At 42.4% G+C, this 144,179-nt stretch overlaps 1 protein-coding gene and 1 non-coding gene across 3 annotated transcripts; both read left to right on the top strand.

Annotated features, from left to right (window-relative positions):
• The first annotated feature begins 77,233 nt into the window (after positions 1–77,233).
• On the top strand, positions 77,234–77,340 carry LOC111762357 (U6 spliceosomal RNA). Its single transcript, XR_002795484.1, has one exon. It is a non-coding gene; the product is annotated as a U6 spliceosomal RNA (small nuclear RNA).
• Positions 77,341–98,964: 21,624 nt separating this feature from the next.
• CTPS1 (CTP synthase 1) lies at positions 98,965–139,459 on the top strand. 2 transcript variants are annotated; one of them, XM_058303802.1, is made up of 19 exons: positions 98,965–99,113; positions 103,101–103,279; positions 104,549–104,719; positions 107,059–107,159; positions 107,915–108,031; positions 110,275–110,358; positions 111,514–111,594; positions 118,463–118,614; positions 121,858–121,990; positions 128,257–128,345; positions 129,541–129,635; positions 130,624–130,686; positions 132,686–132,729; positions 134,068–134,164; positions 135,206–135,261; positions 135,349–135,445; positions 135,983–136,127; positions 136,806–136,895; positions 138,541–139,459. In XM_058303802.1, exons 2-18 carry the CDS (start codon positions 103,114–103,116, stop codon positions 136,888–136,890), a joined length of 1,776 nt encoding a protein of 591 aa, XP_058159785.1. In that variant the 5' UTR covers positions 98,965–99,113; positions 103,101–103,113; the 3' UTR covers positions 136,891–136,895; positions 138,541–139,459. The 2 variants fall into 2 exon arrangements, with proteins under 2 accessions (XP_058159785.1, XP_071073623.1); XM_071217522.1 differs by lacking the exon at positions 98,965–99,113 and adding an exon at positions 103,009–103,019.
• Positions 139,460–144,179: the final 4,720 nt, after the last annotated feature.

The raw sequence follows: 144,179 nt of genomic DNA, 5'->3' as shown, positions 1-144,179 counted from the left end.
GAGGGTCTTGCCTCAATGTTGATAGCTGCTGACAGATCAGGGTGGTGGTTGCTGACGGTTAGGGAGGCTGTAGCAATTTCCTAAAATAAGACAACAATGAAATTGGCCACGTTCATTGACTCTTCCTTTCACTTGAACCCTTAAGGTCATTGGCCTAATTTCAATATTGCATCTGAGGGAAGAGGGAGGCCCGAGGAGAGGAAGAGAGTCAGGGGAATGGCCAGTCGGTGGAGCAGTGAGAACACACACAGCATTTCGATTAAGTTCATCGTCTTTTCTGGGTGTAGTTTGTGGCCCCCAAAACAATTACAATAGTACCATCAAAGATCACAGATCACCATAGCAGATATACTAACAGTGGAAAAGTTTGAAATATTGTGATAATTACCAAAATATGACACAGAGACACAAAGGGCGCACCTGCTGTTGGGAAAGTGGTACTGATAGACCTGCTCAGTGCAGGGTTGCCGCAAATGTTGAATTTGGAAAACATACAATATCTGTGAAGTGCAATAATGCAAAGTGCAATAAAATGAAGTATGCCTGCAAAGAAATAATTTTTCTCTCTCATGCAGATTTTTTTTTGTCCCCGTTTCTTTTGACATTAGTAAACACATGCCACCCCCAAATCACCAAACATGAACTCAGAGTCTCCAGAATTTAAAGACAGAGGAAAGTGGCAAAAAAAGTCAAGCCTAAAGAATTAAGTTACGATTTCTTCGCTGGTGGAATCTGGCAGGGACAGACATGACTCCACCTGGCATGGAGCCATGTGGTTTTGTGGGTAGGCTCTTGACCTTGGACTGAGCCTCATTCAGCTCTAGGTCCCAGGACAGGCGCCAGATAAAAGGTCCACAAATGTTTGATGAACGAATGCTCTTGGGCAAGCCATCTCCCTTCTCAGCCTCCATTTCCTCATTTGTAAAATGGGGACAATAATCCTTTTCCTATCAACTTCTCAAGGAAGCCATAAGGATCAGATGAGTTAATGGAGGTGAAGATACTGAGGAAATGTAAGGAAATAAAGTCTTTACCTGGGTCCCTGTCCCACTAGCCTTTGGCAAAACTGTGAGAAAGTAAATGTGTCTTCATGCACTGCCACCTTTCCCTCTTTCTCCCCTTCCTTTGCTCAGGGCCTGCCGCCTCTATGCCCCCACCCCTTCTTCCACCAGGTCCTGTCTGGGTAAAGGGTCAGCTATCAGTCATATCAGAATATGAGTTCCCATCCACATTCCTCCTGCTGAGCGTCAGGCTTTGACCCTTGCCCTTGATGTGATACAAAAATCTTTATGGCAATGGCCCTCATGCTCCAGTGGGCTGCGGCTGGCAAATTCCTGGGTCTGAGATTTTGGGCCAGAGGCCTAGAAATCTGCCTCTTCTGTAGGCAACCCAGGTGATTCTGATTCAGATGCTCTGCTGCTCAAACATGGAAGAATCCTGATTTATAGAGGTTTGGGGCTGTAGAAAGGGGGGGGCGTGATGTTTGGGGTAGGCCGGGGATCCCACTGAACTGGTAGCAAGGCAGAGCCACCCCCCCGCCCCCAAGTCATTCCAGGACAGGTCTCCTGTAGGCAACAGAGAAAGCCATCACTTTTTCAGGAAGAGTGACAATCTTTCCCATTGTCACAGAGCCTTTTTATCCCAGTCAGCCCTCCCCAAGCCCTGGGAAGGCAGGTGCTACTGTTCCTAATCTTGAGGCTGAGTGAGGTTCCATGGAGCAATTATAGCAGACAAGATCCCAAGGGGCTGCCCCCTGGCCAGTGCTCACGCTCGTACACTGCACTGCTGCCTAGGGCCAAAGCCATCTGGTGACTCTCCCTGGGTCCCCATTGCCCACCCTGGTCTAGTCTGGCACTCTGTGGGAGGGGATCCTCCCTGACCCTCATTCCACTCCTCTATACCTCACCGAGTCCTGTAGTGTCTATTTCTTAAATATCTCTGCTGCCAGCACCCGTGTCCTGGTCCAGGGCCAGCTCTGCTCTTCCAGGCACCAAAGGAGGTGTCTTCCTAGCTGACAATCACCTTTCTAGGGCAACATCCTAACAGGGTGACTCTGTTTGCCACATGGAGTCTAACATGGCCCTGCCTCCTCAAACAAAGGATTGGTGCACAGGTGGCACTGACGGGTCACTTGGAAGAGGCCAGTCCCTCCTCAGCAGTGGGTGCTGTGGTGGCGAGCGGGTGAGGGGAGGTGTCCACACAGTTGACAACCCCATTCCCAGTGACAGGGAGAGGAGGAACCAGACAGGAGATAGAGAGGGAGCCGAAGTGAGGGAGCATGTGAAGAAGGCATGTCCAGGAGGTGGGGAGAACTGAAAGTCACCTCTGGTGACCTGACAAGGGCAGATTCAGAGGAGGGGTAGATGCTAATGCCTGCCAGGAGAGGATGGGGTAGGGGGATCAGAGGCAGCAAGTGCAGAGAATCCATTCCCAGTTGGGCCTGCAAAATGAAGCCAGCTAGCAATTTAGGGAATCAATAGATGGATCTGGAACTTGGCAAGAAGTCCACGTGGACATCAATAACCCCAAGATGGCCACTGGAACCCACCCCCAACCAAGATTCTACCATCCAGAACAAGACTTCCTCTGGAGGCCAGGAGAAGCCCCAGATATTCACTCCCCAAGGACTTTATCATTGGGCCTTCATGGGGCATTGATGGGGGGGGGTAATCAATCAAAACAGCAAAACAGCTGGAACTCCTCCCCTGCTATTAGCAAAGGGGTGGAATAATTAACAGTTGAAAAACCAGGCACAAGGCCTGGACACTCTCTTGCCTTTGGACCCCAATTCTGGTCACCTTCTCCCCTGCTTGGATCACTATGCAATTAAACCAGGGGATTTATGATCTATAATGGGAAATTGTAGTCTATAAATCAGCCCTCTTTATCACTTTTCAGCCCCTTCCTCTTCACCTGGGACCCATGGTCTGTTATTTTCTCCCATTTCTCGTCCCTCCTTGCCTGAATAAATTACTGGCCCGACTTACCCAATGTGTTCTTGAAATTCATTTTGTCAGCATAGTCAGGAACCTAGACAAAATCCAGTAACAAAAGGATGGGAGAACAATGGGAGCCATGGAATGGGATAAAGAGTTAGTGATTTTGAAGGTGGCAGAAATGATAACTTTTTAGTAGGTTTATGAGAATGATCCAGTCAAGGAGGGAATTTAGATGACTCAGAAAAGGGGGGCAAAGACTACTGGAGGGATGTCCCTGGATAAGTAGAATGTGGGCCTGACCTCCACTTGTAGAGGGGCTAGACTTTGTGAGGAGCTCAGATGTATTTTCAGGATCAGGAGTGTCTCAGTTTACCAGAGCTGCTATGACAAATACCACACACTGATTGGCTCAAACAGTAGGAATTTATATCCTCCCAATTTGGGAGGCAAGAACTCTAACATCAAGGTATTGGCAGAGCTTGCTTTCTCTCCGAGTCTGTAGCATTCCAGCAGTCCTTCATCATGTGGCGATCCTAACTTGTGTCTGCTTCTTTGGTTTCCACAAACTTTTTGCTTCTTCTCCTGTATCCACTTTCCTTGGTGTAAAAGGACTTCAGGTATATTGGAATGAGGCTAACCCTCATTCAATTGGGCCACATTTTAAAATAATAACATCTTCAAAGGTCCTATTTACAAATGTACTTACACCCACAGGACCAAGGATTAGAACTTGAATGTGTCTTTTGAGGGGTCATGATTAAATCCCTAACAAGGGTGGAAGGCAAAGGACATGGGCACATGTGCAGGAGGGGATGGTCTCAGTTACCTTCTGTTGCTCATGTGTTCATAGAGAACCAGGAGGCAAGGGAGGATGGGGAGGTAGACTGGAGGTTTGAGGAGGGAGAAGAAGGTAGTAAAATACCTAGCTGGGAGAACAGGAGAGGACTGGACCAGGGGCACAAGGCAGGATTGCTGGGCATGCCAAGGGCCCTCATAGGGTGGGTGAGCATGATTTTAAAGTGAGGCCTGTCAGCACAGACAAATCAGCTTCACATCCTTCTTTCTCCTTTTGGGCTTCCAGAGCCCCATCCCTGGGAGGCAGAAGAAAGCGCTATTTAGGCAGGCACATCTGTTGCAGCTAGAGGCTCAGATAAAGGTCATCCTGACCACCTTCCCTGAGCCCTCCCAGCCCCATTGGTGGGCTTTGCTGGCCAGTGCTGCAAACTTGTCCCCATCCTCCTGCCCCTTTATTCATCCAGTGATAGACCCTGAACCTGAGCCAGTTCTACTCTCTAGAGGTGGGTTTTGACTCAATATAAGAAAAACTTAAAACAAAGCTGTCCATTTGTGAAACAGAAGGTGGCCCGGCCCCCTTCCCTGGAGGTGTGTAGCAGCAGCAACCAGGGGGTGTCTGGGGGAGGAGCTGCATTAGCTGACCTGGGAATGAGTCTGCAGGTCCGTCCTTCACTCCAGGTGTTGACACTCTCTAGCTGGATAGCAGCAGCCAAAGTCCATTCATTTCTCGGAACCTCATTTCTGCATCTGTAAAATGGGGATGGTGACTGGACCAGCTTATAAAGCTATTGGGATTCTGTGTGATCATGTTCCTTAAGTGTTTGGCACATGGAGAGCTCGCAATAAAAGTAGCTGTTACCATTTCTTTCCAACCCCATGAAATTTCAGTCTCAAATAAATGGCCGGTGTAGGAAAGAAGGAAAATTGATCAGAGATGGGGCAAGTATGTTGGTGGAGCGAGGAGAGAAGAGCAGGGAGGAGAGGTGGTGTGTCTGAGGCAGCCTGGCTTGCCCAGTAAATGTAAGGTGTGGCTCGTCCTTTCCCTAAAGCGGTGGGCTTTTCGAGGGGGCCGGGTCTGTGCTTGAGACCTGCTCTACTGCGGGGCCACTGCGTGACCCTGACTGAGGCTCTCGTCTTCTCTGATGTGCCCTTCAGGGAGGATGACCTTTCCAGAGTCTCAAACAGGTACAGACATTTGCAGTTTCCAAAGCATTTTTGTGCACGCTGTCTCCTTTGAGCCACTCAACAATTCCTACCTGGGATGAAGGTATTATTATTCCCATCTTTCAGATGAGGATACTAAAGCCAGGAGACCTCACTGAGCTGGGGACTCAGGCTCACGTCTTCTGTTCTTGATCTAGTCAGTGCTCTTTCCATGAAGTCGAGCAGCAGCTGCTGCTCTGGGTCTCTGCACCCCAGGAACTCGTCTGCATGCTGGAGGCTCTCTCAAGACATTTTTAAGACTTTCTGGGTGGGGACTCCATGGCATGCCAATCCTTGGACAGGTGTAAATTTAAGGACTCTTCTGATTGTGGGCAGGGCTGGAGGGAAAGGCCCTGGAAGCAGAGAGACCATGAGTGTGGCCTAGTTCCTTCCCAAGGAACCATGGGCCTGTGTGCTCTGAGCCCTGGGCACGGCTGCTGGGTCCAGAACAATGCTCCAGGCTGGCACAGCCGGGACCCAGTGTTCCCAGCCTGCTGCCCCGCTCCCTCGCCAGCATACCTGGCTGCTCCCCGGGGAACAGGGCAAACAAGCCTCTATTGATTCCCCATCATGGCTAGAAGAATGCTCCTTTGTTGAGCATGTCAGTCTCCTTCTCTCTGCATCCTTGCCCACAGGAGAGGTGTTCAGGTACAGAGGAGCCTTCCTACACCCTTCTCTGGGGATCTAAGAAAGAAACAAAGCACAGAGCACCTCTCCAGCTCCCCAAGGATACCTCCATGTCCTGACGTCATCTCTCTCCTCTCTGCCATTTCCCAACCCTTTTCTACCCTTTCTTATCACCCTGGTCACCTTGTCATTAGTCACAGGAGGTCCTGTCTCAGATCTCCCTGTTAAAATCCCCCGTACCTTTCAAGGTTGTGCTTGAATGTTCCTTGAACCCACTGGATTGGGAGCTTGTTGAGGGGAGGGAACGTGGCTTATTCATATCTGTACTCCTGTGCCCAGAAGAGACATATAAAAGTCTTGAGGAACCAATGAACTGATTTCTGCCAATGACACTATGCCCTTCCCAGTCGCTGGGTCTGAATCCTGTCACCTGTGATGCAATCCCAATACCTGTTGGTTCTTCTTGGAAATAGTTACCCAAACTCCTTAACCTGGGCTTTATAGCCCTCTCCAGTTTGGCCTCAACTTATGCACAGCCTCCTATGTGACCCCCTCTTTCTGCTGCCTGGACTCTCCACTGTATATTCAGCCACCTCCTGTATCCCTATTTATCAAGCACATACTATGTACTGGCAGTGCTCCAGGACCTGGGGGTGCTCCAGTGAATGAGCCAGACAGATTCTCCCCCTTCTCAAGGGTCTTCCAGTCTCCTTGGGGTAGACAGACAATTAACATGTACACACATAGGAATAATCTAGTATCAGAGTGCAATAGGAGCTCTGAGGAAAATCAAACGAGTCAAGGACGGGGAGTGCCTTAGCTGGCTGGGGCTGCCGTAACCTAGTACCACAAGCCGGATGGCTTAAAACGACAGCAAGCCGCCGTCTCACAGTTTGGGAAGCTGGAAGTCTGAGGTCAAGGTGGCGGCAGGGCCATGCTTTCTTCTGGTGGTGGCTTGCCAGCCATCGCCATCTGTGGCGTAATTCAAGTTCTGCCTCTGCCACATGGCCATCTTCTCTCCATCTGTCTCCAGTTTTCTTTTCTTATAAGGACACCCCGGTCAGATTGATTTAGGGCCCACCCTCATCCAGTTTGGCCTTGTCTTAACTAATAACATCTTCAAAGATCCCATTTCCAAATAGGAGCACATTCACGGGCCTAGGGTGAGAACTTGAACATGTCTTAGTGGGGAACACAAGACATTTCGTTATAAGGAGAGATGAAGAGAGTGGTAGTGAGACCGTCACTGAGGCTGGAGGGGAGCTGTGACGGGAAGGGGTGGGAATTGAGGTCACGGAGGGCGGGCCACGGTACAGAGTTTCTGCTTTAGTGTGAAGGGAAGCTGCTGTCCCGCCCATGAGCTGTGCCCGTTCCTGCCTCCAGGCTCTGGCCCAGCTCAGCCAACCGACAGGCCCTCCCCAAGCCGCTCCTTGCACTTCAGTCAGGCTTAGATTTCCAGACCGAGCTCCAGTCTCACCATCAGCAGAAAGCCTTCCACTGTCTACTCCAGGCCACTGTCAGCTCTCCTCTGAATTCCAAAGAGGGCACCTCTGCTCTTGGGGCTTAATGACCTCAACTGTCCAAATTCAGATTCTCAAACATTGCATCAGCACCCACTATGCGCCTGGTGCTTCCTGGAGGTCATCATCCAATCCTTACCATGTGCCTTGAGGTTCCTATTATGACCAGTCTTTACAGATGGGTAAACCGAAGCTCTGGAAGGTTAAGCCACTTGCCTGTGGCCTCACATGTAAGAGGTGGTGGAGGCAGGACTGGAATGGGCAGCGCCTGACCCCACGGCTCTGGCTTCATTCTTGCTGGCCTCCAGCCACTTCTCCCTTTAGGTGCCTTGGTTCCACCTTCTCCATCTGGTCTTCAACCATGACCTGCTGCTCCCAGGGACCATCGGGGCAGGCACCTGTGCCCTCTCTGCATTCCCTGCAGTGTGATGTGGCCCTCATGAGTGAACTGAATGGCACACCTGTCAGCAAAGCCAGGGGCGGCAGCCTGGACAGGGAACCCCACCCACTGCCCCCATACCTCACTACCCTCCTGCTACAGGTTCCTCGCCTGAGTCAGGGAGAGACCCAGCTCTAACCCACACCCTCACCAGAAGGAGCCACCCCGCCCAGGCAGAACCAGGGCCCGATGCTTTGGGACAAATTGCCAGATCCTAGGGTCAAAGTGTTGCAAATATGACTATTTCTCCCAGATACCAGGCAGTGTTAAATTTCCCTTTTTTGGTTAAATTTGGGAAGTCAATGATAATAATAAACAACAAGAGGACATGCGAGGTGAAAGGAACCTGCTGGGCACTTTTCACGCGCTATCTCAGTCAATCCTCATAGCAGCCCTAGGATGCAGGTGCAGTAGCATGCCCATTTTAGAGGGGCAGAAACTGAGGTAAAGTAACTTGCCTGAAGTTTCAGAACTGAAAAATGCTAAAACTCAAACCCCGGTCCCAACTTGGGTCCATTGGATGTCAAAGTCCTTGATCTCCACCTCTGCAACCCACGTCTGAAACCAGGCACCTATGTGATGCCCCATAGGCAAAGGATAGTTAAGGAAGCGTAGTTCCTCAGAGAGGAGCGCCATGGCAGGGAAGCTCAGAGCCCTGGTCTTGGCATCAGGAGCCTGGGTTCAGATCCTGGACCTCGCTTTGTGGCTTTGCTCACGTTGCTTCCCCTCTCTAGGTCTTCATTTCCTCCACTGTGACAAGGGAGGCTGGTAAGTCCTCCCTCTCCAGCCTGCTGTCAGAATGCAGCGAGGTGACATTTGAGAGCATGCTTTGAGGCCACGAGGCACTACCCTCAGTGAGTATTATTGTCCATTCCCCAGACTTCTAGGATGAGTGGTCAATGAGAGAATCAGGGGCAGCATCTGGGGCAGGTGGAGAGGGGGCGCTGGATCAGGCTTCCTCTGGGTAGAGGCAGGTGAATATCTTGCTCAGCCAGCCTCACATGACAAGAAGAACTTGCTAACTAGGTCACCTTGCAGTAGGAAAGAGCTATTCTGGGATCCGCCTGCTGCCTCCCTGAGCCGGAGCCGGGGAGCTAGTCTATTTCAGGGGTGGCGCAGAAAGCTCATCCACCAGCTCCATCTTGGGCCCTGGCCCTGCATGCCATGGGCAGCAAGAGGCCAGGAGTGGGCACTGCGCTGGGGCCCTCTGCACGGCTGGCCTTGGGGTAGGAGGCAGCAACCGGAGAGCATTCCAGCTCTGCCGGCCCACGCCCTGGAAACCACTACCCCGGGGCAGCTGTGAGAGAGGACAGCAGCTACTAGGCTGGGAGTCTCAGCTGTCCAAGGCAGCAGACCTGCAGTCTATCTTGCACCCGTTCTGGGTCTGTCTCTCACCTGTAAAGTGGGGTAATAGTGATCATGTTTCTAGGATTGTTTGGAAGATTAAATGGGATAATGACACAAAGCACCAAGCACAGGCTCTGGCCAAGAGAGTGCTTGATAATGGTTCTTTTTGCGTGTGTGTGTTCATCTTTATATATATATATTTTATTGGAGAAGTTGTGAGCTTACAAAACAACCATGCATAATGTGCAGAATTCCCACACAACACCCCTCCACCAATACCCTACATTGTTGTGGAACATTTGGTAATCGGTTCTTGTTCCTAATCAGCTCTGGGCCATTCGGCGCTGCAGTGGTTTTTGCAGGAAGGACAGTGAATTGCAGGCCTGAAAGAAGGCTGCAGGCTGCTGGATGGGGTGGGGGTGGGGCATTTTTGAAGCTCTGGCTCTGTCTTAATGAGTCCAGTAAAGATAAGAATCTCTCCGGAAGGAACCTGGGGCTTTGAGGTCAGACAGACCCATGTGAAATTTGCTTAGGACGCACTGGGACTTTGTCCCAGAAGCTTGGCTGCACCTCCGCCACAAAATGGGGGTAGGAAAACACTTATCTGCTCTGGTTCTGGCAGGGACTAAATGAGACCATTCACACAAAGTCTTTCCCACAGCTTATGTTGTTAAGCACTCAAGGACCATAAGCACTCAAAAACACCACCTATTACTGGTATCTCATTTAATTCTCACAGCACCCCTATGTGGAGAGTGTTATGACCCCCATTTTACAGAAAGGTTAAGTACTCCATCTGAGACCTCACAGATAAAAAGCAGTCCTGAGATTTGAATCCTAGAGTCTGACTCTAGGATCTGCACTTTTAAACCACCACTCCCCATGTCTGGCATGTTGCAAGTGCTTAATATAATATACAGAGAGATGCATTGAAAAGTGCCTGGCACAGTCCAATTACATAGTCACTGGTCAGTAATGGGCAGCCATGGCCACTGTCATGATTAGTCTCACGGTGACCACTGTCCAGAATTTAACTGGAAATTACAAAGCTTCGGAGCAGTTGAGGAAATAGAGATGTTCTCCTAAGATATTAGGAAGGCAAAAGTCCCACTCTCAAGGAAATAATTAAAAAGTAGAGGCAAAAAACTAGAGAACATTAGTAACTTCCTTGCAGTATTCTCTGTAATTAAGAAAAATGGGGAAAAACTTATATGTCAAACAATAAGGGAAAGGGGAGGTGAACTAAGGGTGATCTCTTTGATGGAAAATCCACACCCATTTAAAATGATGATACACCTTAACATGGAAAATGTTTATTATATAATTACTATTAAAGGGAACAAGCTGGATACAAAATTCTATTTCTGCCCTAATTATACCTCTATTAAAAGTATCACCTGCATGTCGAGAAGTGATGAGAAGGAATATGCAGACAGTTGCTTTTGTAAGTGCTGGAATCGGGGGTTTCTCTTCTGGAAATGTATTAAATAATTCAAGTGTCATTTATTGAGCACCAGTTTAAGCATGGTTATCAGTGTGGATTACATTAGGCTGCAGGAATGCATAAAGAGAATAGAAACTTTATTGCTTTTCTAGGGCAAGCAGTTCAAGGCTGATGTGGCAGCTTCGTGGTGTCAGGGACCCCAACTTCTTCATCGAGAGGCTCTGCCATTTCTAGGTAGTCACACACGCTCTTTTTTTTAAAGAGAGAAAAATAAGGTGAATTTTATCACATGTTAAGAAAAATTGCTCTGTTGGCAAAGTGCATATTGTTAAAAGAAAACATTTGAAACACTGTGTATTAGTGAGGGTTCTCTAGGAAAACAGAACCAACAGGAGATACCTGTAAATAGTATGAGATTTTATAAAATTGCCTCATGGAGGAGTCACATTTTCATGTGGTCCAATAGGACATGCCACCATGTCCACCCTCCAGCCAGCACGAAGAGGGTGGGGAAGGGGAGGGCACGTCCCTTCCCCGGCAAGGCAGGACCAGAAGTTGTTCCTGCCACTTCCATTCTGATGCACTGGTCAGAACTTCATCATTTGGCCACCCCCAGCGCAGAGGAGACTGGGACCTTACTTAGATAGGTCACGGATCTGGCTAAAAACGGGGCTCTATTACGGCAGGGGGATGACAGCAATTGAGGACCACGGCTGCAGCGCACTCAGATCAGGAGGTCAAGCCCACCGTCCAGGGAGAGAGTCCAGGAGAAATTACAAGACAGCCTGACAAGGGCGAGGCTGAGCCCCGGGATCCTGGGGAAGGCTCCCAACACCGCCTGGAGGGGGTTAGGCCTCATCTCCCATGAAGATTCACTTTCACTGGGAGCCATGAGCAACCCGGGCCTCCCACCCTGCCCATAGCCTGTGGCACCAGGCTCCCTGCCCAAGATCTGATTGAGCGCTCCTGACCCAAACTGGGGCCACAGAATGCCATCCAGGGCTTGAATGGCCGGGTTGTGGCGGCGTCTCGAGTCGCTGTGGCCCTGTCCCTGAAGGCAGCAGGCTGCCGCTGCTGCTGTCTCTAGAGACCTGGATGAGCCCTTAGCGCTGATTGTTTACTTAACTCCTGCTTCGGTCTGTCCATGAGGCCTACCTGAAGCCTCCCAGAAAGATCATCCCCTCCCGCCCCCTCCCCTTTTTTTCTTTTTCTTTTTCTTTTGTAGCTACTTGAGACCAAAATAAACTGAACTAATTCAGGGGTCAGGAAAAGTTAAAAGGCGGTTTTGCTGAGATTCAGTTCCAAGAGGATTTTTCTCTCCCCAGGTGCAATGAGAAGCTAGGAGGGTTTTAAGGAAAGCAGAGGGGAGGGTATTGCAGGCAGGCAAACAGCAGAGTATAAATCTGGAAGCCTTTTGTTTCTGTTAGTGGTTTGTTGCTTTGCAACAGGATGATCACTGAAGAGAAAAAATGCTTAACAAAGGCACTAGAGGGTCCTGGGAGGCCATCAAGGCCTGGAGCACTTGATGAAGAGGCTTGAGTTCTGCTCGCCATGTGGTCCTAGGCACAGCAGGAGATCACTGGACTTGATTCTCCAATTCTAAGAGAACATAAAGAACATTGAAATGCATGCACACACAGCAATATCTGTGAAAACTTTAAAACACCATCCCATCTAGAACCTGGCTTGATCCTTGTAGCAGTTCGATATGGTTATGAATTCAAAAACAGATATTGGATTATGTTTGTAATCTGGTCTGTACCTAGGCGTGATTGAGTTGTGATTGGGGCTTTGATTGGGTCGCATCATTAGGGCATTGAGTTCCCACCCCTTGGTGGGTGGGGACTCACAGATAAAAGGCATGGCAAAGGACAGAGTTGAGGGGTTTTTTGATGTTGGAGTTTTGATGTTGGAGTTTGATGCTGAAGCCTTAAGCTGGAGCCCTGGGAAGTAAGTTCACAGTGGAAAGAGAAGCAAACCCCAAGAAGAGAGGAACCCTGAGCCCATGAAGAAGAAAGCCCTGGGAAGAGAGGACCCCTGAACCCAGAGAGAACCAAGACCCTGGAAGGAAGGAGCCCAGGAAGCCTGAACCCTCGCAGACGTCACCAGCCATCTTGCTTCATCCTGTGAAAATAGACTTTGGTGAGGGAAGTAACTTATGCTTATGGCCTGCTATCTGTAGGCTCTACCCCAAATAAATACCCTTTATAAAAACCAACCAACTTCTGGTATTTTGCATCAGCATCCCGTTGGCTGACAATACAATCCTTAAGACGTAATTTATCAAACGTTTCTACCCTTGACCCCCCCCAGCCCACTCCCCACCCGCACATTCCATCTAACAGCAGCTCCAGAGCGTGGCCTCCACAGCGCATCCTGAGTCCGTCCACGTCTCTCTTCCACCACATCCACTCCCTTCATCCAAGTCCCCGGACGACTGCATCTTCCTCCTAAATAGTCTTGCAGCTGTTACTTTTGTCCCCGTCCAATCTCTTCTCTACAAAACAGCTAACATGGTCTTATACAAAATCAGATCATGTCATTTCCCTGTCTGAGACCCTCTAGTGGCTTCCCATCCATCCCATATTGGGGAAACTACCAAAACTCCTTTCTCTGGCTTGTGGAGCCTCTGTGATGGGCCCCTGCCTCCCTGTCTCTCCTCACTGACTCCCACTCCAGCCCCCTGGGCTTCTCTCTATTCTCTAACATGCTCAGTTTGTACCCAGCCCCAGGGCCTTTGCCCTTGCCGTTGTTCCCTCTGTCTTGAGGCAAATGGCTGGTCCCCTTTTATCATTCAGATCTCAGCTAAAATGTTACTTCCTCAGGGAGGCCTTCCTTGACCATCCATCCAAAGCAGCCATCCAGGTGCTCATTGCTATGTAATCCTTCTTTAACTATCTGCATGAATCACTGCCTAAGATTTTTCTTGCCTACGCATGTAATTCCTCGTTTATTGCCTAGACCCCACTGGAGTGTAGTTGCCATGGGAACAGGGGTCCTCTCTACCTCCTTCGTTGCTGTATTCCCAGCTCCTAGAACTATGCCTGGTGTAGCAAAGCCATTCAAAAGATACTTGCTGAATGAATGAGCAACTGACTGAGTAACTGAATGAATTTATTTTATTTTTTAAAGATTTATTTTATTTTATTTATTTCTCTCCCCTTCCCTCCCACCCCCCTGAGTTGTCTGCTCTCTGTGTCCATTCGCTGTGTGTTCTTCTGTGTTTGCTTGCATTCTTGTCAGCGGCACCAGGAATCTGTGTCTCTTTTTGTTGCATCATCTTGCTGCGTCAGCTCTCCATGTGTGCAGCCCCACTCCTTGGGCAGGCTGCAAATGTTTCACGCGGGGTGGCTCTCCTTATGGGGCACACTCCTTGCGTGTGGGGCTCCCCTATGCGGGGGACAGGACACCCCTGCATGGCTTGGTACTCCTTGCGCACATCAGTACTGCACATGGGCCAGCTTCACCACATGGGTCAGGAGGCCCTGGGTTTGACCGTTGGACCTCCTATGTGGTAGGCAGATGCTTTATCCATTGAGCCAAATCCGCTTTCCTGAATGAATTTATTGAAACTCACTCAGGGCCAGGCCTGCGCTGGATCCTGGATCCTGGTGAAGAACTGGTTCTTGACTCCTGGGGTCTCATAATCCAATACCCAGAGGAACACTTGAACGAAATAGTGGAGTGCTTAAAAACAGGGGCTGTGGAGCCAGACTGCCTGGGTTCAGAGCCTGGCTTCAGTGATCATAGCTGTGTAGGAAAAGCACTCACTTTACATACTCAATAAATGCTAGTCATTATTAGCAGACAGGCTATATAAAGACAAAACAGCATGCCTCTAACACCAGTATTCAAGACCTTTAGGAAATCACCCTATTTATTCATTTCTATCTGGATCACTCACTGCAGGGCTTTGGAAGGGAGCAGGAGAAGGGGCAGGGTGTTTAGGGACACTTGGACAAAAAGAATGGAGATGCTTCTATTGGCTGTTGCAGGCCCTGTGCTAGGGACTTGATACCCACTAGGCAATCTCATCCTTCCAACCACCCTGCGAGTTATTTTATAGATGAGAGAACAAAGATTCAGAGAGGTGACATGATTTGCCTGGTGGCAGAATCAAGAATCATATCCAGGTTTGGCTAAAGTCATTTTGTGCCCCTGTGGGCTTACCTACGTGGTAGTAAAAACTGGGTGGTCAGGAGCTGAGAGTTGGTGTAAGTAGACCTGACTTCCGTCCTTGGGCAAGTCTCTGTATCTGAAAAATGAGGGTCACAGCAGTTTCTGCCTCAGAGGACTGTCCTGTAAGACCACAGAGGACCGACTCCTAGTTCAGTGCCTGGCACAGGGTGGACGCTGGTCCATTCTGTTGTCTGCGTTAGGTGAGGTGAGGCTGGTCGCGTTAGTTCCCAAAATCCCACAAGGGAAGGACCAAATCTGGGGTTCCACAGCATAGCACCCAGGGATAGGAATTCTGAGAAGGTCTCCAGAGCTGGGAGGAACTACAGTGATGGTCTTGTTGACACATGAGGGGACAGAGGTCCAGGGAGGGAACTCAGCGAGGTGGTGGCTGGGCTGGTTGGAACTGAGCCTGTCTATTCCCAGCCCCTGCCACACGGAAAGGGAGCGCCGAGCCCAAGGCCCCTTCCAGCTGTGGGGCTTCTGACTCCATGCCCGTGGGCGACGTGGGCTTAGGAGGCCCATGCTGCTTGTGGGCGACTTCCCCGACCTCTCTCTGGGGATCTCTGCAAAGCCAGGCCCTCAGAGGTCTTGGGGACCCAACCTTCTTCCCCACCTGCACTGCTCCTGACCCAGCTCACCTGATTTCACTCCCCAGTCCACCTGGTTTCAAGAACCACCTCTGCCACTTACTGGGTGTGGGCGGTCGCTCAACCTCTCTGAGCCTGTTGCCTCAAGTTTAAAGGTAGGGAAAACAGCACACACCTTTGCAGAGTTGTGAGGATGAGAGGCGCTCACATATGTCAAGTGCTAGCATGGTGGCTGGAAGGTAGTGAGTAGACCGTCAGTGCTAGTTCCCCTGCTTCCTTATATGCTTTCCCCATGCTGACACCAGAGGCAGCCCCCTAAACTTCGGCCGAGGTCATGCCACTTCCCTGCTTAAAGACCTTTTACTCTTCCAACATCCTCTAAGATAAGGTCAGAATTCCTTAACTTGGCAGGTGGGAGCCCCAGGCTATTTTACCCACCTGATTTTCTGCCATCCCTTTATACTTCATGTTTTGAAGTTAATAGAGTCTACAACCATTTTTGGAAACCCTGCGTATGTATTCCTGTCTTGTAGACCCAGTGCACTTTAACTATTAAGGGTTCTAAGAAACCCTGCGGGAAAGAAACATTTACCCATGTTCAGCGGAATTTGTCACATGGGTTTGACCGTGGAGCCCTATTAATATCCCACAGAACATGCTTTCGTTTCCTCAACACCTTTGGCGATTTCCGGCCTGCAAGCCCCGCGTGGGATGGTCTTTCTTTCCACAAAGCCCTGCCCCCCAGCCCGTGCCTCCGTGCCCCTGAAAGCACGGATCTCTCGACCCTGCCTCTGTCTGGCGAGCTGGGTGCTCCCTCCTCCAGCTCCTCCAGTTCTGCGTAACTGCCCCCACCCTCGCTTCCCCTCGGGCACCCCTGCCAAGTGGCCACCTCTCACCTCACCTCCTTGCTCCGCCTTCCCCTGCCCACAGAGTCTGCTGAAGTTCTTTCTGTGCAGATCCTCCAGAAGCACCTCCTCTAAGAACTTTTTCTATATCCCTAAATCAAGAAGCATCTCTCTTTTCTTTCTGTTTTCAGTTAGAGTAGAAGTTTGCTGAGGGTAGGATCCATATTTTGGTTTCTCCACAGTGCTTTGCACCTAGTAGGTACCAAGGGAATGCATGCCTGTTCATTCATTCAACCAGCCTTTAAAGAGCATGTGCCCTGTGCTGGGCGCTGGGGACACAGCAGGAAACAAGACAGACATGGCAGGCTGTAAGGTGGGGGAAAAGCAAGGACTCTGGAACAGACGTCCCAGGTTCATGTCCTGGCTCCATCACTTACTAGCTGTGTAGACCTGGGCACGTTATTTGACCTCTCCATGTCTTAGTTTCCTCATCCATAAACCAGGGGAAGTTTAATAGCTATCTTAAGGGTTACTGTGAGGATTAAATGAGATGATATATGTAAATTGCTTAGGACAGGGCCTGGCCCATAGTAGGGGTTGTAGATGTGTTAGCTATTATTGTTTTAAAAAATGGTTTTTGCCTCACAGAGCTTACAGTCTAGTAGGGAAGATGTTGAGGAACTAATCATGCAAATAATTATTTAATTATATATTTTGATAAGTGCCAAGAAGTAAGAGTATGGTGTACAATGGAGTGTCAAACAGAGGGCCAAGATTTTTCTGGGAAGTCAAGGAAGACCTCACAGAGGAGGTGACATTAAGCTAAGAATGAGGGTGAACAGGAGTTGCCCGGCCAAGTGGGGATTGAAGGGCATTCCGTGCAGAGGGAACAGCACATGCGAAGATAGGGAGTCAGGAAAGAGCACGGCATATTCAAGGAACTCAGAGAAGGCCAGTGTGGTGAAAGTGTAGAGGACAAGGAGACAGAGGTAGAAGGTGAGTTTGCAGAGGGGGTCAGATCACCCAGAGCCTTGCAGGGCATGATAAGAACATGGAGCTTTATTCTAAGAGTATTGAGAAGGTTTTGAATGTTTCAAGTAGGGGAGTGACCTGATCAGGTGTGCATCTTAAAAGACCATTCTGGAGGCTGGTAGAAGATAACAGCAGGAGATTCCTGAATTGGTCCAGGGGAAAGAAGTCTGCTTGGACTGTGGTGCTGGGCATGGGGAAGGAGAGAAATGCATGCTTTACAGAAGTGTTTGGGAGAGCAAAGAAATGACAAAGGGTGACTAATTGGAATGGGCGGTCATAGAAAGAGAGAGGTGTTGAAGAGGCGTCTAGATTCTTAGCCTGAGCAACTCCGGTAGCAGGTGACTATGTGGCAGGTTTGTGTATGTGAATGTGTGTGTGCATGTGTGTGCACACACCCACTCATGTGCAGGAAGATGTAATGAGTTCAGCTTTGGACATGCTGAGTTTGAGGTTGCAAATGGTTAATAGTTTTGAGGATTAAGGGGAGTAAAAATAATACCTGGTCAACTCATACTAAAATAAGAATATAAAAGTAGGTGAAGGTATTATAGGTTGAACAGACCTTTGGGTTGGAAGAGTGAGCACTTGTGTGTTATGTCATAAAGGTTGGGTCCTTGCCTTTTTTAATGGAAAGAGTGTATAAATGGAGACCCGTTATAGCACAGCAGAGATGAAGGTGGGGAGTTTAGGTGGGATTTATGCTACCTTGGACACACAGCTTTCACCAGTCCTGGAAGGAGGTGATGCATCTTGTCAGAAATCACAGTGCAGAATCACTCCAGTGTCATTCATTTAACAAATATGTATGTATGTATGTGTATATGTATTCACTCATTCATTCATTCATTCATGTTCTAGGGCTTGGGGATATAAAAATTCCTTAGCTTCTACTGGAGGAGACAGGCAACAAACAAATTAGGATGTAATTTAACATCAGATGAACTCTTCTAAAGCTAAAGGAAATGTAAGTAGGATCCAAGGATTGAAAACTGACAGGGAGAGTTCTATGAGTTGAGTGGTGAAGGCTTCTCTGAAGAACAGACATTTGGGTTTCAATAAAATAATTAAGAAATTATGGATTTCTGATTTGGAAATATATAAGAAGTGTACCTTTATAATGGAGTCAGGAAAAAGCATGGCATATTCAAGGAACTCAGAGAAGGCCATCTTTATAACGAAATAAAATATTTCAAATTCCTGGAATGTTAAATAAAAGCCATAAAATTGAACACAGAAATCAAGAGAAAGTCAATACAAGAAAGTTATGATAAAAATTTTCAGATGATTACAAAAGTAGTAACACATTAAAAGGAAGAGAAAAATTTGAAAAGTGGTTTTGAAGAGGCTCCTGGAATGTTTAATAATCCAATTAATAAAGAGGAGTGTGGGCGGCAGACTTGGCCCAGTGGTTAGGGCGCCCGTCTACCACATGAGAGGGACGCGGTTCAAACCCTGGGCCTCCTTGACCCGTGTGGAACTGGCCCATGCGCAGTGCTGATGTGTGCAAGGAGTGCCGTGCCACGTAGGGGAGCCCCACGTGCAAGGAGTGCGCCCCTTACGGAGTGCGCCCCTTGAGGAGAGCCGCCCAGCGGGGAAGAAAGTGCAGCCTGCCCAGGAATGGTGCCGCACACAGATACAGAGAACAGACAACCGGGGTGGGGGAGAAGGGGAGAGAAATAAATAAAAATTAAAAAAAAATAAAAATAAAGAGGAGTGAACACACTGGAAAAATATTTAAGATTTTTGCTGACCTGAAGTGAATTACTGAACTAAAAAGGCATAAAACTTATAATGTACCACTACAAAAGGACATTGATGGCAAACTGGATAATGAATGTCATCACTTAAAAGAAGATATGGGATTAGGCATTGCACAAGGATACTTAAAATGTCCTGAATCCATTATAGCTCGTATTTGAAAGAAACTTGATAGAGGTTTTCTGAAGTTTGATAGCAATCCTAAAAATTGACATGGCATGACCATCAGTGAGTTGTCAAGCTGAAAGAAACTTTTTTAAATTTTCAATTAAAACAAAATCTCAGTAAGCCATGCTGGAGAAAAGGTTGAGTCATCCTTCTCTTCTCTCTACAGAAACACAAAGCTACAAAGTTGTCATGTGTGAAGAAGCAACCAAAGAAAATGCAGTAAAATATGTAGGAAATTATATGTCACACAGACAATTAATAAAAGTATTATGTATTTTTCTGGATTCTGTTACTTTTGAGGTGGTAACTGCTAAAATTTTATAACTTGTGTTTTATTTTCTTATTATAAACACCTGCGTTAGTTAATGCTATAACAATAATGCTATGTAACATACCGCCCCCAAACTCAGGGATTTTAGAACAGAATTATTTATTTGCATAGATCTGGAGACCAGCTGGGGTGTTGTACCTTTAGGCTGCAGTAGCTAGGAGTCGGATAATCTAGGCTGGGCTCTGCCAGACACCTCTTCTCCACATGTCTCTCGCCTTCCTCCTGGGACCAATAAGCTAATCAGGACACGTTCTCCTCGTGGTGATGGCAAGGTATAAGTGGACAAGATCCAGCCTCAGAAATGGCATGCTGTGACTTTGACACCACTGCACTGGCCAAAGTGAGTCAGGTGGCCAAGGCTATTGTTTTAGTTTCCTAGGTTATTAAAGCAAAATACCATGAAATGGATTGCCTTAAACAATGGGAATGTATTTGCTCATGGTTTTGAGGCCCAGAAAAATATCCAAATCAAGGTGTAAAACAGGAAGGTCAAGCACAGGAAGGCCCACCGAATCCTTTGATATTCCAAAGAAACCATGTGGGGAGGCCAGCATGCCATTTATTACTCACATGTCCTGATGATGGCAGATCAGGTAGCTACCATACTCATTGTGGGAAGACAAAGATTGTACAGGGCTAGATAGCACAAAGAGGGGATCTAGCTAATGCATGTAGCGTACATGTAGCCTGTAAATGATTAACAGTGAGTGCATACATACGGGGGAAACGTGTGGGTCCCCAGAACAGTGAGGAGCAGCATGTACACAGGTTAACAATTATTCCACCAAGGTCCTGTGTGTGCTACAGTGGAAACTTCCGGGATGGACTACTAGCCAAATTTCACCCCACCCTTTCCAAAAATAACTAGTGGGAGGGGGAAGCGGGCATTTCACGCTCCGACCCAAGGCATCATCAAGATGATGCTTTCTCCCTGAAGACTCGGCATTCTGGGACTGGATGCTGGTATTCCACGGTTCCTCTGTCACATGGCAAGGCTCATGGTGGCATCTCCTGGTCTCTTCTTTCTCTTCCAGGTTCCATTTCAGTTCATGCTTCCTGTGACTTTCTCTCTCTCTCTGTCTGAATTTCATTCTGCTTATAAGGGTCTCCAGTAATAGGCTTAAATTAACACCCATCCTGATCGGGCAAGGCCACACACACCTTAGCTGAAGTAACTTCACCATAAGGTCCTACTGACAATGGGTTCACACCCACAGGAATGGATTAAATTTAAGAATATGTTTTTCTAGGGTACATACAGCTTCAAACCCCCACCACTAGAGTTGAGAAGAGTTGAAAAAAACTCTTCCTGCTTAGTGGCCAGAATTGCAATGTCATGTGGCAAAGATCTGTAGACACAGGAAGAATGAATAATGGAGCCAAATAGTGCAATCTTCTGCAATAACTAATTTTATACTTGTAATTTTGTAATCTTTTTCTTAAATAAGGCCCCTACAAATTGTATAAACCCCAGGAGTCCACAAAACCCGGATCTTCTTCCCCTGGCTCTTTTGATGGTAGCTGGCTGGCCTCCGGTGACTGTTCTAACAATGAGCATTCCACAAATAAGAGCTTCATCAGTATTTTGAAATACTTGAAACAACAAAGTGCTCTTGAATTCAGAGTCGACTTACATCATTTCAAGCAATTTCATTCATCAATAAAAGAAAAGGAAGTGCTGTTAAATTCTTTAAATAAAATTCCAATTGTAACTGCTTACATGGTTGCAACAAAGTGGTGATGGTGATTTGTAGAGGTAATTATCTAAAATGTTTGATGAAGAATTTTGTGTGGCACTTTCAAGCACAAAATATGTTAAAAAATTTATGTTCATAGAAACAAACTCAAATCTCTCCATGAAAATTTTGAAAAACTTTTATTTTGGAAGTGTTTACAAATTCAACATTTAGCATCTTTGCCAATTGTTTTCTCCAGGGGACTAAGGTACACAGAATTAGATAATCATATCCTCTTAACATTGGTCCATGGATATCATACTTTCATTTAGCTCTTTATAATAATTTAACATGCTATCCAAAACCAAAGCTAGTATCTTGGCTACAAGTAAAGATAAGTTCCCCCATCCTACCTCTGCCTCCCCCAAGGCTGCATTTTGACCTTCATGCATCCTAGATCCTTTTGCCTTCATGCCCATCCTCTACAAACACACACTACAAATATGAAAAACTATATTTTACAACTGCATTGGTATAAAGATGAATATGAAGATCAGATATTTTCTTTGACCTAAAAGTTTATTTTTCTTCTCTCAAGGTACGGTAGGCCCAAGGCATTGTACCTATTGTACCTAATGGGTAAGTTTGCCCTGCCCCCCTCCCTGATGTAACCATCCCCCTGGGTCCTGTGTTTATTATTATTTGGTTTTCTTTTATATCATAATTTAATGCAACTATATGCATTCCTTAAAGGAAAATTTTTAATATTACTTGTTCTTAACTTTCTAAAACTATATATTGTATATAATCTTTAGAGAGTGACTTCTTTCAGTTGCTATTAGGTTGGTAAGGCTATTTCATGTTTGAAGCACATTCTGTAGTTCATTCATTTTGACTGTTGTATATTGTGTGTGAGTATATCATAGTTCATTCATCACTCTCCCATTGATGGGTATTGTATTAGTCAGCCAAAGGGGTGCTGATGCAAAACACCAGAAATTGGTTGGTTTTTATAAAGGGTATTTATTTGAGGTAGGAACTTACAGATACCAGGTCATAAAGTGTAAGTTACTTCCCACACCAAAGTCTATTTTCACGTTTGGAGCAAGACGGCTGCCCATGTCGGCAAGGGTTCAGGTTTCCTGGGTTCCTCCCTTCCAGGGTCTTGCTTCTCTCTGGGTTCAGGATTCCTTTCTTCCCAAGACTTTCTTCTTCCTAGTCTCAGGGTTCCTCTCTTTCTGGGGCTGGCTTCTCTTTACTCTGTGAGCTTACTTCCTGGGGCTCCAGCTTAAGGCTTCAGCATCAAGCTCCAACATCAAAAACCCTCAACTCTGTCCTTTGTCATATTTTTCATGACACCACCAACGGGTGGGGACTCAACACCCTAATGACGTGGCCCAGTCAAAGCCCTAATCATAACTTAATTATGCCCAGGTACAGACCAGGTTACGAGCATAATCCGATATCTATTTTTGTAATTCACAACCATATCAAACTGCTACAGGTATTTTTTGGTCTTTCCTACAGGAACAAACAACCCCAGGATTTCAAGGACTTATAAACCCTTTTATTTCTAGCTCTCATTCTGAGTGTCTGAGGTCTGCTGCAGCTTTGGTGGAGATGGGTACTTTGCCTGTAGGGAAGCCTGAAAAAGCTGAAAAGGGAATGAATAATTATGAACTAATAATGCTATTTTCTCCAGATTGTTTCCAGTTTTTACTGTGTGAAGAGTGCTGGTGAGTAAAACTGCTGGGTCATGAGGTATGTGAATCTTCAGCTGTAGAAAATAGTGTCAATCTTTTCCAGAATGGTTTCACCAGTTTACACCGCCACAGGCCATGTATGAAAAATGCAGGGATCCACATCCTTTCCAACATTTGGTAGCATTAGACTTCTAACCATTGCAAATTGAATGGAAGCAAAATGGTGTCTCACTGTAGATTTGTGTTTTCCTGATCACCAGTGACCTCTAACATCTCTTCACATTTGTTGGCAGGATGTGTTTTCTCTTCTTTGAGATGCCTGCTCATACCTTGTTTAGTTTCTAAATTTTTTATATGAACAGTTGTGGGTTTACAGAAACCTTAGGCAGGAATTACAAAGCTTCCATACACCCTTAAACACACCGCTTTCCCTATGATTAACATTTTGCAGTATGTAGCACCATCATTACAATTGTAGCAGTTTGATATTGTTGATGAATTCCAAAAAGAAATATTGGATTATTTGTAAACTTGTCTTTTCCTCTGGGCATATTAGATTATATTAGAATAATCAAGTAAACCTCTTGTGCCAGTAGGACATTGAGTTCCACCCCTTGGTGGGTGGGGACTCACAGATAAAAGACATGGCAAAGGACAGAGGTTTTTTAATGTTGGAGTTTGATGCTGAAGTTTTAAGCTGGAGTCCTGGGAAGTAAAGTCACAGAGGAAAGAGAAGAAAGACCCGGAAAGAGAGGAAACCTGAGCCTGGAGAGAAGCAAGACCTGGGAAGAGAAGAACCCAGAAAACCTGAGCCTTGACAGATGTTGGCAGCCATTTTTCTCCAAGTGGAAATAGTCTTTGGTAAGGGAAGTAACTTATGTTTTAGGGCCTGGCATCTACAAGCTCCTACCCCAAATAAATACCCTTTATAAAAGCCAACCAATTTCTGGTATTTTGCATCAGCATCCCTTTGGCTCACTAATACAGAATTTGGTACTAGGAGGGGGATCATGCTTTTGCAATTACCAAAATGCTGGAACAATTTTATAAATGGGTAAGGGGCATTTTTTGGAGGAATTGTGAAATGTTTAGAAGAAAAGACCTACTGTGCTTTGAAGAGACTGTTGATAGCAATATGGATGCTAAAGAGACTTTTTATGATGTCTTAGAAGTAATTGAAACTATTATTGGAAACTGGAGGAAAGATAATCCACGTTTTAAAGTTGCAGAGAACTTAGCAAGATTAACTCCTGATGTTTTATGGAAGGCAGAATTGGAAAATGGTGCGCCTGGGCATTTAGCTGAAGAAGTTTCCAAAGTAAACTCAGAGAATTCAGCTTGGCTTCTTTTTGCAGCTTATAGCAAAATGCTAGACAAGTGAGATAAGCTGACAACTGAACTATTGGGCACAAAGAAAATAGAAACTGATTCCAGAAATTCAAGCCTCTGGAAATCAAGTCCCCAGAAGAAAGTGCCCCATTTGAGGATTTAACTAAATTTGAAACTTGTAAGTCAGGACTGAAGATGCAGTTATCTCAGAAAGATTTGTGGAAAGTCTTACTATCTGATGGCTTGGACCTGCTTCCTGCATGCCAAACCAACAACTTTTTGAGAGATCTGTATGAACAAAACCACTGTCAGCCTGGAATTAAAAGGACATGGAAAGGAGAAATGGAAGGAGAAACAGCTTTAAGAGGAAAACCATGGAAGCTGAGATCTGGAATTAAGACATTACCTTGGTCAAAGAGAGGAACAGAGAGGGTGAGTTTGCCTCAGCAGTTGAAAAGGGTGGATGTTCCTGCTCAACGTTCAGGGAGAGTTTTGCCACTCCAGGGTACAGAGAGGGTGGAGTACATTCCTCAAGGATTAGGGCAGTTAAGGTCAGAACCCCAAAAGTCTGAGAGGGATGGACATGTCCCCCATGGATTAGGGAAGGCCAAGTGGTGAGCTCGTTGTTCTGAGAGGGCTGAGCCACCATGCAAAAGGTTAAGGAAGTCCAGGTGGTCAACTCATTGCTCTAAGAGGACTGAGCCAGTTTGCCAGAGGTTAGGGGGAATGTTGTCTTCATATCACTGTCCTAGGGAGGTTAAGACTCTAACCCAAAGATTGGGAAAGATGTGGCAATCACCCCAACACTATTTGAGGGTGAGGTCTGGAGCTTGGTTGATACCCAGATGCCTGATGAGGGTGGAACCAAGAAAATGGCTGTTGGACAAGCTGGTGGAAAGAGTGGGCCCCCATGTGGCCCTAAGGAGAAGAAACCATCATCTTAAGAACAACTTTGAGGGAAGCAGACTTGGCCCAATGGATGGGGCATCTGCCTACCACATGGGAGGACTGCAGTTCAAACCCTGGGCCTCCTTGACCCGTGTGGAGCTGGACCATGCGCAGTGCTGATGCGCACAAGGAGTGCCGTACCACGCAGGGGTGTCCCCCGCGTAGGGGAATCCCACGCACAAGGAGTGTGCCCTGTAAGGAGAGCCACCTAGCATGAAAGAAAGTGCAGCCTGCCCAAGAATGGCACCGCACACACAGAGAACTGACGCAGTAAGATGACGCAACAAAAAGAAACACAGATTCTCTGCGCTGCTGATAAAGATAGAAGCAGTCACAGAAGAACACACAGTGAATGGACACAGAGAGCAGACAACTGGGGGGAGGGGCGGGGGGCAAGGGGAGGGAAAAAAAATCTTAAAAAAAAAAAGAAAAACTCTGAGACTTTGAAATCGAGTAGAGGATGCCCTGAAGGTCTACTGAACTGTAGAAAAATTGACTCATGTTTCCCTCCCAATTTCTCCTTATTGTAATGAAAATGTTTATCCTTTGTTTGTCCTTTTGTGTATTGGAAGCAGATGAATTGTTTTGTACGTTTCAGACATCTATAGCAGACAGGACTTTACCCCAAGACAAACGGTATTTGTTTAAATTGATTGTGATATGATTTAGTACTTGCATTGTTACTGATTTAAGGTTTTATTTGAATATTGTAATTTCCTTTTGGAATTCAGAGGGTGGAGTGTAGTAGTTTGATATTATTGATGAATTCCAAAAAGAAATATTGGATTATGTTTGTAAACTTGTCTTTTCTTCTGGGCATTTTAGATTATATTGTACCACCAAGGAGCAGGGAGTCACAGATAAAAGACATGGGAAAAGGACAGAGTGGAGATTTTTAATGTTAGAGTTTTAATGTTGGAGTTTGATGCTGAAGTCTTAAACTGGAGCCCTGGGAAGTAAGCACACAGAGGAAAGAGAAGCAAGTCCTGTGAAGGGAAGAACCTAGGAAGCCTGAGCCCTGACAGACATCAGCAGCCATTTTTCTCCAACAAGTGGAAATAGACTTTGATGAAAGAAGTAATCTATGTTTTATGGCCTGGTATCTGTAAGCTCCTGCCCCAAATAAATACCCTTTATAAAAGCCAACAAGCTTCTGGTATTTTGCATCAGCACCTCGTTGGCTGACTAATACAACAATTCATGAAACAGTATTATTATATTTATGCTATAGCTTTAATGCACTGTTTCCGTTCTGTTGTACAGTTCTGTGGGGTTTGTTGTTGTTGTTGTTTTGGTGTGTGTGTGTGTGGTAACTTATACACAACCTAAAATTTCCCTTTTTTCCCCTTTACAAATATACTATTTCGTGGTGTTAATTACATATACAGAGTTGTGCCTCCATCCCCATCATCCATTGGCAAAACCTCAAACAAACTTCACAGCAATTAAACATTAACTTCCCATTCTCTCCCTTTCTTAGGCCCTGGGAACCTCTTCTAGTTTCTAACTTCATGAGTATGCTCTTTTGCTTATTTCATATAAGTGAGATTATACAGTACTTGTCTCTCTGTGTCTGGCTTATTTCACTCAACATGTCTTTAAGATTCATCCATGTTGTAGCATGCATCAGAAATTCATTCCTTTTTAAGACCAATTGTATGCATACATATTTTATTTATCCATTCATCTGTTGATGGACATTTTGGTTGCTTCCACATTTTGGCAATTGTGAATAATGCTGCTATGAACATCAGTGTGCAAACGTCTGTTCAAGTCCCTACTTTCAACTCTTTTAGGTATATACTTAGAGGTGGGATGACTAGGTCATATAATAATTCTATACATAACTTCCCAAGCAATTGCCATCCTTTTCTCACAGTGCCTGCACCATTTTACATTGCCAGCAACAATGTACAAGTGATACTATTTCTCCACATCCTCTCTAGCACTTGTTGTTTTCGAGGGGTCTGAGATGGTATCTCATTGTAGTTTTGATTTGCACTTCCCTGGTGGCTAATTTTTTTGAGTATCTTTTCACGTGCTTATTAGCCATTTGTATAATTTCTTGGGAGAATATCTACTCAAGTTTTTTCTCCATTTTAAAATTGGGTTGTGTATCTTTTCGTTGTTGAAATGTAGAAGTTTTTTGGATATTAAACCCTTATTAGATATATGGTTTCCAAATATTTTCTGCCATTCTGTAGGTTGTCATTTTAGTTACTTGATAGAGTTTTTTGATGCACAGAGGTTTTTTATTTTGATGAGGTCCCATTTATCTAGTTTTTCATTTGTTGCTCGTGATTTTGGTGTAAAGTCTAAGAAACCACTGCCTATCACAGGTCCTGAAGATATTTGCCTTTGTTTTCTTCTAGGAGTTTTATGGTTTCAGTTCTTATATTTAGGTCTCTGATCCACTTTGAGTCAATTCTTGTTTATGGTTTGAGGTAGGAGTCCACCTTCAATATTTTGCATATGGCTATCTACTTTTATGAACACCATTTGTTGAAGACTATTTGTATAAGTCAACCAAAGGGGTGCTGGTGCAAAGCACCAGAAATCTGTTGACTTTTATAAAGTGTATTTATTTGCAGTAAAAGTTTATAATTACAAGGCCCTAAAGAGTACAACTCAAGGTTACTTGCTCACCCAAAGTCTGTTGCAACATGTTGGCAGAAGATGGTGGGTAATGTCTGTGAGGGTTCAGCCTTCCTTCTTCCTCTTAAGGTTCCATGGTTCTAGCATCTTCCAATCTCAGCTATAGGCTGGCATCAGGTTTGTCTCTCTCCCTGGGGTTCATTTCTTTCTGGGCCCAGCTGCTCACTTCTCTTTATAAGGTCAGCTGTAGACTATCAGGCTCATCCCTCCTCTGGGGCCTCAGGATCCTCTGTGTATCTTCTCTGTGGGTCTCCTTGTGAGAGTCTTTTATCAGTCCACTAAGGGGATGGGGACTCAACCCTCCATGCCCCTAATGATATGGTCAAATCAAAGCCCTAATTTTAACAAAATTTAATCAAAGGCATCTCAACTGAATCTTATACAATCAAAGGGTATCCCATCCAGAGGAACAGACCAGTTTACAAACATAATCTATATCTCTTTTTGGAATTCATAAATAATATCAACTGCATACTATTCTTTCCCCACTGAGTGGACTTGGAAACTTTGTCAAAGATCATTGACCAAAGGTGTGAGGGTTGAATTCTGAACTCTCAATTTGATTCTATTGGTCTATGTGGCAGTTTGGTATGGTTTATGAATTCCAAAAATATATATTGGGCTGTTTTTGTAACTGGTCTGTTCCTCTGGGTGTATTAGATTTTATTAGATTCAGAGGTTTTACTTTTACTTTATTAAATCAAGATTAAGGTTTTTATTTGACCATGTCATTAGGGTGACTCGGTTTGAATCCCCACTTCCCCCCCACCCCCACCCCTTGTGGGCTATATAAATGGATGCTCAGTCAAAAATAGGGAAGTAAATACATGGAGAGGTAGAACACAGAGAGTTTAGTTTGGGACATTGGAGCCCTGGGAAGAGAGCCAAACTGTTCACCTGATAGTTGGCAGCTAAAGAGACCAGAGCCCTGAACAGATGAGAAAGCCCAGAAAGAAATGATCCCCAGGGAGAGAGATGAGCCTTATGCTGGCCTACAACTAAGATCAGAATAAGCTGGGACCATGGAGCCTTAGGAGTAAGGGAAAAGCTGAACCCTTGCAGAGACCGGCAGCCATCTTGCTCCAACATGTGGCAACAGACTTTGGTGAGGGAAGTAATTTACACTTTATGGCCTGGTATCTGTAAGCTCCTAGCCCAAATAAATACCCTTTATGTAAAACAACCAGTTTCTGGTATTTTGCATCAGCACCCCTCTGGCTGATTAATACAGCATCCTTGTCTTGTTCCTGATATTGGGGGAAAGATTTCAGTCTTTCACCATTGAGTATAATGTTAACAATGAGTTTTTCATTTATACCTTTTATCATGTTAAGGGTGTTTCCTTCTATGCCTAGTTTTTTGAGTGTTTTTATTAGGAAAGGGAGCTGAATTTTATCAAATGCCTTTTCTGTATCAATTGAAATGATCATGTGTTTTATTTCCTCATTCTATCAATGTGACATATTGTATTACTTTAACTGATTTCCTTACGTTGAACCACCCTTACATACCTGAGATAAGTCTCACTTGATCATTGTGTATAATTCTTTGTTGTTTCACTTTTTTTTATTTTTTAAAAGATACTTCAATTATATAAATGTTACAGAGAATATATAGGGGATTCCCATACCTCCTACTCCCCACACCTCTCACATTTTCCTACATTAGCAACATCTTTCATCCATGTGGTTCATTCATTGCAATTGATAAACACATTTTGGAGCACTGCTGCTAAGCAATGATTATAGTTCACATTGTAGTTTACACTTTCCTATTCAACTCTGTAGGTTATGGCCTGATATATAGTGGCCTGTATCTGTCATGGTAATATCATTTAGTATAATTCCCAAGTCCCAAAAATGCCCCTCTATTATACCTATTTTTCCATCTCCCTAACCCCAGAACTTCCATGGGTCACTGCCTCCACAATGGTATTTCTTCCATTGCTAGAATCACAATAAGGGAAGCAGATTTGCCTCAACTGAGAGCATCCACCTACCACATGGGAGGTCCAGAGTTCAAACCCAGGGCCTCCTGACCCGTGTGGTGAGCTGGCCCATGTGCAATGCTGATGCACGCAAGGAGTGCTGTGCCATACAGGGGAGTCCCCTAGCATAGGGGAGCCCCAACCACAAGGAGTGTGCCCCATAAGGAGAGCTGCCCAGTGTGAAAAAAATGCAGCCAGCCCAGGAGTGGTGTCACACACATGGTGAGCTGATGCAGCAAGATGACTCAACAAAAAGAGACATAGATTCCCCACACTGCTGACAAGAATACAAGCGGACACAGAAGAACACACAGCACATGGACACAGACAGCAGACAACTGGGGAGGTGGGGAAGGGAGAGAAATAAAAATAAATAAATAAATCTTAAAAAAAAAAGAATCACAATAAGTCTATAGTAGAATATTCATAAGTCTATTTTAGTCCATAGTTCATTTCCCAATCCTGAGTACTCTGGGATGGTGATGACTACTCCACCATTAATTGAGGGGCCTTTCAATCCCATGTGTCTGATGGATGGGACTCTCTTGCTTGCAGCTGTAGGTACCCTTGGTTCCGTGGTATGTTTTTTGTCCATCATCTCCTCCCCATTAGTTGTCCTGGGTGAATCCATTGAACTGGAGAGTAGGTATTGCAACTCCATTTTGATTCAGAGGTCAGCTGGCACATAGACAGCCCAAAGATTTAAGTGTCTTGGATGTACACCTACCAACTCTGGTACTAATTATACATTCAAATAGAAGGACAGAAGAGTCATGCATAAGGAAATCAACACTGAGTCTAATTCTTGTCACACTGGGGAGCATAAATACTAGATCAAGGCTCACTGGTAAGGGACCAAATTCCTGAGCTACCTTCCCTGACTATAGTGTCTGGATGTCTCCATATCCCTGATGAGGTTCACTTTTTGGGGTAGTATCTACTTTGGCTGTCAATAAGATCCTGTTGAGATGTGCATAAGCACTACCTCTGGGATGGCCTCCTGACTCACTTTGAAGTCTCTCAGACATACAAACTCATTTGTCATTAGCTTTTCCCCCTTTTGGTCAAGGTCTTTTTTTTCCTTTTTTTTCCCCAGATGCATTGCTTCTTGGTACTTGATAGCAATCCCTTGGTGCCAGGGAGGCTCATCCTGGGAGTCATGTCCCATGCTGGGAGGAACTTATTGCTTTTATATGCTGAGTTTGGTTTAGAAAGGAGCCACATTTGAGCAACAAGGAGACTCCCAGTAGGTAACTCTTAGGTACCCAATGTCACTAGGCTAAGTTTCAATTTCAAGAGCAAGGGCTCTTATAAGCATAGTCATCAATATCAGGGGTCCTTCAATGGACCATCCTCCTTCACAAGTCATTGTCCTTGTACTTGGGGCATTCTTGATATTCCATTAGACAATGTGGCAGAGCTCCCCCAGATAGGAATTTGATATTCTTTTGGTTATTGTGTGAATCTCCACCCACCATGACAATGCCCCATGAGCATTTGAATACATTTATATGACTTATATGTATACCCAGATGAACTTCCTCCCATGTATCTCTCCTCACTAATACCCCACACCAATGATCCTCCTCTGCCACAGTTGTAACCCTTCTGTGATCTAAAACCTTTTCAAAAATGAAGCCAATAAAATAGCCACATACAATTAATAAGAAAATGAGCCACTCTCTAAGCCAAACTCAGCATGTAAATGCATTACCTTCCCCCCAGAGTGGGACATGACTCCCAGGGATGAGCCTTGCTGGCACCTAGGGACTACTACCAAGCACCAGCTGACCTTGTAACTAGAAAAAGAGTTGAATAAAAGGGTGAACTCAGACCAGAATATCTCAGCCTACATATAATATCAGGTGTTAAAAACTGCTTTTTGACCTTGGATAAAAGGGGGAAAAGGAAAGGACGAATGAGTTTATATGGCTATGAGCCTGCAAAAAAGAGTTGGGCGGTCATCAGAGGGGTAATGCTTACACATGCCTCAGTGGACCAGAGACAGCCAAAGTAGATAGAAACCCAGGTATTGGTTCTCCTGAGGGCTACGGAGACCCACAGGTTCTATGGTCTTGGCAGATGGCTCAACTTTGGAATTTGTGTTCCTGAGTGTGATGGAGTTAGACTCAGATATGACCTTTCTACACATGCCTCTTCTATTACTTTTACTGGACTTGTGGTTGGTGTTTGGGTTGGTGTGTGCTCAGGAGACCTGAATCTCTGGATTGTCCATGTGACAGCCAGGCCCTGAACCTCAGCAGATTTGCAACTCCTACCCTCTAGTTTATTAGACTTACCCTGGCCAGCTAACAGGGAGGTGAAGAAGATCAACCACCACACCAAGGAGCCAAGAGTACCTACAACTGCAAGCAGGAGAATTGCATCCATCATCCGTGTGGAATCTAAGCCCCTCTTGATGAAGAGGGGAACTGGACTTAACCATCCCAGGGTCCACAGGATGGAGGTATAGAGTATAGATTAAAGTGGACTTACTGGTGCTCTGCTGGGGAACTATTGTGATTAGTACAGGAAGAAATTGTAATATCGATGTGGAGAAAGTGGCCACAGTAGCTACTGAGAGTAGGGAGAGGGAAGAAGAGATATGATGTGGGTGCATTTTCAGGATTTGGAGTTGTCCTGGGTGGTGCTGCAGGGACAGATGCTGGACATTGTGTGTCCTGCCATAGCCCACTGGGTGGAATGGGGGAGAGTGTAGACTAAATTGTAGATCACTGTCCATGTGGTGCAGCAGTGCTCCAAAATGTATTGACCAGGTGCAGTGAATGTGCCACGATGATGGAAGAGGTTGTTGATGTGGGAGGAATGGGGGGTATATGGGGACCTCATATTTTTTGAATGTAACATTTAAAAGAAAATAAAGAACAAGAAGAAGAAAAAAAGAAGCTATTAAAATATCATAGTATCAGTAGAATACTGATGTTCTACTACAGAACTATTGCGACTAGTAATGGAAGAAATTGCAGCATTGATGTGGAGAAAGTAGCCACGGTAGTTGCTGAGAGCAGTGAAAGGTAAGAAGAGATGTGATGTGGGGGCATTTTCGGGACTTAGAGTTGTGCTAAATGATTTTGCAGGGACAGATGCTGGACATTATATATCCAGACATAATCCACTGAATAGACTGGGGGAGAGTGTAAACTACAATGTAAACTATTATCCATGTGGTACAGCAGTGCTCCAAAATGTATTCACCAAATGCAATGAATGTGCCACAATGATGAAAGAGGTTGTAGACATGGGAGGAGCGGGGTGTGGGGGGTATATGGGAACCTCCTATGTCTTTTAATATAACGTTTTGTGTGATCTATTAACTTTTTAAAAAGATAACTAAAAAATAAAATTAAATTTAAAAAATGAAAAAATATTTAAAGAAAAAGACTTTTTTTTTTTTACATTTTGCCTTTTATCACTGTAAGACTGTTGCCCTGTATGTACAGGGACATTTTCTTCTATTTATTTCCCCAGTGTCTTACTTTTTTTTTTTTTTCATTTTTTCTTCAAAGAAGTTTTAGGTCACAGAAGAGTCACATACTTCTCATATACCCAACATATGCCCCCTTTCCCCTTTTCCCCTTTCCCCCATCAATAACATTTTATGTGTTGATGGTATATCTGTTACAATTGATGCACAAATACTGAAACATAGCTACTAACCATAGTCAGTGGTTCACATTATGGTTTACATTTTGGCCTGACCTGTATCCCTCATTGCAAGATCATGCAGAACACTTCCATTATCCCCAAAATGGCCCCTGTCCCATTTATTTTATTCCTCCCTCCCCCTCCCCTTCAGGCCCACAGCGACCACCAGGCTTCACTCCTTGAAAGACAAGAGTCTCAGTTACTTGCATCTTCACTGAAGCCTTGACACACTGGTCTGTCCTCCCCAATTATGCACCGCCAATGCTCTCAAGTGACTCCTGTCCCTCTACTTGAGAACATAGTGGCCCTCCCTAGGATGGGAGTCCAACACCTTCCCACTCATGATGTGGGTCTCTACCCACTCACGCAACACACTATGCCAAAATGATCACTCACATGCTCCCTAGAAGCCTGCCCCAGGTATGCCCTGACCCAAAAGCCCCACATCCAACACCCTAAACCAGTAACTCTTCCTTGTCATATTGCAAAATAGGCATTTCCAACATTGTATTAATAATTTCAACCGCATACCCGCCAATCCCTACTGTTCACCTGCTCCCTTCCCCAACCCTCCCCCCAGTTCCATGGACCATCCAACCCACCCTCCCCATCCTACCCCCCTGTCAAACCTGTACCACCCAACCCAATAGTATCACTATACCCTGCCACGTCCCTTCACTGCACAACTACATGCTTCTACCTTGCAAGATTTTGCCCATATGGGCATTGGCTCACAACCTTCTTCTCTCTTTCTATTTCCTGTAAACTTGTCTTCCAGACTTTAGCTCTGAGAGTGTGCTCAGTTTGCTTGATTTTTATCAGTAAGGTTTTATAATATTTGTCCTTCAATGCCTGGTTTGCTTCACTCAACATAGTCCTCAGAGTTCATCCATGTTATCCCGTGTGCTAGTACTGTATTCCTTCTTACAGCTGAGTAATATTTCATTGAATGTATATACCACATTTTGTTTTTCCATTCCTCAGTTGATGAGCATTTGGGTGGATTCCAGCTTTTGGCAATAGTGAATAATGCCACTACGAACATTGGTGTGCATATATCTATTCATGTCCTTGCTTTCAATTCTTCTGGGTATATACCTAGCAGTGGAATTACTAGATCATATGGCAGATCTATAGTTAGTTTTTTGAGGAACTGCCAAACTGTTCTCCACAATGGCTGCATCATTCTACATTCCCACCAGCACTGGATGAGGTTTCCCTTTCCTCTGCATCCTCTCCAACATTTGTAGTTCTCTGTTTTTTTAATAGCCATCAGTCTAATGGGTATAAGGTCGTACCTCATTGCAGTTTTGGTTTGCATTTCCCTAATAGCTAGTGATGTTGAGCATCTTTTCACGTGCTTTTTAGCCATTTGTATTTCTTCTTTGAAGAAATTCAAATCCCTTGCCCATTTTTAAAATGGGTTGTCTTTTTATTTCAAGGTGTAGGATTTTTTTTTAGATGATAGGTAGTAGACTCCTATCAGAATAAATAATTACCAAATATTTTCTCCTATTGTGTAGGCTGCCTTTTGACTTTCTTGACAAACTCCTTTGAGGTGCAAAAGTTTTTAATTTTTAGGAGGTCTCATTTGTCTATTTTTTTTCCTTTTGCTGCTTGTGCTTTGGGTGTGAAGTTCATTAAATCATTTTCTATTACTCAGTCCTGTAGATGTTTCTCTACATTATCTTCCAAGGTCTTTATGGTCTTGGCTCTTATATTTAGATTTTTGTTCCATCTTGAGTTGATTTTTTTATAAAGTGTGAGATGGCGTTCCTCACTGTACCAGTTTGATATGGTTATGAATTCCAAAAATAGATAATGGGTTATTCTTGTAATCTGGTCTGTACCCCACCAAAGGGTAGGGACTCACAGATAAAAGGCATGGCAAAGAACAGAATCAAGGGTTTCTGATGTTGGAGTCTGATGTTGGAGTTTGATGCTGAAGACTTAAGCTGGAGCCCTGGGAAGTCAGCACACAGAAGAAAGAGAAGCCAGCCCCTGGAAGACAGGAACCTTGAACCCAGAGAAAAGCAAGCTCCAGGAAGCCTGAACTCTTGCAGATGTTGGCAGCCATCTTACTCCAGATAAACTTTGGTGAGGGAAGTAACTTATGCTTTATGGCCTGGTATTGGTAAGCTCCTACCCCAAATAAATATCCTTTATAAAAACCAACCAAGTTTTTGGTATTTTGCATCAGCACCCCTTTGGCTGACTAATATACTCACTCATTCTTTTGGTATGGAATCCAGTTCTCCAAGCACTATTTATTGTAGAAGTCATTCTCTCCCAGTTGAGTAGGCTTGGTGGCCTTGTCAAATATCAGATGACTGTATATGCAATATCTATATCAGATATCAGAACTCTTGATTCAGTTCCATTGGTCACTTTGTCTATCCTTATACCAATACCATGCAGTTTTGACCACTGTAGCTTTGTAGTATGTTTTAAAGTCAGGTAGTGTGATTCCTCTAATTTCATTTTTCTTTTCCAATATGTCTTTGGTTATTTGGGGCCTCTTGCCCTTCCTAATAAATTTCATAGTTAGTTTTCCAATTCATTAAAAAATGCTATGTTGATTTTTATTGGGATTATGTTAAATCTGTATGCAAGTTTGTGTAGGATAGACATCTTAATGATGTTTAGTGTTCCTATTCATGAACAGGGAATATTCTTCATTTACTTAAGTCTTCTTTGATTTCCTTTAATAGTGTTGTGTAGATTTCTGCATATAAGTCATTTACATCTTTAGTTAAACTTATTCCTAGGTATTTTTTTAAGATTTATTTTTTTATTTATTTCTACCCCCTTCCAACCATTATCTGCTCTCTGTGTCCATTCGCTGTGTGTTTCTTCTGTGTCTGCTTGCATTCTTGTCAGAGGCACCAGGAATTTGTGTCTTTTTTTGTTGCATCATCTTGTTTTGTCAGCTCTCTGTGTGTGCAGCACCACTCCTGGGCAGGCTGTGCTTTTTTCACATGGGACGGCTCTCCTTGCATGTGTGGCTCCCCTTTGTGGGGGACACTCCTGTGTGGCATGGCACTCTTTGCATGCATCAGCACTGTGTGTGGGCTAGCTCACCACACAGGTCAGAGGCCCTGGGTTTGAACCCTGGACTTCCCATATGGTAGGCAGATGCTCTATCAGTTGAGCCAAATCTGCTTCCCTATTCTAGGTATTTGATTCTTCTAGTTGCTATTGTATATGGTATTTTTTCCTGGTTTCCTCCTCAGATTGCTCATTATTGGTGTACAGAAATGCTACTGATTTTGTGCAACAATCTTAAAACCTGTGACTTTACTAAACTCACTCATTAGCTCTATAAATTTTGTTGTAGATTTCTCAGGACTTTCTATGTATAAGATCCTGTCATCTGCAATACAGTCAAGTTTTTACTTCTTCCTTTCCAATTTGGAAGTCTTTTATATATATTTTTTTGCTTACGTGCTCAGGCAAGTACTTCTAAAACAATGTTAAAGAGGAGTGGTAATAGTGGGCATCCTTGCCTAGTTCCCGATCTGAGAGGGAAAGCTTTTAGGATTTCACCATTGTATATGATGTTCGCTGTGGGTTTTTCATATATACCCTTTATCATGTTGAAGAAGTTTCCTTCTATCCCTATCTTTTGTAGTTGTTTTTTTTTTAAATCAGGACAGGGTGCTGTATTTTGTTGAACGCTTTTTCTACATCTATAGAGATGATCATGTGATTTTTTTTTCAGTTTGTTTATGTGGCATATAACATTGATTATTTTCTTATATTGAACCATCCTTGCATACCAGGGATGAAGCCCACTTGGTCATGGTGCATTATTCATTTGCTGTATTGTTAAATACAATTAGCAAGTATTTTGTTGAGGATTTTAGCATCTAAGTTCATTAGATAGACTGGCCTATAGTTTTGCATTCCTGTGGTATCCTTGTTTGGCTTTGGTATTAGGTATATTATGTTGATTAATTTTCTTATGTTGAACCAGCCTTGCATACCAGGAATAAATCCCACTTGGTTGTGATGTATAAGCTTTTTGATATGTTGTTGGATTCAATTTGCAAGTATTTTGTTTAGAATTTTCACATCTATGTTCATTAGAAAGATTGGTCTGTAATTTTCTTTTTTTGCAGTGTCTATCTGGCTTTAGAATTAGGGTGATGTTGGCTTCATAAAACATGGTAGATAGTTTTCCCTCCTCTTCAATTTTTTGGAAAATTTTTAAACAGGATTGGTATTAATTCTTCTCAAAATGCTTGGTAGAATTCACTTGTGGAGCCATTCAGTCCTGGTCTTCTCTTCCTTGGAAGATTTTTGATGACTGATTCAATCTCTTTAAGTGTAACTGGTTTGTTAAGTTCTTATATTTCTTATAGTGTCAATGTAGGTTGTTTGTGAGTTTCTAGAAATTTGTCCATTTCATCTAGGTTGTCTAGTTTGTTGGTATACAGATTCTCATAATATCTTCTTATGATCCTTTTTATTTCTGTGGTGTCGGTTGTAACTCCGCCCCTTTCATTTCTATTTTATTTATTTGCATCGTCTGTCTTTTTTTCTTTGCTAGTCTAGCTAGGGGTTTGTCAATTGTATTGGTTTTCTCAGAGAACCAGGTTTTGGTTTTGTTGATTTTCTCTTTTGTTTTGTTTTGTTTTTCTCTCAATTTCATTTATTTCTGCTCTAATTTTTATTATTTCTTTCCTTCTCCTTGCTTTGGTAATGGTTTGCTGTTCTTTTTCTAGTTTCTTCAGTTGTTCAGTTAGATCTTTGATTTTAGCTGTCTCTTCCTTTTTTAACACGTCACTTAGTGCTATAAATTTCTCTCTCTGGACTGCCTTCACTATTTCACATAAGTTTTGGTAAGTTGTGTTCTTATTTTAATTCCTCTCAATACATTTACTAATTTCACTTACAACTTCTTCTTTGATCCATTGATTGTTTAGGAGTGTGTTGTTCAACCTTCACACATTTGTGAATTTATCTCTTTCCTGTCTATTATTGATTTCCAGTTTCATTTCATTATGATCTGATAAAGTGCTTTGTATAATTTCAATCTTTTTATTTTTATTGAAACTTGCATTGTGACCTAACATATGGTCTAACCTGAAGAAAGATCCATGAGCACTTGAGATGAATATACAACCTGCTGAGTTTGGGTGCAACATTCTGTATATGTCTGTTAGGTCTTACTTGTTTATCGTATTGTTCAAGTTTTCTGTTTCCTTTTTGTTCTTCTAATTGTTCTATCTAATATGTGAGTGGTGCACTGAAGTCTCCAACTATTATTGTAGAGCAGTCTATTTCTCCCTTCAGTTTTGCCAGAGTTTGCCTCATATATTTTGGGGCACCCTGGTTAGATGCATAGATATTTAGGACTGTTATATCTTCCTGATGGACTGTCCCTTTTATTAATATACAATGGCCTTCTGTATCTCACAACTTTTTTGCATATTTTAAAGTCTGTTTTGTCCGATATTAGTATAGCTACTCTTGCTTTTTTTTGGTTACTATTTGCACAGAGTATCTTTTTCCAACCTTTCACTTTCAGTCGTTTTGTATCCCTGGGTCTAAGATGAGTCTCTTGTAGGTAGCATAGGGATGACTCATTTTTTCTTATCCATTCTGTCTGCCTATATCTTTTGATTGGGGAGTTAATCCAGTCACATTCAATGATATTACTGTAAATGCATTATTTACTTCCACCATTTTATTCTTTGGTTTTCATATGTTCTGTCTTATTTTTATCAGTCTATTTACTCTTTTGGTTTTCCTTTCTGCTATTCTTTCTTCTATTCTCCCCTCCAAGCCTATCTCTCCTGTCAGTTTATTTCAGGTTCTAAGGCTTCCTTTAATATTTTCTGCAAAGGTGGATTCTTTTTGACAAACTCTTTTAATTTCTGTTTGTTTGTGAATATTTAGACTTACCTTTACATTTGAAGGATAATTTTGCTGGATAAAGAATTCTCAGCTGGCATTTTTTTCTCTTTCAGTGTCCTTTTTGTATTATACCATTGTCTTCTTGCCTCCATGTTTTCTAATAAGAAATCCACACGAAGTCTTTTGGGCATCCCCTTTATGTGATGGTTTTCTTCTCCCTTGCTGCTCTCAGAATTTTCTCTCTGACTTTTGACATTCTGAGTAAAATGTGTCTTGGAGGAGGTCTATTTGCATTTATTCTAATTGGGGTATGGTGGTCTTCTTGAATATGTAGGTTTGTTTCTTTCATGAGAGTTGGGAAACTTTCAGCTATTATTTCCTCAGATACTCTTTTTGCCCCCTTTCCCTTTTCTTCTCCTTCTGTAACTCCCATGACATGTACATTGCTGCATTCATATTATCCTTGAACTCACTGAGCCTCTGCTTTTTTCCATTCTTTTCTTCCTTTGTTCTTTTCTCTCTTCAATTTCAGCTGTTTTGTCTTTGGTATCACTTATCCTTTCTTTTATCATTTCATTCTGCTGTTATATGCCTCTAAAGTATTTTTTAACTCACCTGTCATGGCTTTCATTCCCATGAGCTCTGTTACTTTTTGATTCAGGTTTTCAAATTCTTCTTTGTGCTCACTCAATGTCTTCTTGATGTAGTTTATCTCTTTAGCCATATAGTCTTTCATTTCATTAATAAGATTTTGAAAATTTGTGTGCATCTCCTTGATTTGTTGTCTCCAATCCTGCTTCTCTTCTGGGTTTTGATTTATTCCTTTTCTTGGGCCATGTCTTCCATTTTCTTAGTATGGCTCATAATTTTTTGCTGATATCTAGGCATCTGATTAGGATAATGAGTTTACTCAGATGCTCTATTTCTCTCTCTTTCATAGGGAATTAGTGGCGGGAGGCTGTGTGTTACTGCTCACTGATTCAACCTGTTTTGAGTGTTTGGATTGTCCCTGTTATTTGCTCAAAACTGGGCTCTGGACCCAGTAATGGGTTGCAGACCCACTTTCTAGGACCTTGGGGAGGGAGGCTATAAAGACCAGAAAAAGCCTGTCTTATTTACTTTTAATTTTTTCATGTGAACTTCCTCGGTCTGCCAGCTGATGGTGCTCTTTGGCAGCCCTCTCAGTTCAATGCCTTGTTGGAGAGTGTTCTCTGCAACACAGACCAGATCAATGTGATAGAGGTTCTCTCCTGGAGTCTAGGAGACTTTAATTCAAACTTTCTAAGAGGTAGTTCTCCAACCTTTGCTGGCAGCCCCCTCTTTTTTCCTGGGTAGGGAATAATTCCACTCCCCTCTGCATCTTCAATAACCAGTCCTGGTCAGTAGAGATGGAGATTGAGAGGGTCATATCTCTTTAGTCCCAAGCGAGCTTCCAAAGCAAACAATGGCATGGCTCCATCTGGCCTGGAAGGGTTTGTGGGACACAGCAGACCAAATTTGTTGGTGAAAAGCTTAGTCAGGGGAGCAGATGTGGCTCAAGCAGTTGAGCACCTGTTTCCCACATGGGAGGTCCCTGGTTCATTTCCCAATGCCTCCTACAAACAAACAAGCAAAACAAATGAAAAATCAATGCAGGGGAGCTGATGTGGCTCAATGGTCCAGTGTTGACTTACTACACACAAGGATCTGGGCTTGTTTATTCCCTGGGCCCTGGGCCCCTAGTACCTAAAAAAAAAGTCAGCCTGAGGCTGTGTTCCTCTCTCTCTTTTTTCCTGGGGTGGTGGCTCCCTGTGACCCCTTTTGTCTATAGCCACAAGCCCTGAGGTCTGAGAATTCAAAAGTGTCTATATATGGGGGAGGATGCCAGCAGTAGGAGCTGCTGCTTTTAACTCACAATTTTGCCATTGCAATTCTTTTCCTTTGTCTCTCTCTCTCTTCTGGGTGGTGTCCAGCCTTCCCATAGTGTCCTAAACCCTAGAAGACTTTTTTGGCAGGACATTTCAGCTTGTCTTTTAGTTATTTTTCTGGGAAAGAAGAGAGTCCCATGCCTTTCTACTCCACCATCTTCCAGAAGTCCTGTAGGGTACTCTTGTTTCCTGTTTCTGGTGAGCCTCTTTGTATGCATATCCTTGCTGTTGGCTAGGGTCCAGCCCTGGGCCTATGTGGCCTTCCGTCCCCATGCCTGAATGTGCATGGAGTTCCACATCACTGCCACGGGTGGCTCTGTGGCCAGCGACCATGGCAGGAGGTGACTGGGCTGGAGGCTGCCATAGTGTGACTCTTAAACCACATGAGACATCATGTGGGGGCAGGGTCTGATCTGGCAGGTTCCAGTGCAGATCTACCTTCTTTTTTGGCAGGTTTTCTTTTTCTTCAAATCAGCATTTGTGAAGTCTTTCTCTTGTCTCTAGCCTCCTCCAGTGATCCAAGCAAATAGTATGCGTCTTTTTATTTAGTTGTCTCTGCACGGAAAGTTTCCTGGGGATGTCGCACACTGCTACCTTGATGACATCACCTAAACCTCTGCTCATATCTTTTGTCCAGTTTTTTAAATTTTAATTTTCTTACTGATTGTATGTTTTAAAAATACATTCTTCATAGTATTCCTTGGTTGCTTATTGTGTTTACATTCTATCCTACCAGCTCATGACGTGTCTTTTGTTGAATGCATGTTCTTAATTTTAATAAATGCAAGTTTGTCAATCTTTTATTCTTTTCTTTTCTTTTTTAAGATTTTATTTTTATTTTTAAATTTTTATTTATTTCTGTCCCCTTCCCCACTCCCCATTGTCTGCTCTCTGTGTCCATTCGCTGTATGTTCTTCTGTGTCCACTTGCATTGTCAGGCAGCACCGGGAAACTGCATCTCTTTTTTTGTTGCATCATCTTGCTGCGTCTGCTCTCCCTGTGTGCAGCGCCACTCCTGGGCAGGCTGCACTTTTTTCACATGGGGCAGCTCTCCTTGTGCATGGGGCTGCCCTATGCAGGAGTGCCCCTGAGTGGCACGGCCCTCCTTGTGTACAGCCACACTGCACATGGGCCAGCTCATCATACAGGTCAGGGGGCCCTGGGTATTGAACCCTGGACCCTCCATATGGTAGGCAGATGCTCTATCAGTTGAGCCACGTCAGCTTCCCTGTCAATCTTTTCCTTTATGGCAAAAGCCTTTAGGCTTTGTTTAAGAACTCTTTCTCTACCATAAGCTCTAAAAGATATTTACTTTTTTCCAGCTCCATTTATTGAAACATCCTTCCTCTTCTCACTGTATTACATTGGCTTTGCCATATGCCAAAGTGCCATATGCATGGAAGTCTGCTTCTGGGTTTCTATTCCTTCTCATTGGTTAACCTTTCTGACCCTATGCCAATACCACACCCTTAATTAGTGTAACTTCATAGTAAGTCCTAACTCCTGGCAAGGCAAGTCCCTTCTCCCTGCTCTTTGTAAATGCCCATTTTCAGAGCAGTACTCTGCAGGTCCCTGAGCTGGGGTGGAAGGGAGTCTGACCATCTCTTCCAAACAAATGAGACAACTGAGGGCAAATGGTAAGGACAAGGGATTCAGAGTCCATCATAGACTGACTCTTCACTCTGCTCCTTCTAAATGAGTGCAAGTCAATTTCCCTTTCAAATCTTTGTTTTCTTGTGTGTTCTAAGAATCCAATAAAGTCATATATAAGAAAAGTTCTCAACGTATGTGTTGACTCTGAACATTTGTAAACTGGAGCCCAGAGAAGTTAAGTGACAGGCTCAAGGACACACAACTAGAACAAATTAATCCTGCCTTCTCCACTGCCCAGATTCAAAGAGAATTTGTGGTTGTTAGTCTTTTCAGTTTCTCTCTTCTATTTTCTTCCTCTCCCTTAAAAAAAAAAACAGACAAAAACAAACAAACAAAACAAAACAAACCATTTCTGAAAGCCCTTGGCTCACCATACTCGCGATGACCCGGTCTGCTTTGCTTATCTGATGGGAACAGAATGAACAGGATAATGGGCTCTCTAATAATGCTGAAGAGGAAGCCAGAATTATTTAAAATTCAACTTCTTTTGGCCCTGTTACCACTGGCCTTGGCTAAGCCATCCCTTGGGGACAAACAAGGCAACCAGGTCTGGGCATGGTTGCCAGGCGAGCCCTTGGGGGTGAAAGTGAAGTGCCCCTGGATCTTGGGGACCATGGAAATCACAGGGACCCGGAAGGTTAACATAAAAATCTAGAGCGGAGGGTAGGGCCCATGTCTGTCTAGTTCCTTCTGTCTCTCCTGATCCCACCAGTCCTTGGCACAGAGTCAGTGCTCAGGAAGTATTTGCTGAATGACTAATGCCTGTGGTTGGACAAAGGCAGTCACCTTGAAGAGACAGAGTGACCTCATTCTAAAGGGATTAGCACAGCCAGAGAAAGGCTCCTCAGGGGATTAGTGAAGTCTAAATCAGGAAAAGGGTTGAAAATGAGTATGCGCATACCAAAAGTTATAATAAGGAAAGTGCGCAACTGGCTCAGAAACCGATGGAGAGATCACTGGAGTGGAAAAAAGAATCCACAAATAGGCCAAAATCTATAAGGAAATTTGGTATATTTAGTAAAGGTGGCATTTTAGATATGTGAGGGAAAAAATACATGTTTTGGCAATTAGTGAACTATCTGGAAAAATAAAAGAAAAGCTGTATCCCTAACTCACTACATATACTAAAATAAATTCCAGATGGGTTACATGTGTATAGGTGAAAAATAAAACCATAAAAATGCTAGAAGAAAATATTGGAGAGTGTTTATTTTCATAATCATGGAGTAGAGAAGATCTTTCTAAACCATGACACAAATCCCAGAAGTTATCAAAGAATAGATAGACACATCTTACTACATAAAGGTTTTTAAACTTCTGTTGAGGAAAATAAAACCATACACAAAGTAAAAAATAAACACTAAATTGGAGAAAATATTAATTTGCTTCCCCTATGGCAGATGGAAGGCTAATAACCTGATATGCAATGAACTCTTACAACTCATCTTAAAAAAAGAAAATAAGTGCAAAGGAAGAAAAGTAAGAGAGAGAGAGAGAGAAAAAAAAGATGAGTGAGAAATAGTCAGAGAAATGGGAAAATGCATTTTACAAATGACATTCAAATGGCCAGTAAACCCAAAAAGAGATGTTTGATTCCATGGAAAAGCATATCCAAATGAAAACAGCAATGTGATAGCTTTCATATATCAGACTGCCAAAAATTAAAGATATCCAGTATTGGGGAGGAGTGGCTCTTTCATCACTGCTGGTGCAAGCATAAATTGGTACATTATTTTTGGAGAGAAATTAATCAGTTTCTATCAAAACTTTATATATGTGCTCTTTGATCTAATCAGTTCTGCATTTGGAAATTTATTTTATAGGAATACTGGCAAAAGCGAGCAAAGATAAACATATAGTGTGTTCTTTGTAGCACAGTTAATAATAACAAAAGACTGGAAGTACATGTTTACCAGCATAGAATTGAATAATTCATGATATGTCCATATTATACAGTTGATAAAAAGAGAGAGATCTATCTATAGGTACCAATATGGAAAGACATCCACGAATTAGTGTTCACTTTACAGTTGAGATATCATATCCAATTTACATTTTTAAAATGATCTCACTCTCTCCTTATATATGCACATATAAAAACATATATGTGTGTGTATATATATATAAAATAGGATCATATGTGATTATGTATGTCTGGACATTTATATGCACACTGTTACAGTGATTAGATTGAAAGCAAAAATTGAAACACATTTTATTTCTGTAACACTTAAATTTTTTTCTGTGAGCATATATTTATTAAAAAATATTTTCATTGATCTTTTGGTTTGTGAGTTGGTTACTAAGTCTGTCCTGAAGGACAGACAACTCTAAGACTGCTAACAAATAGGGTTCCTACGGGATCATGTTTACCTCCCCTATTTATTAAAGGCTCTCCCCACAAGAGTCCTGTCTTCCTTTTAGAGCTAGAGTTTGCAAGGACTAGCTCCTTTCCTAAGATAACCAGAGAGGCCACTTGTGCTTGCCCAGTACTGCCCCAAGTGCAGTTGCAGTGAACGCTTACCCATCCAGGTACCTTGTTCCGGTAACCCTTTCACAGAGAGTGATCACGGTAGCCTCCCTTCCAGACTGTGAGCTCCCCCAGAGCAGGCTCCAGGTCTAACTCTAGTGTTTATTCCCAGGAGCACAGATTCCTGTGCATTTGTGACCTAATTCATGAACACAAGCACAGACTAAGAGAACTCGTCCACCAGCCTGGCCATAAAACTGGTGTGAAGAAGAGTGAAAAGAGATTAGCAATGAACTCATGGCAGGGCAGGAAGGAGAAAGGAACAGAGGGCAGAGAGGAGGGTGGGGATGGCGTGGGGGGGGGGGGGGCGGGTATGCTGTACTCTCTGCTGCAGCGCCCGTGGGTGAGGATATGGCTGGTGTTGCTGATGACGTCTGGGAGTGGACCCCAGGAAAAGCTGCGTTTGTGATGCTGGTTGCTGGTGGAGATAGCTCAGGAAAAGCAAGGAGCAGGCATCCTGCTATGGCCCATGAGAAATGGAAGGAATGGCTGGCATGAAGCACTTATGTGGTCCTGTGCCCTTAGTGCCCAGAGCTAGGGCTTGGTAGATGCTTGTAGAAGGAAGGAAGCAAGGGAGTTAGGCAAGAGGGAGAGGGCAGCAGGAAGAGGAGGACACTGGCCCAAGGACCAGCAAACGCTTTTGTTGTTTCATGGTATCCGGGGAGGTTTTGAGGGGACTCCTGGAAGCTTGCCTCCACCGCACTGCCATTTGGACATCCACATTCTGCTCTGCATAACAGGTATGGGTGTGGGTGGAGAAGTTAGAGGAGGAGAGCAAGTTGATTAGCTCAGTGATTCCGACTGGGAGTCGCAGATTCTAGGGAACTCTCAAGATGGAAATGGGTACCATGAGCTATTTTCATGTTTCTAAAAGCCTAACAGGAATCGTGCATTTGCTCGGCAAGAGTGGGTATGCTGCCAAGCCAGGTAGCTTTCTTTGGGGCTGGAACTCCATCACTCCCAAGAAACTGGAGAGCATTTGGATCAAGAGCATGGGCTTTGGAGGTCGACCAGCTGAGTTGGTCTCAGCCCCACCACGTCCAGTTGTGTGCCTTTGATACAAGTGGCTCAATTTCTCCTGCACACCACTTTCCTCTTTAGTAAAGGGGGTGAGAAGTACTGCGCTGAGAGATTTAGAGTAAATGAAGTAGGAAAGCACCTGGCACCGGGCCTGGCCCAGAGTCAGCCCTCGGCAAATGGCAGTTACGATCATTACTAATTCAGAGTAGAAGTCTGGACATCTCATGCTAATCAGAAGCTCTGATTGGAGCTATATATATTGATTAATATAGAGTAGGAAACTGATGAATTATTAATTACTCAGAGCAGCTTGTTTGGAAGACAACTTCTTTCAAACATTGGAGCTCTTGGGGGGTATACAGAACACACGTGGTGGGACAAAGCCCTCTGCCGTAGGCCCCTCTGAGCTGGAGTTTAATAGGAGACTAAGCTGTCCCTCTTCCGGGCCTTGGCACAGTTGTTCTCTCTGCTTGGAATGCCTTTCTCTACCTTCGCTGCCTGGCTGACTCCTATGCCACCCCCTCCAGGAAGCCTTCCTGGCCCTGCTAGTCTGTGTTGGGCCGGTCCGCAGCAGGCCAGGCTCACCCCTTGAAGGGACCTCACTACACCGTGCAGTGCTTTCTTAGGTCAGTGATTCTCAACCTTGCATGAGCATCAGAATCACCTGGAGGGCTTGCTAAACTAGAGACTGCTGGGCACCACCCCCACAGCCCCGTGCAGTAGGTCTCGGTTGGGTCCCGAGAACTGGCGTTTTTCACGTGTCCCCAGCAGAGGCTGATGCTGCTGGTCCGGGGACCACACTTTGAGAACCACTGGTTTTGACCAAGGGCCCTAAGACTGCAGGGTTCTCACCTGTTTGTCACTGCACCCCAGAAGCACCTTAGAGCCTCAGCGAGTCTTACACGGAAGGAGAGTTAAATGACAAGATGTAAGGCCAGGGAGTTCACAAAGCTTCGTGTGCTGAGGGCCGGAGGCGAGCCTGCCCTGGCGGGAAGTGCCGGGGTCCCTGAGGGGCCCCGCGAAGCCTCACAAGGTCACGGAAGGCAGGAGCCCGTACCCTCCCTCACAGCGCCCTCTGGTGCCGACATCTCAGCTCTGCACCTCCAGCGCATGTGAGCGCGTGACTCCACGGAGCCCCGCAGCTGACCTCCCAGCCCTGGTCTTCGGCCCTAAGCCTCCGTGTCACCACCAGAGGTGACCTGCTAAAGCCCAACCTGATCATCCTCCCCTCTGCCCCACCCCCAGCTTAAGCCCTGCCCCTGGCTCTCCACCGCCTCTGGACGAGCCCAGCCTTCAAGGTCCTTAGCTGTCCAGCTCCTGGGAACTCTGTGACCTCCCGCCTGCTCCGCAATCTCCTGCGGCTCTTCTCAGACCCAGAGACCAGGTCATGCCCTTCCATGCCTCCCCACTCACTGTTCCTAACTGGAATATGCAACCCCACCTTTGCCCACCCAAGAAACCTCTTTCTTTAATTTCAAATGTGGCCTCTTCCATGAAGCCCTCCCAAACTCTCCTGGACAGAAATGATTGCTTCTTCCTCTGTTTCTATAGCCCTGGGCAGAGAACACTATGGCGATACCACAGTGTATGTAAGTTTCTGTTTGTGGGTCTGGGTCTTCCTTGAAACCATGAGCTCCTTGAGGGCACCTGACCCAGCTCTGTGCCTCCATCAGTGCTTATGGTTTCTAAAAAGCTAAATTAAAAAAAAAAGCTCCCATGCTCTGTTGAGGGCCCCTTTTCAAAGCTGATAAACATTGCCTAGTACCTAAGGCTGCATCGATCCTTAGAGATCATTCAGTTATCTCATCAGCAAATATATTTGAGATCTTCTTTCCGGCAGGCACTATTTCTAGTGCAGAGGATGCAGAGGAGAATAAAAAGTTCCCAGCCTCTGAGATTACATACCAGTGGGAGAAAAAGACAGTAAGCACTATGTAAATATAGTATATAATGTTAAATGGTGTAAAGAAAATTAAACAGGGGAAGGGGGTAGAAGTTGATGGAGGGGATCTATGTTAGGTAAATGTAGTTAAAGAAGTCCTCATTGATGAGGTGACATTTGAGCAAAGACTTGAACAAAATGAACATGGGAACTTTGCAAATATCTGGAGGAAGGCATCCTGGACTGCATACCAGGGTCTTGGGGACAGGAACCTGCTTTGCATATTCTAGGAACAATAAAAAGTCCAGTGTCTTAGGTCAGGGCATCCAGAAGCAAACTCTGAGATGAGCATTTGTGTGCAAGTGATTTTTTAAGGAAGTGCTTATAAGGATGTGGGGGAAGCTGGGCAGGGAAGGGGAGGAAGCCAAGGCAGGGCGTGGTTTTTAAATTTTAATTTATTTTTATTAAATTCCTTTTTTTTAAAAGATACATAGATCACAAAAAATGTCACATTAAAAAATATGAGGTTCCCATATACCCCACCTCCCACCCCCCTACTCCTCCCACATCACCAACCTCTTTCATCATCGTGGCACATTCATTGCATTTGGTGAATACATTTCGGAGCACTGCTACACCACATGAATTATAGTTTACATTGTTGTTTACACTCTCCCCCAGTCCATTCAGTGGGTTATGGCAGGATATATAATGTCCAGTATCTGTCCCTGCAATATATTTAGGACGATTCCAAGTCCTGAAAATGCTCCTGGCAGGGCATGATTTTAGGCAAAATCCCATGGGAGGCAAACTCAGCCTGTTGCCTCAGGGGAGCTCTGGAGTTTAAGTTACAGGGCAGAATTTGTCCCAGCCTAAGGCAAGGTTGCTGGGACTTTCATACTCCCCCTAAATCCCTGGTTAAGGACCACCCCTGGGAGTGGTGGGCAAATTCTCAGGCACTCCCCACAAAAAGAACAGCAGACAGTGGGCTTTGGAAGCAAAAGCACACCAAAGTTGGGGAAAATGCAAAAAATGGGGAAAGAAGAATCCAAAGGGACCTGGGTGGAGCTGTAACATTATTATAGTCTATGAGGCCAAAGAGAGAAGCCAAAGGGCAGTATCATAAGAGATGAGAAGAGTCAGCTGAGGCCAGATAAGGTAAACCAATGTCTGGTTTTGCTCAAAGAGACAATATGCCAAGCTAAAAATCTGTATTTCCCAGGCTTCCTTGCACCTAGGGATGGACAGTTCTGGACAACCAAGTGTAAGTACAAGTCTACTGGGTGTTTCTGAGAAAGCATGGATTTCTTGACAGAGGAAATCTGTTGATGGGCATTTTGGTTGCTTCCATGTTTTGGCAATAGTGAATAATGTGTCTATGAACTCTGGAGTCCCTGCTTTCAATTATTTTGGGTATATACCTAGATATAGGATTGGTAAATTGTATGGTAATTCCAGATATAATTTTCTGAGGAACCACCAAACTGTCTTCCACAGTGGCCGCACCGTTTTACCTTTCCACCAACAGTGAAGGAGTGTTCCTATTTCGCCACATCCTCTCCAACATTTTTTATTTACTGTTTTTTAATAGAAGCCATTCTCCTGAGTGTGGTATCTCTTTGTGGTTTTTTAAAATACAATTTTATTGAAGTGTATCATTCATACATGAACCTATTAATACATAAACAATAAATGTACATTAACATTTGTGAACTTACAAAACAAGCATGCACATCATCATACAAGGCTCTCATACATCTCCCCACCACCACCACCTTACATTGCTGTTGAGCATTTGTTACAAACTATGAAAGAGCATCACCAAAATACTACTACTAACTATAGCCCATATCTTATATTTGGGCTATATATATTTGCCCAACCCATCCAATTAACACCCTATATCAGTATTATTTATTTGTTATTGTTCAGGAGGAAACACTCTCATATTCCCTGTGTTATACAGTCCCATGCTTTGTACAATCCATTCAAAGTGTACACTCTGTGGCTCTCATTCTCATCACAGAGTTGAGTTGTGCTGTCATCATCTCAGTCAATTTTACAACATTCTCATTCCTTCAAAAGGAAAAATCCCATACCCCTGTATACCCCCCATTGTTGTCCCTTAGCATTGAAAGAAAAAATCTTCTTGCCATTCTGAAAAATATGACAATATTGCTGTGAACTATCATCCGTAAGTTACGTTAGTTATAATTTTCCCATGTATCACCATATTCTTAGCACTTTGTAAAAGAAGAACATTCCACAATCATCATCCTCCCAAAATCATTGTTATACATACACTAGGTTATTCTCTAGTTTCCTTTGAATTGACGTGCACTTCCACATACTATCCCGTTCAGCCACAATCATATTTATAAATCAGCAGTGTTAGTTATACTCATTATAATGTGTTAATTCTCAACTCTGTTCATTTCCACACTTTTATAATTAACCTTATTAATAATGCTACACACATTAACCATCATCTCCCATTCTCAACCTACCTTCTATTTCTTAGCAACCTGTACTCTAGAGTTTACCTCCATGAGTTTACTCATTGGATTTAGTTCATATTAGTGAGGCCATACAATATTTGTCCTTTTGTGTCTGGCTTATTTCACCCAACATAATATCCTCTACAATACATGCATATGACCATGTGGTCATATGCATTCCAATTTCACTTCTTACAGCTGAATAGTAATTCATTGAGTACATATACCACGTCTTGTTTATCCATTCATTGGTTGATGAACACTTGGGCTGCTTCCATATTTTATCAATTGTAAATAATAATGCTATGAACATCGGTATGCAAATGTCAGTTCAAGTCCTTGCTTTCAGTTCTTCTGAATATATTCCTAGTAACAGGATTGCTGGAGCCTGTGGCAGTTTTATTTAGGCTTCTTAAAGTACTGCCAACTGTCTTCCACAGAGGTTGCACCATTCTACACTCTCACCAACAGTGAAGGTGTGTTCCTGTTTCTCCACATCCTTTCCAGCACTTGAAGTTTTCTGTTTTTTTTTTTAAATAATGGCCATTCTATAAGGTGTGAAATGATATCTCATTGTAGTTTTGATCTGCATTTCCCTAATAGCTAGTGATGAGCATTTTTTTTTCATGTATTTTTTGACCATTTGTATTTCCTCTTTGGAGAAATGTCACCAAGTCTTTTGCCCATTTTTTAATTGGGTTGCTTGTCTTTTTATCATTTAGTTGTATGATTTCTTTATATAAATTGGATATCAAACCCTTATTGGATATGTGGTTTCAAAATATTTTCTCCCATTGAGTAGGCTGTCTTTTTATTTTCTTGACAAACTCTTTTAAAGAACAAAAGTGTTTAATTTTGAGGAAGTCCCATTTACCTGTTTTTTTTCTTTTCTTTCTTGTACTTTGGGTGTGAGGTTCAAGAAACCACCACCTACCAGAAGATCTTGAAGATGTTTCCCTACATTTTCTTTGAGGAATTTCATGGTTGTAGTTTCTATATTTAGGTCCTTGATCCATTTTGAGTTAATTTTTGTATAGGGTGTGAGATAGGGGTCCTCTTTCTCTCTTTTGGATATGAATATCCAGTTCTCTCAGCACCATTTGTTAAATAGACACATGGTGGGTGGGTTTAACAGCCTTGTCAAAAATCACCTGACCATGGGAAGCAGACGTGGCTCAACTGATAGAGCATCAACCTACCATATGGAAGGTCCAGAATTCGAACCAGGACCTCCTGGCCCATGTGGTAAGCTGGCACATGTGCAGTGCTGCTACGTGCAAGGAGTGCCCTGTCACGCAGGGGTGTCCCTGAATAGGGGAACCCCACGTACAAGGAGTGTGCGCCGCATTGAGCCGCCCTGCTAAAAAAAGCACAGCCTGCCCAGGAATGGCACCGCACACATGGAGACCTGACATAGCAAAAAGAGACACAGATTCCCGGTGCCACAGAGAATGCAAGTGGACACAGAAGAACACACAGCAAATGGACACAGAGAGCAGACAATGGGGGGTGGGGAATAAATAAAATAAATCTTAAAAAAAAATTATCACCTGATCATAGATTTGAGAGTCTATTTCTAAATTCTCAGTTTCATTCTATTGGTTAATCTATCTTTATGCAAGTGCCAAGCTGTTTTTACCACTGTAGCTATATAATGTGCTTTAAAAAGTAAGGAAGTGAGAGTCCTTTTAAAAAAAGAGTCATACTTCTTTTTAAAGACATTTTTGGCTATTCAGGGCCTCTTACCCTTCCAAATAAATTTGATAATTGGCTTTTCCATTTCTGCAAAAAAGCCGTTGGGATTTTCTTGGGATTGCGTTGAATCTGTAAATCAGTTTGTATAGACACCTTAATGATATTTAGTCGTCCAGTCCATGAACACAGAATTACTTTCCATTTAAGTCTTCTTTGGTTTCTTTTAGCAAAGCTTTGTAGCTTTCTGAATACAGGTCCTTTAAGTCCTTGGTTAAGTTTATTCCTAAATATTTGATTCTTTTAGTCACTATTATAAATGGAAATTTTTTCTGATTTCCACCTCAGACTGCTCATCAGTAATGTATAGAAATGCTGCTGATTTTTGTGTACTAATCTTGTATCCTGCCACTTTGCTGAACTCATCTATTAGTTCTAGTAGCCGCCTTCTGGATTTTTCAGGATTTTCTACATGTAAGATCATGTCATCAGTGAACAGTGAGAGTTTTACTTCTTCCTTTCCAATTGGTGTGCCTTTTATTTCTTTATCTAGCCTAACAACTCTAGCTATAACTTCTAGCACAATATTGAATAACAGTGGCAACAGTGAGCATCCTGGTCTTGCTCCTGATCTCATGAAAGCTTTCCGTCTTTCACTGTTGAGTACAGTGCCAGCTGTGCATTTTTCATATACGGACTTTACCATATTGAGAAAGCTCACTTCTGTTCTTCTTTTGGAGTGTTTTAATCAAGAAAGGATGCTGTATTTTGTCAGAAAAGGATGCCTTTTCTGCATCAGTGGAGAGGATCATGTGATTTTTCTTCTTCAATTTATTAATTTATTAATGTAGGGTTTTTAAAAGATTAATTTTATTTATTTATCCACCTCCCCTTTGTGCTCACTGTCTGCTTGTTGTGTGCTCATCTTCTTTTTAGGAGGCACCTGGAACCAAACCTGAGACCTCTCATGTGGGAGGGAGGCACCGATGGCTTGAGCCACCTCTGCTCCCTATTAATGTGGTTTATTACACTAATTGATTTTCTTGTGTTGAAAAACCCTTCCATACCTGGTATAAAACCCACTTGATTGTGGTGTATAATTCTTTTAATGTGCTGTTGGATACGGTTTGCAAGTATTTTGTTAAGGGTTTTTGCATGTATATTCATTAGAGATACTGGTCTGTAATTTCTTTTTTTTGTAGTATTGTTATCTGATTTTGGTATTAGGGTGATGTTAACTGCATAGAATGGGTTTGGTAGTGTTCTTTCCTGTTCAATTTTTTTGGAAGAGCTTGAGCAAGATTGGTGTTAGATCATGTTTGAATGATTGGGAGAATATACTGTGAAGCCATCTTGTCCTGGGCTTTTCATCTTTGGAAGGTTTTCGATGACTGTTTCAATCGTTTTAATTGTGATTAGTTTGTTGAGGTCTTCTATTTCTTCTAGAGTCAGTGTAGGTTGTTCTTGAATTTCTAGGAACTTCTCCATCTTGTCTTCGTTGTCTAGTTTTTTGGTGTACAGTTGTTCATAGAATCCTCTTATGACCTGTCTTACTTCTGCTGGGTCAGTAGTAATTTCCATCTCGTTTCTGATTTTATTTATTTGCATCTTCTCTCTTTTTTTCTTTGTCAGTCTAGTTAAAGGTTTGTCAATGGTATTTATATTCTCAAAGAAACAACTTTTGGTTTTGTTGATTCTCTCAATTTTTTTTTGTTCTCAGTTTCATTTATTTCTGCTCTGATCTTTATTGTTTCTTCCCTTCAGCTTGGCTTGGAATTAGGTGGGTGTTCTTTTACTAGTTCCTCCAGGTGTGCAGTTAGGTCTTGAATTTAGCTCTTTTTTCTTTTTTAATATAAGCATTGAGGGCTATAAATAGCACTTCTTTGCTGCATCTCATAAGTTTTGATATGTTGTGTTCTCATTTTCATTCATCTCAAGATATTTACTGAATTTTCTTGCATTTTTTTCTTTGACCTATTGTATTAGTCAGCCAAAGGGGTGCTGATGCAAAATACCAGAAATCTATTGGTTTTTATAAAGGGTATTTATTTGGGGTAGAATCTTACAGTTACCATGCCATAAAGTGAAAGTTACTTCCCTCACCAAAGTCTTGCCATGTGTTGGAGCAAGATACCTGCTGACATCTGCAAGGGTTCAGGTTTCCTCCTCCTCTTAAGGCTCTGTGGTCCCAGCTTTTTCCAAGATCAGCCTTAATCATAATTTAATCAAATAAAAGTGAAATCTCTGAATCTAATACAATCTAATATGCCCAAAGGAACAGACCAGTTTACAAATATAATCCAATATCTATTCTTGGAATTCATAAATAATACCAAATTGCTACACCCACTGATTATTTAAAAGTGTGTTTTTTTTTTTTTTTAAAGATATATTTATTTATTATTTAATTTCCCCCCCTCCCCTGGTTGTCTGTTCTTGGTGTCTATTTGCTGCGTCTTGTTTCTTTGTCTGCTTTTGTTTCTTTGTCCGCTTCTGTTGTCGTCAGCGGCACAGGAAGTGTGGGCGGCGCCATTCCTGGGCAGGCTGCTCTTTCTTTTCACGCTGGGCGGCTCTCCTCACAGGCGCACTCCTTGCACGTGGGGGCTCCCCCACGCGGGGGACACCCTTGCGTGGCACGGCACTCCTTGCGCGCATCAGCGCTGCGCATGGGCCAGCTCCACACGGGTCGAGGAGGCCCGGGGTTTGAACCGCGGACCTCCCATATGGTAGACGGACGCCCTAACCACTGGGCCAAAGTCCGTTTCCCAAAAGTGTGTTGTTTAATCTCAATATATTTCTGAATTTTCCCTTTTTCCATCTGTTATTGATTTCCAACTTCTTTGCTTTATGAACAGAAAAAGTGTTTTGTATAATTTCAATCTTTTTAAGTTTATCAAGACCTGTCTTGCAACCCAACATATGGTCTATCCTGGAGAAGGATCCATGAATACTTGAAAAGAATGTATATCCTTTTATTTGGGGTTATAATGTGCTATAAATGTGTGTTTGGTCTAGGTCACTTATTATATTATTCAAGCTCTCAGTTTTTAAAATTTATCCTCTATCCAGATGTTCCATCCAATGCTGAGAGTGGTATATTGAAATCTCCAACTATTTTTGTAAAGACATCTATTTCTCCTTTCGGTTTTGCCAGTGTGTGCCTCATGTGTCTTGGGCACCCAGGTTAGGTGCATAAATATTTTTTATAGTTATTTCTTCTTGGCAAATTGCCCCTTTTATTAGTATATAATGATACTCTTCATCCCTTATAACAGTTTGCATTTAAAATCTATTTTGTCTGATATTAGTATCATTAAATCCTGCTCTTTTTTGGGTTACTGTTTGCATGGAATATCTTTCTCTAAACTTTCGCTTTCAACCTGATTGTGTCCTTACATCTGAGGTGAGTTTCTTGGAGACAGTATACAGATGGCTCATAATTTTTTATGCATTCTATCAGTCTATGTCTTTTGATTGGGGTGTTCAAGTCATTAACATTCAATATTATTACTGTAAAGGCATAATTTACTTCATCCATTTTGTCCACTGACTTTCTGTTGTCATACAGTACTATTGTCTATCTTTTTACCATTTAATTTACCCATCCTAATAATTTTCATTTCTACTCTCTTCTCCAAGTCTCTCACCCTCTCCCCCTTTTTTTTCCCTTTCAGGCTGCATCACTCCCATTAGTATCTCTTGTAATTCTGGTCTTTTGGTAACATATTCTGAGTTTTTGGTTGTCTGTGTAGACTTTAAACTCAGCCTCATTTTTTTTTTTAAGATTTATTTTTATTATTTATTTCTCTCCCCTTCCACTCCTCCCCACCCCGGTTGTCTGTGTGCTTATTTGCTGCGTCTTCTTTGTCCGCTTTTGTTGTTGTCAGTGGCACGGGAATCTGTGTTTCTTTTCGCTGCATCATCTTGTTGTGTCATTTCTCCATGTGTGCGGCATCATTCTTAGGCAGGCTGCACTTTCTTTCGTGCTGGGCGGCTCTCCTTATGGGGCACGCTCCTTGTGCGTGGGGCTTCCCCATGCGGGGACACCCCTGCGTGGCAGGGCACTCCTTGCGCGCATCAGCACGGCGCATGGGCCAGCTCCTCATGGGTCAAGGAGGCCCGGGGTTTGAACCGCGGACCTCCCATGTGGTAGATGGACGCCCTAACCACTGGGCCAAGTCCGCCGCCCTCACCCTCATTTTTGAAGGACAGTTTTATCAGATACTGAATTCTCAGCTGGCAGTTTTTCTCTTTCAGATCCTTAAATACATCATACCACTTTTTTCTCACCTCCATTGTTTCTGATGAGAGGTCAGCATTTAATCTTATTGAAGTTCCCTTATATGTGAAGCTTTGCTTTTCTCTTTTTACTTTCCAAATCCTCTCTTTATCTCTGATATTTGTCATTCTGAATAATATGTATCTCCAAGTAGGTCTGTTCAGGTTTATTGTGTTTGGGGTACATTGTCCTTCTTGGATTTTTTTTTAAAAATTAAAAAAAAAATTTCTCTCCCCCTCTCCCCCCCAGTTGTCTGCTCTCTGTGTCCATTCACTGTGTGTTCTTCTGTGACTACTTCTATCCTTATCAGTGGCACTGGGAATCTGTGTTTCTTTTTGTTGCGTCATCTTGTTGTGTCAGGTCTCCATGTGTGCAGTGCCATTCTTGGGCAGGCTGTACTTTCTGTTGCACTGGGCGGCTCTCCTTATGGGGCACACTCCTTGAGCGTGGGTCACCCCTATGCGGGGGACACCCCTGCGTGGCAGGGTACTCCTTGTGCACATCAGCACTGAGCATGGGCCAGCTCAACACAGGTCAAGGTGGCCCAGGGTTTGAACCGCGGACCTCCCATGTGGTAGATGGACGCCCTAATCACTGGGCCAAGTCTGCTTCCTCTTCTTGGATTTTGATATTTATATTTTTCATAAGGGTTGGGAAGTTTTGGTCATTATTTTCCCATGTATTCTATCTGCTCATTTTTCATTCTCATCCCCTTCTGAGACTGATAACACTTATGTTTGTGCATTTCATGTTGTCATTCAATTCCCTGAAACCCTGTCCCATTTTCCCCATTCTTTTCTCTTTCTGCTCTCCTGACTTTTCCCATTCAAATGTTCTGTCTTCAGTATCATTAATTCTGTCTTTGATCAGTTCAAATCTGTTGTTATGTGTCTCTAATGTATTTTTTTTTAAAGATTTATTTATTTTATTTAATTCCCCCCCTCCCCCGGTTGTCTGTTCTCTGTGTCTATTTGCTGTGTCTTCTTTCTTTGTCCACCTCTGTTGTTGTCAGCAGCACGGGAAGTGTGGGCGGCGCCATTCCTGGGCAGGCTGCACTTTCTTTTGCACTGGGCTTCTCTCCTTATGGGTGCACTCCTTGTGCGTGGGGCTCCCCTACACGGGGGACACCCCTGTGTGGCACGGGCACTTCTTGCGCGCATCAGCACTACGCATGGGTCAGCTCCACATGGGTCAAGGAGGCCCGGGGTTTGAACCGCAGACCTCCCATGTGGTAGACGGACGCCCTAACCACTGGGCCAAGTCCGTTTCCCTCTAATGTATTTTTAATCTAATCCATTTTGTCTTTCATTCCCACAAAATCTGTTACTTTTCTTTAAGGCTTTCAAATTGTTCTTTGTGTTCATCCAGTGTCTTCTTTTTTTTTTAAAGGTTTATTTTAAATTTATTTCTCTTCCCTCCCCTCCTCCCCCAGTTGTCTGCACTCTGTGTCCATTCACCGTGTGCTTTTCTGTGTCCTCTTGTGTTATTGTCAGTGGCACTGGGAATCTGAGTCTCTTTTTTTGTTGTTGTTGCGTCATCTTGATGCATCAGCTCCCTGTGTGTGCGGCCCCACTCCTAGGCAGGCTGCACTTTTTTCACACTGGGCAGCTCACCTTATGGGGCGCACTCCTTGTGCGTGGGGCTCCCCTACGTGGGGGACACCCCCGCGTGACACAGCACTCCTCGCGTGCATCAGCACTGCTCATGGGCCAGCTTCACCACACGGGTCAGGAGGACCTGGGTTTGAACCTTGGACCTCCCATGTGGTAGGCAGTTGCTCTATCCATTGAGCCAAATCTGCTCCCCCTGGTGTTTTCTTAATAACCTTCATCTCTTTAGTCATATTTTCCTTCAGTTCTTTCAATTGATTTAGGAGATTTGTGTGATTATCATTGATGATTGTCTTAAATCTGTATCTCATCAGGATATTTGGTTTGTTCCTTTGGCTGGGTCATCTCTTCCTCTTTCCTAGGTGGCTTGTAATTTTTTGCTGATGTCTAGGCATCTGAAGGTGTTGGTGAATTTACTCTGATGGTTAATTTCCCTCTCGCCTTTTTTTTAAAAATGGCTCTTTGATTTTTGGTTCAAATTATTCTAAGTCTTTAAAATTGCCCAGCTTAAGCTATAAAAATCAGTCCTGGGACTCATGGGGTGCAGTTTTTTCCCCAGGAGTTCACATTAAGAGAGACCTAAAGGTAGTTTCTCTCTTTGCAGTTTACTGGCTAGGCAGGAGATGGCATTCATTGACAAACCTTTTCAAGGAGGTGTTTCATCCTCCACTTGCCTGTGTCTCTGGTCTGGACAGAGCCAAGATTCAAAGTGGGCTCTGCTGATCAAATTCACTAAAGAGATACTACTCTTCTCCTTCTACTTCATCTCCCTTTTCCCAGGGAGGAAGATATATTTTCCCCTATCAGTTGACTGCAGTGGGTCATGGATTTTATCCAGGCTTTGAGGGTGGGGAGTGGGTACTCTTCCTGGCTGCCATAAGGGTTTAGTAACTCACTGTTTCATTTTGGGTTCTTTGTTTCTGTCCCTCACCCTCCTGGGGGTTGTGCAGCACTGCCCTCGTCTGATGACCCCCAAAGCAAGTTCCTAGGACAGCTTTTGGCCCTTTCTCCATTTTTTTGAAAGAGCTGAGCCATGCCTGCCTACTTCAATGCCATCTTCCTGGAATTCCTGTCCATTCACCTTTTAATTGAAGTTTGAGGTTTTTTAACTTCTTTAATAGTTGTTGTGTAGAGTCATCTTTTTAGAATTGAAGTTGATTCTTCAGCACCTTCAGGGCTGGAGAACCTTAACGTGCAAGTCTCGGATGTCATAGAGACACCTAAAGTTCCAGGGAGCTACTAGGTTACACATGAAGAGCAAAGCATCTTTGAATTTAGAAATAACAATAAAGCTCTCATTTTGATTTTGATTTGTATTTTCTTAATGGCTAATGATACTGAACATCTTTCCATAGGTTTAAGATCCATTTGTGTATCTTTGAAGAAATGGCTAGTCAAGTTTTTTGCCCATTTTTAATTGACTTGTTTGTTTTTTTGTTATTGTGTTGAAGAATTTCTTTATATATTTATATATTAAAATCTTATTGGGGGAAGCGAACTTGGCCCAATGGATAGGGCATCTGCCTACCACATGGGAGGTCCGTGGTTCAAACCCCGGGCCTCCTTGACCTGTGTGGAGCTGGCCCATACACACTGCTGATGCATGCAAGGAGTGCCGTGCCATGCAGGGGTGTCCCCCAAGTAGGGGAGCCCCATGTGCAAGGAGTGCGCCCCATAAGAAGAGCTGCCCAGAGCGAAAGAAAGTGCAGCCTGCCCAAGAATGGTGCCACACACATGGAGAGCTGCCACAACAAGATGATGCAACAAAAAGAAACACAGATTCTGGTGCCACTGATAAGGATAGAAGTGGTCACAGAAGAATACACAGTGAACGGACACAGAGAACAGACAACTTGGGGGCGGGGAGGGAAGGGGAGAGAAATAAATAAAGAAAGAAATCTTTAAAAGAAATCTTATTGAATATGTGATTTCCATATATTTTCTCTCACTCTGTTGGTTGTCTTTTTACTTTCATGAAGATCTGCTTTGATGCACAAACACTTGCAATTTTGATGAAGTCTCATTTGTCTGCATTTTATTTTTGTTGCACATGCTTTTGGTGTGAAGTCTAAGAAACCACTGACTGAAACAAGGTCCTGAAGATGCTTCCCTATGTTTTCTTCTAGGAGTTTTATAGTTTTAGTTCTTATATTTAGGTCTTTGATCCATTTTAGTAAATTTTTGTATATAGTGTAAAGTAGGGGACTCACCTTCACTCTTTTCCATATAGATATCCAGTTTTCCCAGCACCATTTGTTGAAGAGACTATTCTTTCCTGATTGAGTGGACTTGGCACTCATGTCAAAAATCAGTTGGCATATAAACATAAAAAGAAAACAAACAAACAAAAAGGACCCAAAAAAATAAATAAATTGTCAGGGAGTGGATATAGTTCAGTGATTGAATGCCCGCTTCCCATGTATGAGATCCTGAGTTCAATCCTTGTTACCTCCTAAAAAAAAATCAATTGACCATAGAAGTGAATGTTTATTTCTGAATTCTCAATTCAATTCCATTGGTCTATATGTCTGTCCCTGTGCTTGTACCATGCTATTTTGAATACTGTGGGTTTATAATAAGTTTTAAAGTCCTCCAACTTTGTTCTTTTCTTTCAAGATGGTTTCGGCCATTACGTCCCTTTACCATTTCATATAAATTTGACAATTGGTTTTTCCATTTCTGCAAAGAATGTTGAAATTTTGATTAGTATTGCATTCAATCTGTAAATTGCTTTGAATAGAATTGACATCCTGACAATATTTATTCTCCTGAACCATGAACATGGAATGTCCTTCCATTTATTTAGGTATCCTTTGATGTCTTTTAGCAATGTTTTGTAATTTTCCAGGTACAAGTCCTTTACATTCTTGCATAAATTTATTCCCAGATATTTGATTCTTTCAGTTACTATTGTAAATGGTATTTTTCTCAATTTCCTCTTCAGTATTTTCATTACTGGTAGATAGAAACCTTACTGATTTGTGTGTGTGGGCCTCATAACCCGCTACTTTGCTGAATTCATTTATTAGCTCTAGTAACTTCGTTATTGATTTTTCAGTATTTTCTCTATATATCTTTCTTGACCAATTGCTCTTGATGGAACTTCCAGTAAGAGGTTAAATCTTTCACTATTGAGTATGATATCAGCTGTGGGTTTTTCAAATATGTCCTTTATCATGTTTGGGAAGAAGCACACAAACTACCAAGAAACCAATGTAAAAAAAACCACACACACAAAAAAACAAGCCTTTCAAAGTCTTTGCAAATTGCTGTGCATTGGCTGGTGCTCTCCTTCAGAGTTTAGCCCTCCTATCAAGAAGATCAGGGGAAGCAGATGTGGCTCAAGTGATTGAGCTTCCACCTACCACCTGGGAGGTACTGGGTTTGGTTCCTAGTGCCTGTAAAGAAGACAAACAAGACAGCAAGCTGGCATGATGGGCTAGTGCAGTGAACTGATGCAACAAGATGATGCAACAAGAGACACAAGGAGGAAAACATGAGAGACACAAAAAAGCAGGGAGCACAGGTAGCTTAAGCAATTAGGCACCTTCCACCCCCATGGGAGGTCCCAGGTTTGGTTTCTGGTGCCTCCTAAAAAAGAAGATGAACAGACACAGTGAGCGCAAACAACAAGAGGAGGAGAAATAAATAAATAAAAATAAATCTTAAAAAATAGAGAGGATCAGTTTGAAGTGAAAATTAAGTGCATGGCCATTTCCATTCTTTCCTAGTCTGTATCTTGTCCTGGTATTGTGCTTCCTTTTTTTTTTTTTAAAGATTTATTTATTTATTTCTCTCCTCTTCCCCCCTTCCACCCCGGTTGTCTGTTCTCTTCGTCTGCTTCTGTTGTTGTCAGTGGCACAGGAATCTGTGTTTCTTTTTGTTGCGTCATCTTGTTGTGTCAGCTCTCTGTGTGTGTGGCGCCATTCCTGGGCAGGCTGAACTTTCTTTCGCCTTGGGTGGCTCTCCTTATGGGGCGCACTCCTTGCGCGTGGGGCTCCCCTATGTGGGGGACACCCCTTCGTGGCACGGCACTCCTTGCACGCATCAGCACTGCGCATGGGCCAGCTCCAGGCGTGTCAAAGAGGCCCTGGGGTTTGAACCGCGGACCTCCCATGTGGTAGACAGATACCCTAACCACAGGCCAAGTCTGCTGCCCATATTGTGCTTCTTGATAGCCTTAGGACTTCTCACATTTGCTGGAATCTGAAAGTTCCCTCTTCTTCCTATGAAATAGATACCCCCCCCCCCCTTTCAGGGGCTCTATTGTATGATTGTATGTCTTATGGCTGGTAATCCTTTGCCACAGGCTACTTTGACTGGTTTCTTTTAGTACTTTAGATGTCTGCAAGCTGCTTCTGCCTGCAGGGCAAGTTCTGAAAGTGTGCATCAGAGATGAGTTTCCGAATTCAGTCTTTCAGGATGCCCCTTGATAGACTGGCACCAACATGCAGGCACCCCAGTATGTGTGTAGGGGTTACACTGTTCCTTCTGGAACAGGGTTAGGGATCCAATGTGGGAGCATAAGCCGGTTCCACACTACCCCATGAGGGGCTGGGCAAGAGGCCAGCAAGGGTGCCATGAGCTTCTCTTACTGTTTTTAAAGCTGTGGTTTTGTGTGTGTGTGTTTTTAATTTAGTGCTTACCCAGTAATTGTTTTCTGAAGTTTCCAGGAAGGTGGCTCTGCCGATTTTGGCTAGTTTTTTTTCAAAGATTCTATGGGGAAACAGCACATTTGGCCATCTTATGCTGCCATATTGGTTGACCAGAAGTAATGAGTGACTATTGATTTTTAACATAACTTTAACATAGTTTGATTTTTTTATGGAATTTCAGAATGAATTGTTTGCTTTTAAAAATAAGAAAATGTCTCTAAACATAAACTACTCAATGTTCCAGCATTTCTAGACATCCAAATTTATTTACCCAATAAAATGAGTGCCTATGGCTACAAAAAGACATGTATAGCCATGTTTCTAGCAACTTTATATACAATAGCCCCAACTGGAAACAACCCAAATGTCCAACAGATGAATGAATGAATAAATTGTGATATAGTAGACAATGGAATACTATTTGGCAAGAAAAAGAAATGAATGACAACCACACATAGCTGTAGATGAATCTATACAACATGATGCTGAGTGAAAGAAGGCAGAGAAAAGGGTACATACTGTATGATTCCATTTACTTGAAGTCTAACACCAGGGAGCTCTAATTTATGGTGATAGAAATAAGATTGGTGGATACATGGGAAGAGATGAGGCTGCCTTAGAGGATAATAGAAATTGTCTGTATCTGAATCTGGTACATACATATGTAAAGACTCACTGAGCATGCACTGCAGATTTATGCACTCTGCCGACTTCACTGTGTATTTTCTTTCTCAGTAAAAATAACTTTAAAATAAAAAAATAATAAAAATGTTTATGTCAAAAAACAAAAATATAATTGAAAATAAATTAATCAAATCAGGTATTTAAAAATCTAGAAAACTGATTTCCAAAATGCTTTCTTATCATACTTGGATATGAATTATATTTACATGTTGTGAATTTTCAGAATTTTAATTAGTTAAATGAAAATTAGTATTTTGATACTTCCTATTTTGTTTACTGAATTCTCTTTAAAAACTTAATATAATGTACAAAAAATCCTTAGAAATATAAAGGACCTATATGCATAAAGGTATAGAGTAAACTTAAGTAGTTTATATTAAAATAAATTTTACGGGAGCAGATGTGGCTCAAGTAGTGCATGCCTGCCTCCCACAGGGGAGGTCTCAGGTTTGGTTCCCAGTGCCTCCTAAAGAAAAGCAACGAGCAGACAACAAGCAAAAAACAAAATGAGCAAACAGATGAGGCAGCTAGCTCAGGGGAGCCAATGTGGCTCAGTGGTGGAGCACTGACATCCTGCACATGAGGTCCTGGATTCAATACCCTGTCCCAGTACCTCAACAACAAAAAAAAAGTTTATAAAAAAAATAAAATTTTAAGGGGAAACGGACTTGGCCCAGTGGTTAGGGTGTCCATCTGCCACATGGAGGGTCCGTGGTTCAAACCCCGGGCCTCCTTGACCCGTGTGGAGCTGGCCCATGCACAGTGCTGATGTGCGCAAGGAGTGCCCTGCCACGCAGGGGTGTCCCCCGCGTAGGGGAGCCCCACGCTTAAGGCGTGTGCCCCAAAAGGAGAACCGCCCAGTACGAAAGAAAGAGCAGCCTGCCCAGGAATGGCACCGCCCACACTTCCTGTGCCGCTGACAACAACAGAAGCGGACAAAGAAACAAGACGCAGCAAATAGACACAGAGAACAGACAACTTGGGGGGGGGGGGTTAAATAAAATAAATAAATAAATCTTTAAAAAAAGAAAAATAAAATTTTAAAAACAACAAAAAAGATTTTATATTTATGGATAATTGTTTTCCCACAATAATGGACAGCTTTTTAAATTAAAACTGGAAAGTCATCAGAATCATTAAACATAGTAGTCCAAAAAATGTTTGTCATTCAACAGACAATAAATGGGGAAACGGACTTGGCCCAGTGGTTAGGGCGTCCGTCTGCCACATGGAGGGTCCGCGGTTCAAACCCCGGGCCTCCTTGACCCATGTGGGGGTGGCCCATGCGCAGTGCTGATGTGCACGGGGAGTGCCCTGCCACGCAGGGGTGTCCCCCGCCTGGGGGAGCCCCACGCGCAGGGAGTGCGCCCTGTAGGGAGAGCCGCCCAGCGCGAAGGAGGGTGCAGCCTGCACAGGAATGGCGCCACCCACACTTCCCGTGCCCCTGATGACAACAGAAGTGGACAAAGAAACAAGACGCAGCAAATAGACACAGAGAACAAGACAACCGGGGGTGGGGATTAAATAAATAAATAAATCTTTAAAAAAAAAAGGTTAATTGGATTTCATCAAAATTAAACTTTAAAAACAAACAAACAATAAATGTACTGAAGGTGATCTCACATTTATACTCTGGGCCCCTCCAGTTCTATTCCTCAGCCCCAGAAGTCTTCTGTCATGGAAAACTCATCATATGAAGCAAGGTGGCCAGGCCATCTCTGCCTCCAGTGTACTGTAAACCATTTAGCTCCTGCTGGAAAATATGTGAATTTTGGTAAATGTCTGTAATATAAAAACAAGAAGCAGAGTTCTTTCATGAGATTTTTAACACGTTCAGACAGAGCGCAAGAAACTGGTTGCAAGGTCCTGAACTTAATAACCAAACCCAAAATATTTTACCCAATTGCAGAATCACTTATTTGCTAGCCTACATGAAAATTATCAACATCAAGTTTGGGACTGAAGAAGAAAATAGAAAGTTGTCACTCAAGTAATCCTATTTACACATTGAAACATTTTAGATGACATGGAGTCAAAGGTAATCTAGAAACTCAAAAACAAAAAAACCACTTTCACTGCAGATTGATGAATCTATGGTCAATAATAAACAACAGCAGACTTCTTGAGATATGAAGAGGAAATAGTCACAGGTAAATGAACTTGAATCAAGTGAGATATTGACAACACTGAGTGAGTTTGTGTTCTCATTGGGTGGTTGCCATGATAGCAAAATGTCAAGGCTTTACTTCATGAGCTCTTTCCAAAACCTTGAGATTTGAGCAACTTATGTGTTTATTCACAGATAACTAGAGTGTATTAAGATGTCCTTGGAGATCTGAATTCCACAATAAATGATGTGATCAAAATGGTGAATCAAAACCCAAGCCTCTCAGTCCTGCGAGTTTTTAGCTTTATGTAAAAAAAAAAAAAAAAAAAAGACAAAACTATCCTCTGTTCTTTCATACAGAAATGGGATCGTTCTCCAAAGGAAGAATTTTGGCAGGTGTTGGATGAGTTTAAAAACATAATAAAAATAAAATTTTTAAATTGTTAATCAGTCTCACTTTTTTTCTGAAGGATAGCAATTGACTTCAAAATCTAACTTAACTGACATTTTTGAGTCTCTGAATGAACTTGATAATAACTCTAAGAATCATGTGAGAGTTTATTTGCATAGTAGAAGTTTAATTCAGCAGGTCTGGGTTGCCCACATATTGTATATTCCAAAGGTCTTCAGGACTAGCCCTGGATGGACTTCTGGGAAATAGCCTCTGAATCCTTGGAATGTCCCTCCTAGTAATAATGTTTAAGTATACCTGAGGCCTTGGGTCATTCTCTATAATTTTGAACAGATTGTTTATACTACCAATGTGGTTTGCAGTGAATGCCTATTTTCATGTGGCTGAGGTCCCAAACCATTATTAATTTGACCTCTGGGAGGCTGGAGAGTGAGTAGCTAAGGTCGGTATTGGATGCTGCGTGCCTATGTGCATGATCCCCAATAAAAACTGTAGATACCAAGGCTCAGAGGACCTTCTTTGGTTAGCAACATTCCATGGGTGTTGTCACATTTCGTTACTGGGAAAATTAACTGCTTTCCATGAGACTCCACTGGGAGAGGACAACTTGAAGCTTGGCCCTAGTTTCTCCTGGACTCTACCCCATGTGCCTTTCCCCTTTGTTGATTTTAATCTGTAACTTTTCACGATATAAACTATAACCTGAGTATAACTTTTTCTGAGTTCTGTGAGTCCCTTTAACAAATCATTTGCACCTAACAATGATCTTGGGACCCCTGATACAATATTAAAACATGCTAGCAATATTTATAGATTCAAAGGAAAAAAAAGCACCTTTGGAGAAGTGACCTTACAAACCAAAGTTTCATCATAATTTAAAAATACTTGATATGGGGAAGCAGCTATGGTTCAAGCAATTGAGCTCCCGACTACCACATGGGAGGTCTGAGGTTTGGTTCCCCGTCCCTTCTAAAGAAGAAGAGCAAGACAGTGAGCTGATGCAATGGGCAGGTGCAGTGAGCTGACACAAGATGACAGAACAAGGGACATGAGGAAAACATAATGAGAGACACAACAAAGCACAGAGTGAAGATGGCTCAAGCGATTAGGTGCCTCCCTCCCATACCAGAAGTCCTGGATGCAGCTCCCAGTGCCTCCCAAAGAAACAAGGAAGATGAACAGATACACCAAGTACAAACAACAAGGGGCTGGGGAGAAATAAATAAATAAAATAAATCTTTTAAAAAAGTATGTTCAAGGAAGCAAGTTAATTTCTCATGAAAAAAGTTAAAAGATGTTATTTGGAAGTTCTATTCAAATTCAAAACATACTGTATTTCAAAATACTTTGTATTTTATTTCATTTCATAATTATGTAATATAAAGAAAATGTAATTAGTATTTTCACCAAATCCTATATAGATATTCCCAAATCTTGAGTTTACCTTAATGTCCCATATAGATACTGTCATTTTCCATTTTCCATTTTCCATAGTGTATAAAAGTTTGTTAAACATTGAATTAAAATACAGTTTGATTGCTGCCAAAAAAATTCAAAACAATGGTGGCTTAAAACTAAGGAATTTTATTTCCCCTTCATGTAACAGTCCAAATGTAAGCAGCTCTGTATGATATGGTGATTCTTATTTCACAACACAAATACATTCTAGGCAACCGACAAGACAAAAGAAATCTACATCTGTCGAGATTTACATGCTATCATTGCATTCAACACGCCGTATAATTATTTGTTTACCTGTCCAGGTCCCCTAGTGACTGTAGATTCTAGGGGTAGGAAGCACCTAGACACAGTGGCAATGAGCTGTGTTTTTGGAGCCAGAAAGTCATGGGTTCAAATCCATCTCTGCTGATTACAAGTTCAGGAAATGGGCAGGCATTTATCCTTCCTAAGCTTCAGTTTTCTCATTTGTAAAATGGAGAAAAATAAGAGAACCAGGCTCAAAGAACTGTCACAGGAATTAAATGAGAATGCAGGTAAAGCACTGGGTACTGCCTCTGGCATATTGTGAGCACTGAAGGGAGATCAGGCGTCTTCTTTACTCATGAGTCTGGCAGAGAGGGCTTCAGGAGCATTGGTTGAGATGGACTGAACTTAACTGGGCTCAGGAGAGACATTAAGTCCCCAGCACTTCAAGCCTGCCCCATGGACAGAGCAGGCTCTGGCAGCCACAGAAAGCTGTAGGTGAATGTGCCCTGGAGGGATAAGGACAGGGTCAGGGTTGGGGGATATAAGCAGGTCATTGACGGCATCTGCTACACCAGATGATGAGATTTTCACATTTTAATTTTATTTTATTTTGGGGGGGCATTATAAAGGGTATTTGTTTGGGGTAGGAGCTTACAGTTACCAGGCCATAAAGCATAAATTACTTCCCTCACCAAAGTCTATTTCCACATGTTGGAGCAGGATGCTGCTGACATCTGTGAGGGTACAGGCTTTCTGGGTTCCTCTGGGCTCAGCTCCTCTGTTTCCTCCACAAGGTCAGCTGTGGACTAAGAGGCTCTCTAGGCTTTGCCTCTCTCTACAAGGTCAGCTGTAGACTATCAGGTGAACAGCTCTGTCTCTTTCCCCAGGGCTCCAGCTTAAGACTTCAGCCTCAAACTCCAATATCAAAACTCAAACATCAGAAACCCCTCAAATCTGTTCTTTGCCATACCTTTTACCTCTCACATTTTTAGATAAAACTGTGTGGGTTGACTCTAAGTAGAGTCTGGTATGGGGAAGGAATATGACAGAAGTAGGCTGTTGTAAGCAGAAGCAAGTGATCATCCTATAGGCCTTTGGTAGTAGCCAGGTGGACTTTGGTTGTCTCCCTAAATCCATTCTCCACTTCTTCCATGGTTTTATTTATTTTTTATTTTTATTCTTTTGAAAGATTTATTTATTTATTTATTTATTTATTTATTTAATTTATTTATACTGCTCCCCCCCCACCTTGTTGTCTGCTCTCTGTGTCCATTTGCTCTGTGTTCTTCTGTGTCTGCTTGTCTTCTCCCTAGGCAGCACCGGGAACTGATCCTAGGACCTTCTGGAATGGGAGAGAGGAGATTATTCTCTTGCACCACCTCAGCTCCCTGGTCTGCTGCATCTCTTATTATCTTTCCTTTGTTTCTCTTTTTGTTGTGTCACCTTGCTGCACCAGCTCTCTGCTCAGGCCAGCTTGCCGCGCAGGTCAGCACCCCTGCATGGGCCAGCTTCCCTTTACCAGGAGGCCTTGGGAATCAAACCTTCGACCTCCCATATGGTAGAAGGGAGCCCAATCGCTTGAGCCACATCTGCTTCTGTCTTCCTTGGTTTTAGGGTTTTATTATAGTTGGGCAGATGATCGATCACCCCTATAGAGACTACATTTCCAGCTTCCCCTGCAGCCAAGATGTAGCCCTCAGTTTAAATTCTGGCCAGTGGGATGTGAGCAGAAGGGGTATGGGAAACTTCTACCGTTGCTTTAAAAGGAACTGTTTTTCCTTCACTTCCCTTTGTTCCCCATTCCTTTGGGGATTTGAACACAGACATGCCTGGAATCTAACTCTGAGCATGTGATGAAAACAACGCCCTGTGGGAAAGCAGAGTGACAAGATGAAAGAAACCTGGGAGCCTGGCTGGTCCTCCTGCTGGTGGTGGCCACTCGCCCTAAGACTGTTAACTTAAGTGAGAGACAATGATTTCTCTTTCTTAAGCCAGTGCATATTGGAGTGTGTCGTGGAGGCTTAGCTTGTTGTAGGCCCTAGGGGTACGGTAACCTTTGACTAAGACAGGAGAGCACAACCTGGGGCAGTAGGAGGTAGCTGAGTATTCAAAACCATGCACACACCTGATTGAGAAGGAGGCCTCTAGAGAAATGCAGGTGTCCAGGGTGGAGTGAATGAGTTATGCCAGAGGAAGAGAGGCTGCCAGGCAAAGTGCAGAGCTGAGGATGGTTCAGGGAGAAGGAGGCAAGACAGGCAGGCTGGGGGCTCACCAGGGCAGGACACAGGGCCTTAACAAATGGAAGCAGTTTCTCCCATGTTTTGAAGAAAGACACATGTTTGAGAATTGCCACGACCCCTGATAGTTAGCAGTGGCCAGGCTTAGCTTGGACTAGGAGAGGCTGTTGTGGCTGCCAACCAGAATTGGAAGCCCAGGATCTGACCAGAAAAGAAAAAAGGAAAAGCAAGTAGCAGATCTACAACTTGGAGAAATTGAAAATTTAATGTGACAATTACAAGTGAGAAGTAGAGAGTGTTTTAGTTGGGATATGCATTCAGCTGAAGGAACAGAGACCCAAAGTTAGAGTAACTGAAGCAAGATGGAATTTGATTTCCCCCTCACCCAGCAGTCCAGGCAAGAGCAGCTGGGTCCGACTTGGTCATTCCATGGTGTCAGGGCCTGGCTCCTTCTAACTTGATGCTCCAATGCCTTGTTCCAAGTTTTATGTTTAGCTTGGTCAAGCTGGGACCCCATTTCCCAGAACCCCCTTCCTTATGCTGTTCCCTGGGAGAGATGGCCAAAAGAGGAACAGGTGTGAGGACTGGGAGGGGAAAATGAGATAGCTGCCATCATTCTCTGCACGTGAGGTTTGTGGAGAGACAGGTGCAGAGGTGCTTGGTGGATTCCAACTTGTCCTCACTCCCCTCTGCTCCACATTCAGTTCCTCTTCCCAAACGCTGGCCCTGCTGACCACAGTAGCCCCAGGCCTGCCAGGGGGCTTGGACCTCCTGAGCTGCTGGCCACCCAGGGGCCATAGACTTCTCCACAAGCTCCCCTTTGCAGCGGCTGGACGTCCTCGGCTTCTCAGATTTCCCAGCAAGCTCCTGTGTGTCCATCCACCGCAACGCGGCAGGAGGACTTGTTACTGGCTCCTTCTCTGAGCCTCCATGTCCCTCCCCTCTGAGCTTTGACTACCTCAGCTCCTCCTAAATTTCCCTAAATCCTTATTCCTATAAGAAACCCCTTATCCCATTCATGTAAATCAGATTGGTTCTCAGTTTTCTGGAGAAAACTGAGCACAGCTGGCTTTTTGTTATTTTGTTTTTCATTTATCTCATTTCTTACTCATCCAAATTTTATTCCTGTTCTCGTTGCCTTTGTGAATATATGTATTTAAACATTTCTTACTGTGGTTTTAATGAGGTCTTAATGGGGAGGGAAATTTGATGTGTTTGTTCAATCTGTCATCCTCACCCAGAAAGCTTCAATGCTGTGCTCTTCCTCTGCATGGACAAATAATTCGCCATTCCCAGAATGGGCCAGCTCCTCCCTCCTCTGTGACGTAGCACATGACGTGCTCCTCTCAGCCTCGTTTGCTGCCACCACCTGGACTCCCTTCTGCATCGACGCCTGCCCATCTTAGAGACTCTGCTCTGGGAAGCTCTTTCTGGCCCCCTTGCCCGGTTAGGTGCCCTCCTGAGGGTTCCAAGGCACCTATGCTCTCCCCCAATACTGTACCGATTTCAGTATTATAACCATCTTTGTGGCCCTGGTGCCCGGAAGATGCCAAAAAATGCTCGGCAAATGACTGGATGAAGAATATGCCCATTTTACCGACTCCTTTGATTTGCGTGCATAATGAGAATCTGCAGGCTTGATTTGTTTACCTAGAAAGGAAGGGGAAAAGGGAGATAAGCAGAAAATGTTCTTACCTACTTCCAAAATGCATGGTGCAGACCCATAGGCAATCAATAAGCAGTAGCTTAATTGAATCAAGCCAATTATATCTCCTACTTTGTATATCCAAATATTGATTATCTAATTTTTGAAACATGGCTTTTCCCATGAAGCTTATGTTCAGGAGGCAGTTTTATTTTCAGAATAACAAGTAGCTTTTTTAAAAAAGGTAATCATCCGTAGTCAAAACCATCCAGAAAAAAAACAAAACAAGGTATGGGATTCACACTTCCCAATCTTAAAACTTATTACAGGGAAGTGGAAGTGGCTCAAGCAATAGAGCCTACCACATGGGAGGTCCCTGGTTCAGTTCCCAGTGCCTCCTAAAGAAGACAGAGAGTTGGTGCAACAGGTAAGTGCAGCAAGCTGACACAACAAGATGATGCAACAAGAAACACAAGAAGAAAAAACATAATGAGAGACACAACAAAGCAGGGAGGACAGGTTCCTGGTGCCTCTGAATGAAGATGACCAAGGCAGTGAGTTGATGTGACAGGCAGGCATGGCAAGCTGATGCAAAAAGATGATGCAAAAGTGATACAAGGATACAAGAAGAAAAAAAAAACAAATGAGAGATACAGCCAAGCAAGGAATGGAGGTGGCTCAAGCAATTAGGCACCTCCCTCCCACATCAGAGGTTCTGGGTTCAGTTCCTCGTGCCTCCTAAAGAAACAAGGAAGATGAACAGACACAGCAAGAGCAAACAATGAGGGGATGGGGAGAAATAAATAAATAAATAAATAAACAAACTTATTACAAAGCTACAGCAATAAAAAACAGTGTGGTACTAGAGCAGGGACAGTCATGTAGACCAATGGAATAGAACTGAAAGTCGAGAAACGAACCCGCACATCAACGGCCAGCTGACCTTTTGGTTGTTTTTTTTGTTTTTTCTGGAAATCTCAAAACAATTTATTGAGTTACTTTATACAAGATTTAACAATTTCTGCACCACATCCTAACACCAACATAGTAGCTGCACAAAAGCCATAGCCCCTTTCACACCTAAGAAATGGCCATGCCCCAGTAAGTGCTCAGAGACTTTGCTGCACCAAGGAAACCCCTGCAGCTGTTGCAGCCCCAAGGCCCTGGAGCCCCCTCTGCCCCACCCTCCACTGCAGCCCTGGCCTGTAGTTCTGCTTGCCGTAGCTATTTAATCATTCACTCTTTCATGATCACAAATAAAGTATTAACAAGAAAAAGAAATCCCCATCAGAGAAACATTTCCATGGGACATGAAGTATCACTAGATTCCTAAATACGAGAGTGCTCCAGCTGCACACTCAGTGGTAGGTCGGAGGAGGGAGCACTGGGGGAAAAGGAGAGGGACTGAACTGGTACCTGGGATGCTCACGGGCAGAGCAGCAGGGGAGTCCCCACTGCTCAGAACTCACGGATGGCTCTGCTCGGCTTTGTGCTCAGCAACACAAATCTCTTCTTTGGTTCTTTTGCTACTACCTAAGATTATTCTGTAAACAAACTGGAAATCCAAGTTGAAAATATATATATATATATATATATAATAAGTAGATAAGGAATCTATTTAGCCCAATATTAGTCACATATTGATTCTTACGTAAAAAAAGAAGTCAGCGCAGAGGCCTGGAGGAAGAGCTGATAGATGGTCTTGCTCCCCTAGAGGGAAACCGGGAAGGTTGGCAAACCTCTACATGAATTATGAGTTACTGGGCATTGTACCCTGGGAGTTAGAAACCAAAAGAGTTGTTAGTGTCTTCACACAGGTGTATATTCTGGGGGAGGCTGCTTATTCTTTTCATAGATGAGAAAACTTAGCTGGAGCAGCCAGTTCAAGCACATCTCATGGCATGGACTCCAAAGGGCTGGACAAATGCTCTAAGCAACTAGAGAGACAGCTACTGGCTGAGTGTGAGCTGCTTGGTGATTTGGGATCTGGAATAATGCTCCTAGTCAGTCTCGGACCCACTCTCCAAACTCGTGTGCATGTCACCCTTAAGTTAATGAGGAGCCCCAGGGCTTGGAGAGCCCCCCGGGCTTCAGGACTGGTTCTGTACAACAGGAACTGCTGCACAGAGACCTGCTACTGCGGCGAAGATGATTCCTAAGACTAAAACAAACTGGAATGTCTATCCATGACCTGCAACCCCTTGGATCCTCTGCCTACAAAGAGATGAAGAAGGGCTTTGGGGCTCTGGAGTCCACCGGCATGAATTTTGGGAAAACAAAACTGGGGCCCTGGGGGACTTGGGAACTGGGTTTTTGGGGCCCAGATGACCTTCAAGTCAGGATGGCACAGAATATAATGTGCAACCATAAAAATCAAAACCAGATATGTCTTCAATACAGACATATCTTTTTAAAGGGTCTTTATCTGAGACCCACTCAGAGGGCTGAAATGGATGTTGTTGTCTAATTCTGCTCCACCATAAAGGCACTGAAATTATGTCTTCATATAATATGATGTGTGAAAAACACTCCCGTTCTATCCAAGGCATTTAATGGTAATGATGAAAACTGAGCCAAGAACAAGCGTTTTTAAAAACCCTGTCACAATGGTTGAATCTACAAGGATCTTTTCTCTAAAAGAAGGAGAAATCAGAGGAGAAACAGGTCCCCCACAATAAACATATGCTAGGTTTCTTGATTTTTTTTTAGAGACAATGTTGGTCTCCTAGCTGTGGCTTCAGCTGAGTTTTTTTTTTTTTTTTATGATTTTATTTTTTATTTATTTCTTTCCCCTTCCCGTTCCCTCCCCCCTAGCTGTCTGCTCTCTGTGTCCATTCACTGTGTGTTCTTCTGCATCCACTTGTATTCTTGTCAGCAGCATCGGGAATCTGTGTCTCTTTCTTTTGCGTCATCTTGCTGCGACAGCTCTCCAGGTGTGTGGCCCCACTCCTGGGCAGGCTGGACTTCCTTTAGCGTGGGGTAGCTCTCCTTATGGAGAGTGTGGGGCTTGTGTACAGGGCTCCTCTACGCAGGGGAAAACCCTGCGTGGCACAGCACTTCTTGCGCACATCAGCACTGCACATGGGCCAGCTCACCACACGGGTCAGAAGGCCCTAGGTTTGAACCCTGGACCTCCCATGTGTTAGGTGGAGGCTCTATCCATTGAGCCAAGTCCACTTCCCTTCAGCTGAGTTTTTGTCCTGCTGAGCACACAGCTGAGGATGGGACAGACACCATCACCATCCTAGCAGTCCTACTGTGACATGGCCAATTGATTTTTTTTAACCCCCCACCCCTGTGACTTTTTGCATGCTGTCTGCTCTCTGCGTCCACTTGCTCTGTGTTCTTCTGTGTCTGTATTTGTTTTATTTTATTTTATTTATTTAGTTTTAAATTTTCCCTCCCTTCTTGTGGCTTGCTTGCTGTCTGCTCTCTGTGTTCATTTGCTGCATGCTCTTCTGTGTTTGTTTTTGCTTGTCTCCCTTTTTTGTTGTGTCACCTTGCTGAGTTGGCTCTCCATGGGTCTGCGGGCTGGGTGGTGGACCGCAGCGTGCAGGCGAGCCTGCCTTCACAAGGAGGTCCCAGGACATGAACCCAGGGCCTCCCATATGGTAGATGGGAGCCCAACTGATTGAGCCACAGTTGCTTTCTGCCAATTGATTTTTTTTTAAAGATTTACTTATTTTATTTATTTCTCTCCCTTTCCCCCCTCCTGCCCCAGTTGTCTGTTCTCTGTGTCCATTTGTTGCATGTTCTTCTTTGTCTTCTTCTATTGTTATCAGTGGCACAGGAATCTCTGTTTCTTTTTGTTGAGTCATCTTGTTGTGTCAGCTCTCTGTGTGTGCGGCGCCATTCTTAAGCAGGCTGCACTTTCTTTTGCGCTGGGCGGCTCTCCTTATGGGGTGCACTCCTTGCGCATGGGGCTCCCCTACGCAGGGACACCCCTGTGTGGCATGACACTCCTTGTGCGCATCAGCACTGCGCGTGGGCCAGCTCCACACGGGTCAAGGAGGCAAGGGGTTTGAACCGCGGACCTCCCATATGGTAGACGGACGCCCTAACCACTGGGCCAAGTCCGTGTCCCCCAATTGATTTTTAACAAGGGTGACAAACCCACTCAATGGGAAAATAGTCTCTTCAACAAATGGTGCTGGGGAAACAGAATAAGCACATGTAATGAAGGCAGGTGTTGACTCTGAATCTCAGCAGAGGTGCAACAAATACCTACTCTCCAGTTCAATGGTCCTGTCAGGACAACTAACAAAGAGTATCTATAACTGCAAACAAAACAGTTCCTTCCATTTGCCCCATAAGAACTAAGACCCTCTCAATCGGAAGCAGAGCAGGCATCACCATGCCAAAATCATCAAGACTGAGGAATGAACAAACATAAGGGAGAATGCAACTACAGACCAAAGTAAGCTTATTTATTGTAACAGTGATATAAAGATAGTGGTTACCAGAGTTACTGAGGGCAGAGAAAGGGAAGAATGGGTGGAACATAGGGCATTGAAATTGTTCTGTATGATATTGCAATGATGGATATGGGCCATTATACATTTTGTCAAAACTTATAAAACTGTACAGTGCAAAGTGTAAACCATAATGTAAGTTATAGTTAGTAACAAAGTTTTAATATTTATTCATCAATTATAACAAATGCACCACACTAGTGTAAGATGAAAAATAAAAAAGTAAACAAGTGAACCCTGACCTCACACCATATACAAAAATGAACTCAAATGAAGTATAAGTTAAAAGAAAAAAAAGAAAAAAGAAAAGATAAAAAATGAAAAAAGTAAAAAAAGAGGAAGATAAGAAAAGCAAAGTGAAAAATATAACTCAAAATGGATTAACAACTTAAATATAAGTGCTAAAATTATAAAAATGGTTTCAAGAAATTGGGAATATCTTCGGGATCTTTTTTTTTTTTTTTTTTAAAGATTTATTTATTTTTTAATTTCCCCCCCTCCCCTGGTTGTCTGTTCTTGGTGTCTATTTGCTGCGTCTTGTTTCTTTGTCCGCTTCTGTCGTCGTCAGCGGCACAGGAAGTGTGGGCGTCGCCATTCCTGGGCAGGCTGCTCTTTCTTTTTCACACTGGGCGGCTTTCCTCACAGGCGCACTCCTTGCGCGTGGGGCTCCCCCATGCGGGGGACACCCTTGCGTGGCACGGCACTCCTTGCGCGCATCAGCACTGCGCATGGCCAGCTCCACACGGGTCAAGGAGGCCTGGGGTTTGAAACGCGGACTTCCCATGTGGTAGACGGACGCCCTAACCACTGGGCCAAAGTCCGTTTCCCTATCTTCGGGATCTTGTATTAGGCAATGGATTCTTAAACTTTGCACCAAAACCATGTGCACCAAGAGAAAAAATAGATGAATTGGATTTCATCAAAATTAAAAACTTTTGTGCATCAAAGAATATTCCCAAGTAAGTGAAAAGACAACTTACAGAATGGGAAAAATATTTGTAAATGATATATCTGATAAGAGTTTAATATGCAGGCTACATAAAGAACTACAACTCTGCAGAAAAAAAAAAAGATGAACAACCTAATTAGAAAATGGGCAAAGGACTTGAATAGACATTCCTCTAGAGAAGATATAAAAATGACCAAAAAGCACATGAGAAGGTACTCAACATGTTAGGGAAATACAAATCAAAACCACAGACAGGACTTACTTCAACAGCACATACACTAAAATTGGAACGATACAGAGAAGATTAGCATGGCCCCTGTGCAAGGATGACATGCAAATTTGTGAAGCGTTCCATATTTTTGAATTGCAACACCTACTCTCCAGTTCATTGGACTCACCCAGGACAACTAACAAGGAAGTGAAGATGGACAATGACCATCCCAAGGAACAGAGAGAGTCTACAACTGCAAGCAAGATAATCCCATCCATCTGCCCCATGGGATCTAAGCCCCCTTTCATTAGAGGCAGAGTGGGCATCACCATCCCAGAATCCTCAGGATTAAGGAAAGAACGATGGACTAGAGTAGACTTACAGTTATTCTACTATAGACTTATTGTTATTCTAGCAATGGAAGAACTTTTATCATTGATGTGGAGGCAGTGGCCACCGGAGCTTTGGAGAGGAGGGAGAGGGAAAAATAGGTGTAATATAGGGGCATTTTGGGCACATTGGAATTGTCCTGAATGATGTTGCAATGACAGATACAGGTCATTATATACCTTGTCATAACTTACAAAATTGTGGGGAGGAGAGTTTAAACTATAATGTAATCTATAATCCATGCTTAGTGGCAATGCTCCAACATGTGTTCATCAATTGTAACAAATGTTCCACACTAATGAAGAATGTTGTTCATGTGGGAAAGTGTGGCAGGGATAGGGAGTGGGGGCATATGGAAATCCCCTACATTTTTTATGTAACACTTATGTAATCTAAGTATATATTTTTTAAAGTTTTAAGCATTTTAAAAAAAGAAAATAACAGGAAATTCAAAAGTCAGTATCCATAAATAAAGTTGTTTTTTTAAAAAAACACAGTGAGATACCATTTCATATTCACTAGAATGGCTATTATTTAAAAAATAGAAAACAACAAGTGTTGATTAGGATGGAGGGAAATTGGAATCCTTGTACATTATTGTTGGGAGTGTAAAATGGTACAGCTGCTGTGGAAAACAGTTTGGCAGTTTCTTAGAAAGTTAAGTCTAGAAGTATGAAGCCTAGCAATCTCATTTCTAGGTATGTACCCAAAAGAAGTGAAAGTAGATGGTGATACATGGGAAATATACAACTAATGTAACTTATGTACTACAGTTAACAGTAATATTACAGTATTTTTGCATCAGTGGAAGAGAAGGTACTATATCAATGCTAAGGGCCAGCAATAGGGGGCTATAAGGGGGCATGGGATTTTTCCCTTTGGAGTAATGAAGACGTTCTAAAATTTACTGAGGTGAGGGCAGCACAACTCTGTGATGAAATGGAGAGTCATTGAGTGTATACTTTAGATGGACTGTACAAGACATGGAATCATATAACACAGGGAACCCCACGATGAATGACAGACTGGTCAGAAGTACAAACACGAGACTGTTTGCTCATAAACTATAACAAATTTATAATACCAATACATGATGCTAATAATAGGGTGGTTTATGGGGAAAATACACCAAATGTCAGCTAGGGACTACAGTTAGCAGCCATATTTTGATGATGTTCTTTCATCATCTGTAACAAATGTTCTACCACAATGCAAGGTGTTGGTGATGGGGTGATATATGGGAGCCGTATATGTTATATATGATTTAAATAATGATAATAAATTGAAAGCAGGGACCCAAAGAGACATTTGTACACCAATGTCCATAATAACATTATTCACAATCACCAAAAGGTGGAAGCAAACCAAGTGTTCATCAACAGATAAATGGATAAACAAAATGTGATACATACACATGATGGAATATTATTCAGCCATAAAAAGGAATGTAATTCTGATTCATGCGATAACATGGAAGAATCTTAGAAATGTCATGCTGAAATAAGCCAGAAACAAAAGGACAAATATTGCATGGTTTCACTTACATGAAATAACTAGAATATGTAAATTCAGAGACAGAAAATAAGACTACAGGTTACCAGGAGTGGAGAAATGGGGGGAGGGAGGGGAGGTGCTAATACTTAATGGGAACAGAGTTTTTGTTTGGAGTGATGGAAAAGTTTTGGTGATGGATGGTGATGATTGGAGCATAATATTGGAAATGTAATTAATACCACTGAATTGTATACTTGAAGTTGGTTAATACGGGAAATTTTATGGTGTATATATGTTACTACAATAAATTTTTAAAATAACAATTAAAAATGAAGAGGATCTGGCATGGAAGAGACAGGTACAACTTTAAGGAGCCAAATAAAATGTGAATCTTAAAATTTTTGAAAAAAAGATTTTCAGAGCTTTAATAAGTTTAATAAGTTCTAAGTTTAGCTTTCAAAAGGGCCCTGGGAAAATTAATCTATGGGGTTAGAATTCAGGATAGCGGTTACTCTTGGGGGAGTGGAAGTGGGAAGAGGGGGACTTCTGGGTGCTAGTAATCATCTGTTTCATGGTCTGGTGCTGGTTACACGGACTGGTCACAAGTGTAAAAACTTATCAAGCTGTATATTTATGATTTTTATACTTTTTTATGTATGTTATACTTCAAAAAACATTTACAAAATTTGAATAAAAATGTTTAAAACTGAAAAAAAGAAACTCTTAATGTCTTCCTCCAGAACAACATTGTCCCTAACACATCATTCAATTATCTTTCTAGTTATTTAAACCTATAAACGGATGTTTTTTACATACCCTGTTGAGCTCAGATTAGTTAAATATATGTTGAATACAGGGATTTTTAAAGGTTGAATTAAAAACTCTCACCATGTGCAATAAGAGTCAAAATGCTAATCATATAAACTTATGGGGTTGTTAGGTATCTTATGAATCCCATTTTTTTTTTCACTAAGATTAAAAGGTGCCTTTCAAGTGATTGTGGCACTAATGAAAGGAATCTGAGTCATTACTCTTGGAGACAGAAATATATATTTTAGGTAGATCTTAGATACAGCTGTCTGGAGCCTGGCTTTGGTAAGACACTAGAGAGTGAAGTTGAAATGATAACTATTGTGTTTTATACGCACTACATTACGCACTTGCCAGATGTAAATCTTTCTAAATCTCTCAATCTGCTGACTATCCATCCATTTTGCGTCATTAGATTAGGTTACTAAACTCTGTGGCAGCTGGAGGGATGCTAGATGTCTAGTGGGTGCCCAGAGAATATTGACATCCTGACCCCAGGGCAATCCACAGCGCACAAATCACCTGGGGAAACATTGCCTAGAATCATTTTGAGACCCTTGGATAATTGAGCTGGGTCAGTGTAAGGACGGCTGACATGGTATCTTCCTACCAACTGAAATACAATTATCGGTTTGTTTTGTTGTGTTTTGCAAGAACACCCATTTGTTTTGGTCAGGGGGTAAAGCCAGACTATGAGGAAGTTAAAGGTCACAGGGCAATTTTGTGGTTTTAATTCATTTCATCAAATATTTATTGAGGACTTTAAGTGTGCCAAGCATGGTGCTAAGTACTGTGGACAGAAAGCTCTTCTGCCTCTAGAATTTCCATCTGGAGATTTCAATACAAAGGGCCATAATTTTGTTGGAAGCATGTAGTGGGAGCTTGTCTTGAAGCTCTGTTTGCATAAGCACACAGTTTTTACTTATTAAATAGATTGTATATTTATTTTGGGGGGGAGGCTTTAACTACCTCTTCTTGTAGCTACTGGAGCTGAAAAGAGGCAGTTCCTTCTTTCAGTCTAGAAAGAAGGAAACCCAGACAACCTCAATATGATGCAGTAAATGCTGGGACAGAGAACTAAAGAGAAAGTATGTCAGAGGAGGGGTACATAGCCTACCTGAGAGGAGAGAGGGCTTTTCACAGGTGGGGTTAACTGAAATGTGTCCTGTTAGCCATGTTTTCTAGCCCCAAAGTCAGAACACATGGCACCAAAATATTTATGTTCTCACTTGCCCATTTGTTTGCATGAAAAGTCTTATGGAGATCCAATAACCAAGAATCACATTTAGTTACACAGGTAACACATTACTTTTATTAAAAATAATAAAATTCCAAGAAATCGAAGCTGGTTTCTCCCTCCCACCCCAAAATCTGGGATGTGTGGTGCTGTTAGCTACGGTATTCTTATCAATCTAAGAATTCATTATTATGCACGAGAATGTGCTTTTTTAAAGTGGCTTTTTCTTTATCTTTTACTATACTTTTCTCTTAAATATGTTCTTGGGTACTAATGTATGATTATACCATCCAGTCATATATAATATTAATACATATTATTATATACTCTACATGAGACAGATGTCTCTATCAGATTGTTCTGATATCCTATCATGTTCTCTGCCAAGGACATCAATTAATCCCGAGGTGGATATGGATTTTGTCCTCCAGTAGCTGACTATTGAAAGCCTATGAATTTAACTTGAAGTTCAGATAGTCCCATTCCATTTCTCTTTCAGAGAGCATAATATGGAATTCACTGCCCCTCAAAATCTACCCAGGACTCAGGTTAGAGAATAACTTTTGGGATGTCTGAAGATGCTCTAAAGTTATCCCTGCACAGGCCAAGATATCAGATGACTTCTCCCCTTCTTTGCATCATGTTGGTATCCTATCAGCTCTCTGTAAAATTGCTTTGCCTGAATTGTGCGCTGCGGTGCTGCAATCAGCCTCTATCAAGAGTCATGCTAAGGAGCAGTTCTCTGACCCTCACCTGTATGTCTGCTGGAAGGACATTACTGAGACCATTCATCCTTGCATTACATCCTGTGTCCTCTCCATTAAGGCTTGTAGGAGAAATTGAGTTCTCATTTACGAAGTAGGAATAACCATCCTTTTAATTCATTCAGTAAACATTTACTGAACATTTACTACTAGCCAGGCAATGTGGGAAGTGCTAGGATGCACTCATGAATGAAATAAACCTGGTGGGGAACATAGACATCAAAAACCACTTACCAGGGAGCAGATGTAGCTCACCTCTCAATCTCTCTATGCTTTCCCTGGTGTAATAGCTGCTATTTCTAGCTATTCTTGCTTATTTATTTCCTTGCACAATTATTTATTTATTTATTAAGCAGTTTTATTGAGATATATTCCCATACCATACGATATATCCAAAGTGTATATTCCATGACTTTTAGTATAATCACAATGTTGTGCATTCATCACCAAAAAAAAAAATTAGAACAATTTCGTTGCTCCAAAAAGAAAAATTCCACACCCCTTAGCCACTAATCTAATTTCATTTTTATAAATTGATTTATATTTACATTTTATGTAAATGAAATTGTACAATATGTAGTACTTTGTGTCTGTTTTTTTTCACTTAGCATAGTGGGTTTTTGGGTTTTTTTACCTGATAATATCTTGCAGTTTTAACATATATCGGTTCAGTGTCAAAGAAAGACAATCTTACATATGCAATTTTACCCATATTCATATTTCACGTGCAGTTTTACTATGCTATACAGTCCTATGTTGTATTTTCAGCTTTCCTTTTAGTAATATACATGACCTTATACTTTCCCTTTCAACCACTGTCATACCCATATAAAGTACTGCTAGTTACAAAAATTATGTTGTACTTTCCCCTTTCAATTCATTTCCAAAGATTAACATACATGATTTTTACCAGTTCTGCACAAGTTAACCCTCTGCTTTCCATTCTCTAACCTCATTCTATTTTCTGGTCACCCATATTCAAGTTATTAACTCCATGAGATTACACAATATATTTAGTTCATAGTAGTGCAATCATACAGTATTTGTCCTTTTGTGTCTGACTTGCCTCATTCAATAGAATGTCTTTCAGGTTCATCCATGTTGTCATATGCTTTACGACTTCACTTCTCCCTACAGCTGCATAATATTCATTATGTGTACACACCACAGTTTGTTTATCCATTCATTGGTTGATGGTCACCTGAGTTGTTCCCATCTTTTGGCAATCATGAATAACTCCGCTATGAACATCAGAGTGCAGATGTCTGTTTATGTCACTGGTCTCAGTACTTCTGGGTATATAACCAGTAGTGGTATTGCCAGGTCATGTGGCAAACCTATGTTCAACTTCTTTAGGCACTGCCGAACAGTCCTCCACAGTGGCTGTACCATTCTACATTCCCTCCAACAGTAAATAAGTGTTCTATCTCTCCGCATCTTCTCCAACAATTGTAGTTCTGTCTTTTTAATAGTGGCTATTCGAATGTGAAATATCTTATTGTAGCTTTGATTTGTTTTCCCTAATTGGTAGTGATATTGAACATTTTTTATGTGTTTTTTTACCATTTGTATTTCTTCTTTGGACAAGTTTCTATTCACATCTTGCCCATTTTTAATTGAGTCATTTGTCTTTTTATTGTTGAGTTGTAACATCTCTTTATGTGTCATGGGTAGTAAACCCTTATTGGATATGTGATTTCCAAATATTTCCTCCCATTGAATCGGCTGCCTTTTCACCCTTTTGACACAGTCATTGAGGTGCAAAAGTGTTTAATTTTGAGGAGATCCAATTTATCTATTTTTTTCTTTTGTTGTTTGTGTTTCAGGTGTAAGGTCAAAGAAACCACCACCTACCCCAAGGTCTTTAAGATGTTTCCCTACATGTTCTTTTAGCAATTTTATGATCCTGCTTTTTATATTTAGGGCTTTGATCCATTTTGAGTTGATTCTTTATTTTTTATTATTTATTTATTTATTTTTATTGACTTTGTAATAATATTACATTAAGAATATATATATGAGGTCCCATTCAACCCCTCCCCCCCACCCCACCTCTCCCCCCCCCAGCAACACTCGTTCCCATCATCATGACACATCCATTGCATTTGGTAAGTACATCTTTGGGCACCTCTGTACCTCATGGTCAGTGGTCCACATCATGGCCCATACTCTCCCCCATTCCATCCAGTGGGCCCTGTGAGGATTTACAATGTCCGGTGATTGCCCCTGAAGCACCACCCAGGGCAGCTCCATGTCCCAAAGACGCCTCCACCTCTCATCTCTTCCTGCCTTTCCCCATACCCATCAGCCACCATGTCCACTTTTCCCAATCCAATGTCACCTCTTCTATGTGGATATTTGATTGGTTGTGTCCATTGCACCTCTATGTCAAGAGGAGGCTCAGATTCCACATGGATGCTGGATGCAATCCTCCCACTTTCAGTTGTAATCACTCTAGTCTCCATGGTGTGGTGGTTGTCCTTCTTCAACTCCATCTTAGCTGAGTGTGGTAAGTCCAATAAATCAGATTGTAGGTGCTGGAGTCTGTTGAGGCTCAGGACCTGGCTATCCCATTGTCAGTCCAGAGATTCAAATCCCCTAAATATATCTTAAACCCCAACACTAACTGCACCTCCAGCACATTAGCATGAAAGTCTTATGAAGAGAGATCCCATCTGAGTCCAGATTCATCTCACATAAACACCATTTCCAAAGAGGGGCCATCTGACCTGGTAGTTAACCCCATCGGCCATGACCATAACTCCCATGGGTCTCTTTAGCCCTCAAAGGAACCAATATCTGGGGGTTGTATCTGCTTTATCTGTCTCTCAGACTCTGCTCAGTTGTGCATAAGGGCAATCCTTCTGCCAGCCTCCAGACTCTTTTTTAGAGACTCGTCGCCATATAAACTCATTTCTCCTTTCCATTTCCCCCTTACATTAGGTCAAACAACATTTTAAAGACTTGTTATTTTATGTAGACAGGGATATTCTGCTGATCCGCATTGAACCTTCCGTATAAGGTCATTTTCCAGTTGCATCATCAGTTGGTAGTTGATAGTGGTCCCTCGGTGCCAGGGAGGCTCATCCCCGGGTGTCATGACCCACGCTGGGGGGAAGGCATTGCATTTACATGCTGAGTTGGCTGGGGAGGGGTGGATGGGTAACATTGCCCAAAAGTGGGGGGAGGGAGGGGTAGCATACGAACACAGGAGAGGGTCAGGTGTTGGTGGAGAGTAAAATGCCGAGAAAATCATATCAAAATATAATATAGAGGGTTACCTGTTTAGAACGCTCGGAGGGGAGGGTCTGATGCAGGATGGCCTCCTTGGCAATGTCTAAATGCTCATTCTGCCAGAGTGGGTGACACCATGGGGTAGAAACCCAAGTAGTGAGAGTGGGGGTGGACCCACATCCTGGGGAGGACTAATGCCATCAAATAGAGGGAACTGTATCCCTCGAGAGAAAGGGTGGCTCCCAGGGCATTGGGGCAGTTGAGCAAGTTAGGCGCTGAACACTATTCCATCTATCTCTGGAAGTGGCTCCTTGGGAAACGGAGGTTGGCTGTCACTGTGGGCACCAAGGTGGAAGGGAAAATGGACGTTAAATGTGTGGAACCAAGGTAAAAGGGGGGTAAGAGAGGAGTTTCGTGAGAGTACACAAGGATGGATATAAAACATGTAATATTACACCATAACATATAGGAGATGACAGACTGATAATGTAAACCATAATGTAAAACATAGGATAACTAAGAATGTAAAAAAATGTGTATCCTAAAGTATGCACCACAATGTAAGCACAGATGTCACCTTGTTAGAAAGCTATTGTCTTAGACGCTGTACATCACGTTAAGTAAATATGATGTGAATAGGGTGTAAGGGTATCGCTGTGGAAGGGAAAAGGTTTTGTGGTGGATGTATGGGAGTGCTGTATATTATATACATGCATTGCTGTGGTCTAGGGCTCCTGTGAGGAGAAGCTCAATAAGTAGGGGAAAAAAAAAAAAAAAAGAAAAAGAGTTGATTCTTATATAGGGAGTGACATAGGGGTCCTCTTTCATTCTTTTGCTTATGGATATCCAGATCTTCCAGCACCATTTATTGAAGAGACTGTTTTGCCCATTAAAATGGCTTTGGTAGGTTTTTTGAAAACCAGTTGGCCATGGAGATGAGCACTTTCTTCTGGACTTTCAATTCTGTTCCACCTATTGATGTGTCTATCTTTATCCAATACCATGCTGCTTGCCCACTATACTTTGTAATATTGTTCAAGGAGGCAGTGAAGGTCCTCCCACATCGCTCTTCTTTTTCAGAATGCTTTTGGCTATTTGGGTGCACTTTCCCTTCTAAATAAATTTGATAATTGCCTTTTCTGTTTCTGTAAAGTAGGCTGTTGCAATTTTGATAGGTATTGCCTTGAATCTAAAAATCTGTTTGGGTAGGATTGATATCTTCATGATATTTAGTCTTCCAATCCATGAACATGGAACATCTTTCCATTTGTTCAGGCCTTCATTGATTTCTTTTAGCATTTTCTTGTACTTTTCTGAATATAGATACTGTACTCTGATTAATTTGATTACTATGTATATGAGTCTATTTGCTGTTATTGTAAATGGAATTTTTTTCCTGATCTCCTCCTCAGATTGTTCAATACTAGTGTACAGAGACATTACTGATTTTTGTGTGTTGATCTTGTATCCTGCCACATTTCTGAATTCATTTATTAGCTCAAGTAGCTTTGTAGTAAATATTTGAGACTTTTCTAAATGGAGGAGCATGGTATCTGCAACTAGAGTTTTACTTCCTCTTTTCCTATTTGGATTCCTTTTATTTATTTATTTTTCTTGTCTAATTGCTCTAGATAGAGCTTCTAGCACAATGTTGAATAACAATGGTGACAGTGACCAATCTTGTATTGGTCCCAATCTTGTCAGCAGCAATAGGGAAACTGTGTCTCTTTTTGTTGCGTCATCTTGCTGCATCAGCTCTCTGTGTGTGTGGTGCCATTCCTGGGCAGGCTGCACTATTTTTTTCATGCGGAGTGGCTTTCCTGCATGGCACAGCACTGCACGTGGGCCAGGTCACCATACAGGTCAGGAGGCCTTGGGTTTGAACCGTGGACCTCCCATGTGGTAGGCAGATGCTCTATCCATTGAGCCAAATCCACTTCCCTGGTCCTAATCTTAAAGGGAAAGCTTTCAGCCCTTTTTTTAAAAAATTTATTTTATTTTATTTTTAAAGATTTATTTATTTATTTGTCTCCCCTCCCCCCCCACCCCCCCACCCCCCCACCCCGGGGGCCTGTTTTCTGTGTCTATTTGCTGCGTGTTTTTCTTTTTCCGCTTCTGTTGTTGTCAGCAGCACATTTTGGTTGTGTCATCTTATTGTGTCAGTTCTCCATGTGGGCGGCACCATTCTTAGGCAGGCTGCACTTTCTTTCGCGCTGGGCAGCTCTCCTTGCGCGTGGGGCTCCCCTACGCTGGGGACACCCCTGCACAGCAGGGCACTCCTTGCGCGCATCAGCACTGCGCATGGGCCAGCTCCACACGGGTCAAGGAGGCCCAGGGTTTGAACCGCGGACCTCCCGTGTGGTAGACGGATGCCCTAACTACTGGGCCAAGTCGGTCGCCAGCTTTCAGCCTTTTACCATTGAGTATGATGTTGGTTTTTTTTTTTTTTTTTGTATATGCCCTTTATCACATTGAGGAATTTTCCTTCTATTACTATCTTTCAAAGTATCGAAGTGTTTTTTATCAGGAAAGGATGCTGGATTTTGTTGAATGCCTTTTCTGCATCAATCAAGACAATCATGTGGCTTTTTTCTTTCAATTTGTTAATGTGGTGTATGAAGTTAATTGATTTTCTTATGTTAAACCAGCTTTGTATACCAAGAATAAATCCCACTTGGTCATGTGGTAAAAGTTTTTTGATATGCTGTTGGATTCCATTTGTAAGTATTTTGTTTTGAATTTTTGCATCTATGTTTATTAGAGAGATTGGTCTGTAATTTTCTTTTCTTGTAATGTCTTTTTCTGGCTTTGGTATTAGGGTGATGGTGGCTTCATAAAATTTATTGGGTAATTTTCCCTCCTCTTCAATTATATGGAAGAGTTTAAACAGGATTGGTGTTAATTCTTCTTGAAATGCTTGGTAGAATTCACCTATGAAGCCATCTGGTCCAGAACTTTTCTTTCTTGGGAGATTTTTGGTGACTGAGTCAATCTCTTTAGATATGATTGTTTTGTTAAGGTCTTGTATTTCTTGTAGTGTCAGTGTAGGTTATTTGTGCATTTCTAGGAATTTGTCCATTTCACCCAGGTTGTCTAGTTTGTTGGCATGCAAGGTCTCAATATCCTCTTATGATCCTTTCATTTCTGTGGGGCCAGTTGTAGCTTTGCCCCTTTCATTTCTGACTTTATTTATTTGTGTCTTCTCTCTTTTTTTCTTTGTTAGTCTAACTAAGGGTTTGCCAATTTTATTGGTCTTCTCAAAAAAAAAACAGCTTTTGGTTTTGTTGATTTTCTCTTTTTTTGTTCTCAGTTTCATTTATTTCTGCTCTAATCTTTATTATTTATTTCCTTATGCTTGCTTTGGGAATGGTTTGCGCTTCTTTTTCTAGTTTCTCCAGCTATTCAGTTAGATCTTTGACTTTAGTTTTCTCTCTCTCTTTTTTTAATATAGGCATTTAGGGCTATAAATTTCCCTCAGCTCTGCCTTTGCTGCATCCCATAGGTTTTGATAAATTGTGTTCTCATTTTCATTTGTCTTGATATATTTACTATTTTCATACATACAGTTTCATCTTTGACCCACTGATTGTTAGGAGTGTACTCTTTAGCTTCCACACAATTGTGAAATTTTCCCTTTCTCATCTATTATTGATTTCCACTTTAATTCCATTATGATCTGAGAAGGTGCTTTGTATAATTTTAGTTATTTTATTTTATTTTATTCCTTGAGACCTGCCTTGTGACCTAACATGCAGCCTATCCTGGAGAAAGATCCATGAACAGTTGAGAAGAATGTATACCCATTGATTTTTGATGCAGTATTCTGTATATGTCTGCTAGGACTAACCCATTTATTATATTATTCAAGTTCTCTGTTTCCTTGTTGATCATCTCTCTACTTGTTTTATCTAATTATGTGAGTGGTATGTTGAAGTCTCCAACTATTATTGTAGAGATGTCTATTTCTCTCTTCAGTTTGGCAGAGTTTGCTTCATGTATTTGGCGCACCCTGGTTAGGTGTATAGATATTTATAACTCTTATTTCTTCCTGGTGGATTGGCCCTTTTATTAATATAATGGCCTTCTGTAGCTCTTACAACTTTTTTTCCATTGAAAGTCTGCTTTGTCTGGTATTAGTATATCTACCCCTGCTCTTTTTTGGTTACTGTTTGTGTATCTTTTTCCAACCTTTCACTTTCAGCCTATTTGTATCCCTGGTTCTGAGGTGAGTCTCTTGTAGGCAGCATTTGGATGCCTCTTGTTTTTTTATCTATTCTGACAGCCTATACCTTTTTTTTTTTTTTTTTAGCCAGCTAATTTTTTTTATTGACTTTGTAATAATATTACATTAAAAATATATATATATGCGGTCCCATTCAACCCCACCACCCCCACTCCACCTCTCCCCCCCAGCAACACTCATTCCCATCATCATGACACATCCATTGCATTTGGTAAGTACATCTTTGGGCACCTCTGCACCTCATGGTCAATGGTCCACAGCCTATACCTTTTGATTGGGAGTTTAATCCATTCACATTAATGGTATTGCTATAAATGCACTATTTACTTCCTTTTATTTACCATTTTATTCTTTGGTTTTCCTATTTTATATTTTATTTTTGTCTGCCTTTTTACTCTTTTGGTTACCCATTTTGCTATTCTTGTCTTCTATACTCTCCTCCAAGCCTCTCTTTCCTGTCTTTTTTTTTTTTTTTTAGGAGGTACCAGGGATTGAATCCAGGTCCTTGTACATGGCAAGCAGGCACTCAGCCACACGAGCTACATCCATTTCCCTCTCTCCTTTTTTTTTCAGGTTGTAAGGCTCCCTTTAATATTTCCTGCAAAGGTGGTTTTTGATGAACTCTCTTAGTTTCTGTTTGTTTGTGAATATTTTAAACTTGCCTTCATATGTGAAGGACAATTTTGCTCGAGAAGAATTCTCGACTGGTGGCTTTTCTCTTTCAGTAGTCGAATTGTATCATACCACTGTCTTCTCGCCTCCATGGTTTCTGATGAGAATTCCACACTACGTCTTACTGGGCATCCCTTTTATATGATGGTTTTCTTCTCCCTTGCTGCTCTCAGAATTTTCTCTCTGACTTTTGACATTCTGAGTAGTATGTGTCTTGGAGTAGGCCTACTTGCATTTATTCTGATTGGGGTATACTGTGCTTCTTGGACATGTAAGTTTATTTCTTTCATGAGAGTTGGAAATTTTCAACCATTATTCCTCAAATACTCTTTCTGCCCCTTTTCCTATCTCTTATCCTTCTGGAACTCCCATGACATGTATGTTGTTGTGTTCTATCATCCAACTCCCTTAGCCCCTGCTCAATTTTTTCCCATACTTTCTTTTTCTGTTCTTTTCTCTTTCAATTTCAGCTGTTCTGTCTTCTGTATCATTTATTCATTCTTTTAACATTTCAAGTCTGCTGTTGTATACCTCTAATGTTTGGGTTTTTTTTTTTTTTTCTGTTTTTTTGAGGCACCTGGACTGGGACCTTGTATGTGGGAAGCTGGTGCTCAACCACTGAGCCACATCGGTTCCCTGAGTTGGTTTTCTCATTTGTTTTGCTTGTTGTTCACTTTTCTATTTTTTCAGGAGGCACCGGGAACCGAACTTGGGACCTCCCATGTGGAAGGTGGGAGCTCAACCACTTGAGCTACTTCTACTCCCCCTCTAATTTTTTATCTCACCTATCATGTCTTTCATTCCCACGAGCTCTGTTACTTTTCTATTCAGGTTTTCAAATTCTTCTTTGTGCTCACTCAGTGTCTTCTTTATGTCCTTTATCTCTTTAGCCATATTGTCTTTCAACTCATTAATTTGATTTTGGAAATTTGTGTGCATCTCTTTGATTATTGCCTCAAATCCTGTTTCTTTTCTAAGGCTTTGATAGATTCCTTTTCTTGGGACATTTCTTCCATTTTCTTAGTATGGCTTGTAATTTTTTGCTGATGTCTATGCATCTGGTTAGGATAGTATGTTTACTCACATGTTCAATATCTCTCTCTTTCATAGGGATTTAGTGGTGGGAGGTTGTGTGTTACTGATGTTCTTTAATTCTTGGTTCAACTTGTTCTGGGTCTTTAGGAATGTCCTTGTTAGTTGCTCAGATCTGGGCCCTGTACCCAGTAGTAGGTTGCAGACCCACTTCCAAGGCCTTGTGGAGGGAGGTTTTAAAGGTGGAAAAAGCCTCTCATATACTTTTAATTTCCTCAGATGCACTTCTTTGTTCTGGCAGCAGATGGAGCTTTTTGGCAGCCCTCTCAGTTCAAAGCCTGGTCAAGAGTATATTCACTGCAACAGGGACTGGATCAGTGTCATAGAGGATCCTTCTTGGACACTAAGAGCCTCATACTTCAAACTTTCTTGGAGGTTGTTCTGCAACCTTTGCTGGCAGCCCCTTCTCTTTTCCCAGATAGGAAGTAATTCCACTCCCCTCTGAGTCCTCAACAACCAGTTCCAGTCTGTAGAGAGGGTGACTGAGAGGGCCAGATCTCTTGGATCTCTTTAGTCCTCTTCCAGCTCCCAAGACAAACAATAGTGTGGACCTGCCCAGCCGGGAAGGGCTCCTGGGACACAGCAGACCAAATTACTGGGTCAAAAGTCTTTCTTAGGCTGTGTCCCCCTATCTTCCCTTTCCTGGGGAGGTAGATGCCTGGGGCCCCTTTTGTAGCCACCGGCTCCCAAGGCCTGAGAAATGAAAAGTGTTCTATAGGGTGCAGGAGGATGTCAGCAGTTGCAGCTATAGGTTTTAACTCACAGTTTTGCTGTTGAAATTCTTTCCTTTGCCCCTTTCTCATCTGGGCAGTGTCTAGTCTTCCCCTGGTATCCTCAACTCTAGAAGAGTTTTTTCCAGGTCATTTCTGTTCATCCTCTAGGTATTTTTCTGGGAGAGAAGGAACTCCTGTGTCTTTCTAGTCCACTATCTTCCTGGAAGTGCCATAATTATTATTATAGTTTTTTTTTTTTTTTAGATTTAAAAATAATTTTTTTAAAGATACATAGATCATACAAAATGTTACATTAAAAAATATAAGAGGGGAAGTGGATGTGGCTCAATTTATTGGGTTCCTGTCTACCATATGGGAGGCCCTCGGTTCATGTCCTGGGGCCTCCTTGTGAAGGCAAGCTGGCCTGCGCCCGTGGAGAGCTGACGGCCCATGTGCCTGCGGAGAGCTGATGCAGCAAGAGGACGCAACAGAGACAAGCAGACACAGAGAACACGCAGCGAATGGACACAGAGATCAGACAGCAAGCAAGTGGCAAGAGCAGGGATAAATAAATAAAATAAATCTTAAAAAACATATATTATGTATATACATATTTATAATAGGACCCCATATACCCTCACTCCTCACGCCCGCATTCTTCCCACATCACCAAACTCTTTCGTCAGTGTGGCATATTCATTACATTTGATGGATACATTTTGTAGCACTGCTACCCAGCATGGCTTATAGTTTACATTGTACTTTATACTCTCTCCCAGTCCATTCAGTGGGTTATGGCAGGATATATAATGTCCTGCATTTGTTCCTGCAATATTACTCAGGACAACTCCAAGTCCCGAAAATGCCCCATATCACACCTCTTCTTCCCTCTGCCTGCTCTCAGCAACTCCCATAACCACTGTCTCCACATCAATGATAGTTTCTTCCATTGCTAGAGTCACACTAATTCTATAGTAGAATACCAGTAAGTCCACTCTAATTCATATTTTATTCCTCTATCCTGAGGACCCTTGGATGGCGATGCCCACTCTGCCTCTAACTCGAGAGGAAGCTTAGATGTATGGAATTCTCCTGCTTGCAGTTGTAGACTCTCTTGGTTCCCTGGTGTGGTGGTTGACCATCCCCACCCCGCTGTTAGCTGACCTGGGTAAGTCCAATGAACTGGAGAGTAGGTGTTGTAACTCTGCTGAGGTTCAGGGCCCAGCTGGCACACAGTCAGTTCAGAGATTCAAGTCTCCTGAGCATACAGTGACCCCAGTGTCAACCACAAGTTCAATAAAAAATTATCATAGTTTAGGGAAACGGACTTGGCCCAGTGGTTAGGGCTTCCGTCTACCACATGGGAGGTCTGCAGTTCAAACCCCGGGCCTCCTTGACCCGTGTGGAGCTGGCCCATGCGCAGTGCTGATGCGCGCAAGGAGTGCCCTGCCACGCAGGGGTGTCCCCCGCGTAGGGGAGCCCCACGTGCAAGGAGTGCGCCCCATAAGGAGAGCCGCCCAGCGCGAAAGAAAGTGCAGCCTGCCCAGGAATGGCGCTGCCCACACTTCCCATGCCGTTGATGGCAACAGAAGCCGACGAAGAAAACAAGACGCAGCAAACAGACACAGAGAACAGACAACCGGGGCGGGGCGGGGGAATTAAATAAATAAGTAAATCTTTAAAAAAAATTTTTTTTAAATTATCATAGTTTTGATAAATGGTACCAAAGAAAAGTAGAAAGGTATGGGGGAGGGGGGGGGAGAGTTCCACTGAAGGGTTATTTGAAGAAGTGATATTTTTCCTGAGCAATTGTTGTATGGTTTTCTACTTTTCATGGCTGTCAAAAGTCAAGTTTGTGATTCAACCCAAGAAATGATGTAAGATTTAGGATCTAATTTAACTGCTGGATTTATTCATTCAAGGAACAAATATTTATCAAGTGCTTTGTATGTGCTAGAATTAGCTAGGCACTGGGCATACAACAGTAAAAAAGATATACAGATAGACCCCTGACCTCACAGAGCTTATAGACAAGTAGGGATTTGGACAAGTAAATGAAATATTAAAATACAGTTGAAGAACTATGCTCGAGGAAGTTCAGGGTGCTAATCCCAACTTGGGAAGGGAGATTGTCCAGAAAAGTTGCTTTGGGGAAGTAATGACCAAATTGATATGTGATCTTAGTAAGATAAAGGGGGAGGGGCTATTCCAGCAGAATTCTATGAAAAGATCCATATGTCAGAAAGAGAATAAATGGGATGTTCAAGGAGGTGAAAAAGTTCAATGTGGTATAGCATGGAGTAGGTGATGTGAAGAGAGATGTAAATTAGGTTAGTTTCTGCATGGTCTCATAAATAATGGGGTTTTTGTTTTGCTTTCAGGCATTTTTATTATGGTAGTACATATATATTCACACACATACATTCGCAATTTTAACCACTTTTAAGTGTACAATTCAGTGGCATTAACTACATTAATCACCATCCATATTTATTGAAAACTAAATAAAATTTCATCTTAGAATAAATAGCCACAACCAGGGGAAAAAGACAACAAATTTAAGTCAAGAGTTGCAGTCTCCTTCCTGCCCCCTTTCTCACCCAGATAATCTATTAGAACACCAGAGTAGGGTGATACCATATTAATATGAAAATGAAAATAGCAGCACAGAGAATCTGTGGTGAGGAAACAATTAGTAAGATTTGGTGATGGACAGGAAAGCAACAAAATAAAGTGAACCTTCACGTGTGCTCTCAGGAAAGCATTTGTATTTGTTCAGTCTTGGCTTTGTCATACGTAATCTAGCGATGATAATGACATTTGCATTATAGGGTAGTGGTGATACTTAAACATGCTAGATCTTGGTTGTTAAAAGGTGAACAAGACTCTGCACCTGCTACAGAAACTGAGGCAAAGAAAGGTCAAGTAACCTTACAATCTAGTGAGGAGACAGACAAATAAATAGGTAATTTCAACATACTGTGGTAAATTCCTTAGGGTAAGCGTCAGGTATTTTATGGGACAGGTAGATGGGGTGCTATTCTACCTTATCTTCTCTAGGAACAAAGTCTAAGATGGGATTCTTGTGGAAGTGAATGAGTGATGAAGTGCCCTCAGGTGAAACCTGTATGGGAGTGAGAGAAGCAGGATATGGTAGGGAAGAAGTTAGACAAGACGTGTGTTTAGCACAGGGATAGGCAAGCTTTGCACCTTCAGACAAAACCTGCCCACTGCCTATTTCTGTAAATAATGTTTTAGTGGAACACAGTCACACTTACTTTATTTCCATGTTGTCTGTAGCTACTTTTGCACTACCACATGAAAGTTGAGTAGTTGTGACAGAAACTGTATGTTAGGCTCACAAAGCCTAAAACATTTACAATTTGATCCTTTACAGAAGAGGTTGTTGATGTGGGAGGAGTGGGGGTGTGGGGTGTGGGATATGTGGGAACCTCTTATATTTTTTAACATAACATTTTTTGTGATCTATGTACCTTAAAAAATAGAAAACTTAATAAAAAATTTTGAAAAAGTTTACCGGATCCTGGTTTAGCTGAGCCCATTCTTAGCCTGATCCCATGGGGAACTCTAGAGCCTGGATGGCACTAATGAGCTAAAACAAGGGGTCTGGCCTTTAGCACCCATGTATAGGGCTGACTTTTTGGGTTCTGTGTTTAGAAGGTCCTCTCACTTGGAGCCCAGGGGAGAGGTGCAAGTTGGAAACATAAATTTAGGAGTCCTCTGAATATAATTTTTTTAAAGTTTGGCTGCGGAAATTTAGAGAGTAATTGTAGATAAAGAAGAAATCTTAGAATTGAGCCCTGGAATATGCCAATTGTTAGAGCTCAGAAAGAGGAAAAGGAAGAGGGTCTAGGACAGAAGACTCAGAAAAAGAGTCCATGAAATAGCAGAAAACCGAGAAAGTGGTGTCCCAGAAGTCAACTAAAGAGCATGGTGTGACCAGCTGCAACAAATACTATTAGGGAGTGGTTAGTTTGGGCACCAGCTTTAGGGCCAGTATGGCTGCACCCAGAACCTCACGGGGAATATGGGAGCCCAGCATAGGGGAAAGGAAGAACCCAAACATACAAACACATCCCGAACCACATACAGACAGGTGTATCCACACTGCACATATAGCCATACTGTTATAAAGATAAGGATCTGGGGTTTGTGAACAGACATTAGCAATTAGACTCTAGCTTGATTGGCTATTTACACTATTCATTATGGTTTTCATAAGTGCTTGTTGCTGAAGGGCCTGGGGCCAGAAGAACACCCATGGAGGAGAAAGATCAAGTATGGTAGAGGTTGGGGGTTTAGGTGGGGAAGCCTTCCCTGAAAAAATGACTTTAAAGCTGATACCTGAGTTTTACTGGCAAAGAAAGGCTAGGGAGGGGAGTAAGAACGAGTTAGGCGAAGGAAAAGCCCATGTAAAGGCTCTGAGGCTGAAAAGAGATTAGTACAGCTCAATTGGAAGTCCAGTGTAGCTGAACTGGAGAGAGCTAGAGGAAGAGAGATTATGTAAGCTCATGGAAGAGGTTTGAACACATGACAATTCTTTATTTTTTTTATCAATAGACTTTTTTAGAGCAATTTTAGTTTTACAGAAAATTGAACTGATGGCACAGAGTTCCCAAGTATCCTCTCTCTCCCCTAGTTTCTCTTATTATGAACATCTTACATTAATGTGGTACATTTGTTGATGAACCAATATTGATACATTAATATTAGAGTTCACTGTGTTGCACAGTTCTACGGTTTTGACAAAAGCATAATGTGATGTACCCAACATTAAAATATGGTACAGAATAGTTTGGCTGACCTAAAAATCAATGTTCCACCTATCCCTCCTCTGATTCCCCCAAACCCCGGCAACCACTGGTCTTTTTAGTCTCCATAGTTTTGCCTTTTCCAGGATGTCATATGGGTGGAAACATACAGTATGTGGCCTTTTCAGACTGCCTTCATTCGGTAAACAATATGCATTCCTCCATGTCTTTTTGTGACTTGATAGCTCATTTCTTTTTATCGCTGAATACTATTCCATTGTATGGCTGTACCACAGTTTGCTTATCCACTCACATTTTGAAGAACATCTTGGTTGATTCCAGTTTTGGGAAATTATGAATATAGTTGCTATAAGCATTCATGTGCAAGTTTTTGAGTGCATGGAAGTAATTTTTGACAAGATGAGTTTCAATGGAAATGACTTGAGAAAAGCCTGATGGAAGTGAATTCAAGAGAGGGTGGAAGGGAAGGAATTGGACGGCAAGTACACACGACACTTTCTAAAAAGTATGTTGAAAAGGGGCACAGATAAATGGAGAGGTAGTTGTAAGGATGTAGAGTCAAGAGACGGGTTTGCATCATGTTAGTGGAAATGATCCAGTAGAAAGGGGAAAAGTGATGATGCAGAAGAGGGGTTAAATACTAGAATGATATTCTTTAGTCACGGGGAGGATATGGCACTTGATGCAATGAGGGGAGGTTGATCTCTCTGGGAGCATGGAAGTTTGTCCGTAGAAGCAGCAGAGAATGCAGAGCTTATGTGCACAGATGCAAGCAGGTCAATGGCTGTGGTGGTGGGGGCTCATGGTAGTTCTATTTTCTCAGTGAAATAGGAAACAAGGCCAGCAGCTGAGAGAGAGTGATGCTAGAGATTTGAGGAAGGAAAAGAAAGCATAAGGCTGTCATCCTGAAGAATGGCTGAGTGAATCGTTCATTTTTGTTCTCCTACAGTCTTTGTTATTTTAGCAAATATGTTCTCAGTGTCTATTATGTTCCAGGTGCTTTGATAACCATCAAATGTTTCTTCAAGGGTCATAGAGCATTTTCAAACTCATTTTGAGCATTTCTCTGATTTGAGTGCAGCTTGGGCAGCTTGGCAGGGTAGTAGCAGTGGTGATTCAGGGTTGGAAGGAGCCGGAAGTCTCTCTTTTGGGTGCTGCAGAAGTCTCTTGTCTCTTGGAATCCATTTGCTTGAGTGATTTTCCTGAAACACAATCTGATCCGGCCAACACCCTTGTTTTAAATCTTTTAATGAGGATTTACCAGAACTTGTCAAATTGCTTCTGGGGAAGAAAACAGGAACCCTGGGGTATAAAGATGGTAGACTCATTTTTCATACATACTTTATGTAGTGTTGGAGGTGGGGGCAGCAACCCCATACACGTATTCACTATAGAAAAAACAAAACCACCTCTTCAGATGGCTATGGCTTTCCACTGTCCTTAGGTTTATAATGCACTTGCTGTGCTCTCCAGCCTGATCTCACATCACCTCTCTTCCTTCAGTTGTCTGGACGTAACCTTCCAGTTGAGCTGGGTTAGTCTCTTTTTGGACTCAGCGTCTTTACGCACACTTTTCCTTCTGCCTAACTCATTCTTACTCCCATCTCTCCCTGCTCTTTGCCAGTAAAAGTCAGGTCTCAGCTTTAAAGTCACTTTTCCACTTTTCCCCACCTGAATCCCCAACCCCCACCAGACTTCGTCATCCTGCCTTGCCGTGCCATGGACACTCCCCCGGCCCTTAGCACCAAACAGTTTGGAAAATCGTTATGAATAGCGTAATTAACTGATGAAACTGTATGTCTCTGGGCTCTTTGTCCATCTGAAACACGCAACATTCAGGGCAAAAGTGAGGAAAAGCGAGCCAGACGAGGGAGCCAGAGCAGAGCAGCCTTCTTGGACTTTTCTTTTAGAGGCCGGGGGGACACTGCCGGCGTCCCTAAGGTTCAGGGGGCCCAGCGCGAGAGATAAGTTGTGGGTCGCAGCACCAGGGGCCGCGAATGCTAGCTAGCCTGCAGCCCTGTGGAATGCGGCTGACGAGAACTTTCGGAGGCTGTTGGAAAAGGGGGTGGATTTGCCTGGCGTGAGACGGTCTCATCCCCCTCAAGACAGGAGGCTCGGACCACGGGCTACGACTAAACCTGTGAGGCAGAAGAGCCACGAACTGCCCAATCTCGAACGGCTGTCAGTCTCCAGAGCTTCAGCAGCGCGCTACAGCGAGCTTGGAACAGCTGGCGGGACCAGCCGGAAAGCGGCGTCAGCCCCCGCGCCTGCGCAGTCGGGGCCTTGCGGCCCGAGCACTCCAGGCCCCGCCCCGGAGGCGAGCCCGCCCCCCGCCCTCTGCGTGCGCACCGCCTAGAGCCCGCCTCCGAGAAAGACTGCCGAGCGCGTGCGGCCGGGGTTGTTCACTGGCGGCTCAGGGCTCGTCGCACGCATAGCTCGCTGAGTCCTTTACCTGACGGGAGGATTTGGAGCCGGCGTCAGGTAGGCAGACCCCAGGGATCCCGAGAGAACTGTTTTCCCATGCAGGAATCGGCGGCACGAGCTGAGCCCGGCGCGGGACAGCCCCGCCGCCTCGGTGACAGACACCGCTTCCCACCAATCAGGGGTGAGGTGGCCCGGCGTTTTGCCCAATGGGCTGCGTGCCTAAGGGGAGTGGGGCGGGTGGCCCAGGCCGACGAGGTGCCGGCTCCCGCGCGCGGGGCCGCGTGGCTGTGCGCGGGTGGGGAAAGGGGTCGGAGAGCGAGTGCGGCGGCCAGATGGGCTGCGGGGCCCGGCAGCGCTCGTATTAGTCCGACCTGACCCTGCCGATCAGGTGGCTGGGGTGGCTCGTGGAGGGCCGTGGAGGCGCGGGAGCCCCCTTTTCTCAGTCCTCCCCAGACAGGCGCGGCGGCCGCCTCTCTGCGAACCTCCCTGACTCGCCACTTGGGCCACAAGGCACGGGCTTAGACTCACTGAAATGGGGTTCGGGGTCCGAGACTGGCGCTCCGCGGTGGGGGATGGGTTCGGCGGCCTGGCCGCGGCGCCCTCCGGCTCTTCCGTGTGCGCCTGACTCCCGTGATGCCTTCGAGCTTGCCGGGCCCAATGCCCCCCACCCCCCATCCCCACCCCGTGCTGTCCCCTGCACCCCCAAGCTGTCTTCCTCCCGGCTGTGGAGGATGAGGATGCTGGATTCTAAAGAAGTCACTTATGTTTGCGTGGCATGCTTACGTCCACACTCATAATTTTGAATCCTCCGCAGTTCTGTGGTACAGCCGATGCGGAGATTAGCACCCCCATTTTATAGATGAGAAAATCCAGGTTTCTGGCACCTTTTAAATTACTTGACTGGGGTCTCAGTACCAAAGTGGTGGAGCTGGAACTTGACCTCCCAACATTTAAAAAAAAAAAAAAACACCTCAATATCTGCAGTGAGGGCTTTTGTTTTGGGATTTGTTTTCATCTTTGTTGAATACATCACGGTTTGTGTTGTTTTGTGCTTGAAACTCTTGTTGGCTCCTTATCACCTTCAGAATAAAGTTCAAGAGTTAGACATTCGAGTATCCACATGATTTGGCTCCTTGCCTATCTTTCCAACTTATTTTCCACTATTACCCCCAATTGGTCCTACTTCTGTTTTCTGTAGCTGCCCCTCAACTTGCAACTCACACTGTTTCCTTTCCCATGATTTAAGTCCCTCAGTCTTTTAAGGATCATTGTATGTCTCAAATCCACAAAGCAGGAGCAGTCTCTGATCCTCCACAACCCTGAGCTGGGCTTCTCTCACTTCCCTCTGATGGGCCATGACATTTTACCTAGGTTTTGGCACTGAATGCTTTCTACTCTCCCTTCTCTTTTATACTCTTCACATGTTGTCTGCTTCCTGCCACCACTGAATTACTCCTTTATTTGTAAATGTTTCCTCTCTAACTGGACTGCCTGCAACTTGAGATACTGAGATATGGGCCCAAATTGGAATTCTTTTTGTGGTCCCCAGAGTGCACAGTAGCTCACACATAGTAGGGAGTCAGTAAATGTGAGTGAATGAGTCTTCTCAGCCTCCCACCTGATCTTTGTATACATGGTACTGTTTATTGCCAGGCACTATGGAAAACTGCAAGAATCTCTTAAAAGAGAAGTGTATCCTCTTAAAGTAAAATTGGGGCAAATCAAATACAGATGGATAAGATGAGTTCTCTGTAGAAGTAACCCACTCTGTAGAAAAGGTGGCTGTGGAATTTCTAGAAATATCCAAAATTTTATCAGTGAGATTAAGGGATGTGTCTGGTTAGGACATAGCTAAAATGTAGCCAGTCTGATATTCATGTGTCAATAAGGGACCTTTCAATTGTGAAGTGACAGAGTAGATTTTCTCCCAAATAATAGGGACCTAAAGGCAGGCAGGTTTGAGGGTATTGCATACTGCTACCCCTTTTGGAGATGCACACCAAAAGGGTGATGCACATTAACTTATTAAAAACTCCCAGAGTCTTTGCAGTAAAGAAACCAGCTGACTTTGTTTAGTTAGCATTTCTCTTATGTGTCCATAAAACCCCTTTTGGAAATAAATCCTACATGCATTTCACAGAAATGAGCAAACATGTTTTTTGGAATGCTGCAACAGAGAATAGAAAGAGCTGGACGTGGTTGGAGTGTCTTCTTTGCCGTTCGAGGGGGAGGACATTCTGAGCATTCATCTCTCCCTGCCAAGTTTGTTCATTCCTTTCTTGGGGAGGAGCTAGGCAGAGCAACTCTTCAAATTGAACTCCCCAGTTTCCTTGTTCCTTTCTTAGCTTATTTTTATTAGAATTTGGCTTTACATGGAGCATTCCCAGAGGAAGAAAATGTCCTGACCATGCCAAAGCAAGCACTCCCTGCTGCTTGGTGATTGTGTTCTTCATCTCGATCACATTTGGGTTTGCTGACCAAATGATGTTTCAGGGCCTCCAAAGCCATCAGTCATCCCTAACAGCCCTGTCAGTATCTCCTCTCCTCTCATCTGTGCCATTTGCAGCAGGCTCTTCACTCTGCTGTCTTTGCCTCCGCCCCTTTTCTCCCTCAGGAAGTCTGTCCTCCCATTCCCTGCCAGAACTGTACAGCTCTCTGGACTTAATCTAGTAGGTTCTCTCTTTGAACATCTGTCCATTGTATGCTTCAAACTTTTTTCCCCCCTTTTTTATTATCTTTTTTTAAAAAGGATACACAAATTATACAAAATGTTATATTAAAAATTATAAGAGGTTCCCATATATTCCCACTCCCTGCCGCCCCACTCCTCCTACATCAACAACCTCTTTCATCAGTGTGGCATTGGCACATTCATTGCATTTGATGAATACATTTTGGAGCACTGCTACCCAGTCTGGATTATAGTTTACATTGTAGTTTACACTCTTTCCCAGTCCATTCAGTGGGTTATGGCAGGATATGTAATGTCTTGCATATGTCCCTGCAGTATCATTCAGGACAACTGCAAGTCCTGAAATATGCCCAATATCACACTTCTTCCCTCTCCCTGCCCTTAGCAACTCCTGTGACCACTGTCCCAACATCAGCAATCAGTTTCTTCCATTGCTGGAGTCACAATAATTCCAGAGAGTTAGAGACTGGAAGATAGGCTTGAAATGAACTGGGGGGGGGGGGGGGGGGGGCGGGGGGGAGGTTGTGAGCCAATGCCCACACGGGCGAAATTTGTGAGAATGTGGAGGTAAGTAGATGTGCAGTGAAGGGATAAGACTGGGGCATAGGGATACTATTTGATTAGGCTTTGCAGGCTTGAGGGGGCCTAGGGTTGGGAGGATGGGTCAGATGGTCTAAGGAATTGGGAGCGTTGGGGGGGAGCAGGTATCAAACTGTTTTTATCTCATGTCACTTTTCCTTAATATATGTAGTTTCTCTTCATAGCAGATCTGGGAGACTGCCTTTAATTGAGAATTTTCTGTTTATCCTCAACTCTTCAGTGTTAAAATTCTTTTCTTTTATTCTCTCATCAAAGCCTTAGAGGAACTGTGTTTTCTTTTGCTGATACATTGTAGTTTAGCCAAAGACTTTGTTACTTTCATGGGAAATTGGAGTGCTTATCTAAGAGTGAATGTTTTTTCTCATGTAAGGAAAATAAGGAGGTACCCACCTGGTGTACCACTGTCTGGTGGCGCTGTCTGTTGACAATGTCAGCGAACATTGGGGGTGCAATGTTCCATCAACAGCTCAGAGCTGTTTTTAATTTTTTTTTTAGGTTGACTCTTATGGTAGTCAGATTTTAAACAAAAGGTACATTATTTGAGTAGCAGTTGTTTTTTCAACTCATTTGAGTAAAGTCATTCAGTGATCCATGAAATGCTTGTTATGGTCACATTTAAACCTGACAACCACCTTCTCAATTTATTTAGACAGAGGGAAACGATACTGCAAGTAAGTGGGAAAGCCGTGTTTGGACCCAGATAAGCTGGATTTGTTGAGATATATTTTATCTATAATTTTTATTTCTCCCAGGTTAAGAAGTAAAATGAAGTACATTCTAGTTACTGGTGGTGTTATATCAGGAATTGGAAAAGGAATCATTGCCAGCAGTGTGGGTACAATACTGAAGTCATGTGGGTTACATGTAACTTCAATTAAAATTGACCCATATATTAACATTGATGCAGGAACATTCTCTCCTTATGAGCATGGTAAGCAATTGCCTGTCCTCCCTCCCTCCCTCCTTTTCTTTTTCCCTTCTCTTTCATTCTTAAAAAAAAAAAAAAAAATATATATATATATATAGTGTAGTATGTGGAAGAAATAGCCCTTGGATATTGTGTGCATATCTTACAGATTTCTATCTCCTGCCTTCTAAAAAGGTTCTAAGTATAAAAGAAGGATGCTTTTCTAGTCTGTACAGTGAGAAAGCAGAGTTCTTAAAAGGAAATATAGTGACTACAGTCTAGAGGTTGCTATAGTAGAAATGGTCTTTTTGGTAGTTGAAATTTAGTGACATGCATTTTCTCAAATATTCGAGAGGAGGGATTAGGTTTATTCTTTGTGGTTTATTTAGAAATAGGATGGTAGAAGCCATAAAGAAATAGATTTTGGCCCAATATAAGAAAGAACTTTATAATAACAAGTGCTCTCCAATATTGCTTAAAATTGAGGCTAGATATACTGTTAAATCATACCTTTATAAGTTTTAAAATTGTGTATTTATACTCTTACTCTCTAATGTAGAGGTAGAAATTTATAAGGGTAAGTGTCATGAGAGCAAATATCCTTATGTAACAAATAGCATCAGGAAAAGATCAATATACTGGAGCAATGTTTAATACAGAATTCATGAGCAGGAGATGAGCTATATCTCTCTGAGAGGGAAAATGTGATACTTTTTCCTTTCTTGTTTTTGAGCTTGTCTCTTATTGTCATGGTAGGAGTGAACTATTCTGTGCAAAACTTCTAGAACAAAGTTTTAAGAAATGAGTAAATGTTAAGGACTAAGGGGTAACTTCTGCAATTTCACAATTTTATTTAGGTCTGAAGTATAGCCTGGAAGCTGATCATAACTAACATGATCTTATATATAAATTTTGAATCAAATGATACATTTTATCATACTTCAAATTTTGCTCATTTAGGAGAACTTTTTGAAAATTCTTTAGGCAGCAGTTACAATACTATAATAGCTTTCCACTGTAAAGTTGCATATATCCACAGCCTTAGGCTGTAATTTCCTTCCAGTTTTTGTGAGAGTGAGTTTGTTGGCAGGCTGGAAGTGTGTGTCATTTGGAAAATGGTTGATAATTTTTCTTTCTTTTGTGTCATGTTTACTTTTCTGGGAATAAGTTTCTCTGCGTCACAGCAAGTGAATGCAGATTTGGTTATATTAGAGTGTTTTTACTTTGGGACTCAATCTGTGCCATGGTATATGTATTTTTCACTTGCCTAAACGTTTTCGCCATTCACTGCAGGTGAGGTTTTTGTGCTGGATGACGGTGGGGAAGTGGACCTTGACCTGGGTAACTATGAGCGATTCCTTGACATTCGCCTCACCAAGGACAATAATCTGACCACTGGAAAGATATACCAGTATGTCATTAACAAAGAACGTAAAGGGGATTACCTGGGGAAAACCGTCCAAGGTAATATTGGATTTATTGCTAAGATGTAAAATTCTTAACCAGTTTCATTTCTCGCTAGCACAAAAATTTACTTTTTTTTGTGATTTGGGCCCGGAAGTGTCAAGCTATTGTTAATGAAATATGGCTTCAGTTGATTATTCAGAGTGTGGCGGTTTTCTCAAAAAATAATTTAAAGAAACCACCACTGCTCTGGACTGCCAGTGAAGCTGTCAGTCCTGCTCAGGCAGGCTGATTAGGGTCCAGATTTATTGTCATGCAGTGATGAGTGTGGAATGATAAAGGCATCTAGGTTAGGGCATTAAACCAAGTAGTATGTATATTGTGGATCTGGGACTACTTTGTGGACATGCGATAAGGAAACCAATGTCCTTTGTGGGTACCCTGGTTTCAGGCTGCTCCTTGGGGCCACGTGGGTTAGGGGGTATCTGCAAAGGGGTCTCTGGGCCCTCCTGAATTTTCACCAGCACAGCTCCACTTGTATTGGGGTTTTAAACAAGTGTTCATTTAAGAAATGTGTTCTACTTTGAAAAAGGTAATGCTGGAAAACCACTGGTCTGTTTTATGGCATAAGCTTAAATTTTAAGGGTTGCTAAAAAAGTGTCATCTGAGTTATGAGAGTAAACCTGCTTTTGGCTTTAGACTTTACTAGACTGAAAGTTGAGGGTCACATGGATCTGGAGAGCTGCCCTCTCCAGATTCCGGGCTAATTGGGCCATATTTGGATCTAAGCTCTGCCACTTACCAGGTTTATGAACATTGAGAGATTACTTAACCTCTTTGAGCTCTGGTTTCCTTTTCTGTAAAATGGAGATAACAGTACCTACCTCTCTGGTTGTTGGAATTAAAGAAGCCAAGTCAGTAAAGTGTTCTGAGTTCCTGATGCTCAGAAAGAGATCATTTGGGAATTATAGTGATTTTGGTCATACATCCCATGTATGTATCCCATTTATTCCCTTACTCATCAAGTATTTATTGAGTGATCGCCTTGGATAGACCCCTAGTGCTGAGAATACATGATAAACAGGACCAAAAGGATCAGTGCCCTCAAGAGGGTTGCCTTAAGGAAGAGACAACAAGCACAGATAAAATGAGATGTCTGATAGGAGCTGTGAAAGAAATCAATAGGGTGAGGAAGGAAAGGGCGACTAGGAAAAGCCACTTGGGACAGATTAGTCAGGGAAAGCCTCAAAGGAGAGGGCAGGTGACCTAAGAGGCCAGGGAAGAGCACGGGAGGAGGAGGGTACAGCGGTGCAGAGGCTCAATGCCCCCAAACACCCAGCATTCAGGCAGCGGAGGGCTGCTGTGTGGCTGCTGCACAGTGGCTGGGGGTGTGGGAGAGGTTGGCGAGGTGGGCCAGGGCAGGTTATGCAGGACCTCCTGGGCCTTAGCAAGAGTTTGGATTCTAGTCTGAGAGCAGTGGGAAGCCACTGGAGTTTAAACCTGAGAGTGGTGAATTCTGATTTGCATTTTTAGAATGTCACTTAGGCTGCTGTGTGTAGACTAGGTAGTAGTAAATTCCTTGTGCATGAGGCGCCACTGGTTGCATTGATAGCAAGTTCAACGGTAACCTCTCCACTTTAGGAACTTACAGTCTGAGCTCTGTGATTATTACAAAGTTTTTAGCAAGCGCTGGCACTCTGCTTAGCATTTACAGGTGCTTGCTCATAAATTTTCACACCTTTATGAAGCAGATGCGATTACCTTCTGAAGTAAAAGCTATTAACAGATGGGGAAACGAAGCTTACAAATAGTTCATTAATTTGCCCCCTGATCCACAGCAGATGAGTGGTGGAACTGAGAGTTGAATGCAGGCAGTCTGCTCCCAGACACTGTGGTCCCAACCCCTCTGCTATACTCCGCTGCTCCCTGCAGTGGGTGTTCTCCTCTTGGGTCAACTGGAAGCATAATGGAGCAGGGTCCTGCAGTTTCTTGTTCCTGGAAAAGCACTCAGGTGTGATGCTCTGGCACCTTCGGCCTCGGCTCTCAGCAGCATGGTGGCTGTGTGGCCTGTTGGGGTGGTGGCAGCCAGGACGATGGACTGCACAGTGGCAGAAGCCCCCACGCAGTTCAGGGTGCCCCTCTGGGCCTTCCTCTCTTGTAGGGCTTCCAGCACAACTTGGAAATCAGAAGGGTGGCAGTGGGGAGTGTGAGCCCAAAGAATTGTTGAGACCATTTAACACTGGTCTCCAAAATATTTTTCATGACCCCATGGCTTCTCTGTCAAGACAAATAGCACAGCAGTTTTAACCTGAAGTCTATTTGCCTAGATTCTGCTGGACACTTGGCTTAAAATCAGTGCTGACAGAGAGTGAGTTACACATTTCTTTTCCCTTTCCCAGTTGTCCCTCACATCACAGATGCAATCCAGGAGTGGGTAATGAGACAGGCGTTAATACCTGTAGACGAAGATGGCCTGGAACCTCAAGTGTGTGTTATTGAGGTTTGTATGAGTCTTTTCTAAATGCCACGATTCCTACTTATGTGAACATGTGTACATCTCCTCTTCGCCATCAACAACTGCTAAGATCATTCCCACTGAAGCCCTTACGTAAGCCTCCTCTCTCTCAGAGAATTATGTTGCCCTGTGGCAGGTAAGCACAGTGAGAGCTATGTGGCATGGCCACAGTAGAAAACGATACTTTGCCCAAGCAAGTCTCCTTTTTCAGTATTTGTAGATGGACTTAGTGCTGATCATACCACTAAGAGTGGTGTGTCACATTTTTATCTCTTGAGAAAGCTCTCTACTGGCAGAAAAAAAATCATCTTTAAATGAGCTTTATTTGGTTTCAGTTTCTGCACTACAGATATGCTGATTCCAGCTGTTGGATCTCAGTGTTCCTCTAAAGATGGGAAACTCAAAAATTCCAGCAGTTTGTTTATATTTGGTGCTTTTTAGCATAAGGATTGTTTATGGTTAACTAAAGAATAAGATTTAAGCTTCTTTGCTTTGTGACTTTCATGCAAATCAAATTCCTAGTACCTCTCTTCCCTGATCTTTTTTTTGAAGTCATATGGAAAGATCTGTAATAATGTTGGGAACAGTGAACCTGATCAAAAAAGCAGTCTTTTTTGCACACAGGAATATATATTCCCTAACATTATACAGTTAACACAATGACAGCTGTTATTATTAAGAAACTAAAGCACCAAAGGAAGGGTTAGTGCCTAAAATTTAAAATAACTTTGTTTTTCCAGCTTGGTGGAACAGTGGGAGATATAGAAAGCATGCCCTTTATTGAGGCTTTCCGTCAGTTCCAGTTCAAAGTCAAAAGAGAGAACTTTTGTAATATTCATGTCAGTCTAGTTCCTCAGGTAAGGTATTTGAAATTTTCTTTCTTGGGAGATGGAGAGGAAAGGGAAAAGGACAGTTTTCACTTATAGGTGCAAGAAGCAGGGCATAAAGAACTCTGGATTGAAAATGATCATTTTCATTTTTTTGAAAGGGTCAATGGAAAATATTTGAAAAATTTTAATCAGGGCAGTTGCAATTAAAGTGGTGGATTGAAACCTGTGCATTTATCTGTATTACAGGGTGAAACCTTACTATAACCAGAGGAAAGGGATTTTTTTTTTAAAGACAAAAATTCACCAAGATAAATAGAACCTGAGAGGAGTTGGTAAAAAAAGTTACTGAACTGGAAAGGGAACAGAAAGGTAGAAACCAACCTAGCAGGTCTGGGAGAGTTGGGTCCTGGCCTGCAGCAGGGAAAGCAGAGAAGCAACTCTCTTTGCCCTGCAGAACCCCCAGAAGGCTTAGGAATTGGCAGGATCAGGTACATCTGAAAATGGAGTGAGGGTGGTTCTTGATATAACCGCTGTTTCAGGAGCAATTGGACCCTAACATCCTTTTCCCTAATGTGTAAAGCTGGGTGTCAGCCCCTCCCACCTTGGCAGAGGTCGGAGGTTGTGTTCTCTGGAGAGGGTTTCAGAATGGGGAGACACTAAGGACAGTTGAGGGCAGTCATACTGAACTACATGGGGATTAACTGTAATTAAGGCCATTAAGACCCTGCCTTCTTCTGCCGCTCGGTTCCCAGAATCATCACAGCCAGGATTATACTTTCTATATAGGAGATTGGAAGGTTCTTCTTGTGGGCTTCCCAGTGAAACAGGCCAGCCAGCTCCCCCGACAGTGAAGATAGCAGTCTACAAGCCGACCTACTCACACAGAACTGCAGTTAGCCTTTTAAATATGAGCTGGCAGCCAGTGATCACCAGACATTTGGAGAAAGCATCTAACATGTAAGAGACCACAACAACAGAGAAAAAGAACTTTATAAGAAACTGAGGCTCTGCAGGGAGCAGGACACTAAAAAAAAAAAACCTATAATGAACATCCTCAGAGAATTAAGAGGAGACAAGTGTATCCATTAAACAAGAACCAAATGCCATAAGAAGAGAACATTTGGAAAACACAAAAATTCCTGGAAATTAATCGTTGGGTAGTAGGAAAAAATGTAAGAGAAGGAAGGTTGAGGAAATACCCCAGAATGTAGAGCAAAAAGGCCAATAGCAGAAAATAGAAGAGAAAGGAAAGAAATTTAGAGGACTGATTCAGGACTTCTGATTTTTAGATAATAGAAGTTTCAGAAATAAAGAACAGAAACTTAGAGGTGAAGTAGTAATCTGAACCAGGGTTCAGCAAACCATAAGCCATGGACCAAGCTGACCTGTCACCTGTTTTTAAAAATGAAGTTTTATTGAAATTCAGCCACACCTGTTTGTTTCTCTATTGTCTATGGCTGTTCTTACGCTACAATAGCAGAATTGAGTGGTTATAACAGAGGCAGTATATCCTGAAAGCCTAAAATATTTACTCTCTGGTCCATTATAAAAAAAGCTTTCTGACCCCGATCTAAACAATTCAAAGCAATTTCCAGGCATGATTTCTAGATTGAAAGGGCCCACTGAATGCTCAGCATATTGGATGAAGAAGGACCCACATCAAGGCAAATCATTGTGAAATATCATAATAATAGAACAAATTCTAAAGCCTTTGAAGAGAAAAATGCATCTTTGTCAAGAGAAAAATTAAGAATCAGAACGGCATTGGACTTCTCAATAGTAATACTGGAAGCTAAAAGATGGTAAAACAATTTTCTTAAAAATTCTAAGGGAAGATGATTTTCAACCTAGAATGCAATACCCAGCAATTATCAAGAGTCAGAGTAGGATAAAGATAATCTAGTACATAATAAAGTACATAGGAAGGGAGGAAGGGAGGCGGAGGAAAGGGGAGAATGGGAAAGAAAGGATGTTTATGAGAAAAGATGTTTATGAGCACCAGGGAAAACAAAAATTTGGACCAGAATGGACTGGTTGTCTCTGTGGTTTGGAAAATGGGAGGGGATAGATGTGGGTTGGGTACACTGTCCTTCAGGACAAACCTTTAAGAACTATTTGACTTTAACTATATGTATGAGTAACTTTGACAAAAACTAAATTATATAAATGATCAAATTATCTATTTCCTTATTAAAAGGTATTCAGGGAAAAGTCATATTTGAATATTCTTTATTGTAGAGAAAATAACTTTTTTTCCTTCTATGAAATAGCCAAGTTCAACAGGAGAACAGAAGACTAAACCAACCCAGAACAGTGTTCGGGAGCTTCGAGGGCTTGGGCTTTCCCCAGACCTGGTAAGATTGCTTGATTACCTCATTTCCATGTATTCTTACCTAGCTAATTAAAATCACTTCTCCATGACAACACAGGACTTTTGTTTTCTTGGCATGCTCTTGATGATAATTGATGGTGAGATAATGGGTTTTAATCCTTGGAACTGGGGCTTTGTTTTTTGTGTTTTTTTTTTTTAAATTTATTTATTTTTAAAAATTACATTCAAAAAATATGAGGTCCCATTCAACCCTACCACCCCCACCCCCCACTCCCCCCACAGCAACACTCTTCCCATCATCGTGACACATCCATTGCACCTGGTAAGTACATCTCTGAGCATCACTGCCCCCCATAGTCAATGGTCCACATCATAGCCCACACTCTCCCACGTTCCATCCAGTGGGCCCTGGGGGGATCTACAATGCCCCGTAATTGTCCGTGAAGCACCACCCAGGACAACTCCACGTCCCTAAAACGCCTCCACATCTCATCTCTTCCTCCCATTCCCCAAACCCAGCAGCCACCATGGCTACCCTTCCCACACTCATTCCACATTTTCTCTGTGGACATTGGATTGGTTGTGTCCATTGCACATCTATGTCAAGTGGGGGCTTAGATTCCACATGGATACTGGATGCACTCCTCCCGCTTTCAGTTGTAGACACTCTAGGCTCCATGGTGTGGTGGTTGACCTTCTTCAACTCCATGTTAGCTGAGTGGGGTAAGTCCAATAAATCAAAGTGTAGGAGCTGAAGTCTGTTGAGGCTCTGGGCCTGGGTGTCATATTATCAGTCCAGAGATTCAAATTGGGGCTTTGTTTTGCAAGATATTCTTACCTGGCATGTGTGACATCTAATAGTCTCCATGCCTTTTTCTCCCTCTCTCCCTTCATTTCTCTTTTCACTCCTACCCAGGAATATGATCGAGGAGTCAAATCTCAGTTATCTCTTGTAGTTCATCTATCTGTTCATTCATACTGCTATTCTCTTATGTTTGGGATTTAGGACTTTCAGTCCTGAAAATAGATAATATAATGTCACGGTTTACTTGAGTTGTGCTGAGTTAATGTTTTCATCCATCTTAATGATGTGGTCTGTTTTATTTCACTCAAAAAACAAAACTCAACTTTATATTCTCTTTCTTCTGTTTAAACTTCTTATTTTCTTTATTGCTAGGTTGTGTGCAGGTGCTCAAATCCTCTGGACACATCAGTGAAAGAGAAAATATCAATGTTTTGCCATGTTGAACCTGAACAAGTAAGTAGAAACTCCATTTCCATGTGAATCTTTTTTTCTTCTTCTTCTAATTGTTCTAAAATCTCTTAACCAGTTTCATGAAGCTAGAAGACACTAGGTTGTTTTCCCAAAGAATTCATACCCATTGGCTCTGTGACACGCCTTTACCTCTCTTTCCTCTTCTTTCCCCACTTGATGCTTCAGACATGCTGAATATTTTTCACTTCCCCTGATACTTCACAACCTTTCTATTGCTGTGCTTTTTGCACCTAATCATTTCTATTGGGAATCAGCATCCCCTCTCCTTGATGGCCTGGAGGTCTATTTATTTTCATCTTCCAGGCCCAGCCAGGGCATGGTATGGTCTGAGCAGCTTTACCTACCAAACTTCCTCGCCATAAACCTCAGGGTTTAATCACTTCCTTCTCTCGGCCATTTGTGGGTCTCACACATGCTGGTGGCAAGCCTCTTGTCCTGCCCCTTCCTGTCTGTGTCTGTGTCCATGTGTGATCTGTGAGTGTCTGAGCTTCTTAAGGATACTCAAGGGACTGCCTTACTGAATTTTATGTACCTGGTGCCTGGAGTCTAGACTGTTGCATACTCTCAGACATATTTTAGTCTTTTTGTTACTGGTGCTAATGGAGGGAAAATTCCTAATTTTAGAACCTATATCTAAGTATGGTGCTTTAAATTGCACTGTTAGGTGGTCATAAGTTGAGACTATGGTTTTGATTAAGTTGGCTGGTGGAGAGTGGAAAGAAAATTGTGGTGGAGGAGATTTGCGTCTAGGTTATTGGTCAGTTTGTTATACTACTAGATTATTCAAGGATCAAGAAACTAAGTAAGAGAGCCCAGCTGGCGTAGAGCTGGGAGCCAAGGCAGCAGGGTTAAAAAAAAATCCATTTATATGATGATGAAGAGTATGGAGGTGAATATAAGAAAATGAAAATCATTGGCCTGGCATTAAGGTTAATTGAGCAAGAGGAAGGCCTTCAACCATTACAGAGGCAGCTGCTCTCTCCGTGATGGCTGGAGCTTCAGGACATGAGGGTCTGCTGCAGGCTGGGACCCGGCCTTCCTGGTGTGTGATTCTCAAAGCTGTGAATTCTGTCTAAGGGATTCTGCTTCATCATGAATACATGGAACATCAGAGTGATTTTCATGTTCTGAACAGCCCTTTTATCCTGCACTTTAACTAGTTTAGATATTTTTGTCTTAGCAAATGAAGGGAATTCAATTCTGTAGCAGAATAGGTTGTCATTAAAAATATTCACTATATTATGTAAACTATTGACCATCATTAGTAGCAATGCTTCAGTATTTGTTCATCAGTTGTAACAAATGTACCATACTCATATAAGATGTCATTGAAAGGGGAAAATGTGAGAGGGGGAGGTTGTGGGATATATGGGAATCCGCTATATTTTCGATGTAAATTTTCTGCAACCTAAAACTTCTTTAAAAATAAAGTTAAAAAAAAATAGTCACTATATTTAAAAGTGGCAAGTATTTCCATATTTAAATTTGAATGAGTATGTCTTTGTGGTCTCAGTAGGATGATGTCTTGATTAAGAAATCCTCTGGGAGCCAGGACAGCCTAGGTGTGTGAGGATTGGGGGAAGTTTGTATTTCATGGTGCCCCAAGAGGTTCACTCTCCAGATGAGAGTGTGATCTGCTCCCGCGGCGCACTCTGTCCAGTTGCCTGGAGGCTTGAGAGTGTTGTCTGAGAGCAGAAAGCCTCGGGAGAGGCACAAGTGCCCCTTTTTCTGGTTGAGGAGACCGGGAAGCAAAGCCTGCCTCTCTGAGGGGTGACTAGAATAGAGCCTGGGTTCTTTGCTCCTACCTCAGTACTGAGGTATCTGACAGCATAATAATAAGCTTGGAGGGCAGACTCAATCCCCACATCTTGTGTTGGTTGTTTCTGATTCTTTACATTGAAGTACATCCTAATTATTACTACTCATATTTATTAATGTGTCTAGTCGAATTATAGTGAACCCCCCTTTCTTTAAGAAGAAAAAGATAATTCTTTTAGATCGGTGACTTCTGTTGGATGTTGTAAGTTTTTTAGGTCTGGAAGAGGGTCCAGTAATTTGTATAATTATTAAGCCACCCCAAGGGAATTCTAATGCAGATGATCCTTAGCCCATGCTTTGAGAAACTTTGCTTCTATTTTAGCTGTTGGTGGTGGAGACGTTTCTTTTTTTTTCTTTCCCCCAAATAAATTTTATTGATACATATTAATAAATCATACAATTTATCCAGAGAGTACATCAATGGTATTTGGTATAATCACATAATTGTGCATTCATCACTTCAGTCGTTAGTAGTACATATTCATTATTTCAGTACGACTACTAATAATAAACAAAAAACAGACTAACAAGAAACTTCTCACGCCTCAGTCTCTCTCTTATTTAACCACCTAACAACTAGGTAGGTGGAAGGAAGCGTTAGCATCACCGTTTGCAGAGGAAATAGGCTCAGTTGTTAATTTTTTCTTTTCACAAGAGAGGTTAAGTGTATTTCTTTCTAGATGGAGAGCCAGTGATTGTCCTGTCACACATCCTTTTCTTCTTGATTTGTGATGCTACCTTTATTAAATGTTTCTGTATATACACATGTCTGCTTCTTGGCTTTCCTCTGTCCCTTGGTCTGTATGTTTATCTCTGCACCTATAGTCCACATGTTTTTTTTTTTATCCCCCCCCCCCGCAGCTTGCTTGCTGTCTGTTCTCTGTGTCCATTTGCTGTGCGTTCTTCTGTGTGTCTGTATTTATTTTTATTTATTTCTCCCCCCCGCCTTGTGGCTTGCTTGTTGTCTACTCTCTGTGTCCCTTTGCTGTGCGCTCTTCTGTGTTTTTACCTGTCTTCCTTTTTGTTGCATCACCTTGCTGAGTCAGCTCTCCGTGGCAGTTGCAGGCTTGTGGCACTCCATGGTGCCTAGAAGAACCTGCCTTCACAGGAGGCCCCGGGACACAAACCCAGGGCCTCCCGTATGGTAGACGGGAGCCCAACTGATTGAGCCACAGCCGCTTCCCCACATGGTTTTAATTATGCTAACTTTATAAATTGTAATATCTATCTGGTAGGGTGAGAGCATCTCCTCTTTATTCTTTGAAAACATCTCGGGTCATTGCGCTTCTTTCCTTGTGAATTTTAGGATCAGCTTGATCTCTCAAGTACTAAATCCTTATGGGCTTTAGATTAATTTGAGGGGATTTGCCATATTACAATGGTGATCTTCCATTTCTGAACTAGGTATATCTCATTTATGCTATGATCTTGTATAATATTTTTATCAGCTTTTTGAGATATAAGTTACATACTATAGAATTCACCTGTTTGAAGTGTACAAGTCCAGTTTTAGAACATTTTCATCACCCCAAAAAGATTTTTCATTTGCAGTCAGTCACCTTCTCTCCCCTTTTCAGCCCCTAATAACCACTAATTTGCTTTTTGTGTCTCTGTAGATTTGCCCTCTCTGGACAATACATATAAATGTAATCATATAGTATGTAGTTTTAAGCATCATCTGGCTTCTTTCACTTAACATAAGGTTTTAGAGATTCATCCTTGTTATGGTATATATTATAGTTCATTCCTTTTTATTGCTGAAGAATATATAAATTCTATAACATACCACCTTTTATTTATCCATCAGTTGATGAACATTTGGATTAATTCCACTTTGTGTCTATTATGAACAATACTGCTATGCATATTCATATACAAGTCTTTATATGGACATATTTTCTTTTTTCATCTTTAAACAAATCCATTTTATTGATACGTATTAATAAAACATACAGCTCATCTAGTGTGCACAGTCAATGGTATATAGTATAGTCATATGGTTATGCATTCATCACTTCAATCATTAGAGCATTTTCATATTTCATTGATTATAATAAGCAAAAAACAGACAAACAAGAAAATTCTTCACCTATCTCTCTGTCCTTTATTTCGTGTACATAGCTATTTCTGACTGTTCTTAAACATTTATTTGTTAAGCAGTTTTACTGAGATATAGTCACATACCATATGATTATCCAAACTGTAGAATCAATGGCTTTTAGTATAACGACCATGTTGTGCATTCATCACCCCAAAAATTTTAGAGCAGTATCATTACTCCAAAAAAAACCCCACATCCCTTAGCAGTCCTGCCCCACCCCTACATAACCACTTCATAAATTGATGCATATTTTATATAAATGGAATCATACAATATATAGTAGTTTGTGTCTGGTTTCTTTCATTTAGCATAATTTTTCTGTCTGATATTAACATCTTGTAGTACTAACATATTGTTTATTTTCAAAGAAAAATGGTCTTATATATGCAGTTTTATCTATATTTGTATTTCACATGTGGTTTTACTATGCTGTACAGTTCAATGCTACATTTTTATCTTTCCTTTTCAGTAATATACATGACCTTAGACTTTCCCTTTAAACCACTTTCATACCTCTATAATATTACTGCTGATTTCAAACATTATGTTGGGTGGACATATATTTTCATTTATCTTGGATAGATATAGAGGAGTAGATTAGATTAGGATCATATAGTAAATTTACATTTAGCTTTTTTTTAATAAACTGCCGAAGTGGGTGCACCATTTTACAATCTCATCAGCACTGTATGAAGACTCCTGTTTCTCTACATATCTTCTTTGAGGTATCTTTTCAAATCTTTTGTCTAATTGAGTTATTTATCTCTTATAATAGAGTTGTAAGAATTCTTTACATATTCTGAAAACATCTTTTATCAGATATATGAGTTGCAAATATTTTTATCCCAGCCTATAGCTTGTCTTTTTCATTTTCTTAATGGTGTTTTTTTTTCTTAAATGCAAGCCATGGATTTAGCTTCCTTTTTCCCCTCCAAAGATTTTTTTTCCTTCCCCCCCTCCCCCGCTCCTGCCCAGCCCCACTGTTTTTGCTCTCTATGTCCATTTGCTGTGTGATCTTCTGTATCTATTTCTCTTTTTGTCTTCTCTTCTCATCTTTCTCCTCTAGGATTCACTGGGATTCGATCCTAGGGACCTCTGACATGGAGAGAGGTTCCCTGTCAATTGTGCCACCTTGGTTCCTGGCCTCTGCTGCACTTTTTGTCTCTCTTTTGTTGTGTCATTATCTTGCTGCATGCTTTAACTTGGACGGGCACTGGCTCACCATGCGGGCACTCACACAGGCACTAGGCTCACCACGCAGGCACTGGCTCACCATGCGGGCACTCACGTGGATACTCGGCTCCCCACACAGGCACTTGGCTCGCCACGCGCAGGCACTTGCGTGAGCACTGGCTCATCACGTGGGAACTCACATGGGCGCTTGGCTCACCATACTGGCACTTGCGCAGGCACTCGGCTCCCTGCTCAGGCACTTGGCTCGCATGTGGGCACTTGTGCAGGCACTGGCTTGCCACGTGGGCGCTTGTCTCACCACATGTGCACTTGGCTTACAGCGCAGGCATGCTTTCTCTTCTTTTTCACCAGGAGGCTCCAGGGATCGAACCCAGGTCCTCCCATATGGTACACAGAGGCCTTATCACTTGAGCCACAGTCTGCTTCCCTTGATGGTGTCTTTTGAAGCACAAAAGTTTTTAATTTTGATGAAGTCAAATTTATCCTTTTTTTAATTTTATGACTGTGCTTTTGGTGTCTAAGCACTTTTTGCTTAATTCAAGATGATGACAGTAATTTCCTCTAGAAGTTTTTTAGTTTTAGCTCTTATATTTAGGTTTGTGATCCATTCAGAGTTAATTTTTGTGAGCAGTGTGAGATAAGTGTCTAAATTAATCTTATTGCATGTGGATATCCAGCCCTAGCACCATTTGTTGAAAAGACTATCCTTGAATAATATTTTATGATTTTGTTAAGGTGTGTTTTTTATTTTCTTTATAGATATTTCTAATTTTTGTTCTTATGGTGAATGGTGTATTTTTAAGCTTACCTTTTCTAATTAGATGTGGCCAGTATATAGGAAATCCTGCTGATTTCTGCCCATTGGTCTCCAGCCCGGCAACTTTACTGAAATTCTGTTAGTTCTGATTGTTTACCTATAAATTCTTTTGGTCTTTCTGTATAAGCAATAATGTTGTATGCAGTCATGGCCATGACCTCTAGTACATTATTGAATAGATGTAGTAATAACAACAATACATTTTTTGTTCTGGACTTTCACTATTAAACCATTAATGTTAAAAATCAAATATTAAACCATATAACCATATGATATTTATGGTAAGTTTTTGATCTTTTCAAATTTTCCCTAATATATCTAATTTGCTAAATATTTTTATCATGAATTGGTTTTGAAGTTTTATCAAATCTGCATCCACTAAGGTGATTTTTTCCTCCATTAAACTGTTCCTTTGGTGAATTACACTGTTAACTTTCTTAATGCAGTGGTTCTCAAACTTGGCTGCACATTGTCATCACTCAGGGAGCTTTAAAAAATATTGATGCCTGGCTCTTACTCCAGAGATTGATTTAAAGTGGTCTGGGATGCAGCGTGGGTTTTGGATTTTAATGAGCTCCCAAGTAATGTGAATCTGCAGCCAACTTTGATAACCACTCGTCCTATGTTAAATCAGTCACGGATTCCTGGGACAAATCCTACTTTGAAATAGTTTTTTTAAACTATGTTTGTGGTTTGTTTTGTATTTTTTAAAGCTTTTTGCATCCATGTTTATGATAGATTAGTCATCAGTTTTCTATTCCATTCTTGAGTTGGTTTTGGTAATTTATATTTTTCTGGAAAACTGCCCTCTTTTCAAATTCAGAACTGTTGTTTTCCCAAGTTCATGGATCTAGTAGGAGGTCATAAGTCTAGTTAGTTTTATTTGTTTTTATTAAATAAGTTTTCCTTTTTTTAAACAGGTGATCTGTGTCCATGATGTCTCGTCCATCTACCGAGTCCCCTTGTTGTTAGAGGAGCAAGGGGTTGTAGATTATTTTCTTCGAAGACTTGACCTTCCTATTGAGAGGCAGCCACGAAAAATGCTGATGAAGTGGAAGGAGATGGCTGACAGGTATGCTTCTGGAGAAGAAGGAGCTGTGAGGACTAGCCTTATTTCTCTTTTTTGTAGGGGCTCAGAGAATTCAACTTTAGTTGTACCACTTTGGCACTTCTGCTGTCATTACATTAGAGAAGGTCTCAGTGGTAAGAGATGTTAAGAATGTTAAAGGATCTTAGCCATTATATAGGTGCTGCTTGGGTGAAGATGTCCTGGGAGAGGTGGGGCCAGGTCCCACGTCCCCAGACAACCAGTTCAGGTGTCCTACTGTACTTGGCTGCATGCTCAAGCCCCACAAGAGTGGGTTATGCTTTCTTGGCTGACCATTGCAGGAGTACTCCTGGGAAGCACTCCAGGTACCTGAGCTGGGTGTTTGGGAACATGATGCTCACCCCACACCAGAAAGCCATTTTACGGGTGTCCAGTCTTATTACTCCTGCCAAAATTTATTACTTCAGGGTCTGTCCCTGTTCTACATTCCTTACTGCAAAGCTCTGTGATGCTTACACAGCCGTGCCAGAGATCTTTACATAGTGTTTCAGAGCAACGAGTGTGCCTCATTTTAATTGTAAAATCAACATGACAATATAAATAAGCATTTTGGGAAGCAAGCACTCATTCCACTGCTCTGTGACACTTATTTTCAGTTTGACATGTTGCCTTTTAATCTGTCCATTTACGTGTATATCTTTATATAACTACAACATAGAGACAGAGTTTCATGATCTTTTTTTTTTTGAAAAGGAAGAAGTTTTATTATATATACAAAGCTCTGAAAAATCTTTAATAAAGCTACTAGAGTTAATAAATGAATTCAGCAAAGTGGCAAAATACTAGAGCAACACATGAAAATAAGTAGTGTTTCTGTAAACCAGTAATAAGGAATATGAAAAAAAATAAAGAAAAAATTTTCGTTACAATAGTAACTAAAAGAATCAAATATCTAGGAATAAATTTAAGCAAGGATATAAAGGACTTATACACAGAAAACTATAAATAGTTTTCTAGAAAATCAAAGATGATCTTAAACAGAAGAGTAATCCATGCTCATGGATGGAAGAATAAAAATTGTTAGATGTCATTTCTACCCAAAATGATTTACAAATTTGATACATTCCCAATTTGCAACTTTTCTGTTTTCTTATTTCTCAGTCAAGTTAAAGGCTTGTCAATTTTATTGATCTTTTCAAAGAATTAACTTTTGGTTTTGTTAATTTCTCTATTTCCTTATTTTGTTAAGTATCCTATATATCTCTTATAGAGGATAATTTTTTTATTATTATTTATTTTTTAAATTACTGTTGTATTAGGGTTCTCTAGGGAAACAGAATCAACAAGGGATATCTGTTGATAGTAAGAGATTTATCAGAGTCTCTCACGCAGCTGTGGGGATGCATAAGTACAGGTTCTGCAGGCAGGCTGCAACCAGGAGCTTTGATGAAAGTCCAGTGAAGGATCTTGACGAGTTCTGGGAGATGTTGGCTGTCCAAAGATGAGCTGGGAAATTCTCTCTCAATGGTGGAATCACTTCCCCTTTTAAGGCATTCAACTGATTAGGTTAAGTGTCACTCATTGCGGATGGCAATCTCCCTGATTGATGTAATTATAACCAGCTATCTATGATCTACCACCGTAGTAAAGTCAATGGTGACTAAAGTCCATAAATGCCCTTGTATTACAGTTAGCCCAGTGCTTGCTTGACCAAACAACTGGGGACAGTTACCTGGCTGAGTTGACACAATAGCCTAACCATCACAATTTTCTTTTTTTTTTTTTTAAAGATAAATAGATCACATAAAATGTTCCGTTAAAAAACATAAGAGGTTCCCATATACCCGCTCCTCCCACATCAACATCCCCTTTCATCAGTAAGGCACATTCATTGCATCTGATGAATATACCCTGGAGCACTGCCACACTGCTTGGGCCATAGTTCACACTCTTCCCCCAGTCCATCCAGTGGGTTATGGCAGGGTATACAGTGTCCTGCATCTGTCCCTGCCATATCATTCAGGACAACTCCAAGTCCCGAAAATGCCCCATATCACACCTCTTCCTCCCTGTCCCTGCCCTCAGCAACTCCTGTGGTCACCATCTCCAATGATCTTTTTTTTGTAAAACGTTATAAACATTTTGCTCTGTTATTAATTATACTTTATAATTAAAGTTTTTAAAAAATATAGAATATTCTATTATGGAGGTGTCCCATAATTTATTCCTTTCTTTTTAGTTTTTTCAGATTTCTGTTTTTATATATATATATATATATATATATATATATGTTCTACATTGTTACATAAAGAATTTAAGACAATTTACTATCACAAGTTATGATGCTGTAAATATTTGTGTATGTAATTTTTTTTATGATTATTTATTTCTTCCCCCTCCCTCCATTGTCTGCTCTCTGTCCATTCGCTGTGTGTTTTTCTGTGTCTGCTTGTATTATCATTAAACAGCTCTGCGAACCATATCCTGGGACCTTCCAGAGTAGGAGAGAGGAGATCATTCTCGCACCACCTTGGGCTTCCTGATCTGTTGCATCTCTCATTATCTTTCCTCTGTGTCTCTTTTTGTTGTGTCATCTTACTGCACCATCTCTCTGTGTGGGCCAGCATTCCTGTGTGAGGCAGCACTTCTGCGCGGGGCGGCACTACTGCGTGGGGTGGCACTCCACATAGGCCAGCACTCCGCGTGGGCCAGCTCACCACATGGACCAGCTTGCCTTCACCAGGAGGCCCTGAGTATCAAACCCTGGACTTCCTATATGGTAGACAGGAGCCCAGTTGAATTGGTTGAGCCACATCTGCTTCCCTATGTAATTATTAATTGCCCTCCCTTGGACATTTCAGAGCATCAGGATAAATTCCTACATATAAAAATCTACATACAGAATTCGTGAGCAGGCAAACATAATCGTTTTTGTGGTTCTTAGTTTATATCACTCAGTTTCTTTCAAACTTGACTCTACTTATCAGTTTTTGAAGTTTTTGGTTGATTTTAAGGAATATGAAATGTATTTTTTCAATTTGTATTTTTAAAAATTAGCTAGGTTAAATAGTCTTATTGCTTTACTGGTCACATTAACTCTTATGAATTGTTCCTTCATGTCTGGTCAGATAATATCTGCTTCCCTTACGCTCTTCTCAGACATAACTTTTTAAAACCAAGTTTGCTCTCCTGATGGTATATGTACATTCTAAGTAATTGGGTATGTACATTCTAAGTAACTGGATCCTTCTTGACCTTCGTTTATAGGTATGATCGCTTGCTGGAAACCTGTTCTATTGCCCTCGTTGGCAAATACACCAAGTTCTCAGACTCATACGCCTCTGTCATTAAAGCTCTGGAGCACTCTGCATTGGCCATCAACCACAAATTGGAAATCAAGGTAGGGAGGAAGGGTGGCACAGGTACAGCTGAGGGGCAAAGGGGGAAGAAGAGGGAAGTAGGCTTTATCCTGGCAGGTGCTCTGTATAGATCTGCTTTAGACTTTTTGGGGATAAAAAAGAATTCTGGTTGACTCCTGGCTTTGAGAGAATAGTAGAGCCTTTTCAGGAAATAATGGAGAGAAATGGTCAGAATAGAACCTGAGAGAGCATGAAAACTTGGATCTGTCCGGTGACCAAATAAGATCACCCTGTGGTAACGCAAGAAGGGAGAGCCCTGGTGGAACAGAGGCACTTAGCACAATTGATGGTACAGCCTAGAAGCCATTCTGGACACATGAGGAATGCCTTTCCATCCCTATCCTGGTGCCATCACAGAGTGATGATGTTTCTCTGAAATGTATGTTAAATCATCCAGCCAGTGCCTGGAACCAAGGAAGCACTCAGTAAGTAGTCATCACTATGTTCTGGCCTGTAGCGTGGTGGGCAGAAGCTGAGCAGGTCGAATGGCAGGGCTATGGCTCTACCTGGCTCTGCCTAAAGTGTCAAGGTCAGCAGTGTGGGCTCTGGAGCCAGGCAAGCAGGGCTCAAATTCTGGCACTTCTGCTTACGAGGTATATATCCCTGAGGAGGTTACTTAATTTGTGCCTCAATTTCCTCTACAAAGAGATATTGATAGTACCTTCCTGATCAGATTGTTGTAAGGATTAAATGAGATGATATAAAGTAATAAAGTATTTCAGACTGTGCTTGGCATATAGTAAATACTGTATGTGTTAGCTCAGACTGAAAACTCAAGAACTTGGAGATGTGGAATAATTGGGAACTCAGGATGGAAGAAGGTTGGAGACAGGCGGGAGAGGGCTCAGCCATGATTTCCATGAATTAGGTCAAGCCCACTCTTACTCTGAGGTTCACGGAAAGTGATTGCAGGATATTAGGTAGAAGAGGAATAGCTTTGAGAAGGATCACAAAGGTTTTTAAACTGTGAAGTGATGGTTCAAGTTGATTTTAGGAAGATAAGTCTGATTGAAGGAAATCTCTAAGCTCATACACAGGAATTTAGAGATGAACAACCTAACTTTAAAAATGGTCAGAGATTGAAACCAGCAAGATGGTATCAGAGTAAGGAACTCCTAGAGTCAGCTCCTGCTACAGGGCAGTTAGTAAACACCCAGAGCTATCTGGAGCTAGCTGAAGCACCTGTTTGGGGGCTCCAGGAGGCCAGAAGAACATCATGCCACATCCTTGAAGGAATGAAAGGACGAGACTGCCTATCTGCAAAGAAAACTCTAAAATAGAGTGCTCCACACCATGGAAGCCAGTGCCCATCCTCCACTGGAGGCACAAGCCTCCTCGGGAGCTGTTCCATGGCTGGAATGGAAAGCTCCACTTCCCAAAAACAGTGGAGGAAGAGATGGTTGGGCACCAACTTCAGCTACTGATGAGTAAATTCAGCAGGCTAAAGTATAATCCCGAGAACAGCTAAAGTTTGAGCCTGTCCAAGTCAGAAAGAGGCCGGGAGCTGCCATCTTAACACAATGCCTGGCACGAGGGGAAGTGGGGCGAACTGAAAATCACAGTGCTGGTAGGGACCGGCTTCTTTCCATCTAGATGAGATTGCCGTTCTAGACTAGGCCCCAGCACCAACTCCAGTGGAGAGGAAGCTGCGGAGACCTGCGCCAGTCTCTCTAGGAAATTACTGGCCAAGCCATGGAGGCCGGTGATTATCCTACTCTGGCAGCACGAGCCACAGGAGCTATTCTGTGCCTGGAATGGAAGCTCCATTTCCCAAAAACGGGAGGAGGAGGCGGTTGGCTGCAAATTTTGGCTACTGATTGGTAGGCTCTGTTGGCCAAGATAAAACCCTGGGAACAGCTAGGGTGTGAATCTGCCCAAGGCAGAAAGAGGCCAGTGGCTGCCATTTGATTCCACCCCCAGCCTGAGGGGAAGCCGGATTGACCCAAAATCACAGTGACGGTAGGAACTGGTTTCTTTCACCCAGATCGGTCTGCAGCCCTAGACAAGGCTTCAGCCCCACCTCTGGCAGGGAGGAGGCTGGTGGGCTCCACACCAGCCTATCCAGTTAACTGCAGGTACCTTTGGCTGGCACAGACTGAAAATCAGAAGTCTACTAGGGCAACTGCAGTCATCTTGGACCCATACTGCATGGATTGCTGCCCACATCTGCAGCTCCATCCCTGCCAGAGGCAGGGGAGAAAGGGGCATGAAGCTTCATTAGTGTCTCTAGGCAACTACAGCCTAGGCCTGCACAACTTGGATTATTCCACACAGTTGTGACTGTCCCTACCCCTGGCAAAGGAGAAAGTTGGGAGAAGCTTCATTAGTCCCTGGCACAATGAGGGCAGCTTGAGCCTCCATAGCTTTTTACAACCTTGGCTCCTACTGCATGACAGCAAGGGAGAAATGGCAGGAAGCCCTAAACTAAAGAGAAAAACCACCCAGAATAAATACTCTAGTAATCCAGATACCAAGACACCAACAAAAATTACAGTCCACACCAAGAAACGTAAAGCTATGGCCCAGCTAAAGGAATAAGTTAAGCCTCCAGATGACATAAAGGAGTTGAGACAACTAATCATAGATAGTCAAACAAATCTCTTTAATAAATTCAATGAGATGGTTAAAGAGATTTAAGGATATTAAGAAGACACTGGATGAGCACAAAGAAGAATTTGAAAGCATACATAGAAAAATAGCAGATCTTAGGGGAGTGAAAGATGCAATAAATGAAATTAAAATAACATTGGAGTCATATAATCACAGATCTGAGGAAGGAAAAGGAAAGATTGGTGAGCTTGAAGAAATGGCCTCTGAAAGTGAACATACAAAAGAACAGGTGAAGAAAAGAATGGAAAAAATTGAAAAAGGTCTCAGGGAACTAAATGACAGCAAAAGGCCTACAAACATATGTGTCATAGGTGTCACAGAAGAAGAAAAGAAGGGAAAAGGGGCAGAAGGAATATTTGAAGAAATAATGTATATTTGAATATTTGAAAAAATAACATTTCCCAACCCTATTGCATGACATATATATCCATGTCCAAGAAACATAATGTACTCCCATCCGAAAAAGTCCGAATAGACCAATTCCAAGACACATACTCATCAGAATGTTAAATGCCAGAGACAAAGAGAATTCTGAGAACAGCAAGAGAAAAGCAATGCATAACATATAAGGGATACCCAATAAGATTAAGTGCTGATTTCTCATCAGAAACCATGGAGGCAAGAAGACAGTGGTCTGATATATTTAAGATACTACAAGAGGAAAACTTCTAGCCAAGAATCTTATATTCGGCAAGATTGTCTTTCAGAAATGAGGGCAAGATTAGAATATTCACAGATAAACAGAAACTGAGAGAATTTCTAACCAAGAGACCAGATTTTCAGGAAATGCCAAAGGGTGTGCTAGAACCTAAAAAGAAAAGATAGGAGAGAAAGGCCTAGAAGAGAGTCTAAAATGAAGATTATATCAATAAAATGAGCCAAAATTGTCAAAAGAGTGGGGAAAATAAAATATGACAGATAAAATTCAAATAGGAATAAACTTGACCAATGACATAAAGCACTTGTATTCAGAAAACTGTAACTTGATGTTCAAAGAAAAAAGGCCTAAATAACTGGAAGAACATTCCATGCTCATGGATTGGAAGACTAAATATCATAAAGATGTCAGTTTTGCTCAAATTGATATACAGATTTAATGCAATCCCAATAAAAATTCCACCAGCGTTTTGGTTTTTTTTTAATGTAAACACAATTATCAAATTTATTTGAAAGGGTAAGGGGTCTTGAATAGCCAGAAACTCCTTAAAAATGAAGAGCGAACTCTCACCTCCAGACTTTAAATCATATTACCTAACTATAGTCGTAAAAACAGTATGGTACTGGCATAAAGACAGGCACATAGACCAATGGATCCAAATTTATGGTTCAGAAACAGACCTTCACATGTTTGGTCAAGTGATTTTTGACTAGCCTGTCAAATCCACACAGCTTGGGCCAAACAGTCCATAAAACTTCTAGAAGAAATTGTGGGAAAATATCTTCAAGACCTGGTGGTAGGTGGTGGATTCTTAAAGGACTTAAGAGGAGGACTGAGATGGACTATTGATGTTTAATGTATATAGAAGTTTTAATTAGCTGTACTGTAAAAGTGTAGAAATGTATAGAGTGAATGGTAACACATAGTGAGTAACAGCTAGTTTATAAATGGGGATGTGGCTGAAAATGGTAGTCTAGGTATGTTAATGCCAATTGACAGAATGCTAGAGAATTATCTAGGAAATAGTAAAGCAAGAGGTGGATGAGAATTGTGGTTAATGGTACATGTAAAAGAGTGTCCTTTGTGAGCTAGAGCAAATGTACATCACTACTGCGTGGTGTTGGGAATGTGGAGGGGCATGGGAAAAATATAGCTGGAGTGACCTATGGACTGTGGTTAACAGTAACAATATAATATTCTTGCATCTATGTGAAAGATGTACTGTGTTGATAATGAGGCAGTATGGAAAATGTGAACCAAATGTACACTATGGACATGGTAACAATCAGATGATATTATCTGTAGCAAATGTTCCACCTCAGTGTGGTGTATTGATGGAGGGGTGTTGTTTAGGAATTCTGCATATGTGCATGATTGTTTTATAAGTTTACAACTTCTGTCAAAAAAAAATATTGAAAAAATTATAATAGGGTGGTTTGGGGGATAAACACACCAAATGTAAGATAAGGACTATGATTAGTAGTAAGATTTTGACAATATTCTTTCATAATTTGTAACAAATGTCTCATGACAATGCAAGGTGTTGGTGGAGGTTCATGTATGGGAGGGACCCCTGTGTCATGTTATCCATGTTTGCTTTGTAAGTTCACACCTTTTACTATACACTTGTTGATGTATGTTCATATATGATAGAAAGGTAATATTAGGGTTGGTTGGGGGAAAATACTTTGGTTAGTAGTAATATTTTGACTATGCTATTTAGTCATTAGTTAAAAAAGTTTAACAACAATGTAAGTTATTGGTGGTAGGGTGAGTTATGAGAGTCCTGTATGATGTTACATATGTTTGCTTTGTAAGTTCACAACTGTTATACACTTATTGTTTATGTATGAGTGATATACTTCAATAAATTAATTTTTAAAAAGTTGGTCAAAGATTTGAACACTTCTCACAGAAGATGCACATGACATACTTGAAAAGATGCTCATCACTTTTAGTGGTTATAGAAGTGCAGTGAGCCACTGTGAGATACCAACACACACCAAAACAGTGGCTCAACGTGTTGGTGAGGATGTGGGCACTCATGCTTTGCTGGTGGGAATGCAGAATGATAAAACCACTTCTAGAAAACAATCTGGCAATTTCATATGCAGCTAAATGTACACTTTCCATATGACCAGCAAGATAGATCTTGTGAAATGAAAATACTTATCCACAGAAAAGAGTTGCATACAAATGGACAGCTTATTCGTAAAAGCCAAAATCTGGAAAAAACAAATGTCCACAATAGGTGGATGGTATATTCATGCAGTGTGGTATATTCATGCAATGGAGAACTACTGCACAGTGGGAAGGCACTACTGGCACAACCAGCAGCACAGGTGAATCTCAGAAACATCGTACTGAGCAAAAGAAGCCAGACATACAAGCCTATGTACTGTATGATTCCATTTATGGGAAGTTCTAGAGGAGGCAGGCCAATCGTGTCTGTGGCTGCCTGGGACAAGAGGTAGGGAGGTGTTTGCCGAGAGGCAGAAGGAAATTTTGGGGAGCATAGTAATATTCTGTGTCTTGAAGGGTGTGTACATTTGACAGAACTCACCAGAGTGTACAGTTAGAATGCTTATGTTTTATTCTGTGTAAATGCTAGCTCAATGAAGTTGAAAGAAATGGGGAAAATCTGGGCAGAAGTTGGCCTGGGGAGAATGACATTTGAACAGAGAACACTTTAGCTTAGCACCCACTCTAGTGTCTTAGCTGAGACGAGATCCTTGAGATGAGAGTACAGTACAGATAGAGAGCTGGCCTTGGAAGTTGGGTGATTTTGAGGAAAACTTGACTTTTAAAATATAAGAAAGAATTTTATATTATTTTGAAATTTTAAGTGTATTAAAATTATTTTAAAACTTTATTTTAAAATTAAGAAAGATGGGACATTGATATTATTTAAAAGTTACATGAGAACACAACCTTGCAGTCATGAGCCTGCTTCTTTCTCTCCTGTTTGAACAACCCCAGTACATAGATTCCACAGACCTGGAGCCTAGCACCTTGCAAGAAGAGCCCGTACGGTATCATGAAGCTTGGCAGAAGCTCTGCAGTGCTCAGTAAGGAGTGTTCTCTACCTCAGGTTTCCAGGGTTTTTCTCTGTTTTCAGTAAACAAAGTACTGTGCTTTGTGTGCTAGTGTTAAGTAGTCTACTTGTTTAAATATTTTTTGATTATTGAAAATACTACATATTCTATGATTCAAGCATTGCAAAAATAACAGCTTACCAACATAGTTGACTGAAGAAAACTTGTTCTAATTTTATTGCCATAGCTTGCTGTATATATCTGCTGATGAGGCTTATTTTAAGATTTTTCATCCAGAACATTTGATGAGTAACCATCAGTAGACTCTTAGTTTTCTTTTTTTTAAAGATTTATTTTATTTATTTCTCTCCCCTTTCCCCCCATCGTCTGCTCTCTGTGTCCATTCGCTGCGTGTTCTTCTGTGTCCACTTGCATTGTCAGGTGGCACTGGGAAACTGCATCTCTTTTTTGTTGCACCATCTTGCTGTGTCAGCTCTCTTGAGTGTGTGGCGCCACTCCTGGGTGGGCTACGCTTTTTTTTTCACACGAGGCAGCTCTCCTTGCGGGGTACACTCCTTGCGCGTGGGGCGCCCCTATGTGGGGCAGCCCTGTGTGGCACGGCACTCCTTGGCGTGGCAGCACTGTGCATGGGCCAGCTCACCACATGGGTCAGGAGGTCCTGGGTATTGAACCCTGGACCCTCCCTATGGTAAGCGGACACTCTGTCAGTTGAGCCATGTCTGCTTCCCTGGTAGGTTTTCTTTATTATAGCAAAATCTAGAAATAATATTTTAGTTCCCCGGAACAACTGAATATTACAGAAGCACTACAGCTATTATTGGTATTTTTGGTCTATACAGCACATTGAGCTGATGTGGAAAGGCCCCTTCCTACTCCAGCATACACAGAAATGCTGGCTAACAAAAGGGGAGCTTTAAGCCGAGAAGTAAAATAGGGTTTCTATCCATATATGTTAAAAATGATGAAAGGATCTGTGTCTGGGAGACTTACTAATATTAAGGGTGTGTTAGCATTATTACAGTTATGTAGACTGTAATTTTTTTTCATTTGTTTTAAGTGCTTTTTAACATTATTAAGGAAAGGCCATGGTTTTGCATACAGCTCATTGGCAGTCTTTAAGTAACACTGTCCCAGTCCCAGTAGCAAAATACATAGTTTCAGTATGATGGAAAAGGTGTGTGACCACATGGCTTGTTCTCTTGTGCAGTGGTGTGCTGGTTCCAGGAGGTTTTGGTGTTCGAGGAACAGAAGGAAAAATTCAAGCAATTGCCTGGGCCCGGAAACAGAAAAAGCCTTTTTTGGGTAAGGAGCTATATAATGCACTGTTTTTTTTTTTGTTTTGCTTTTTTAATATATTTTTAATTTATTTTTAAAAGATACATAGCTCACACAAAGTGTTACATTAAAAGAAATACAGCAGATTCCCATATGGCCCACTCCCCACACCCCCACTTTTCCCACATCAGCAACTTCTTTCATTAGTGTGGTACATTCATTGCAATTGATGAATACATTTTAGAGCACTGCTACCCAGCATGAATTATAGTTTACATTGTAGTTTACACTCTCTCCCAGTCCAATCAGTAGGGTACAATGCACTCCTTAAGTAGGAAAGAACAAGAAAAGGTGCTGCATGGGAACCTGTAAATAAAACAAGGAGAATTTTGAAACAGACTAAAGATGCAGCCTTTCTAGACAGCAGTTCAAGTAGAAGCCTTTTTGGTTCTGTTAGGAAGTTATTCAAACTCTCCTTTAAAATGGAAATTATAAGTTTGTGAGCTATATGTAAATGTCATGGCATTTGAGATGGATGACATATTGGTTCAGAAATCCTGTCCATTTAATGAACCTAACTCTTCGGCAGTACCTTTGAGATGGAACTTTATCTTCTCCTCACTTGGAATGCCAGCTAATAATCGATGGGTGAAGGGATTTAGGATGCTTCTGGGCCTGTACATTTTAGTAATTTAAAACTTGATCAGTTATAAATGGGAACTTAATGAAGATAAGAAAACTTGAATTCTTAAGCACTGAAAAGGATGTTGCTTATCTCTAAAATTCAGTAACTTTGCAACACTTGGAATCCCTGTCTATGCTTAGACCCAGTTTCTGGATTCTGGTGTTGGTGAAGAATAAATGGTAGGGGGTGCTCGTTTACTGCAGGTCATGAGGAGAGTTTGTGATTATTGCTCTGTGAGCACATGGAACCCAAAGTCCATGGCAGGTTGGAGGAAAGGTTGGAGATGCCTTTTCAATGGAGATTCATTTGTTTTTCTTCTCCACTTGGAAGGTGTGTGCTTAGGAATGCAGTTGGCAGTGGTTGAATTTTCAAGAAATGTGCTGGGATGGCAAGGTAAGTGTTCATAGGAAAACTTTAAATTTTTCTTGGGAGGGCATGAAGCATGTTGTGTATCAGGTAATTGGGGCCTGTGGCAAAGACAGGCCTGGTTTCTGAGTTCCTCACTAGGCTCAGTAAAGAGGAAACTACTGTGTTTATTGCGGTAAAGCACAGCTCCGCCAAGCTGATCAAGTGACCTTGGCTTTCTGTCTCTGAATTTCCTGTTCTTGAGATTCTCTCACTTTGGTTACCATGGCCACCATCAACCGAGCTGGTGACCAGCGAGAAAACTCTGAGCTAAGTGAGACTTATGCAGGCACTAAACCTTGGCTCTGAAGCTGGTCAAACCTGGGCTCAAATTCTGACTTTATCACCTACTAGTTGTGTGATTTTAGGCAAGGTACTTGGCCTTTCTGGGCTGTCATTTCTTCTGTAAAATGGGGATAATAATCATACCTATTCCATATACATTTGTAAGAACTCATTGAAATACTACAGGTACTGTCCTAGCACAGTGCTTGGAAAATAGGACACAGTCAGTAATAGCGTCTCTTCACCCAACCAACACCCTGTTGCTGTGTAACAGATCACTCTAAAATGTAGTGCATCAAGTACCATTGACTGGCTTCTTGGTGCTCTGTGGGTTGACCGGACTTGGCTGGGCAGTTTTCCTTCTCCTTGTGGTATACCCAAGGGCACTCTGCCCTCATTCAGCTGTGTGTTGCGCTCAGGCAGGGCAGGGCCAGCTGAGATGGCAGTTCTTCTTTCGCTAGTTAAACCCACACTTTTTCACTGTATAGCAACTGGCTCCCAAAAAACAAGCCCAGTGTGCAAGAACTTAACCAGCCTCTGCTTGCATCATGCTTGGGAGGCAGTGTGGGAAGGGACTACACAAGGGTGTGAGTACCGGGAGGTGGGTCGCAGGGGCACCACTGTGATAGTTTGCCACGGCTCCTTACTCTCTTTAGCCCAACTGGTGAGTACGAGGTTTCTAGGAAGATCTTATAAGTTCTAAGAAAAATGAAGCAACCTAAAGGAATATAATAGGCTTTGCAAAGTGTAAATGATTCTGTGGCCAGCTTACTCTTAGGGCTAGATTCCCGTTTTGCCATTTTTCTGAGATGCTGCTTTAAAATAACCCTGGCGTGGGGGTGGGGGTGGTGGCTCAGGTTGCTAGGCCCTGTGGCCTTTGCTTTCTGGTCCTATAACTCCTGGCATGTACTGTCTTAGCACCACCACCCCAGAACTGGCCTTTTAGGCACCCTGGGCCCTCTCATAGCCCCCCACCCACTGCCACTGCCTCCTACTCAGGTTCCCAGCCTGGTGAGTGACCTGGTAATGAGCTTCCCTGTCAGCTGAGACCTGGCCTTGGTTCGGGCCCTGGAGGAGAACAATACATAGCATTCACCCAGAAAGACTGGACACACAGTGCTAGGAAATCGGTTCTTTTCCTTTTAGTCTTTAGCAGTTTTGCTTACGATTAGATGGTAAATTCAGTATAGGATGGAAAAGTTATTTTTAATACCGTGAAAGAGATTTGGATTTTGAGATCAGTTCATTTCAATTTAGCTATTGGAGGCAATTGAGGAAGCCAATGTTTTAGATGCTGAAAATGAAAGAAATTTAGGAGAAGTAGTACTTGTGCATCTTGGAGAGATACAGTCTAAAATAAGAAGTGGAAAAGATGACAATATAAAAACTATCACAAGGATGCTTTATCTATTCAAAAAGTGTTAGGTTATTCCATTAGTTTTGATCTCCCCATTTTATACAGCTTGACTTCCCAAAGAGTTGCAGATTTAATAGAAAAAAATGCACCCGTGTTTGTGCTGAGTATTTGAAGTCATAAAAAAGCTATCCCTAGTGTTTTTAAACTCTATCATTGAATGATTTTATCATTGAATGATTTTAAACTGAGGAAAGAAATTTTGACTTCGAGCTTAGGAGTGAAACTATTAAGTAAATAATTTTTATTTTTAACTATCTTTGTAACACAAGTCTTTTGGTTTTTCAGATGCCAATTCTACAGAATTCGACCCTAAGACGAGTCATCCTGTGGTGAGTCATGTCTGCGCCTCAGCATGGCTTAGAAGTGGTGGAAGGGGCCATTTATGTTGGTGGTTGATGGTGGAGAATGGGAAGTGAGAATATTGGTCCCGCTCATGACCCAAGCAAGACCTTGATGTCTTGATCTTTCAGATCGACCATATAGGAGAAACTTTTAAGTTTTTAAGACAGTGCATTTTTAAGGCAGTTATCAATACAGCTGACTGGGGAAATTCCTGATTAAAATAATTCACCTTCTCGGCTCCATTCAGCTCCCAGGAGCACTGATTAAAGGACTTACCGTGTGCCAAGTACTGTGCTTAGCACTTTATTTATGACTTCATTTACACCCAGCAACAGGCCTGGGAGAGAAGCATATTCCTAAAGAACTGCTGGAATAAAGTGCTACTTAAAGGGTGACCAAAGCATTTCCAGGCTGGCTTACCTCATGTTGAATCTCTGGTCGAGGGATGGATACCTACCTAGCCCCTGCGTTGTCCAGGCTCGCGGTCCAGGCATATGCCTGTGCCCACTGGAACTCGCAGCCCAGGCATGATGGGAAGCAAGGGCGTCTGTTTTTTTTCCCACATTTACCAAATGGTGTTTGTGTACCTCCCATGTGCTCAGGGCTGTTCTTACTCCTGAGGACACTGTGGTCAACAAGATAACAAGGTTCTTGGTCCCACAAAAACAGCATCAGTATATGTTTGTTGACGTGAAATGAACTTTGCTGATACTGAGACCTCTGGAGGAGAAGGGCAGAGTGTTAAAGTGGGAGTGAGAAGGTCCTCGAGGCCCTCGAGAAGGCGCTCAGGAGCATGGCCTGGGAGGTGCGTGGGACTGTCACTCTGGGAACCAGACTCCTCCATCCCCCTTAACCCTGCCATGAACGTTTGCTAATTGAGCTCCTGGGTGCCTGCTTGGGGAACCCGAGGATGAAGGTCTCTTGCCTTTGAGCAGCTTATTATTCCAGTAGAGGAGACAAACCTGTTGTATTCTAGCATATATGGTATCATTTTTACTCTGCTGTGTTTATTGTTATTAGAATGTGCTGGAATCAGTAGCATGTGTGACCCAAGAGCTTTGGGCAGGAATGGCCCGAGGAAGGAGCTGCTAGGTCCAGTCTTGCCGATCATGAGGACAGGCTGAAGTATTAAACCCCTCCCCAAAAAAAGATTTAAAAGGATCTTTGGGGCTGGGGGGATATTTTCCCCTGGGACAAAGTGCCTCTTAGGAGGAAAGGCTGGGGAAGTGGAACTGCTCACTGACCTACATCCTTCGATGAAGGCTGTCTGTCTTATAACCAAAGGAGAGTGTGGTAGCTCATGTTTGTTTTCTGAACCTCTCCAGGTCATAGACATGCCAGAACACAATCCTGGGCAGATGGGCGGAACCATGAGGCTGGGCAAGAGGAGAACCCTGTTCCAGACCAAGAACTCGGTCATGAGTAAGAGCCACCTTGTCCTGGCCCAGGCCTTTAGCCCGGCTCGTCCAGGATGCGTGTCTTGGGGCGGTGCTGTAGCTCTGAAGAGTCATGCTGGCTTTTTTGGTTTTGTTCTTGCTTTTTGACCTCCCTCCTCTGCCTTCACTTCTAGAATACACTGTATAGCCACAGGGGCAGTGTAGGTCTTGGAAAGGCCACAAGCTCTGTGGTCAGAGTGCTGGAGGACCTTGGGTGTGGGCAGCTCACCAGAAAGAGGCAGTTCGGTTAAATCCACGGCAATCTGTTACCTATATTAGGTTGAACTGTCTGAAACTACCAGTATAATGAAGTATTAAGAGGTGCCAAAGATTAAGGGAAGTTTTGGGATGGGAAAATATCGAAGCAGATTATCCAGATTTTCTTTTCTTGCCCACTGGGAAAATTCCACTTTTATTCTAATAGCACTGGCTCCACTGTGGCTATCTGGGAGTTCTGAGAATCACTTGTAGGTGAGCCTCAAGTCCTTTTCACCTCTAATGTGCTGTGGTTTGGAAATCTCACCTGGCAGTCACAAATGGGTTAGTGAAGCAGCAGCCCCCTGCCCCCCCACCCCGTGTAAATGACCTTTGATGGCTTGACTTGAACTGCATGGGGTCGGCCTGAGTGTCATCTTGTATAGCTCTTAAAATGTCTGCCTTCCCCACATTTCTCAGGGCGACGGCCTCTTGGTATGTTCAGATTTCTTTTACAAAGCAGTTTCCAGCAGAAGAGTGCTTTGTACTGTAGTAAATAATCTGTTTGAAGGTGACAGCTAGAGTCTGTTTCTGTTAGTTTTCCTTAGAGTTATCAGAAAAGAGTCAGAAGCTCAAGAATTAGTCTAAATTGTGCTTTTAAAAGCAGATAACTGGTTGGCAGGGATTCCTAGAAGTAACCTTCAAAAGGCCCTGCTCTGTAGATAAGACTTAAGTAAAGTGGAAAGCAGGATGTGGTCATGAACACATTTTTTTGCATGTGTGAAATCAGCGTTCTTTACCTCCAGTGTGCTGTTTTGTTTTTTTTTGCCAGGAAAACTCTACGGAGATCCAGACTACTTGGAAGAGAGGCACCGCCATAGATTTGAGGTGAGGATGTGAGCTCTGTGTCGTCCTTTCTGTTACTCTGGAAACACAGCCAAGAAGCCAGCAGTATTATTTTTCATGCTTCAACAGGTGAATCCAGTCTTGAAAAAGTGTTTGGAAGAGCAAGGCTTGAAGTTTGTTGGGCAAGATGTCGAAGGAGAAAGAATGGAAATTGTGGAGTTGGAAGGTGATTATTTGGGCAGTTTTATTTCAGATGGAAAACTTAGTTTTTCTTGGCACATGGAAAAATCTAAAAATGTATATTGCTTCCCAGGAGCTAAGAGTTCTAGGAAGTAGCACAGTGGTGCGAGGGGCAGGTCTTGGTGTATAGGCATGTGCAGCCCTTGGAGTTCGTCCTTGCATCATGGCCTGCCTTGGGCAGCCGTTCAACCTCTGCTCTCAGCTCCTTGCTCTGTAAAATGAGAGCTAGGACCTGGTAGAAAAGTTCCTTGGGCTCTTATGGCACTGTGGGGTACAGTCCTGTGGAAGTCATGGGAGCTAGGGAAGCTTGGGGCAGGGACCTGGGAGACGAGAGCCCTTCAAGTAGAGGCAAGGGCATCAGAGCTCATGCTTTGGGGTTACCTTCTACCTAGGTTCAAATTAAGAAGGTATTTTCAAGTAATTTTAGGGTCTATGGAAACATGAAACATTTAACAAGATTTTTGTCTTGTGCCTTTACCTTTTATGTGTACCATTCTTAATGAAACTCTTGGATTTGTTTCAGATCATCCTTTTTTTGTTGGGGTTCAGTACCACCCTGAGTTCCTATCCAGACCTATCAAGCCTTCTCCGCCATACTTTGGCCTCCTTCTGGCCTCCGTGGGGAGGCTCCCGCATTACCTCCAGAAAGGCTGCAGGCTCTCACCCAGGTGGGGTCACTCTCACTTCACTATTCAGCCCTGCGTCCTCGCTGGTCCTTGGGGAGGTCACTAAGTCGTTAACGATGAGTCTTTCCTGCTGAGCTGCTGAAAGGCAGTGGTGTGCTCCTTCCCCTGTTCACACCAGTCCTGCCCCAGGGCTTGCTTAGACTGTGTCTGGACTGCCCCCTGCTGTTCCCCTAGTGTGGTGGCCAAGCTGGCTCCTCAGCATCTGGGTTCCAGTGACCCTGGCCTCATCCCATCTGGCAGTAAGACACTGTGGTCTATGGCAGGGGCAACTTTGGTTTTCACAGGGTGGATTTCATACCCCATTGCTACTGTTATGGGAAACCAGTTAGTCACTCTGAAATGATGGCCAAGATTGAAATATAAAAATGTTTTGTAATTAAAAGAAGAAAACCCCTCAGGGTAACCGATGTGGCTCAGTGGTTGAGTGTCGGCTTCCCACATAAGAGGTCCGAGGTTCAATTCCGGCACCTCAAAAAAAAAAAAAAAGAAGAAGAAGAAAAAACCCCTCTACTGCCTCACACTAAATATATAATGTACTCAGGAGTCTTTCTGATTCCTGCTCTGTGCAGACAAGTGTCCCTAAAGTTATGGTGGCTACAAAACAGGAAGTAAAGTGGATTTTGGGTAGGACATGATGAATAAACCATCTGAATTCTACAGGGACACCTACAGCGACAGAAGTGGAAGCAGCTCCCCTGACTCTGAAATCACTGAGTTGAAGTTTCCATCAATAAATCATGACTGATTCTGGTATGTAATATTTTGAGGCTTTAATTTTTTTAGTGATGATAGCATGCTAGGATTGCAGGAATATCATGTAAGTCTCAGCAACAGGCTGGCACGCTCAGGGGTCTCCTCCAGTTTCTGTTGTATCATCACGCCCTGGAGGACTGCACTGAGGGGAGGGGGTGGGGGGAACCAGTCACTGGGCAATTGCTTTCTAACTAATTGCCTCATTAACTGCCACATTCAATGCCAATCTGATCAGTTCTGGGGGACCTGGATTCTTAGACCCTTGTTATTTCATGTGGCCACAGACTTGGAGATCTTGAAGGAGGTGGCAGGTGTGACATTGTTGTATTTGCCATTTTTGCAGAAACTCAAGTTTCCCTCAGGAAGTGCTTTAAAGTCAATAATGCTTATAAAACAGAGCTTTGTTAGTTAGTTGCTGCTTAGTCTGTAAATCCTTCAAAACTCCAAACACTAATAGAACACATTGGGGGTATTTGTCTTTATGGTGACATGGTTTGTAAGCTTATCAAGTGCCATAACCACGTGTACTCCCATGAACTCTAGTAAGTCCTCATAAGATAGCTGAGTAGGCTGTATTGGCAGAAGCACAGATTTTGCTGGTCGAGGTATCAGAAGGGTGTTGGGAGTGAGCTCTGGAAGGAGAACCAGGGATACGAGTGGCCCGCCGTGTGGGGCATCCTGCTCTGAGTCAGGGCTTATCTCTGTGGGCTCACGGTGTTTTCCCTTCTGCCTTGTCGATTAGCTCTTGCCCTTAACCTTGAATAATCAGCAGGCACGAGAAGTAGGTTAGTATCAGGAGGCAGCCTTAGTGGCTTGCTCTGACAGGTGAACATTTAACACAGATAAACCCATTAATTCTTTCCACCAGATGGTTTGCAATAGGCTGTTCGACAGTTGAAGAAACCAATGTAAAGAGAAAGGAAACTTTGACAGTAAAGGAGGTAGAGAAGTGGTCAGTGATAGGGACTTCCTCACTGCCTCTCTTAGTAGAGAATTCCCTGTTGGCTGTACTGTTAAGAGGCTGGGTGCTATGGAGAAAGAAGGCATGGTGCCGAGGTTGACGTCAGTAAAAGATCTTGAAAATGTATGCTTCTGTAGGAATTAGAAATTTAGCTTCACATTTGGCTCCTACTACCTGTTTTTCAGTGAAAAACACGCAGAGTTCTGCATAGTAGCTGATTGTGAGTCCTGACTCTTCTAGCTTAATATACGTCATAGAATTACTGAAGGGGAAACGGACTTGGCCCAGTGGTTAGGGCGTCCGTCTACCACATGGGAGGTCCGCGGTTCAAACCCTGGGCCTCCTTGACCCATGTGGAGCTGGCCCATGCACAGTGCTGATGCGCGCAAGGAGTGCCGTGCCACGCAGGGGTGTCCCCCGCGTAGGGGTGCCCCATGCGCAAGGAGTGCACCCATAAGGAGAACCGCCCAGCGGGAAAGAAAGTGCAGTCTGCCCAGGAATGGTGCCGCCCACACTTCCCGTGCCGCTGACGACAACAGAAGCGGACAAAGAAACAAGATGCAGCAAATAGACACAGAGAACAGACAACCGGGGGAGGGGGGGAATTAAATAAATAAATAAAAATCTTTAAAAAAAAAAAAAAAGAATTACTGAAGTGTTTTGTTTTTTTTTTTTCAACAGGACTGATTCTTCAAGACAGCCTTCAGATGGAGTTTACAACTTTGATTTTACACTCAGCTTTTTGACACTTCCTTTAAATTATGTTTTTATTAAAATTATTTTATTACGGGGGAAGGTATTTAGAAAACTTTGTTACTTGCATGTCCCATCATGTATATTAACTCTTCTACACGGGGTACTGCCTGTTGTCTGACACTCTACTTTGCGGTTCTTGAGTTTCTAAGAAGAGGATAGAAGGCGTGGAAGGGAGCTGATGACGGGTGGGGCTGGCCGAGTGCCCCATCATCACCATGTTTCTCCAACTACCTCGTGTCATTGTGGATTTGAGTGCTTACCTGTTGCTATTCCCTGGATGTCTAGACCCTTATTATAAAAAGTTTGCCATGTGGACTTACTAAACATGGAGAGATATTTTTAGCTAGTATTTATAACACTTTGGTGCTGGTAACTTGAAGGCATTGCTTGCCACCCAGAGCAGTGAAACCAGGGTCAAAATCCTGACGCTGCCCCGAGCTGTGGGGACTTTCAGTGCCAACCATGTTATCCACAGGCACAGTTGATTTGCTATCACATGAAACAGCAAGAAGTCTGTGCCTCTCTGAAGCGTGATTTAAACCCCATGCCTCTGGCTGTGCTTTCTGTCCCTAGAACTGGGAAACACTCCTTGCATCAAGGGGTTGCTTTAAAAAAGAACAAAGAATCTTTTTTGGGAAACTGCCTCTAAAACCCTCTCATATATAGACAGCTTTGGTTCAAGAGGACTTTTTCCTTCCAGAATGGTGTTACTGCACTTGAAATGCAATATGGAAAGGTATTTTCTTAACCTGATATAACAGTAGGCACAGCGAAGGGCCTACTATATTCTGGCTGGATTTGCTGTATACGCTCTAACTTAAGAAATAAATAATGCAGAATAAGAGACGTGACTGGTTTTTACTTCTCTCTGGGCCATTGGCCAGGTAGATGATGTCCATGTGTGATGCTGGGTGTGCCTGTGTGTAAGCCCCCATCCTGGCAGTGCCAGGGTCCCCTCCCGGTGAGCAGCCTCAGGTGATGGACCTGCTTATTTGCTTACAGACTAACAAGGGAGCCTTTCTAGTAGGAATTTTCCAAAAGCCTTCAAATTCAGGTTCTCAGCATATGGAGATGAAAAGAATCAGGGGTGCTGGGTATGCTGTTTCACCTTGCAGAGGGGCAGGGCCTGAGCCTTTATAGAGGCCCTTCCCCCTGCCTGGCAAGGGGCAGGGGTGCCTTCCCTGTGTAGCTCGGGGCAGCAGGCCGAAGACAGTATCTTAGCCAGCTCGACTGCTCTGCCCAGCAGCCATTTCTCCACCTCCAGCCTTTGGGGTGCAGACCCAGCAGGTAAAGCTTACTCTCCTGAATGGTTTTTTCCCTCTATTGGGCAATTAGGGATGTTGAATCTGTGCTCCTTGAGGAGTGTTGGTGTTGGCACCCACCTTGCCTCCAGCCACTGAGCACACCTAGTTGGGGTTGAGCAGGTTTCTTTGCAAAGACGTCTGTCCAAGGCGGGGACTCAGATACCAGACCAGGTTCATTGTCAGTGGTCAGCAGCCTTTACTACACTGAAATTTGAAAAATTGGGAGATGGGAAAAAATATTTTTGTTCTTTCTCACCATTTGGCCCAGCTCCTACACCAGAGAGTTCCAGAAAAGAGGTGGGTCCCCTTTTCACCTTCCATCTACCTTTTATCCTTCCATCCCACCAGCCTAGGCCACCATCACCCCTAAAGCCCAGAAGCTGGTGTTGGTGGTCTCTGCCTCCTGATCAGGAACCACCAAGCTGCCCTTTCCTGTGTGCCAGCTCTCCCAGAGCGAATTAAAAGCTTCAGTTGCCGAGTGGGTGTAGCTCAGTGGTAATGCCTGCTTTGCACCGATGAGGCTCTGGGTTCAATCCCCAGTGCCTCCTAAAAAAAACAAAACAAACTTGTTATATAAAGGTCTTTAAGCTGGTCTTGGCATTTTGAGTGTGGCTGATTAGGCTATAATTAATTTTTTTCCTCACCTGGTGATCCCATCATAGCAGTCTGGAGCAGCTGAGCTAAAACGTAACTTGGTCCTGCCTTTGTAAAAACTATTTTCTAGTAAAAGCATTTCTGAGGATTGCTCAGTTTCCATTTCTGCCCCCACCTAGCATCCAGCATGGTGCTTGGCACAGGGAAGGCATTCAGAAATGCCCCTTCCTCTGACTTCTTGATTAACGTCTTTGGAAAAGCTGGTTCCACCCCTGTGGCTGGGTGACCCTGGGGTAGCTCAAGGGTGAGTAGTGAGTTTGAGAAGCCGTTGTGATGCGTACTTCCATGATCACATTTGGTCTCTAACCAGCACGAGTCCTAGCCAAGGCAGGGTTTGTAGCCTGTTTCCTGACTGGGTAAACCAAGTCTTGGAAGTTGTGAATGAACCAGTAGATGTCACTTAGCTGGTTAATGGAGGGCTGGGGTTCCAAACCTGTTCTCTTCCACATCTAGCCCAAGGGCCTCTAGACTGAGTGTGAAGAGGTTAACATAAAGTATGTTCTGTGGAAGCCCAGTCCTGTGAAATGCCCTATTTGACAAGGTTCCATGATTTCCCAGTGGCTCAGATCCAAAATTCAGAAATATTCTTGATCCTTTCATTCAGCAAATATTTGCTAGGTGTCTTCCACATGCCAGGCATGTTTTAGGTTCTGGAGCTAGAGAAATGAACAAAGACCCTGTCCCCTGGAATGTGTACTCTAGTGGGGGGATATAGACAAAAATGTCAAGGGTGGCAAATGCTATGAGGGAAAAGATGGTAGCAGGAAAGGTGGGGGGGTGATAGTGCTGGGAAGGCATATACCTTAAAATAGGGTGATTAGGAAATTTGTGCTCTGACTTGAAGGTAGGGAGGAAAAGAAAGGAAGCATGCAGCTATGTGTTCTAGGCGGGGGAGCATCCTGTGCAAAGGCCCTGAGGCAGGGGTGCGTTTCTGAAACAATCTGGACCATGCAGCTGGAGTGATGTGAGCAAGAGAGACAGCAGTTGAGGCCCCATGGACCAGGACATGGAATGGGGAGCTCTTGGTGGGCTTTGAGCTCAGGCTTGGTTTTATTTTTTTAAAATCAATTTTATTGCTACATCATGATAAAGCATATCATCCATCCATTTGTATGGTACATGGTATAATCACATAGTTGTGCATTCATTGCATCAGTCATCATTATAGCATTTTCATTATTCCAATAATAATTTTAAAAAACAGACCAAAAAAACTACCCCTTAATAATCACTTCTGAATCTCTAGGATTTCTCTGCTGTACATTAACTGCTATTCTATTTCTGTCTTTCTAATTTAATTGTATTTATATTTTTTGTATAGATGGAGTAAAAAAGAAAAGTAATACCTTTTGTCTAGTTCCTTTCACTTATTTCCTTTTTTTTTTTTTTTTTACCATTAATGGAAGGTGATTCATATATTGCTATACACTACCGTCCATTTTTGCTTTGGTTTTATTCTTGTCTGATAGTAACATCTTGTAACATTAACGTACATTTGTTCAGTTTCAAAGAAAAACAGTCTTATATATGCAATATTACCCATACTCATTTCACGAGGTTTCGTATGCTATACATTCCCGTGTTACATTTTTTAGCTTCTAGTAATATACCTGACCTTAGACTTTCCCTTTAAACCACTGTCATATCCATATAATAGCTTTCACTGTTTCTGTTGTGCTTTCACTGTTTCTGTTCATTCCCAAAGATTTGCAAACAACCTTTCTTACTAATTCTGCACAGATGAACCCTCAGCTTTCCATTCTCTAACCTCATTCTATTTCCTGGTGACCTATATTCTAGTTAATTAACTCCATGGATTTACATAATATATTTAGTACGTGATAGCACAATCATAAGTATTTGTCCTTTTGTGCCTGGCTTGTCTCACTCAACATAATGTCCTCCAGGTTCATCCATGTTGTCATATTTTCCACAATTTCATCTTTTTACAGCTGCATAATATTACATCATGTGAATACACAATTTGTGTATCCATTCATCAGTTGATGAACACCTGGGTGGTTTCCATCTTTTGACAATTGTGAATAACTATCATTATGAACTTTGGTGTGCAGATGTCTATTCATGTTACTGTTCTCAGTTCTTCTGGATATATACCTAGTATTGGTATTGCGAGATCACATGACAAATCTATATTCAACTTCCTTAAGAACTGCCAAACAGTCCTCCACAGTGGCTGTACTATTCTACATTCCCACCAATGGTGAATAAGCATTCCTAGCTTTCCACATCCTCTCCAACACTTGTAGTTTTCTGACTTTTTAATGGTGGCTGTTCTAATAGGTATGAAATGATACCTCAATGTAGTACATTGTAGGAAATGTACCTCATTTCCCTAATCACAATTGATTTTGAACATTTTTTCATGCCATTTCTGCCATTTGTATTTCTTCTTTGAATAGATTTGCCCATTTTAAAATCAGGTCATTTGTCTTTATTGCTGAGTTGTAGCATCTCTTTAAAATATAATAGATATTAAACCATTATTAGATTTGTGATTTCCAAATATTATCTCCCATTGAGTTGGCTGCCTTTTCCCCTTTTTGACAAAGTCCTTTGAGATGGAAAAGTGATTGAGGAGGTCCCATTTACCTATTTTTTCTTTCGTTGCTTCTGCTTTGGGTGTAAGGTCCAAGAAACCACCACCTAACACAAGATCTTGAAGATGTTTTCCTACATTTTTTCTCATAGTTTTATGGTCCTGGCTTTTTAATTTATGTCTTTGATCCATTTTGAGTTGATTCTTGAATAGGGAGAGAGAGATGGGTCCTCTTTCTTTTGGCTATGGATATCCAGTTCTTCCAGAACCATTTGTTGAAAGGACTGTTTTGTCCCAGTAACATGGACTAAGTAGATTTGTCAAAACCGGTTGGCCATACAAGTGAAGATCTATTTCTGTACTCTCAATTCTGTTCCACTGTTCAATGTGTCTATATGCCAATACCAAATAATATGCTGTTTTGACCACTGCTGCTTAATAATATGATTCGATGTCAGGCAGTGAGGGTCATCACACATTGCTCTTTTTTTAGGATGTTTTTGGCTATTCAGGTGCACTTCCTCTTCCAAATAAATTTGGTGATTTCCCTTTCTATATCTATAAAGTAGGCTGTTGGAATTTTGATAGGTATTGCATTGAATCTATAAGTCTGTTTGGGTAGGATTGACATCTCTGTAATAGTCTTCCAATCCATGAATATAGAATATCTTTCATTTGTTTACACCTTCATTGATTTCTGTTAGTACTGTTTTTTAGTATTCTGAATATAGGTCCTGTACAGCTTTGGTTAAATTGATTCCTAGGTGTTTGAGTCTTTTGTTGCTATTGTAAATGGAATTTTTTTTCCTGATTTCCTCCTCAGATTGTTCAGTACTAATGTACAGACACATTACTGATTTTGTGTGTTGCTCTTATATCCTGCCACTTTGCTGAGCTCATTTATTAGCTCAAATGGCTTTGTTGTAGATATTTCAGAATTTTCTAAATACAGGATCATGCCACCTGCAAACAGCAAGAGTTTTACTTCCTCTCTTCCTATTTAGATGCCTTTTATTTATTTATTTTTCTTGTCTAATGCTCTAGCT

This window comes from Dasypus novemcinctus, chromosome 9 (genome assembly GCF_030445035.2).
Source record: "Dasypus novemcinctus isolate mDasNov1 chromosome 9, mDasNov1.1.hap2, whole genome shotgun sequence".
NCBI lineage: Eukaryota > Metazoa > Chordata > Mammalia > Cingulata > Dasypodidae > Dasypus > Dasypus novemcinctus.
Note: the sequence above shows the minus strand (reverse complement) of the source record. Positions and strands in the feature narration are given on the sequence as shown.

Bases quoted from the DNA above. Each gene is read 5' to 3' on its own strand.
- CTPS1 (XM_058303802.1), top strand. From the start codon at position 103,114: ATGAAGTACATTCTAGTTACTGGTGGTGTTATATCAGGAATTGGAAAA. The intron at 104,720-107,058 runs GTAATATTGGAT...TCCCTTTCCCAG, and splicing joins CCTGGGGAAAACCGTCCAAG to TTGTCCCTCACATCACAGAT. The intron at 128,346-129,540 runs GTAAGGAGTGTT...TCTCTTGTGCAG, and splicing joins CAGAAGCTCTGCAGTGCTCA to TGGTGTGCTGGTTCCAGGAG.